This window comes from Corvus cornix, chromosome 4A, assembly GCF_000738735.6.
Source record: "Corvus cornix cornix isolate S_Up_H32 chromosome 4A, ASM73873v5, whole genome shotgun sequence".
Lineage (NCBI taxonomy): Eukaryota > Metazoa > Chordata > Aves > Passeriformes > Corvidae > Corvus > Corvus cornix.
This window is the reverse complement of record NC_047058.1, coordinates 1531249-1644607: the sequence shown is the minus strand read 5'-3', so window position 1 is coordinate 1644607 and position 113359 is coordinate 1531249. Positions and strand designations below refer to the sequence as shown.

At 52.9% G+C, this 113359-nt stretch overlaps 3 protein-coding genes across 3 annotated transcripts; 1 reads left to right on the top strand and 2 right to left on the bottom strand.

Moving 5' to 3' along the window:
• Nucleotides 1-6962: 6962 nt before the first annotated feature.
• Nucleotides 6963-12492, bottom strand: YIPF6 (Yip1 domain family member 6). The gene is made up of 7 exons (XM_039572231.1): nucleotides 12412-12492; nucleotides 11483-11611; nucleotides 10873-10951; nucleotides 10474-10516; nucleotides 9700-9825; nucleotides 9440-9597; nucleotides 6963-8741 (listed from the first exon to the last, which is right to left on the bottom strand). Exons 1-7 carry the CDS (start codon nucleotides 12487-12489, stop codon nucleotides 8623-8625), a joined length of 732 nt encoding a protein of 243 aa, XP_039428165.1. The 5' UTR covers nucleotides 12490-12492; the 3' UTR covers nucleotides 6963-8622.
• Nucleotides 12493-12953: 461 nt separating this feature from the next.
• OPHN1 (oligophrenin 1) lies at nucleotides 12954-70813 on the top strand. The gene is given in 26 exon segments (XM_039571941.1): nucleotides 12954-13107; nucleotides 27789-27884; nucleotides 31894-31955; nucleotides 33426-33497; nucleotides 40000-40101; nucleotides 41046-41156; nucleotides 41861-41965; nucleotides 42920-43049; nucleotides 44451-44551; nucleotides 46119-46210; nucleotides 46324-46402; nucleotides 47086-47119; nucleotides 48375-48437; nucleotides 49318-49392; nucleotides 51002-51086; nucleotides 51414-51472; nucleotides 52875-52980; nucleotides 53697-53856; nucleotides 57732-57879; nucleotides 58848-58934; nucleotides 58937-59032; nucleotides 59035-59148; nucleotides 59844-60009; nucleotides 60921-60971; nucleotides 61686-61736; nucleotides 61890-70813. Coding segments are annotated over 25 exon segments (2391 nt in total). The 3' UTR covers nucleotides 61729-61736; nucleotides 61890-70813.
• A 1957-nt stretch (nucleotides 70814-72770) lies between these two features.
• On the bottom strand, nucleotides 72771-110645 carry AR (androgen receptor). The gene is given in 9 exon segments (XM_039572093.1): nucleotides 72771-74260; nucleotides 74529-74686; nucleotides 74888-75018; nucleotides 75789-75933; nucleotides 78048-78335; nucleotides 83893-84009; nucleotides 92393-92544; nucleotides 109516-110189; nucleotides 110191-110645. Coding segments are annotated over 9 exon segments (2058 nt in total). The 5' UTR covers nucleotides 110428-110645; the 3' UTR covers nucleotides 72771-74104.
• Between the last annotated feature and the right edge of the window lie 2714 nt (nucleotides 110646-113359).

The window sequence follows — 113359 nt, the reverse complement described above, 5'->3', positions numbered from 1 at the left end:
AAACCAGCCCATGATAGTTTTGGTGAATTTCCGCTGCACCAGCGGGGGGGTGCTCCTGCCCCCATTCCCGGAGCCAGAAAGGTTGGGGAGTTCAACAGGGGCCTGGGGCTGTGCTCAGCATGGGACTATTTAAATACACTTAAAAGAGCATAACTGATATGGTGACATCTTTGAGATACTATAGACAAAGTACGCAAATTACAAATAGACCCAAGTGATACAGAAGGAAACGGAGGTTTTTTGAGAGCCATATCTCCACTCAATTTTAAATCCATTTGTATTCAAGCACCCAAGAGTTACTGTCTGGGGGCGTCTACAGAGACTCCCATGCAGGACAGAACTCTAGCAAAAACCTGCTGCTACTGCATTCTAGTTCTCTTCCAGATGCCTTTGTGAGAACAACAAATATAAATCAGGCTGCATTTTTAAGTACAAAAGAGGACATAAGCAGAATGCTCACCAGGCAGTTTTTCCTTCCCCTGGGAATAGCACTGAGCTGCTGGAGCCTGGCTGGGACATTAATCCTGGGACATTAATCCCCTGCCCCCAAGGCAGGCACCAGAGCAGCCCAAGGAATTGCAGCAGCTCTTATTATTAGCTGGAGCAGGGACGCTCCCATGGTGAAACACCCGAGGCCAGCACAGGGCTGGCAGCACACATGTGTACTCACACTCACACACTCTCACACTCACACATCCCCCTGGTACCTGCCACTGACAGCACACTCAGCAGCTAAAAAACAACCACAGGCAACAGGGGCACCTCCTCCTCTGGCACAACGAAATGCCGTGTAATAAACTGCATCTGAGCTCCTTGGGTATTTTTGCACATAGTTCTGGTGACAGCTGCTGTCTAGGGAGGATCCCAGCTCTAATTCTGGACAAGGGTTGGGATTAACTCCCAGGACAGAGGAATCTTGTCAGGTGCAGTGCTGGCTCCCTGCGAGGGCAGGTGTCTGCAAGCTGAATCCCTGGCATGAATCCACAGCAGCCTCCTCTCACTCGTGGAGGGTTGGGCCATTCACGTACCAAGTTTCTCACACCCAAATCCAGAGGCAAACCCTGTCCAGTGCAGCTTCTCAGCAGAACTGGGGACATGGCATCAGGACTGGGACACAGGATGGGGGACTCGACAGTTCCTGGGTGCCAACAATCAAACCCCCTGATAGCTCTAAGCATGCAGCCCTGAGCAGGTGGGAGCATGGAGGTGGCAGGACCAAAGGGTTTCTGCAAGCCCACCAGTGCCCAGTTTGTCACACTCCAGCACTCTGGGGTTTCCAGAGGATTGCCACCATGACCCACTGCCTGGCTCCACCACGGCGCAGAGACAAGTGGCCACGAGACCCTCCCCAGTTGCCCTCAGAGCCTGGGGTTGCTGTCAAACCCCACCAGAGCCAGGCTGGTTTTGTGGGCACCCTGAAAGCAGAGCACTACAAGCTGAGGGGGCTCAGGACATGGGCAGGCAGCAGCAGTGGGGCTGCCAGGGACACGGTGCTCTCCCCTGTCAGGAGCATCAGAGCAGGATTTGCAGCAAACCAGCGTTGGGCACATCTTCCCTTGGCACCTGTTCAGTCAAAACCACTGCCCAAAGATGTCCTTTCCTTCTGGCATGGACAAGGAGAGACGTTCCATGCTCAGGGACACCAAGTGTCCATCCCGTGCCCATCCCGTGCCCCTGGACACCGCACCCCAGAGTATTTCCAGGCTGGACGGGAGCCACGCGCCACTGCCAACCTTCTTTGGGGACGCCAGGAAAGGCTCTGAGGCAGCTTCAGAAAACCCTTTATGCCAGCCCTCACACACACAAAGCCTCATTATGTGACAGCGAATTCTTTTCGCCCCCCCGCGGCCGCGGGGGCTGCCAGGCTTGTCCTGGAGAGGGATCCTGCTCCCAGCACTGTGCCACAGGGCTGAGCTGCAGCCACGTGCTTCTCCACTCCAAAGGGAATCAAGAGGTAGAAGAGGTTTTCTGGGGACAGATCCTGGCTGTAGGCACGGTGCAGACCGGGCTGTCCCCACACCCTGTGCTGGGCTGTCTCGGGCTTCTGTTCCTGCTGCTGGGAGGAATTCCAAAGCCCTGAGAAAGAAGAGGCAGCAGCTCCAGCCCAGACCTCAGCCCCATGGGTTTTGCTAAGGGAGGCGTGAGTTATGGGGAGAGGAAGGTTTTAAATGAGTGCCCAGGATAAATAATTGCATGTTCTGTTTATGATCCTGAGACAGTGACATAAAACACCAGAAAAAGGCTTGAAAAGAACCAGAAAGCACAGTCCCAGTGAAATCCAGCAGTTCTTGCTGAGCTCTGAAATTCACCCTCTGCCTTTCTCCCGTAGATATCAATGACCTTATCAGGCTCCTGCCTTGCAGCAGCAGCAGCTGTGGGAAGCATGAGAAGAGAGGTAGGGATGGGGAAGCACCAGGAGAACAGCCATGGGGACAGGGCTGCTACAATGGCCCCACAGCTCCTCTGCTCCAGGGGCTCTGGAGCCTGGAGCTCTCTGCAACCAAAATAACCAGGACCAGGGTCTCGAGGACCACTATGTTCACACGAGTTTCTTGTAAGCACAGGGACTCAAAGGGGGGACAGAGATGTCATTGGGACCTGACAGACAAACAGGTTGCACAAGGAGCACAGACGCTGCAGTGAGGGAGCCCAGCCAGGAGTATGCAGGTCCACAGGCACAGGAGGAGGTGAGAGAAAAGCCCACAATGCCCAGACCAAACAGAGGAAAACAGCCAGTGCCAATTCCCCTGGCCAGGGTGACTTGTCCTTCCTGCAGGGCCTGGGGGGATACATTCTGCCCTCAGCCCCAACACACTCCCTGCTCCGCTTGGCCACCAGGATGAACAGAAATCCAGTTCCTATTTGGGTAGAAACCCATCAGGGTAGTAAGATCAACTGCTAAAGGATACAAAGGCAACTTAACACACTGGATTTGAACTGCACATCACCAGCCTGAGGCAGGAGTTTAGAGTAAAAGAGAAGAAAAAGCATCCGTGTCTGCCAGAGCATCCCAACCTCAGGACCACCTGGGCACCTCAAGGGAGCAGGAAATGGGGCACAGGGAACAGGCACCCACAGACACCATGTGAAACACCTACCATCTGTCCAGGACATGTCTTCACTTCCCCAGGAGACACAGAGAAGGCATTAACCTCATCTTCCTCCCAGTCCAGAGCATTGTGGGCTCTCCCCAGGTCTGCCCCAAGCAGCCCCACCAGATCTGTTTCATTGTGCCTGAGCACATGCCCGGGCTTTGTCTGGGAATGTTCACCAAAGGCCAACACTTCACTGCTGCTGAAAATTTTATTGTGGCCTGTAGCATCCCCACTGTGCCCTGCAGGTCCCTGTGGGAGGCTGATAAATCTTGAGCGGTGCCTCCTGGTTCTCCTGGGAAAAGATCCCCACAGGGACAGCAAGGATTTGTCATGGATCAGCTCATAACCAGGCTCATCCTCAGGACTGCACTCGCTGCTCTTCGGACAGAGGAAGCCAGGGACACCATCTTCATCTTCAGCTGACGAGGAAGAGCACGGGGTCAGCAGCTCATCCTGCTGGCCTGGAGATGCTGGTGGCTTTGCTTGGTGCTCAGCGCTCCTTGGCTCCATTGCCCATGGATGGAACCCTCGCTGCCACTGGCAAAGCTGGCAATGCAAAATCATAACTCATTAGCAAGAACCACACAGGAAACTACATTTATTTTGCTTTTCCTCATTTTCCCTTCTATTCCATTTGATTAGAGAGGGGTGGTGGTGTCCTTACTCCGGGAACGTCCATGCTCTCCTCAGCAGAGCATGCGAACCCACAGTTACAGCTCGACCAGCTGGGTTTGTATTCTTCATTTCTCTCTTAAAATGCCAAACTCCCTCTATACTTTCAGGGGAGGTTGTGCTTCACATGGTGCCCTTTTCACTGCTGGCAGTGCAGAACTGGGGGAAGAGTGGGGTTTGGAGGGGGCTCATTGGGATGGATTTCAGGTGCTGTCTGAGGTGTGCTTCAGGCTCCCGGGAGGAGCTGGGGCTGAGCCTACTACACAGGCAGGGGAAGTTTGGCTGAGGCCAGGAATCACTCCATCTCCTCCCTCCCAGGCACAGCAGGGAAGAACGGAGTTCCCAGGTGGCAGGACCCTGCCTGCCCATGTGCCTCCCCAAGGCTCTGACGATGCTCCCTTGCCTCCATCAGCAGCACAAACAGCAGCTCCTCAGACACAGAGAGCTCAGAGTGCAGATGTGCCAAGGTACCAGGCATGGGGAAGCCGTGGCACCCCAGAAAACCTGCCCTGTTCCCTTCCCTGAAACGTGGGCAGAGCGGACAAAGTTCAGGGAAGGTAACTGGGACAGAAACACCAAACCCGTCCTTCCTGCATCAGCAAGTGCACTTATGCAACGAATCCAACTAGGATTCAGAATAAATAGAGCAAACCTTCACTCCTGTCTCTCAGAGACCCTGAACCCCCCAGCGCAGGCATTGCCCCTGACAAGGTGACAGCAGAGCAATGCAGCGACCCTTGTGTCTGTCCCAGCAGCTGCCCCCTGCGCTGGGGTGTCACACCTGCCCTCGGTGATTCTCTCCCCATCTCTGCTGAGGAACCTCCATGCTGGGTACAGCGTGTCTTGTCCCACCCGTCACTGCCCTTCCATTGAGTACCTGCAATGTGGAGATTCAGCAGCCTCGGGCCTGACTTCCAGCTCCTGCAGCCATGTCACCTAGTTTCCTTGCCAGGAAAGCCAAAGGTCGGCAATCAGGTTCACAGTCCCAGCTGTCAACAGCTGCACTGTATCAGTTACTTCCTGATTTTACTGGGAAAGTCCTTCTTCCACTGTCACCTGCCCCATTCATTTGCCCTGGGGTACAATTCAGCATGCAGAGTATTTGCCTTAAAAGATTCAGGGGACAAAAAGACTGGGGGACAAAAATGCTAAATTCGAGCTTTATCCAAACAAAGTGTAACTACAAAGCCCAGAGCTGCACTTGAGAACACCTCTTTTGAGCAGAACAGTTACATTTCCAGGACTGGTAAATTGTCTTTTTTAAAAAAAAAAATAAAAAATGGCCCTTTTTGAATGTAAGTGTCTTCTTGCCCAACACTGAGCAGGCAGAAACCCTGCAGCAGGGGCAGGTGAGGCACCACAGCCTGAGCTGGTGGCTGGTGGTGGCGGCTGAGGCTGGCAGCTCACAGCTCACCTCCCAGGGCTGCCTGCGAGCCCGGTCCTGTGTGCAGGACAGAGCACACTGGCGGTGCTCCCCAGAGCTCCGGGGGCGCTGGAAACCACGGGGAGGTGAAAACTGATCTGCAAAAGGCTGCGAGGGACGGCGCGGTCCTGCCGCCCTCTGGTGACCACCGGGCCATGGTGGCCTTCCCCAGCCCCGCGGCCCGTGCCTGGCACAGGGGCAGCGTGTACCTGCTGCCACCAGCTCCAGGCCAAGGCTCCCTAGCCAGGGTCGTGTCATGGATGTCCTCATTATCAGCCCACAGTACAGCGCAAGAGTGTGGAAAAACTCCTGGCCACCGCCTCAAATCCTGGCGTGGCTCAGGGATGGGTTTCACTGCCATTGATTTATTAGCCAGGCAGGAATGGGCCTTAATATCCATTCACCCATCAGGCCCCTTCCTACCAGGTTTCTGCTCCCCCATCACCCCTGCCTCGTTCAGCTTCCGGTGATCACTGGACAGCACAGCTGAGGCACACACGGGTCCCTTGGGTGGCTCCTGAGACCTCCTGGCCCTGAAGCCACTGAAACCCTGATTTTGGGGTACACCTGCACCACTGCTCCTTCCCCAAACTGTCTGTGAGCACCAGCAGGATCTGACCCTGGGCAGGGCGATGTCCCAGCTCAGCCTCGGGGGCTCTGGCACGTGTGGCCCACATCTCCTGCTCTCCCTGTCTGGCCAGGGGGACACGAGGGTAGGGACTGGGGAGCTTCCCCCCTCCTGCCCCAGCCAGGCCTGGGGAGCTCCTGGTACCACAGGTGCCACAGGTAGAGAGAGCACAGAGCTTCCATCCACACCTCACATTGCCCACGTGACCTTCAGCCTGTTTGAATTTTTTGAGTTAAAACAAATAAACTCTTTTCCTTTTTATTGGTATTAAATAGATCAAAATTAAATATATACAACAACTTCTGCTGATAAACAGTATTAAAAAAATCCTAGTAGGAAAGAAAGCCTGGTTTGTGCATTGGAAACTCAGCCATGTCTCTGCAGAGCAGTTCAAACACTCCATTATAGGCAACACAGCTGCTTCTCCTTGTCACCCTTCCACAGCAGCTTTAAACAAGAAGGAAGCGCCTTTCCCCCACGGAAAGCAGAACAGTTCTTACCACAGACATTTCCAGCACAAATTAAACCTCTCTGTTGTGGTCCTGCAGGGCCCTTGGGAGGGATGCACTGCACTCCTGGCTGGACAGGATGAGGGACATTCAGGGAGCACTCAGCACTCTCAGATGACACCAGCAGTCTAAAGGACTATCAATTAGCTGCACTAATTCTAGGCATCTGCAAATATCAAACAAGCTCGAGGCATTTCGTTTCCCTGAACCAAAATGGTTTGGTTGTGTTTAATGTGCCCATGTCCCGTTGGCTTTAGGACTGCCCGCTTGCCGAGGGACAACAGCAGGGGCTCTGCAGAACCTCAGTGGTGGCTGAAGAACAAACCCCAGTTTGGGCTTTTGGACTTTCTGAAGTCATGTAAAAAATTTCAAAATATTACTGGATCAATTAAATGCTATTCCAATTATCCTTCAGACAGAACAGCAGCTTTAGTCACAAGACTCAGAGAGAATCCAAGGATTTCTTCGAATATGTGGTTAAATTCTTGTAGGACAGAAAGATTTGGCTCAAGGAATCCCACCGTAGCCATCAACAGCTTTACCATCCACTTCCCTTGAATACTTCTTCTCAGCTTCAAAAAGCTGTACTAACATTTAAATGAATGAAAAACTGCACACTTAAAAGAAAAACCATATTCCATACCAGCAATAATTTAATGGAAGCTTAAAAATTCCCCCTTCCATGGTTCCCATGTCTACAAACCACCACAGCTCCCCTCCAGCCCCTTGGTGCCACAGCCAGGCCCTTCCACACACAGCAGCTCGTTATCCCCAAATGCAAAAATGCACTTTTAATCTGAAATTCAGCAATTTCCATCCCAACTCCTACCCACCGCCAGCGTTTACAGCACAGACTGCTCTTGCACATAGAACTAGAAATTAGGCACATTAACACCTCAGCAGAACCCACAGACCTCAGTTTCAGTCTATCTGCACAAATGTAGGAAAAAGGACATTTTACAGCAGCTTTTTCACCCCAGATATTTCATGGATTGCTGACTCAGGACAACAGACAACAGGAATCATTTCTGTACAGTTTCCAAAAGCAAGTCCCAGCTCCCAATGTCTGTGCCAAAATACACCTGACTCTTGCACACCTGTTCCCAGGAGAGGTACATGATGCACCTGCAGTAACTGGAAGAGCTCCCTCCCTTTTATTAAAGGATTAAGCAAAACTAAACCCCACAAAACAACCCTCAGAACAGTGTCTGACATCTCACGGGAAGTAGAAGGGAACAAATGCACATTTGCACACATTTCTTTGCTGGCCCTGTGAACAACCAAAGGACTGTCACACAGAGGCAGGAGAGAGCAGAATTCACATCCTGCTTCAGAGCAGCCACCACCTCTAGTACCATTTACTTCCCTTCCTTCAAGCTGTTTTAACACTTTGGGGCCCAAGCCCTGGTATGGTTTTTCAGACCCAAACAGCCTGTGCAGCAAAACCTCAACTTCCTGCACAGAACCCCTTGTTTTTAATCATACATATACATTCATAGTACTTTCCAGGGATTTTTCCCTTCCCATATGCACAGAGCCCAGTCCCTGCTACAAAGCAGTCTCAGCATTTCTGCAGGACTCTGAGCTCTGTCCCCTGTGGTCACAGGTCTGTAACTTGCAGTGAGCCCACAGTCCCCTCATGGATGCAATGCTGAAGGCACCAAGTTGGAACCCTCTTTCCTGCCACATGAAGGGATGGACACACACAACACATGGAAATGAGCAAAAGCAACTCCCTGCCACCAGCTCCAACTCTCTCCAGAGTGACCCAACTGAGTTTTGACTGAACTCTCCTTTCCTGGGAAAGCCCCAGTCCCACACTGCCCTGGGTGCACATCCCACCACTCTACAAGAGAACGAAAAGGAGTCAGACATGTCTCTTTCCTCTCCACACATCATTGCAGTGAACTTCTATGGTTTGATAAGGCATTTTCATCTTCAGTGAGAATCCAGGCACAGGCAGGAAATCTGCCAAGTCGTGTGAACTTCATCTCCCAACAGCTTGAAAATCCAGGATCTCCTGCTCTCTCCTCAGATGGAACAATCCCTTCTCCCAGTGGGCATTATTTAACACCAATACAGAACAGGGCTAAATAAACCCCTCAGCAGCTGGACCTCAGTATCTTTCACAAAGAGGGACACACAAACAAGCACTTTTTGCAGCTCTCTGGCTTTATCCCACAACCTGCCTTTTTACAGTATCCCTATATATAAATTAGAAAGAGATAAAGCCAAGGATTCACTGCAGCGTCCATGAAAAAGTCCAGTCCGTGTCCCAGTCCCTCGGGATGGTGCTCACTGGGGGGTGAAGGTGAGGATCATCCAGCTGATGACGAAGTAGAAGAGGAAGATGGGGTACACGACGAGCGCCTTACGGTTGGGGGGCTGGCTGTCCGCCAGGAATGCCGTGGATGCTGCGGAGACACAAACACGTGGAGCAGGAGCAGCAGAACACTCAGAGACCCCACTGCATGGCAGCCAACTACAGTGGGGATCTGCACTGCAATGGTGTTGAAAAAGAAACCACTGCTCAAACCAACGGGCTGTAATCACCAAGTGCAACTTCCTTTATCATACAGAATGACAAATGATAGATTCATGGAATCACAGCATGGTTTGGCTTGGAAGGGATTCCACCCCTGCCACAGGCAGGGAGGGACACCTTCCACTAGCCCAGGTTGCTCCAAGCCCCAACCAGCCTGGCCATAAATGCTGATTAACACTGTACAATGAGAGCCAGACTTACAGATAAAGAACAGGAGAAATAGTGCAAATGCATCTCTATAAAATCAGCATTTTCTAATAGTATTTATAACATAATCATAGAATAAACCACCAGTCTCACAGAGTTTAATACTAAATAATTTAAGTTAATAATAAGTTTAATACATCCTGCTGCCCAAGGCAATTTGCATATGACCATGGAAATCACCAGGAGCAGAAGCAGAGGCAGAACCACTGCCAGCTTGAGGATTGGAAGAACTATTCCTACAGCCCTTCAACAGCCCAGGGACACCTCAGACTAGAGCATCCCTTGGTTTTGCCCAAGGGAATGAACATGGATCGAGCTCCCCAAGCACGGAGCCACGCAGGGCACACAGGAGGGACTCACCCAAGGTGGACCAGCCAAACATGGCCCCCACCACGATGAGGCGGATGATGAAGCTGATGGTGCCCGCACCCGCCAGCAGCACCAGCCTGCACACCAGCATGGCCACGGTCAGCGGCAGCACGCAGTACCCAAGCACACACAGGCTCTGGAAGAAGGAGCTGCACAAGGAGACAGCAACAGGGAAACAGCAGTCAGACCAGGCAGGGCAGAACTCCGTGCATGGCAGAGCGGGAACTGCCGCGGAACAAACGCACACTCACATGGTCCCTCCCAGAAGCTTCGAGTTGAGTGTGATGACAACGGCCCCAAACCAGATGATGACAAAGACCTCGGCAAACTGGGGCCCTCCATCATCCTTGCTGTCTGCAGAGCCACCCTGCAGCATCCTGGAGTGGGGAAGAGACAGACAGAGGCATCGGCATTGACAGAGTTTTCCTAGACTGGAGTAGGTGCCAGAGCAGGAGCTCCAACCCTGATCCCCAGTTATGCTGCAGGCCCATAGCTTTACATCCATTTTTTATTTTCATTATATCCTCAGATTTGCACAGGGAAGGAAAATAGTTGTGGCTCAGCTGAGGTGATTTCTGTCCATTTGTTTCCCTGTTTTGAGGGCTGTGAAAGCATTCAGAAGGGAATCAAGCCATGGACAACAGGCTGAGATGGAAATTAAAGTACCAAAGTTTTCGTACCTCTCAAAGCAGCAGAGTAGTGTGTGATTGAACAAACCAGCCTCAGAGAAAGCTTGGAATAACTATGGGATGCAGGCACCACAGCCAAATCAGGACAACCTGAGACACCTTCAGTAAAACCATTCCTAGGACAGGGGACCAGGAACAGTTCATCTTTAAATCCTAAATTTAACGGGCTTGAAGTGTCACAAACACATTTTATCAGAGAACCCAACCAAGCAGTGCTTGCACAAGACAGAGAGGGATCAGATGAAGTTGATCTTAACACATTAACTAGCAATTTTTAATGTCTCATTTCCCTCATGCACTGGGCTACAAAACCCCAAATAACCCTAGAATACTCACAGAGCCAGGGAGACACACAGCACCAATGGGCCCCACAGATCCCCTGCAGGGAGAGGGAAAACACATCACAAAAGTCACAGAATCATCCATTTTCCTGGGAAGGGCAGAGCCCCTTGCCCAACTCCCAAGGTGCCATTTTCCACATCTCACTGCTTTACAATTTTCTTATTCAGCATCTTACACCGGGATCTATAACAAAATTCATTCAAGACCCACCAGTTGCTAAAGCTGCCAGTTCCACCCATCCTGGCCCACGCCAGCCTGTCACAGATACCCCAGCTGTCATCTCTGCTGTTCAGAACAGGATGTCCAACACTCCTGAATCCCTGTCCCACTGGATTTTGCCTCTCCCCTGAAGGCAAAGCACCCTCTGGAAATCAGGAAGGCCCCAGCACGTACAGTCCCTGAGGAGCGCGCTGCTCTTCCTGGGATACATCACATGGACAAACTTCTTCCCAACAGCCTTCAGGTCCCTCATCTGAAACAAACACAAAACACTGCAATTCATCACCTCACAAAAATTACATCTGCCAGCTAAAGCAAAGACACAGAAGTAAAGGAACACTGGTGGCAAATCAGGAGAGGATCCAACCCAAGAAGTTCTGTAGCATCCTCTGCAACAAACAATGATGACTTTTCCTACATTCCTTAACAACTACAGCATCACATCCTTTTCTTTAACAACCACCATACTGTAATCCTTTGGTAACACCAGAATATAACCAACAATTTGGTTGCTCCTCTAGGAAAAGAAAACAAATGAAAAATACCTTCAGTCCTCAGAGTTTCTCAGAAGCTCTCACTGAGGCCTCTGCCCTCACAATGATTTCACGATCACAGAGAAACTTTAGGCCACAATTCAGATACTTTTTGATCCACAGGAATTTGTTTTACATGACGAGTTTTAAAATAATCCCCGCTGAAGTACAGGTTGAGCAGAGTTGTGCAAAACAGCTGCCAAAGATACCAGAAAACCCGAGTTTTACTCCAGCCAGGGGCTCAGACTCACAATTGTGTCCTTGACTGGCTCGTCCAGCGTGGAGTAATCCTCATCAGGAGAGTGAGATCCCACAGGGACAGTGATCTCCCCTTCCACTGGGATATCCTGGGATATCGACACATCTGCCAGACCTGGGAACTGAACGGATATAAACCTTTAGGAACAAACACAAACATGCTCATGTGCACTTCAGAGGGGTTGGGGATGGATGCAGCTCCTCAGAATTCAGGGATACAACAAAAGAAATGTTCTACAGCAGGGCCAGGCTGTCGCTGCCTGATGTGAGCAGCTCATGGCCTGAAGAGCTCAGCAGGTGTGTGTGAACCTGCCCCGTCACCCCCAAACCCACCCTCTGTGCTCTGTTCCGGCAGCAGTAACTGAAAGAAGTGAAAAGCTGTGTTTTAAGGGAGGTGATGCCTGAGGGCTGCACAGCCGCACCACCCCCGAGTACTGGCCTTGAACAGCCCTGGAGAGCTGCACGGACACCCCGGCCCGGGCACACACAGGGACCAGGCCTAGCCGGGCTCCTTCCCTCCCCGCCAGCGGCCGAGGAAAGCTCTCGGGTGCCCGGAGGTGAAGGCAAACAGGACACAGCCCGGCTGGCTCGACGGCAAACGCTGGAGAAGGCGGGGCAGGGAGGGCACGGCGGGAGGCCAGCAGCTCCCCGTCCCTGCTCTTGACCCTGTCCCCTTCCCTGTCTTCTTTTCCTGTCCCGTTCCTCGCCCCTCTCCTCGACCCCTTTCCCCGTCCCCGTCCCCGCCCTTTGGACGAGCCGCCGCCCGCCCAGGCCTCCAGACCCCGCTCCGCCTTTGCCCGGCACCTGACCGACTGCCTGGCCCTGCTCAGAGAGAGAGGGGGGGGCCGAACGCCCCCTGCCTCCCCCGGTCCCCCTCCCGACCCCCCCAGCTTCCCCCCAGGGACCTCCCGGCCGCACTCACCAGGGTCCCCCCAGCCCCGCTCCCCTCCGCCGCCGCCATCTTGGCCGCCCCGGCGACGTGGAGGCCACTTGACGTCATCACCACGCGCCGTCGCGTCACGCGCCGCAGCCGGGGCGTCCATGGCAACGCGTGGGGGCGGCGCCGCCCCCGCCCCGCCGGCAGGGGGCGCACTCGGACCGGCCCGCGAGGCGGCGGCAGCGACCGGCCCGGATTGCACGGACTGGACGGGCCCGGAGCGCGCGTCCCGCACCGTACGGACCGGAGCGACCGGAGCGGGCGGGCTGGGCGGCGGCCCCGGGCGGCACAGCCCGGACTACACCTCCCGGCGGCAGCGGCGCGGCCGGAAGCGCGGCGGGCGGGGATCCCTCGGCCGAGGCGCGGCCCGGCCCCGCGACAGCGGGAGAGGGCGGGGAGCGACGGGCGGGGCCGGGCGGGGCGGAGCGGGGCGGGGCGGGCCCGCGGGATGCCGGCGGCGCGGGGCGCCCGGGGCGGCGGCAGCGCTCGGTAGGCGCAGCGCGGCGGAGCCGGACCGAGCCGCGGCCATGGGGCACCCGCCGCTGGAGTTCAGCGACTGCTACCTGGACAGCCCCGACTTCCGCGAGCGCCTCAAGTGCTACGAGCAGGAGCTGGAGCGAACCAACAAGTTCATCAAGGAGGTGATCAAGGACGGCAACGCGCTCATCGCCGCCATCCGCGGTGAGCGGGCCGGGGCGGGGGTCCGGGCCGGGCTCGGCCGGTCACTGAGGTGTGTCCCGTTCCCTGGGCATCGCCTGCAGCCCCGTGCTGGAGCCGCTTTGGCCCCGTGCCCTGCATCGCTCTGGGGAGGGCTGGCGTTCCCCGGGCAGCGGCCACCGCCCCCGCCACCCCCGGCGTGTCCCTGTCCCTGCACTGCCACCCCCGGGGCCACCCGCGGCTGTCCCCACGCAGGGACAGGCCGATCCCCCGTCCCGCTGGGTTGACACCGGCGGCGGGACCGGCCGAGTCTTCCCAGGCATGTGCTGGTTTGGGGACCGTGATCCCTGTTCGGAGAAGGTGCTCCGTTATTTTGCGTCTCCCAAGCGCGGGGGGAGCGTGGCGGGTTCATCGTTGGGCATCTCGTCACCCTGGGGGACCACTGTGAGCATGAGAGGGGCCTTCCAGAGCCCTGCTGTAAGTCCTCCTTTTGTTGTCGTTGTTCTGTCATTCTTTAAATCACGGTGAGCATTTCTCCCAATGAAATGTCGATTTCAGTGTTGACTCTGCGGGAGTCGCCTGTTCAGAAGTGCTGACAGATCACCAGAGCACCTGGGCCAGGTTGTTTCACCTGAAACCACCAAGTCCCATGTGTTTGACACTGACCTTCTGACGGCTTAGATTTGTTTTCCCTCCCCAGAGCTGCAGATACACCTTCATACACACCTTCCCTGTGCCATCTCCCATACCCTCCTGGACTCGATGATCTTCCAAGATCTTTTCCGATCCAAATGATTCCATGATTCTCTGCTGTTATCAATGCAGTAGAGTCCAGGCCCGGGCCAGCAGAGCATCCATGGGGGCAGTGGAGGGGCACAGACAATCCACGCTGGTCACACATGGTTTTCCTGCCAGCTGGTTGGTTTCTGTTGGTGTTAATAGGTTTAGCTGCTGCCCTTTTGTTCAGAATAATTCAGAGCTTCCTTGTTATCGAGGCTGTGGCTGGAATAGCCCGTGTTTGCCCATCTGGAAGCAGCAGAGACAAAAGCTGGTGTGACTGAAACTGCTGACGTCACAGGGCTGTGAGACCTAACATGTGTACAAAACCCCAAATCTCTGTGCAGTCCAGGGCAAATAAAACACCAGCAAAATGGAAATCAGAGGGATTTAAACAAACCTGCTTATTAATGGAAATGCTTTTCTTGATCACTTTGTTCAAAACCATTTCCCTTTTCAGTGTTTGTAGTGCACAGGGATGTGAGGGATTTCGCTGGGTCAGCAGACCCGGCCCAGGGAGACTGGCCAGGGAGGAAGGGCAGAAGCAGAAGAAAGCAGAACACACCCAGACAGCACCGAGGACCCCCAGGGCTGAGGATTTCTTGCCTGAAATGCTGTGGGGTGTTTTTGTAGCTGATCCACGAGGCTGCCAGGGAGGTGCTGGGGCCAATCGTGCCTGGACTTCCATCAGCTCCTTGTGTTTAATTAACAGATAACTTAAAAAAATAGATATATCTGTGAATCCTATCCTTACGGAGCTGTGGGTGGGAATCTGGGGTACTCACTGGCCATGGCCTCACCATGACCAGGTGGCAGCTGGCAGATGCCAGTGTCCACTCAGACAGCCATGGCTGACAATCCCTCTGTGCTCCTGGACGGGGTGGGATGGAGGTGCCCTCAGCCGCTGCGATGCAAAGGTGGTGGTGGTCCCATCAGGAGAGTGAGAGCCAATGAGGATAGAGGGGGGAGTACCTGAAGGAGCCTAAGAAAGGTGGAGAGGGACTTTGGACAAGGAATGGAGTGACAGGACCATGGCTTCAAAGTGAAAGAGAGCAGAGTTAGATGGGATAATGGGGAGAAATTCTTCCCTGTGAGGGTGGGGAGGCCCTAGCACAGGTTGCCCAGAGAAGCTGTAGCTGCCCCATCCCTGGAAGTGTCCAAGGCCAGGTTACCTGAATGAGGGGGGCACTTTGGGGCGCTTTAAACTCCTGTGGCCTTTCATGGATTAAGAGAAACTGGTTCCATTCCCTCCACCCAACTGATGTGTCACCAGCTGGAACAAACAAAATCCCAGGGGTGAAGCTCTTCCGGGGGCCTGCAGCCCACCATATCCTCATGAGGGTCGTCCTGCAGTCACAGCCCCACCAGTGCTGCCTTTGAGTGTGGTATTTTCTCTTGCTGACTGACACCCCCCCAACAGATGAGTAGGGACACCACTGGGGACAAAGTATAAGGTATTGCCCAGTGGGGAATTTAACTGACTAAAGCAGAGAATAATATTGTACATTTTTAACAGTCTTGGATGTGAAAACCAATAATAGAAAATAATATTTTGAGTCAGAAATGGGAATTATTTTTGTTGTAAAGTTGGCTGTATCCCCTGGGTTTTGTGCCAGGAGTGCAGAGAGTCACTGGCAGTGCCAAGTGACGATGCTGGTCCCACATGTTGTGCTGGCAGTGCTGAGACCACCATGGCCTGTCCCTGGTCAGGGAGGGAGAGGGACTGGGAGGTGTCCATCCCTTCATTTTGGTGCCCATTCCCTTGGGCTGGCCAGGATCAGGGCCTGATGTGGGCACTGGGGATTCAGCTCCCACAGCAGCTTGTCCATGCCCAGAGTTCGCCATGGCCAGCACTGTGTGACAGAGGAGCCTCGCTCAGGGCACACGCTCGAGGCCACTGGGGTGTCACAAGTTGTGACTCCCTGGCTGTAAGAATGGCTGCTTTACAGCAGTTTCTTTCTGTGCTTCAGTGTGGGTTTCTTTAATCTCTCCTGCTCACTGTGCTCTGCTGTGTGTGTGATAATGCAAACCTACCTATTTCCCCTGGTCTTTGATCTTCTCTCCCAATTACATATCAAATGGAGTTGGAGAAATGTCAGATTGAGGCTTCTCTCATTAGTACCTGTGAGTGCTGTGATGGTGAAAATTGTCCTTTGAAGCTCAAAGAGCTGTGAGTTCTCATGCAAATGTTGTGTATGTGGTTTTGCACTTGATTTCTGTCCAGCATGGAGTTCTGCAGAGTGCCTGGGACTGTGCTGGCAGTTCCCAGCCTCCCCTGGTGCTGTGAGCACTTCATTCTGAAGAATAATGTGATAAAGGAACGTGTAGGGGCTGTCTGGGCTTTTCCCCAAGAATGGGGTTCCCTGGGCACCCTAGGAAGGTCACGCCATCATCATCATCTCTGCTGGTCCCACAGCGCTGTGTGTGGGAACTGGCCTGTCCCCTCAGGGAATGCTGTGTCCCTCAGCGTGGCAGGCCTGTTCTGGGCAGGTTTCTGTGCTGTCGTTGGATGTGGTGCCTGGGGGTTTAATGCTGTGGAGTGCAGGAAGCAGCGTGGCCTTGGAACAGGTTATTTTAATGGGATTGAAGCCACCCAGAGCGGCCTGTCTGCCCAGTTCCCCAGAAAGCCATCTCCTGGTTCATGGGAAGGCTGTGGGGAGAATGGCTGGAATCTGTTCCTGCAGTATGTTACAGCCAGGTCCTGGGTACTGTGTCCAAACAACCCTAAAGCTCCTCTGGAAAAGGGGGAAGAAGGAGGAGTCTGTCCCACACCAGGAGAGGCTGCAGCTCCCCAGGCAAGCATCAACTTTGCTGGGAGGCACAGCTGGGCATTGAGGCACTGCAGTGACAATGTCCTGTCCCACAAAGACAGCTTAGCCATGAGACAGTAAGGAGCAGGGGGAAAATGACTTGCTGGAAAATACATCACTCTCCTCCAGCCATAATGTGATCTCTTGTACTTGTCAGTTCCTTGCTGGTCTTCCCCATCCTCGCTGAGGATTTCAGCCACTAAGGGCACCAGTTACTGCTGGTAACTTGTAAAATTGTCTCCTGACTTCCCAGCTCTAAAGGTCCCAAAAGACATCACACTCATAGTCAGACCCCAGCTCTCCCTGGGAGCATCTGTGCCCTGCAGGCATCCTCAGCACAGGTGGGCAGAAGGGGTCTCTCTGCCTCCAACAGCTGCTGATGAAGCAGCTCCTGCTCCTGGGCTGCAGGCTCTGAGCACAGGACTAGGGCCCCAGTTAGTGCAAATCTAAACCAGACATGCTTTAACCAGAGACTAAAACACAATAGCAGAAAAAAGAACAAAAACTCAAAGAAAACCAACTCACCCCCAGCTGCCAGTATCCTCAGTGCAGTCAGGAAGGATGAGGGGCGGGCACAGGATCTACCAGATCCAGCTGCGAGGCAGATCCCACCCTGTGTTCTGGGGCTCGGGGATGTGTTTGCTGGGTTTTGCTCCCCCTGGAGCAGCTCCCCGGGCAAGTTGTCGCTGTTGGGTTTGCTTTGCCGGTGGCTCGGCGCGGGGCTGTGCCGTGATGGCCCCGGGCCCAGCTCCGTGTCCCTCGCTCCCTCCCTGCTGCTCCCCAGCCTCCTCCCCGGGAACCACTGGCTGGTTACAGCTGCTCTGTCCATGCCCAGATGTGCCCAGGGCTTGGTTTTTTTTTAGGAAGGCCAGGGCAGGAATATGAGCAGGGGCAGCTGGCAACAGCACCAAGCCAGCCCTGTCCCTGCCAGCTCGGGGACTGGTGGGTGGGCTCTGGACCACCCTTGGTCCAGCTTAAACAAACCAACATGCAAGATTTTGTGATGGCTTTTTGCAGCCCAGATATGCTTCCTGAGGACTCGCCTGCGTACAGCGGCACAAAAGCCGGGACAAGAGGTGACGTCGTTTTCGTGTGTTTAAGGATATTTTTTCTTGTGCTGCACATGAGGCATGCAGGGAGCTTTTCATCCATCTTCTGCTGCCTTTTCTGGCTCCTTCCCTGGGAAGATGTGGGTGTTATCCATGTTCTGTGTGTCTCACAGCCCACGGCTCATAGCAGTGTTGCTGCTGACCTAAGAGTTTCCTCTTGAGTCACTGTGTGAAGACTCAGCTTTTCTGGCTTTTTTCTTGAGATATTGTTGGAATATTTCATTTCCTAATACTGTTGGTGGCACACCAATAACTACAGATGTGGCATCCCATGCTTGCCCCTAGGCTTTTCATGGGTGGCTTCTGTCCTGCTGGGTGCCAGCCCGGCTCTGTGGGTGACAGCGGTGTCCCCGCTCCGTTCTGCTGCAGTACGTGGCTGGACACCTGTGGCACGTCCTGGCCACACTGCATCCTCCTGCCCACACAGCATGGCTCTGGCACTTATCCCTGGCTGCCCAACCATGGATCTGGGCTGCAGGGAGGGGCTGCAGTGCCAGGATGGGCCATTCTCCAGGGACAGAGGGGCAAGCACTGCTGTGGGGGCTGCAGTGTCCGGAGCACTGCCCTGCGGCACTGCCTAGCAAGAACACAGAGGTTTGGAGAACTGTGGGTTCATAGAAAAAACTCTGGTGAACAATCAGCACCATTTACATATACTGAGCACCAAAATGCTGCAGCTTTGGAACTGCTGGAGAAGTTCAGCAGGCAGCAGTTATTTTTCCTTACTCAGCATTAAACAAATTTTCCAAACACATAAAGCTTCTGTCTGAGCTTCTGACATGTGTGAATGAGAAAGCTTTTGGAACCTTGTTGTTTCTGTTCTAGTGATGGTGGATTGTCCACAGCAGCCTGTGTTGTGTCTCACAGCCTCCTCAGCACCGCTGGCCAAGCTGCTACGCTGGGAGCGGTGATCCCGGGCCGTGCTGGCTGTTTTTTCCCGGGGCACATTCAAACACGGCCTCTCCTCCCAGTGTCCTTTCCTGTCACTGAATTCTCCATGCAGGTGAATGTGCAGTCACGAGTTGTTCAAGTGATGATAAGAGCAGCAGAATAGCCTGAGATAAAGTCTATAAGTACAGCCCAGAAGTCAGTTGCTCTCTCAGTCTGATCTCTCTCCTTTTTATCCCGTTCCCCCAAGCCAAGCCTGATTTTGAAGAGCCTGGAAATGTTTAAAACAAGAGTAGATTTATTAATGTTACTAAACCTTTTAGCTGTGAAAATGGAGAACGAGGGACACAACCTATTCCTGTGCCATCACAGGATGAACTGGGGACTTGCAGAGCATTGGGCGACCGTTTGAGGTGGAAGCACAGAGCCAGACCCCCAAGTCCTTGCAGAGGTGCCCAGAGTGGAGGTAGCTCTTGGCAAAGCCCCCCTAAGAGTGCTCTGCAGGTCAGACTGTCCCAGTGTTGGTCAGGTTGATGGTGCCCAGGAGTCTCCCAGGAGGTGCCAGCTGGTGCAGGACAGGCCATGCCCACGCTGGTGTTGTCTCCCAGCCTGGATCAGGAGGGATGCGCATTCCTTCCCACGCTGAACCACTTCGGATCGCTGGTAAGGCGCTGGCGATCCCTCCCCGGCGTGCTGCGTGACTCAGCTGGCCTCTGGCCCGGCCCCGCTGCGCCCTTATCGAAGGAAACTCTGAAATCATCCGTGCTTGGAGCGAGTGCAGCTCCCTTGCCCGTCGCAACCTGCCCTGCCTGGGAAGGGGGGCTGCAGGGCGATGCATGTGAGGGCTCTGCAGATCATAAGATGTCTCTGTGGGGATTGCTCGTGCTCTGCCTCGGTTAAGAGTCCGTTGTTTTCATGTTTGTTTTCCCTGTGTCCGTCCTGCCTGTACAGCGGGGAGCTGCGGATCTTGGAGCACACCCTCTTCTGCCGCTCACGCCAGAGCACCGTGCCAAGAGCCTGCTCGGCTGCTCTCGGAGCCGGGGGCTCTGGGTGGCCTGGAGCACTGCAGGGATTTCTGCAGCTCTGCCCTCGCTCTCCTGATGCCCCTGGGAAAGCGGCTGTTGCCCCTCCCTGACAGCTAACTCGTCCCAAGGGAGGGGAAAATCCGTTTGTTTTCCATGGCTCTGCTTCGTGTATTTTTATTTTTCAAAGAGTCCGTCCTTTATTCCCCAGCCCTAGGACCTGTCCCTAGGCTGGCATTCTGAAGGTGGTAACTGGCTTCTGTGGAATAGAATAGTGATGTAAACAGATGTATAAATAGGTGCAGCAGCTAGAGCCACCTGCCAACGTCACCCTGCTTCCAGCTGGCTGCCTGCTTGGCTTCCAGCCCCGAAGTGTCCCCCAGCTGGCACTGCCATCCCCGGGGCTCACCTGGCAGCACCATCCCCATGACTCACCTTGGCCATCCCTGCTGCAGGGGCAGGCGTCTGGCAGCCTTTGTGTTGGGAGTTCTCAGGAAAACTGCCTGCCGCCCTTGGAGCCTCCCATGCAGGGTTTGGGAGCTGCTGACTGCCCAGCACAGGAACGCCAGCACCACCTCCACCAGCAGTGCCAGTGCCCACAGAGCTGGGCACTGTTCCCCAGCTGTGGCTCTCCCTCCTACTCCTGGGTGCAGTGCGCTCCAGCGCAGTGCTGAGCAATTCCCTGGTGTGCTGACAGTCGCATTGGGACACCAGGTGGTCTGGAATTCCTGCAGGTGTGGCAGCACCAGCCCCGCGGTTGGGCTTGGTCCATGGTGAACCAAAGGACTACAACGGCATTTCCTCCTGGGTGACTCTTCTCTGCCTCTGCGACCCCGGGAGCATTTGCAAAAAAAACAGTTGCATTATTTCTTACTGCGCCTTTCACCACTTTTGCTGATTTCTAAGGCCGCTCATCTTTGCTTAACTTCCACTTCAGTTGGCCACGTGTTCTGGGCTGGCTGCCCTGTGTCTCTTTCCAGTTTTGCTGAAGCAACTCCTCCAGCTTTGCAGGGCTGCAAGGTTGATTTGAAAGGCCAGCAAAATGCCAAAGGGGAAAAATCTGTTCTCTGAGAAGTTCAGGCTTCCAAAGTGCAGTTTTACCCATGACTCTTCCTGAGGAGCGCTGAGGGAAGTGCTGATGCCAGCAGGAGTTTTGCTGCTGGTGGGGAGAGCGGGGGTGCCCTGGGTGTGCTGGGCCAGGCAGGAGGCTGTGCTGCAGCATCCTGTGCTGCCCTCGTGTTTCAGATGCAAAAATCATTAAAAAAATTCAACCAACACACTGTCCTTTATAAAAACATGAAGTGCCACTCTCTAGGAAACCAATACAAGCCAGTGAGTGTCACTGGGAGAATGTTCATGTCTTTGCTTTGAAATGCTGCATGATTCTCTTTCTGGTCAATGGATCTGTCGCTGTGGAGGTCTTGGGAAGAAGATAACTTAATCCGAGGGAGGATAAGAGTGCGTCCTTCTCCCAGAAGCTGTATCCCACATCACTCACTCCCAGTTTTCTCCAAAACAGACCATTATACCCCAAAACTTTGTTGTCCTTCCAGTTTTGCTTGGTTGCTTTGTGTTTTGGTTGGGGTTTTGGGCTGATACGTTGCCAAACTTCCAAGCTGTTGGTGAGGAGACCCATGGTCTCCTTCTGCTCCAGGCATCCAGGAAAGCCTGTCTGTGTGTTTAACTGCCTTGAGCTTCAGTGCAGCCTCATAACCCTTGCCAGTTCCTCTGGAGCATGGCAGGTTCAGCAGAGCCAGTTTCCATCAGGCAATGAGGGAGATAAGACAGGCGCAAGAATTATATGATGAGTGTGAACCGCTTCTGTGTGGGTACTTGGGTTTTTAATTTAACAGTAAATAAGAAAACAAGCCTGTCAAGCAAGTTTGGGCACTTCCCACAAGGCTGGCTGGGCAAGGAGGAGAATTCATGAGAATAAAAGATTGAAGTTTAGGACAGGAAACAGAAACTGTGGAGGGTGGAGGGAGAGTGGGAGGGGGATGTGTGAGTGGAGGCGATAGTCCAGAGGGCAGGTAACCAGCTTGCAGAGCAAAAGGTCCCTGGTTAGGGGGAGGTACTGAAAAATTTCTTTTTACTGGGAGTACAGCCCTACTCTGCTGCCTGGAGCCTGGGCTGGACTGGCTGTGAAAGGGAAGCAGCAGCTTATGAACAAGTCAGTTAATGAAGGGCTGATTAGGAGAGGTAAATGTGTGACAGAGTGTGAGACATCCAGTAAATTCCTTTGCAAGAGATTTGTAAAGCACAGCTAAATATAGCAAGTTATTTTTAGCAGTCCATGCTAGCCACTTACTCCTGGCAAGTGGAAAACCCGTGTCAGTGTGGGAAAAATGGCCTTTGTCCAATGTGTCAGGATTTCTGAGTCCCCACAGAGCCTTCAGGGGCACTTGCGGACGGCTTGCCCTGGGTCAATGCCAGGCACTGCCTGTCCTGGGCTGCTCTGTAATTCCCTAGTGCTGAGCATCTTTCCTCTGGGCAGCACCAAGAGGGCTGGATTCCTTGTGGGATCCTGTGTGGATTTGGGACTACCTAGAAGGCTGATCGGAACGTTATTTTTTTATCCTCATCTGAGAAAATCAACATGTTTCTGTGTTTGAGCAGCTGTAGAGTACTTGGGAGTGTTGCATGAGTCAGGGCTTGTTACTCCTGATCCTAATGGCACATCTGGGCTCAGTGGGGGGATCTCATGGCTTTCCAGGCTGAGGTATTTTGGTGGGACAGAGACTGGGGACTTCATGCAGGTAGTACACACAGTGTAAATCCAATGTCTCGGAGAATAGTCTGGCCCCTTGGCCACATACTTTGTGTGTTGGCTCCTAAAGCTCTGCAGCAAGGACAGAGAATCCCTGGGAAGCAGTGGGTCGGGTACCATGTCCAGAACCTCATCCCCAGGCTGGTGGTGGGGATCAGCTCCATCTCTTTAGTCATGCAACTCCCCGGGGAATGCTTTGGTGGGAGTTGGTAACAATGGGCACATTATTTTCCCCTCAGGAATCGCAGCCCTCTCTCTGCGTGCTGGGAAAAGTGGCATTTCACATGTTGTATGTATGCTGTGCACAGCTCTCCACCAGGGAGGAGAAAATTGTCCATAGGGGCCACTGGTAGGAAATGTAGGTGTGTCTTCAGCTGCTGTGTGTCAGGGTCTTGCAACGTTTCCCTGACAGAAATGGACTTCCAGGGTTCAGATCCTAACCTGAAAATTTCCATGTCTTAAAATACTCTTTTTAAGGACAGAGTGAACTTATATTGTCTTTTGTTTGCTTATTTGAAAGGAAGTGTGTGGCCGGCTTTGATAGTTCTGTTTTCAAGCTGAAAAAGAAGAAAGCAAAATGCAACGATGGAGCTCCTGCTTACTTTTGCTCTGGTTATTTGCACTGCCATGGTCAGTCCCAGGTTGTGTTCTCCTTATTGCTTCCTTACGGTTTTCTTCATGGGTTGCTAAAGCTGTGACTGAGTTGCTCTGGCACTGCAATCTGTGGGTCAGGCAGATGCAGAAGCTCTGGAATTACTTTTTCCCCGATGGAAATCTCTGCTGGCTGCTCTTCCCCGAGCTGCCCATGCATAGGTGCAGGCAGGGAGATTGGTTAAAGTCACTTCTCACCTTCCAGCGTGGGCCAGGACATTCTGTCCCTTCCCAGGAACAGGACAGGGATGCTGCAGCCCCATCACTGTTCAGCTATTCATGCTTTCAGTTGGATCAGATTAGATTCAGGACTGCCTTTGCACTGGGAGTGTCACTGACCAATGATTGCAATGATTGGGGGGGGAGGGGATGTATTTTTATTTTGGTTTTCCTTTCTTAATTTTCAGTGTGATGCCCAGGGAGCAGCGTGTGATGAGGATTAGCCAAAGGGCTGCTGAACCCACTGCTTGCTCAGCCCCTGTGCTTCTGGAGGAGCAGCAATTCCCATCTGGCTGTTTCCTAGGAAGAAGCAGAGCAGTGCTGTGTATACCAGCTGCTGCACAGCCAACGAGTGTCACATGAACAAGGGCTATTTGGGTGTGGATAACGGGGGTGAGAGTGCTGGCAGCCTGGCCCTGGCCAGTGTGAGGTGTACCCTCCCCACCTGCTCTCCTGCACAGTTGGAGATGTCTGTTGGTTTTCAAAGTGTTTCTTTTCAAAAATCAGGTTTCTCGTTGCACCTGTGCCACCCCCGATGTCCCACTGTGTCCCTGTGGTGTTAAATGAGGCAGCCCAAGCACGGCTCTCCTGTCCTGGTGCAGAGATCCTGCTGGTCCCCATAGCTGTCACGGCTTGGTTGTCACGGCCACTTCTATTTCCGTGTGCTCAGGGGCATGGTTTCCTCTCTTGGGAATGGACCACTGCAGTCACACAGATTGTGACCTCTGGGTTGCAATTAGTAAAGCTAATTAAGGATGTGCACCTGTGTCACCTTAAGCACTGCAGACCCTTAAGCGACACCTCTGTGCCCCATTCTTTGGCCTTGTCTGCTCACCCTGTTCCCCCATGGCTCTGTCCTGTGGTGATGGTTTCCTTCTGGTTTAAATTCTAAGCAGTGGAGGAAAAAGCAGTAGCACAGCCTGGTTTGGGGCTCTGCTTGTGTTTGTGTTTTGTCAGAGGCCTGTGGCTTTTGCAGTGGTAGCAGCACATTTTTGTTTGTGGTTTTTGGTTACCTGTGGTTGCTGTGAAAGGTTGAAGTGAGAATCCTTCCAGGTCCATACTGAGCAGGCTATGAGGCCCATCCTTCCAGAGCTGCTGGCTCTGGAGGTGTGTTTATCCACACATAAATAGAGCCCCGAGTTCTCTGTGTGCCTCCTGAGGCCAACACAGCTGGCACTGCTGCTCCTCACTCCTGCCCCGCAGCCTGGCTGGGGCCACTCTGTGCAGGGATGGAACTTCATTTTTACTAGAAGAGTAAATCATTGTGACCACAAATGGTGAAACTTGGCATTGCTTCCTGACGCTGGAAGGGAGAAGAGTCCTTGAGGACTCCTGATCAAATTCATGTTGGTGTGTTTCCATGGAAACAGGCTGAGCAGGCAGGGTCCTTGGGGCAGTGCTGAGCCTTGGCGTGCTGTTCGCGGGGATATTCCAGCTTGAAGCATGGCATTATTCCTTGATCCTTGGGTCCTGGTGCTGGGGGAGCAGGACAGGCCCTGCAGCCGCCTCTCCCTCCTGCCAGGCTCTGGGGGCGCAGAGCAGGAGACTTTGGCAACCGAGTGTTTGTATTGGGAGGGAAAACATTTCCGACTGTGAAAACAAGGGAGAACACAGACTTATCTCTCCCAGCGTGGGATGGAGCCCCGTTTTTCCACACAGCATATCTCATCCTGCTGGCCCCTTCCTGTGGTCAAGCCTCTTTCCTGTAGCCATGGCTTATCTCTTTCTCCCCGGCCCCCCTGTTCTGCACCATCCCTGGTGTCACCACACTGCCATTCGGGTGCCACCAAGGGAAGGGGCAATGTCTCACCAAGTGTTTCTGAGCACTGATGCCGATTCTCTGCCTCAGGCCCTCGTGCTGAGCCCTGCAGGGACACAGCCCCTGAGCGGGGGCATCCTATGTTGCCATAGTACCAGTGGTCGTTCAGCCCCATTCTATGTGCCAGTCACACCCCACAGCTGTCCCACAGTGCCAGCAGTCAGTCAGCCCCATGCTGTGTCCCAGTCACACCCCAGAGCTGTCCCACAGTGCCAGCAGTCAGTCAGCCCCATGCTGTGTCCCAGTCACACCCCAGAGCTGTCCCACAGTGCCAGCAGTCAGTCAGCCCCATGCTGTGTCCCAGTCACACCCCAGAGCTGTGACAGCGCTGCAGCAGCAGCAGTGTTGTCCTGTGCATGCACACAGGAGCTCTGTCAGGAACCAGTGTTCAGCCAAGGCTCTGTACATGTGGAAGCTGAGTTGTGTTGGTCTGGAGGAGCCTGGTTTCCATTAAGAGCTCCTCCAGAGCCTGCCAGGCACACATGGTGCAGGCTCACACTCGCTCTCCCTCTCTCCCTCCTTCTCCCTTGGGCTGGCAGGGACACGCGGCACACGGAGAGCCTCTGTCTGTGCCAGGTGCCACCCGCGGGACCTGCATGTGCTGCCGTGCTCCTGGCTCAAGGGGACACCAGAGCCATGGTGCCTTGTCACCTGCCCCAGCCAGCACCCATGGAGGGGACAGATGGACAGACAGAGAGATGGACGCTGGCTGGGAGTGCTGCTGCTTTCAGAGGGGCTCAAGGAAACACACTGGGCCGGGAGGGCTGTTCAGAGGGAGGGATTGGCCATCACCTGTGACCAGCGGCAGGGGAGGGGCTGGATGGGGCCGCAGCAGCGTCAGGGATGGTGATGGGGGTTTGCAGGGGGATGAACAAAGATTCCCCTGAGCGAGGGCTGAATGAGCCTCCGGCCTGGTCTGAGCGAGCGCTGGGGGACTGAGGGGGAATTATTTGCTGAGGTTTTCCATCAAGTCAATGACATCGTTCTGTGTGAGAGTTCACCCATTTACGTGCTCCAGCCTCTGGCAGCTGGGGCTAAATAGCAACATTCAGGCCTGAATCTGCCCATTCAGGAGCAAAGGTTTGACCCATCGGAGGGAGCTGCTGAACGAGGCTTTTGAGGGAGAAGCGGGGACTGCGCTCTGAGCCTGCACCAGGGACCCGGTTCTCCCCCTGTCCATGCCTGCCTGGGGACCTTGGGGAGGGGCAGGAGCTCCTGACCTGGGGACAGGGAAAGCAGGGCAGTCTGGGGACCTGCTGGTATCCCACACAGGCCACTTGATTTCTGTTCCCCAACATCCATTTCAGTGTTGTCCAATTTTTCTCTCCCCTTCACAGCAGCATTTCTGAACATCCCATGATTGCCACCACAGTAGTAAGTTTTATTTTCAAACTAAAGAAAACCCATCCATGTACACCAAGTTCCTATATACAACAATCATGGTGCTGGTTTGGTAAAGCAGTAGTGGGAGCTGGTTGCACGTTAACGTCTGTGCCATCACATCTTCCCCACTTGCAATTTCCTGAATTTCTGAAAGTGTCATCTCTGTGCACCACCACAAAGGAGTCCAGCCTGCGACTGTGCCTATAGCTGGAGTCCCAAATTAAGGAAAATAGCAATGTAGATTGGAGTATAACATTATTCCTTTGCTTTTCTTTTTGTCGCCTACATCCTACTTCCTGAGGTCAGGCAAGTGCAGCCTCCGTCTGTTTGTATCTCAGGAATTTGTTGTAGCTTTGTGCAAGATGGTGTAGTCGATCCAGTGAGTGTCACTGGTGCTGATCCCACTGGCCCTGGGCTGGGCTCTGCTGTGGTGTCAGTGCCCCGTCCCAGGCTCCCCTGCCAGTGCCAGCAGACGCCGTCCAGCCGCGTCCTGCAGCCACACAGGGTGCAAAGGCACAAAGCATCCTTTGGGCCAGCAACTTCTCTGGAAGGTCCAAAAATAATCTGATCTGAGCCACAGCCAACATCAGGCAGTGTCTTTGCTTCCAGCCCGGACTGTTCCTCACCAGCGGGAGCAGCAGGTCCCAGGCCCATCTGTGGGTGCCCAGGCAAGCCCAGCTGAGCCCCCTGGCTCAGCTCTGTGCTCTGTGGCACTGTCCTTCCCTCAGGGCCTGTCTGTGTCCATGACCCCAAAGAGGGACAGTTATTTTTAGTCCTGCTTTTTCCCTCACATTTGTTTTCTGACTACAGATTTTTGTCCCGTATTATGAAACAATTCCTGTGAACAGTGGTCAGCCTGTCTGACAGCCCCTGTGCTCCAAGGAGCTGTGCTGGTGCACACAGAGCCCTGGAGTATCTCCTATGTGTTTTCCTGCAGGGAAGTGTGTCAGTGTCCCTTCCTGTATGTGGCTGTACACAAGGCCATTGATCAGTTGTTGTACTGTGTGGTGCATCCATTAGTGCTGCAGAAGCTTTTTCAGAGAGAGAAAAAACCCAAAGCCAATGCTTTCTGCAGCCTCTGTCCCACACTGAGGGTTATTAATGCTGCAGCATTTTCTGCAGGGCTGAAATTCCCAATGCCTATGGATTTTCATAAATACCTTCCTTTGGTCTTGCTCCATTCAGGATAAATTCCTAAGACTTGCAGCCTCTGTAGAACAATTGCAGAGACCCACAGCTGACTGCTCTGTCCTTTTCCAGGGTACTCCTCAGCAGTGCAGAAGTTCTCCCAGACTCTGCAGTCCTTCCAGTTCGACTTCATTGGTGACACCCTAACGGATGATGAGATCAATATTGGTGAGTTCTCTGCTTTTTGAAGCTGACTTCCAGTAACTGGAACAGTCTCCCTCTCTAGGAATTAGCCTGCCTGATGGTTTTTAAGCAGCCTCAGGAGCCAGGTTCCAGGCAGCTCTTCCACAGATTATTTTATGAAGTTGAACAGTCACGGGTCAAGTTTCACATTCCCAATTCAGCGGATAATTTGCAGAGGTTTTCCATGGCTCCAGGCCTGCTCCATGCTGCCAGGTGCTGGGCAGGAGGTGGTGTGGTGAACTCCCAAGCAGCCCCTCTTCCCAGTGCTGCAGAGGAGCCCAGCAGGTGCTGCCCCCAAAGCTGCCTTGGCTGCGTTGGAAAGGCCTCACAGGAACAAACTGCCCCACGCTGCCCTGCAAAGGCACCAGGCTGCAAACTGCTGGGAAAAAGGGTTGCTGGATGTGTCTCAAATGGAAAACAATGGCTGTCTGTGCCCTGGGCAGCCTTGCAGGGCTGCTCCCTGCACATCTGCTTGGGGATTAGTGATCCTGGAGCTGAGTTACATCCCTGCCCTCCCCGGCACAGCTCTGGGAGTCACTCAGCATCCGCTGCCCAGGGGGCTGAACCGAAGGGTCTGAATGCCCCAAACCCCACATGTTTCACATGAATCTGCTCTTGGCTTAGCGGGGTGGGTGGACTGCAGGGTGACAGGAGGCTGCAGGAGGGACAACAGGGGATCCTCAGCCCCCAGGGTTCTGACCCTGCCCCATGAGACAAAACACTTGGGCCACCTGCCTGGGCTGAGGGGCTGGGGCTGCTCATAGGCTCATGGGGCATTCTCCAAGAATGAGCACAGGGCATTCCTGGGGCGGGGTATAGGGTCTTTGCCAGGCTGCTCCCAGGAGCTGCACAGAGGGGAAAAGAAAAAGAAAACCAGCTTTTTTCAGGCAGCAGTTGAAGAGTGGCAGCAGTGTGACATTGCTGATGTCAGGTCTGTCGGCTGCCATCAGAAGGGGAAGGAAGTAGAGCCTGTTCCTTGGGCTGTTGTATTTAAAGCCATGTGAAGCAGATTGCAGCCCTGCCCCTCCAAGGCTTGTTTCCTTTATGGAAAGTCTCTAGGTGAAACCTGCTGGAAATGAGTCAGCTTCCAAATCCTAATAGCAGCAGAGGTGCTGAGCTTCCAAACACATCTGGGTCAGAGAGGGGAGAACTCTGCCATGTAAATGCCCCTCCTGGGAGCTGAGGGGTCTGAGGCAAACAGCCATGCAAAAGGAGTGTCCCTCCTCTTGGCTGGAAGGGGCAAAGCTCCAATGACCAAGCAAGGCTGCTGGGAATGGCAGAGGTTGAATAAAGGGGCTGTGGGATGAGGGAGAGCAAGAAGAGATCACAGCAGATGTAAAACGCTCCGTGGTGAAAGGAGTGTGTTTCCCTTCAGTTTTGCTGGGGAGTATTTGTTTTGCTTTTTCCAGAAGAGATCCCCGGTTTCCCTGTGAAGAAGCCTGGGCTGTGTTCCTCCTCCCACCCAAGCCCTGCTGTTCCTGCAGGGGTTGAGGCTTCGTTGTTCCTGACACAGCAGTGGGGCGTTGGCGTCTCCGTAGCATCTTCCATCTCCTGCAAGGGATCTGCGTGGGAGTGCAGAGCTCATTTGATGTGCAGGATATGGGAATGAAGCAGAACACTTACAGGCGCTTCTTATGCGCTGCAAGAGAACGTGTTTGGGTTGTAAATAGAGCTAAAGTCACACTGCTCTCTCGTGTGGGCAGAGAGCAGCCAGGCACCTGAGCGGGTGGCGGCGGGGACACTGCAGGTGGCAGTCAGGACACTGGGTTGATGTTGTCTGTTGTGAGCAGCACTTTCCCCTGGGGACGTGAAAGGTCATGGATGCACCCATGTTACCCCACAGCTGTGGCCCCTCCTGTGCTCCTCATGGGAGCCAGATCTGCGACTCCTGCAGAGACAAAGGGGGCAGTGAAATGGGATGGCATGTTCCTCCCTCCCAGGCACAGGAACCTGGAATCCTCTGGCTGTAAGGACCTTCCTGGAATGCTTCTGGCTGCCCAGCAGAGTCGCTCTGGCATTTCCAGGTGTCAGTTCCCAAGTGTGGCTGGGCAGGTGGTGCTGCTGATGGCTCCCCTGCTCCACACTGCCCTGCAAGGTCTGGCAACTGCTGACCCAGGCCAGTAGCACAGATCCACCCCACTGCTCCCAGGCACTGCTGGGCTGGCAGCAGGGTCTGAGCCTCATATGTGTGGTGCAGGGTCAAACTCAGTGGTCTGCTCCATGACTGGAGCCACGAAACATTTTCCTGGGCTCTTCCTGTAGAGCAAAGGGAATAAACCAGCTAGGGAACATTTTAGGCACTGACATATTCCCTGTAAGTTTGGGGCTGGATTCTCTTTCTCCTGTGATAATTCTTTTCCTGGCTCAGGCCCCTGGTGTCCAAGCACTCCAGGTTTCCCATCATCCTGGGGAGCTGCAGTGACAGTTATGTGTGGCCCTGGGCGTGAGCACCATGAACCATCGGGGCATTGCATTGCTGGATGCTGGAGCCCTCGCTGGAGGAGAGCTCAGAAGTTCCTGACTCATCAGGAAGGTCTGTTGTGCCACTGCCAGCTGAGGGCCCGTGTCACGAGGCTGCAGTTGTTCCCTTTTGTGTCTCGGCAGCTGCAGAATGAATCCTCACGCTGGATTTTAGCAGGACAGGTACCTCTCTCAAGGTGCCGCTGGGGATGAGGGGAGAGGGCCCTCAGCTTGCACACAGAGCACAGTTGCAACCTCTCCCTGACCTGTGGGACAAGCTAATCCTGTGCCTGCCTTGCTGTACACCTGCTGTGCCCCTCTTGTGCTGCCCTGCCCTGCCCTGCCCTGCCCAGCCCAGCCCAGCTGAACTGCAGAGCTCTGGGGTCTGACAGAGCCACTCCGGGCTGTTCCCACCAGGGCAGAAGGGAGCCTGGGACTCACCAGACTTGCCCCACGCTGTGCTGAGCAGGCTGGAACTGTGGGAACCTTTCCCAGCTAACTCCCAGATAGTTCCCAGGTACACTGGGGTGATCAGGTTGTTCCCCCAGGCATCCAGCACACAGCCACACTTACCTGCATGGGCAGGTGTTTGCCCAGCCTTGCCTTGCAACCCAGAGAGATGGGAGTTTGGCTTGGCACTGTCAAAGCTGTGCTGCTGAGAGGTTTCCTCCCATGTGACAAATTCAGCCCCTTCCCAAATTCTCCTTCGATTGGCAGGGCTGCATGTTCCCCCTTGGTGTGGGGTGAGTCAGCCCAAGATAGTCAGCTACTCCCACCTAGTCTTTTTTTCCCCCAGGCTAAATTATTCTTTTTTCAGTTTGTTAAAGGAAAGGTTTCATGCTATTTTTATTGTAGTTGGACTCTAGCTACAACTGCTGATCAGCGAGATGTTTTTGTTTCACTTCTAACATTTTGGGGAGTGGTGTCAGTGTCTGTGACCATGTCTACACCTGCTGCCTTTCCTCCTGTACATGGACTTTGTGCTTCTTGATGCTGAATGTGATCTTTGTCATTTCAGGCCATTTTCATTTGGCACACTTGTCTTGGTCCTGGCAAGCACCTGCAGTTCTTCCCATGGCAGAGGTGCCAGGCCCATCCTGGTGCTGCTGGCAGCTGTCCAGGCAGGCCAGGCAGCCCTTTCCTGCTGTGACAGGGCCTGTCCTGCTGCAGGCCCTGGGGATAGCAGCTGCCCCTTCCCCCTGCTTGCCTTTCCCTCCATTTGCCCCTTCTCTGCCACCTACATTGCCATTTCTATAGCACAATTACTGATAAAAGCTACTTAACATCTTCTTACCTTCCCAGGGCCTTCTCTCCCTCATTGCCCAGGTGGGAGACCCTCCTCTCCCTTGCATAGATAAATACCCCTCAAGGCCAGCCTGCAGTTTCTGCCAAAAGGGGCCAACTCTTCTCGTTTTTTCTGCCAGCCTTTAGACAGCCATGCTGGGGGTGCAGCCACATTGGGGTGTCCTGACATGTGTCTCATACTCCAGTGCCACATCCCAGCTCCACTGACCAGCCTATTCTTTTCTTACAGCTGAGTCCTTTAAGGAGTTTGCGGAGTTGCTGCATGAAGTGGAGCTGGAGAGGTCCATGATGGTGAGGAGATGGGAACTGGGCTCTGTCATTCTCGACATGTCTAAATGCCAAATCACGGCCACAGCCCCATGTGCCTCGGTCTGAGGCTGCTCATCAGAGGGCAGCTGGGAGCACTGGGAATGTGCTTTGTACTCATCTGGTCCATGGTCCCATGGCCGTGGGCCCTGAGCACAGGGCAGGCACAGCAATAGGTGTGGAGGGCTGTGGCTCTCCAAGGCAGTACAGGAGGCACAGAGCCCCAGGCCCTGCAGCTGGAGGGGCTGCAGTGTGTGCAGGCTGCTCACCAGCCGCTTCTGTGGTGAAACCAAGGGTTAAAGAATAAGAAGTGCTTTCACTCCGTTTTTGCTGGGTGCAGGAAGGCAAGTGTCTCTGAGCCCATCTGTGCTGGCCCAGCTCCTGCAGGACAATGCACTGCCATCGGCTTCCTACTGCCATGTGCCCTCAGACTCTCCAGGGCTCCTCCAGACCCAGTGCTGGCTTCCCATTTCACTGCTAATTCCAGGAAAAACACGAAGGTTAGGCTCGGTGGAGAGCTTACAGCATGCCAGGAATGTGCTTCTTGGCTCTGCATTCCCCTGCCTCGTGCAGCAGCAGGAGCTCCTGCCAGGCTGGGCCAGAGGGTCCACGGGCAGGCAAGGAACAGCAGGAAACCAGGAAAGCACTGAGATACTTCTTTATTATTAATTACATCCCAGGTACAGTGGCTCCTTTGGCAGTGGGGGGAGCAGGGGAAGGTATTGTTTCAGGGATTGTGGGCACTATCCAGCTTTCAAAGTTGGGGGTTTTTGCCCTCTACGTGTAGGAGCAGTTCTCTTTTACAGCAGCTCCCTCAGGAGGTTTCACACTCACCATGTTCATCAACTTTGAACTCCCTGAAGGGCTATGGCTGTGTGGTGTCCTGTCCCCTTCTCTTCCCCCCTCCCTTCTCTGGAGCTTGGGACAGAGCCTGTCACAGAAGTGGGGATGGGAGGAGACAGCAGGTTGGTCCCAGTGCCAGGATGAAGCTGGAGCCAGTGATACAAACTGGGATGAGCTTTCATGTGGATTCATGGTAAAGGTGTGCAGAGCACCATCCAGGAAAGCATCTCTCAGACATGAGTGGAAAAGACACAGGCAGGCTTTCCCTTTTCCCTAGCTGTTCCTGTTACAGATAACCTTCTGGCTGAATCTCGAGAGAAGGGAAGTCCATCCTTTATTTGAGAGCAGCCTTGTTAGATCAGGGTGAGGGACGCCTCCTATCATCCACAGGACACCCCCAAAGCCTCCTGGGCTGTGGCTGGGGTTTGCTGTGTGTTACCAATGGGGAAGAGCAGGTACAGATGGGTTAAGTGACTTCACCTACAGACAGAGAAGTTTCCAGTCACACACATTAAAATCTCAAAGTTCTTGGCTTCTAGCCCTGTTCAGCCTCTGTTTAGGAGAAAATTGATCAGCATCCCACAACTAAAATGCTTTTTCTTTGCACTGTAGGTGCAGAACGCAAGTGATTTGCTGATAAAACCTTTGGAAAACTTCCGGAAGGAGCAGATAGGGTTCACCAAGGTAAGGCTTGTTTGTTTGTTTTCAGTGTAAACAGACTTGTTTTCTGTTACTGTGTTTGAATTCAGATTTTTCTCGTGTTGTTGTTAACAAGCAGACAGTTGCTCTACTGCATTCTGACTTCAGGCGCTCAGAAACTCCCTGTTCAATGCTGGCTTTCAGCTGCTGGCATGAGGGTTTGTGCTGTGACTTTTAGTCTGATTTTTCAATCATAAGAGGCTCCAAAATCTTTTCCTGAATTCTTTGGGTTCTCTCCTGGCCTGATTCCAGCACTGCCTCCGTCCTGAGCAAGGAGTGCTTGTTTCAACCAGGAGATCCTCCTTGCTGCTTTTTCTCCTCTCCCCTTTGTTCAGTCAGTGCTGTTGAGAATAAAATACTTTCTGCAGAGAACTGTGTGGTAGAGTGGGAGGGAGGAAGGGAAAGAGAGGAAAAGGGAAGGAGGGAAAGCAGCAGAGGCCAGCAGGCAGAACCTGATTATAGTTGTAGGGCTTTTGTTATGAAATATTTACATGAAGTGTCTAATGAGTCTTTCAGATGGACCAAACTTTTAAAGAAACAAGCTATAAAAAGCAAATTCTGCACATGTGGAGCACAAAAGATCATTTTTCCCTTGTCCGCTATCAAGAAGTCCAGGTTCCACGTTACTCAGTGGCAGCTTAAAATGGGGCTGGCTCTGACCCAGCTCCGAAATGGAGATGTTTTGGAGAACACTTGGGGCTTGGATTCAGCCCAGCCCATCTGGAGGCTTTGACATTTAATAAATACAGGGTTTGAGAAGAGATACTTGATGGCTCTCCTGCCCTTTGCCATGCCCTGAGGACTGGTGTGTGGAACCCTCTGAAGAGCTACAGCCACGAGCATGGCAGAGGTGCTGCCCACGGCCCCTGCTCTCGTGTCCCTCAGGCTGCTTTCTTCCCAGAGAGCCCTTAAGGTGTGTGAGGGCCACTTTTCCCAGAGTGTGCTGTGCCCTGAGAGCCGAGCTGCCTCCATGCACGGGCCATGTGCCTGTGTCTGGCTCCGCAGCGGCCGTGCCCAGCAGGCAGGCACAGGTCTCAGCAGGGCTGCTGCCATAGTCCCGGCACTGACATGGATTCACCTGGCAGCCTGCAGCCCTCCCTCGGTCCCTGTGGACGGGCAGGGCGCTCTGGTGGAAGCATAGGGTGGTGACAGTGGCAGGACACTGCTCAGAGAAGCTGGAGAAGTGGCAGAGGGCAGGGAGTTGTTGCAGGTGGCTCAGCCATTGTGGTTTGGTTTTGGGTTTTGTTTCTTCTGAGGACCATGAGCTGCAGAGGTGCCGGGGCACTGTGGTGGGAAGAGGGCTGTGCTGTGGCTCAGCACAAGTGCCCCACACAGGAGCTTACAGGGCAGCACCTTGCAAGGATCCAGGTGTACTCACACTGACAGGGATGCACAGGAAGGTACCACTGTCCCCAGTGCCACTCCAAAGCCTTGAGAGGATGCAAGTTTGGGAGTGAGCCCCAGCCGCTCCAGCCCCTTGTCCTCAGCTCTGATGCTTCCCTGACAGGAGCCTGTGCCACACTGCTGGTGGGCTGCACCCTCGGGTATCACCTCGGGCACAGAGCCTTCCTGCACCTGCTAGCCTGCAAAGCATCCCCAGGTCATCCCCACCCAGCAGCAGAAGGTGTGAAGTACAAATTGAGGCTCCTCACAGGGGGCTCTGTCAGCATGGGTTCCTCCCATTGCTGCTGGGCCTGGCATCACCCCATGGACCCTTTCTGCTCTGCACCAGGGGCAGAGGCTGAGGCTGGGCTGTGGAACAGGCTGGAGACATGACACAGGGAATTCGTGCCCTCTGCTTAGTTTCCGTATTTTGGCAGCGTCGCCTTCTGTGAGATGTTTTCTGTTCCCTTTGCGAGCTGCTGGAGCCAAATAGGAAGAGCCCTTGAATCGGGGCTTTGTGATGCCTCTGGCTGGAGCACAGCCAGTCTGACCAACACATCTGAGTCTGCATTCACCCGTTTTCCCGGGACGAATGGAGTCTCCTTGGGAGGGTGTGCTCCCACACAGGGCAGCCCCAGGCTGTCACTGGGACCCCCTCCAGCCACTCCCTCATGCCGCAGCCCCGTGGGGTCACTGTTTTTTCTGTGACTTGCTGTCAGTGTGAGTGACTTGCTGTGCTGTGCCATGCCACATCACAGATAAAAGGGAGGATCTGCGACCCCCTGAGCTGACCCACTTCCCAGCTCTGGCACTCATGGCGGGGGGTGAGTGTGGAAAGGAGCTGGCACATATGGAGGCCCCATCCCTCCCTCTCCATAGCCCTGGGGCTCAGCTGCACACTGTGGGGCTGGGACACTGTGGGAAGAGCCTGGCCACACTTACTGAGTCAAAGAGAATTTGAATAGGAAAAGTTGAATTCCAGTTTCACTTGGAAGGAGACAGCTTTTTTTTAAAAAAAACAAAGCAAACAAAAAAAGAGGGAAAAACTTGTTTGGATGTACTGTAAGGGCAGGAGGAATGCTGAATAGCTGCACTGTTTGTCAAAAGTTCTTCCATAGGAGATAACATATTCCTAAAAGGACTTAGTTAATTCTGTTATTAATTTAATTAATTATAATTTTAAAAGGAAGGGGGGATAGTAACTTCTACTTGCTTTCATCTCTGTGGAAGCAGAACCTAAGGAGCATTTGAGAGAAAACAGTGGGTGAGGGAAAAACATCAGGATGAACTCAGTGTGCTTCGATGGAACTGCTCTTTTTACACCCCTCGACTTTTTAGAAATCTGTTTTTGAATTAACTGCTGCTGCCTCGTAAGAATGAGCTGTGATGACCCTCCATCCACTGATCTTGCACCCAAACCCCTCAGGTGTACATGGAGGTGGGGGCTGCCAGCAAGCGAAGTGTGTTTCATTCCTTATGGAGAGGAGAAGTGGCCCATGAGCTGGGCTTCTCGCTTGCCACTCACTCCACCTCTCCTAAGAGGGGAATTTCAGAAGATCCTAATTAGCACCTACTGGTTAAGGGGGAGTTTTTGCAAGTCTGTCTGTCCCTTTCCCCTTGGTCAGCTGGACCTGAAGCTGCTGAGGGGCTCCGGTGTCGCCCTAGTGCCAGCAGCAGTCGGGGTTTGGGCAGGACCCGGCACACACAGAGCAGCCAGAGCTGCTGCTGGATCACCTGCCACAGCAGGCAGCCCGTGCTGTCCCACAGGCTCCTGCTCCTTCCTGGGTACAGCAATGTCTGTCAAAGCTCCCAGTGTGGGGTTTTTGCAGAGCAGCCTCGTGCCTGCACTCGGTGGGATCTGCTTGGTTGCTCCCAGTGAGCAATGAAAGGAAGATGGGTGGCACTTGGACTTGGCAAACCTTAATGGGAACGTGGGGCTGCCCTTTGCTGAATATTCATGAGGAACTAATTTGTGCTAATGTTTCCAGATTGTGATTCAGTCTGAGTGATTTTTTTGTGTTGTTTTTTTGTCTTGGCTTGCTCTGTTCAGCAGCCAACTCAGAAGGATTTGTAGGTCATCCTTCTGCTGTTCAGTTATATGCTAATTAGCCAGAGTGGGAATGATTGGCAAGCTCCCTCTTAGTGGCCCAAAATGCCATGCTGCACTGTGGTCCTGTTGCACATGGGTCCATCTTGGACATCATTCCCAGTCCCTTCAATCCCCAGAAGCTCAGTGCTCCATGTCCCCAGTGCAGCCGTGTGCCCCTGCCTGCCGTGGGCGCTGGCAGAGGAGGAGGCACTCCCCAAAGGAGTTGCTGTCTGGCTTCCCAACTCCTGCTGCAGAAGGAGCTCCATTGTTCTCCCAGGCTTTTCCTTTCTCTTCACTAGTCTTTCCCTGAGCAGGGGTGACCCCTCTCCCCCAAGACCCACCGTGTCTTCCCACAGGGAGCTGCCCACAAGCTGGTGGCAAAGCTGCTGCCTAGTGATTTGTGGTCTCCCTATAGGTGCAGGCTGTGGCCATCTGTGTGGGCACCATGGCCACACACAGCTCATGGCCTCCTCCATGGGTTCTTGTGGCCATCTGCACGGGCACCACAGCCTCCCACAACAATGTCATCTCTCCTGGGGACAAGCTAGGAGCCACGTGCTCCCAGGCTGCTGCATCCAGAGGCACATCCCCCCTGCCCATCCCATCCCTGCTCCCTGTCCATGGGCTCTGCTGTGCCCGGCCATGGTAGCACCAGGCTCCAGTGGGCAGCTGTTCCCTTGCCCTGTGCTTTCCCACAGCTCCTGGTGCAGGTGAGCAGCCTCGCAGCCAGAGAGCAGGAGAGGTTGGTCCCAGCTCTAGCCTGGAGCATGGCTGCCTTTCCTGCTGGCGTCTCCACAGGGTGGGGACAGATACACACACACCCTATGTGTGCTGCTTGCTGGCAGCAAGAGGCAAGAGAGGACACCTGGAGTGGGCTTCAGCCCCTTTCCTGCTGCGCCTTCATCTGCTCATCCACAGCTCTGCTGAGGAACAGGGATGGCACCAGTGCTGCCACCACCACCTCTGCATGCCACCTTGGTGGAGACAGCAGAACTCTAGGTTGGGTTTGGAGCTCGCTTTCCACGGCAGCACTTGCTTTTCCATCTCAGGACCTGCTGCTGGCACAGCCATCTCCTCTGAGATGTGAGGAGGTGGCCACAGGAGCACTGTGCCTGCAGCCCCACAGCTCTGCTTGCCTGCACTTCTGTGGCCTTGGGGTTTGGAGGCTCCTCGTTAAGGAAATGGAAACAAGACGAGTTCCTGGCTGCATTAGATGGTGCATTAGTGGCACAGACAGCCCAGGAGTGTGACCTTACAGACACAGGAACTGCTGCTCCACAAATGCTTTCATTGCACTGGGTTTGGGTTTGCTGATCAGGGCGTTAGTCACGAGGGTGGTGGTTTGTTTTGATAGTCCTTCCTGGCCTCAGCCCCGCAGTTGCTGCACTGCTTAAATTAGGATTCACCCTTCAAGGACTCTGCTCCTCGGGATTTGATGTAGATCTCTCTGTTCTGATGTGTGAGGTTGCTAACATGGAGTCACAGTACTTGATATTGCAGGGGGTGATTCCAGAGGATGCATTTCCCTTCAGGTGTCCTGTAATTCCAGGGTCTGCAGGGCAGGGCATGTAATTGCTGGGGTGAAAAGGTTTCCTGAGCTAAGCCTGCCCTGCTCCAGACAGTTGCACATAAGCAGGGGTAGTTGAGTTGGTGCCATTTCCCTATGGTAACTGTACTTTCACTACAGCCATGTCAGGACTCTTGTGGGGAGAGAATCCTTTTCCCAGCAAGGCAGCTGGCAGGAAGGCTTGTTACTGTTATCAGGAGCCAACTGTGCTGAGCCCAGGTAGGGGTTTTGGGAGCCCCCAGGCATCCTGGTGCAGGACATCCTGACAGACAGCTGGAATAGTCCGTGCAAGTGGGAATGGGGAAGCAAAACTTCGTGGCAGGGGAAGCTGCGGTCACTACTGAATTCATGAGGAAAATTCCTGATACGCAGCAGTCTGGCAGAGTCCACCTGCTCTGGTTTGTGGTGGCACTGGTGTATGCTTGTTTATCCATGAATTTCTGAGTGGGGGCATGAGAACAGGATTTCAGGGCTCTCAGCAGATAGGTGTTGAAAGATACCAGAAATTTCCAAGGAAGCTGGAACTTCCTAACTGCTTTCCACTTTCCTGAGCTTTCAAAAGCCAGAGGATCTGGGCATCCCATACATACCTGCGCTATGTGTACACAAGCTCTCAACTGCTTGGACCTGGCACTGAGGTTGCTGCCAGGCTGGAATTTCCTGATTTTAGTAATTTAGTTGCCTCCCAGGAATCCCTGATATCTCAGTTACCATCCGAAGTGGGTATTTTTGTAACCTGGCCCCTACTCCGGTTGTTTTGTGATTGCCAGTATCACAGTCAGTGCAAGGCAGGAGCCAACAGTCTGGTGCTCAGTTCTGCTGCTCCCTGCCTGCTCTTGGGGGTTCCTTCTCAAGTGTCTCTGTTTGCTGCTCTTGTTCATTTGTGCTCTCTTTGCACCACTGCTGATGGGGAGATGAGGATTTCCTGCCCACCTGTCGACCTTCTAGGCTTCTGCTTTCCTTCTGGTACTCTTCAGAAACAAATTATAAACTCTTTAGAACAGAAAGTTGCCGAACTCTAATGAACCTTTTCTTGACCTTGATGTGTCTCTGACATTGCAGTGTTTGCCCAGTTGTTTCTGGGCTGTGTGAACAGCACATCAGCAGATGGTGAATAGGTTTTTGATGTATGAGTATGTCTCCAATTGAAGAGATTGAGAGAGGGAACAGCACCTCAGCGGTGGGGCTTTTGCCATGATGTTGGCATGAAAAAATACTTCTTATGCCACAGAGTATTACTAGACCGGGTCTTGAGGTGTAACTGCACCCAAGATAGGCAAGGGGCTGTGAAGGCAGAGCAAATGAGAGGTGGCCTCCTGTTCTCTGGCTGGGTTGACCAAAATCTGTCCATGGGAATGCAGTATTGCACAAAGCATCTTGGTGTTGATGCATAGTCTTATCTGGAAAATGCCAATAACTAGTTCTGCTTCAACCTCTTGCATCTACAGGAAAGAAAGAAAAAGTTTGAGAAGGATGGTGAGAAGTTTTACTCTATGCTGGATCGCCACTTGCATTTGTCTTCCAAAAAGAAGGAGTCTCAGTTACAGGAGGTGTGTATGGAATTTTCCGCAGAGCTGGGTCCAGAAACAGCAGCACCAGCTGCTCTATGTCTTAAAAAAAATGTGGGGGGAGATCATCCCTTCCAGTAACCCGTTGAAATTGATAATCAATTAAATCTACCCAAAGCCTGGATTCTCTGTGTGAGACCAGGGAAATCAAGCTCATAGTTCTCCTGTGTCTGTTGGATGCTGGTAGTGGCTTTATGTGTTGTCATTGCTTGATGTGTAGGGCAGTGACCAGTGGCACTGGCACAGCTGGGGACTGGCCACCCTTTCACCTGGGGAAGTGCTCTGGCAGCAAAATAACCAGTTATTACTCCTTTTGCTGGCCTGGCATCCTGCCTTGCTGCTGGATGTGGGGTGGCTGTGGGGGCAGATAGAGGAGGGGGTTCCTGCCAGCTGGTGCTGCTGCAGGCATGTTGCAGCAAGGAAGGAAACCCAGCTGTTCCAGCCCACACTAGAGCAGCTGGTTCTGGTCAGATCTGTCAGACCAGTTGTCAGATCAACCTCCAAGCATCTCTGCAAGGCAAACTGTGTGTGAGCTCTGGGAGCATTGTGTGCTCCTGCCACTGCTGCAGCTCCAGAATTGCTGGTTCTGGAACACAGATGGAGTCAGGCAACAGGGTGGTGATGGTGGCCTTGTCCTCATAGGGTTGTGTGTGGAGAAGAGGCTTGTGCTAAAATAGCAAATGAGCTTTGGGAAAGCCTTGTCCTTGCAGAGTGAGAAGAGGTTTTGGATCCTTGAATGAAGGGAGCCAGAAATGGGCAGACTTAGAAGAATATCCAGTGTTCCAGTTCAAAGCCAGGCTGGGCACCTGGCAGGCTGTTTTTACTGAGGACAGAACTATCTGTGGGCTGACAGACAAAAGCAAGTCAAATATTTTCAAACTACATTTGATGTTTTTTCTTTTACCACCTTTCCGTCTTTCTTCTAGGCTGACCTTCAGGTGGACAAAGAGAGACACAATTTCTTTGAGTCCTCCCTCGAGTATGTGTACCAGATCCAGGAAGTACAAGAAAGCAAGAAATTCAGTATTGTGGAGCCGGTAGGAGCTTCCTTTTCTCTCAGTCTCGTTGGTTGATACTCAGATGTGCTGGCAGTGGCAGGAAGGGATGAACTGCCAGGTTGGATTAGGTCCTGTGGGGCAGGAGTTAACCTTGCAGCCTTGGCTTGCTGCATCTTGACAGCCTTAGTGGTGCTTGCTGGAGCACTGTGTAGCCCCAGCCCTGTTTCTTCTGGCTGGCTGTCGATCCTGAGGAACAGGCTGGACACTGTACATAGCTACAGGTCGTGTTATGGATTATCTTGGCCCCCTTGGGTTTGGCAAGTGCTGTCTGTCTGCAGAGGCACAGAGGTGTTACCTGCTCTGCTCACCTGTCCCAGCCTGGCCTGCAGGGGTCCCAGACTGTCCCTGAGGGCGGGGACCCTGCCCTGGGTGGTTGCTCTGCCCCAATGCCTGCTGCAGTGGAGTCTGGGATCGTGGGATCCTGTGGATCTTGTGGATGAGCACTCTGCAGATCTGCTCTGGGTCTCCCTGCAGGGCCTTTTGTTCTGGGTGTTTTATTCAGACAGATGTGTGGGTGGTAGCTTGGGCTTTAGGGACACTGTGGTGGATGAGCCATATCGAGGCTGGCATCATTCCAAAGTTGTAAGGAAAAAATAATTGTAATTTCTGAAACCCCACACTCTGTCCATCTTTCCTTCAGTTATAAACACAGCAGTTCAGCATGTCCCTTTCCTCCATTGCAGGTGCTGGCATTTCTCCATAGCCTCTTCACTTACAACAACCTGACAGTGGAGCTGACGCAGGATTTCCTCCCATACAAGCAGCAGCTCCAGCTCAGCCTGCAGAACGTGAGTCCCTGCCCAGCTGAAGGACTTTTCTGTGTGACTTCTGTTCTCATTTGGATTTACACTCCTTTGATGGCAAAGTCTTTCCACCCAGGCAGTCTGGCCATGTTTGCATTGTGGGAGCTGCAGATACAGTTATTTTCTTCTCAGTTCACATGTGTTTTCCCCTCTCCTGCACAGGCCAGTTCACAGGTCTATGAAATTGTTTTCTCTGGAAGGGGCTATTGCAGTTGCATCATTTAACCTGATGCATAAACAAGCCTGAGATTTTCTTTCAGTTTCATCAGATGGAAATTGTACTCCAAGAAGGCCTCTAACCTTGATCTTAATGGTAGTGGCTTCCTACAGGCTTGCTACATGCTTTGATAAGCTCCTCTGCTGGTCACGTGTGCTCGTGGGGTAGAATATCTGAGTCCTATTTCCTTTATACTCAGTCTTTCCTGACTGGCCTTCGTTTCTGTGGGACAACAATAAATCTGAGCCAAGCTGGTTTTGCTGCTGGCTCATTAATTGGTCGGTGTAGTATTCCATCAGAATGCCTGGATTTTGTACCCTGTCTTGATGTGACTCTTTCATGCCAAGCAGTGTAGCATGATCTCCTTTGGGAGGAGAATACACCTGTTACGCGAGCAATGGTATGAAGGGGAGCTCAGGTGCTGCCTCTGCTCCACCCAGCCTTGAAATGTGCTGAAGTTCCTTAATTAAGGGAACAAGTGACCTCCCAGCTATGGCACTCCATCACCATCTCTGCACTTGGTGTGACTCTTCGATCATCTATAAGAGCCCAGTGGTCCTTATAGCCAGTTTCCATGTGGATTTGGGGAGTGGTTTCCATGTTTTGTGCCTTGGGAACCAATTCATTTCTGCTACAGCACCTCAGATTTATCTAGGAATAAATACCTGCAGCTCACTCTTTGCTCATCTTCAAATATGCTTCTGTTTGTTTTCTGTTACCAGACAAGAAATCACTTTTCCAGCACGCGGGAGGAGCTGGAAGATCTGAAGAAGAGGATGAAGGAAGCGCCCCTAACCTGCAAGCTGCCTGGGCAGCCGACCATCGAGGGCTACCTGTACACTCAGGAGAAATGTAATGGCTTAGGGATGCACCTGCATGCAATAGGGAACGTGCAGGCTTGGGCTGCCCTGACATAACCCAGCTGTGGGCTGTATTCAGCTCCCATGCCCAGGCCAGCCCTGCTGCACCGGGTGTCACCACTGCCAGGGCACGGCATGTCCAGGGTGTCGCCTTCTGCCAGTGCCTGAGGTGCCTGGGGTGTCACCGCCTGCAGTGCCTGAGGAAGCACTGGCAGCCTCAGCTGGCAGCTTTGTCAGCAGTGGCACAGAGCTTTCTCCAAGTGCCATGAGCTGTGGCAGCACAGGGCTAATTGCCCTGCGCTCCAATGAGATGGGATTTATTACTCCAGTGCCTGGAGCTCTGGCAGACTCTGCCTTGGCTGTGTTTTACCAGGATGAATCTGGTGTCCTGCCCAGCCTCCCTCTGGCAGCCTCTGCAGGCAGCTGAGCACAGCCAAGGTGGAACCAGTGTTGAGTTAAGCTGCTGAGAGTGAAACTTGTAATTCTGAGCAGAATCAAATCAAACCAAATACAGCCTTTTCCAAACCCTGCAGCTCTCCATGGCCATGCAGCAGGAATGCTCAGGGGACATAAGTATATGCAAAACTGTGACCTCGGAGGCTACAGACAACTCTGTAAGCATTCATTCTTAATCCTATATAGAAATCTATTTATACATATCTTTTTATGTCTGTTTGTCCTGCTTTTAAAAGAAAGCACACTTGGTAATTTTAGACCCCCAAATGTGGCATGTTCCTGCAGGCCAGTGGCTATTTGCTGCCTCTATTTATGCTTCCCTATAAATAAGGTATGAAAAGTTGTTCCTCCTGACAACTGCAACTTAAAAACAAATTACAGAAAAAAATACCAGTTTAATTATTTCCTATAAAGCAGTTCAGGTAAGAAAACAGAGAAAAGTGACAATAAATCCAGAAACAGGAACTTCAGAGTATTTTAAAGCTGCTTTATTATTGAGTTTTCACCAACAGGAACAAGCAGTGGGGTTTGTGAAACAGGCATTCAGGACATGCAGGATCCTGCCAGTGTAGGTCTTGGCTGGGCTTGGCCAAACCAGCCTGGCTTGTGACCAGAGTCCCACAAATGCCCTTTTTCCAGCAGTGAGTTGGGAGGGTGCTGGAGGCAGCTGCTGCCCTGTGTCCTCTCCTTCTCTCCCTCTTTCCTCCTCCTCTCCTCCTGCTTCTCTCTTCATCTCCTCTCCCTTCTCACCTCCTCCTCTCCTTCTCTTCTCCTCCTGGCTCTTGCCCATGGAGACACTTGCAAGGGAGATGTCCCCCAGGGCTGTCAGTGTCCATCCCCAGAGAAGGGAGGACATGTGGGCAACACTGACCATGCCTTGCTGGCTGCATCCAGCTACCTCCCTGTCCCTGATTGCAGCCTCTTGTGTGTTCCACAGGGGCGCTGGGCATCTCCTGGGTGAAGTATTACTGCCAGTACGAGAAAGAGGCAAAAACCTTACGGATGACGCCCATAGACCAGAAGCCTGGAGCTAAGCAAGTGAGTTGGACATCTGCAAACATTGGCCCAACCACCAGCCCACCTTCCCACGTCTGGCCTCCCGTCCCGTGAGGGCTGACCCTGTGTGCCACAGAGCAGAGGGGTGGGCTCTGACCCCTCCCTGCCTGCACAGGGCAGTTTGGTGTCACCCAGAAGAGGCACCCCCACGAGGAGAGGTCTCACTCAGGTGTCCCTGGGAGCCCAGGCCCTGCAGGGTTTGGCAGCAGATGTGGGTCGTGTGATGCGAGCAATACTGGCCAGTGCTGGCTCATGAGTTCAGTCTGGGGTGAAACTTGTGCCTCTCTAGACCAGCTGATGTTGATCCTTCCCCATGCACAAGGGCTGGGAGCCACAAGAACTGTGGCAGCCACTGAAGTGCATGAATGACTCAAGTTACTACAGGAGTCACTGCTTCTAAATGCAGCATTCCCTTGCCTTGGCATGTGCTCACAGCATTGGTTTGTGGTTTGATTTGTCCTCTCAGCACTGGTTCTGTGAGACTGGGACAGTGTTGGGAAAGGAGAGGGCAGCAGTGCAGCTCCAAACTGCACTATGGTGGAAATTTGGGTAGCTACTTCTTTCACAAAGTGCTTTGGTTTACCAAAGTCTAGGAGTTCCCTCAGTCCCTCCACGTGACAGGGGAGGGATGGGAGGATGGAGCACAGCCAGTGCCTCCAGCTGAGTCCCCCACCCTCCTCTGCCATGGAGCAGGTCCCTGGGGCCTTCCCAGCCAGGCGTGTGTGCTCCAGTGTGTGAGCTCATGGTCTGGTTTTGGCAGGGCTCTGCACACTGCAGCAGGAAAATAAAATAGATGTTTTGCAACCCCTTGGCAGAGAGCTGGGCAAAGAAATGTCCAAACTATTGTATGGAGAGATTTGTTGTCATTTATGCCATAAGCATGTCTAGGAAGGCCCATTACTGCAGATAAGAGCTTGGAAAACTTAGTGCCTTTCCCAAACTCTGGCAGTCTGGTAGCCTGCACCGTCAGGTCACAGCTGGCCACAAACCCACAATCAAATTATGAATTGACTCTGCTGCAGAGCACAGGGACATGAACACCCAGGGCCAGAGCTGAGCCCCTCAAGAGCACGTCTGCTCTGTCTGGGAGGAGCAAACATACATCTGTTTGCCACACAGAATTTGTGTAAAGCCATTTGGACCATTGGTGGTGTGGGTAATTGGTACTGATGACCAGCCCTGATGAAAATTAGGACCCAGCTGTGTCAGAGCATGGGTGAGCGTGGTCCTGGCCTCAGAGGCCAGGGAGTGCCTCCCTGGGTTTGTTGGAGCAGTGTTCCAGCACTGTAGAGGCAGAGTGCTGCTGTGTGGGGTAGTGCTGGGAAGTCCAGGACATTCTCTGGCTGAGAGCAAGCCTGGAACTCGGAGCCTCTTATCTCTACCTGTGATGATGGTGGGAGGACTACCTGTGCTCCTGGTACCAATGCCATCGGAATGTCAGGACACACACCATGGGCAATGCCATGCTGGGCTGCAGCTGAGGGGCCTGAGGAGCCTGAAATCTCCCATGTTGCTGTCCTCTCACCTTGGCATTCATGTTCTCTCCTAGGGCACCCTGGACCTGACCCTGAAATCCTGCGTAAGGAGAAAGACTGACTCCATAGACAAAAGGTTTTGTTTTGACATTGAAACTAATGAAAGGTGAGAGGCTTCGCATCCCCAAACCCCACGGGCTGCAGCAAATCCCTTTCTGAAGTCTATTAAAAACAACTTTTCTTCCTTTCCCTGCCTGTCGCTGGGGGAATTCCGCGCAGGTCCGGGACCATCACGCTGCAGGCGCTCTCAGAAGCCAACCGAAGGCTGTGGATGGAGGCCATGGACGGGAAGGAGCCGGTGAGTGTTCCTGGAGCTGTTCCCAGCTGGAATGCGCTGCCGAGCAGTGTCCTCTGCCGGCGGGTGCTGCTCGGGATCAGCGCTGCACGATCGCCATGGGCTCCATGCCATTCCCTCGGCTACCACTGGGGATTTTGGGTTTCCCCCTTAAATCTGGGGATGTTCCCTTGCTGTGCCAGCCCGCCTGAGAACCGGCCTTTCCGAGGCTGGTTCGCTCCTATTCCTGCTCCTCACTACCTGCCGGAGATGATGTTTTGTCTGTCTGTCCCTGCTCTTAGCCACCTTCTCGAAGATGTCACTGCCCACCCTGCACCCGTGTTCTCCCACCTTTCTGTGCCTACTGGTGTTTCCTTCCTTCAGTCTGAGCAAAGCTCAGAGCCCTGCGGTTTGCCTACAGAACAGAGAATTTCCCTTGCAATAGGTGCCCCACTGAAATGCAGGGAGGCAGCAGAAGCTCCTTGATTGTGCAGATAATGGGTTCTTGCCTTATTATAAAATGACATTTCTATGGGACATTGTCTTTTTGGCTGTGATTGCCTCTGGGTAATCTATGGGTGATTTATGAGTGACTCACAGGCGATCTATGGGTGATTTATGGGATGCTGCATTTTCTTTCAGAAATAAATACCAAATCATACTGATACTTTTGTTTCTTGCTCCCCCATTCCCTCTTCCTTTTTCAGATTTATCACAGTCCCATCACAAAGCAGGAAGAAAGTGAGTCACTTCTGTTGCTGTTCTTTGGGCTCTCACAGCCTCGAGGCCAGGCAGGGTTTTCCTTGCAGATACACTTATCCTCAATTCCTGCTGAGTAGCAGTGTTCCTGCTCCATGACAGCAGTGTCACTTCTGTTCTTGTACCACAAGTGGCTGGCACTGAGCCCAGATAAGAACAAGTCACACAGAACTGCAGCAAGCAGTTTTTATTTAGCCAGGAGTAGCGGGATGTAAGGTTCAATTTGCACCTCCAAACCCCAGTGAGAGATTCTGAGAGATCTTAACAAAGATTGTAATAGGGCAATAGAGGTGGCATTGAGTTCCTGGATCTCCCACCTACCACCGTGTCCCATGTCCCCTCTTGCAGCAGTGGGGTGTACCCTGCAGAGCCCTGGAACCCTTTGGGGCTCTGTTAGCTGGGTGAAACCTGCATTCTGTCTCAGAGCTCACTTCATCAGCACTGTAACTAGCTGGCTCTAATGAGCACAGAGGGAGCATTCCCAGAAGCATGAGCACAAACCTGTGTGGCCATGTTCACATCACTCACTGGGAGGAATGTGATTTGGGTCTCAGTGAATAAACATTCTCTCTTTGTAATAGATTAGAGCTGATAAGAATTACAGTGGTATCATAGCCCTCAGTATCAAGCACCAGGTGGGTCTGTGCTTATTCCTAGGGCAGGGCTAAGAGACGTCTGAGCTTGATGTTGCTGTTGCTCAGAGCAACCAGTATAAACCACCTGCTGAAAATGCAGGGATGCCATAGGATTCCCCAGATCAGTGGAACAAGCCCTGTGCTCAGCTTTCCTCAGCACATCAAGCTGGATTGGTTTTGCTTTTTAATCCTAGTGATGTAGGTAAGCAGAAATTACACAGTCCCATGATGGGGAAGAGCTTTAACTATAGATTTTGCTCTGGAAGTGATTATTCAAGTCTTTATCAGACACAATCCAAATTATTTACACTATTATTATTATTAAACACCAATTTGCAATTATTATTAAACACAGAGAGGGTGTAGGGAGCAGTGCTGCAACTCATAATAAATTCGAGGAAAAATGGGAACTAATAACTCCTTGTCAGGATGTCCAGAATGCCAGTGTTTTCCTGAGGATGTAGGGGATGCAGTGCAGGTGTGAACACTCTGCTGTGCTGGGGCACTGCAGCTCCGGGTGCCAAGAGGGGCTGGGGCTGGGGGTGTCTCAGGGCTCTCCAGGAGTGCTCAGTCAGCTAACACAGCTTCCTTGTCCAAAACAGTGGAGCTGAACGAGGTCGGCTTCAAGTTTGTTCGGAAGTGCATCAATGCAGTGGAGACCAAAGGTGAGGAGCTCGCCCGGCCTGGCGATTCTTCCCATGGCCTTGAGTTACCCTGCAGTTCCTGCAGTACAGTGTTAGTCACTGACACGGCACTTCAGCTTCTAGCTGAGGAATGCGTGTTCTTCGGGAGCAGAAATCCCACGTGGTCGGGAATGTTGTACCAAGTTGGTTGGGGTTGTATTTCTATCTTCATGCTGGTTTTGCTCATGGTTTTCTCAGTTTTGGCCCTGAGCACACCCACTGTTGGGCAGCAGGAGAACAGCTCCAGCACTGCGGCCGAGGGTGGCTACAGGCTCCTTCAGCCCCAGTCTGTGAAGCAGCAGAAGCAGGTGGCAGGGTGGCAGCTCATCCTCTGGGCTGTCACATATTGTCCAGCCTGCACCAGTGAACATCCAGTGAACATCACCAATGTGAGATGGGGGCCTGGATTCATCTCCAGATTTCTGGGGCTGTGGCAGCCAAGGCCAGCGGGGGCACAAAGACCCTGCTTGCAGAGCCAGGAGAAGCAGTGGCTCTGCCTGTCCCAGCACTGGCCAGTGTTTTCAGATTCTCTTTCAATGTGTTTGTCTTCTGTGAGGGGTTGAGCAAACCCATGACAAAGCAGCACCCCCCAGACATGGGGTATGTGGGCTGGCGTGTCCCATGCCCTGGCCGTGCTCACCTGACCATGACATGGTGACCACGGTGGTGCTGGTGGCCACAGCTGCTGGGGGTGAGTGGAGCCCCTGCCTGCAGAGCCCGGGGAGTGGGACAGGGCCCGGGATATGGGACAGAGCCCGGGCTGTGGGACAGAGCCCAGCAGCAGGAAAACAGTTCCACTAGATGGGGCTTTTGGACCACCAGCGGGAAACCTCGGCTAACGCTCTTGGCTTTGTCCTTTTAGGAATCACTACGGAGGGCGTGTACCGGACCGTTGGCAGCAATATCCAGGTGCAGAAGTTGCTGAATGCCTTTTTTGGTAAGAATTAATTATTCTGTCCTGTTCTTGAATTGTTTGTGAGGGACAGAGAGGATCGGGTTCCACAGTGAGAAATGTCCAGCAGGCGTTTTGGTCCCTGCGACCCCTCTGAGGCTCATTTTCCCCTTCTTTCCTGGGATAACACGATGAGCTGGACTGGGAAGGTGGCCTTCGCAGGGAGCCCTCCACCCTGGTGTAAGGTTTTTCTCTGGAAGGATGGGGACACCTCACTGTGTGCAGTGTGTATGTTGAGGAGTCAATGTACATGTTCAGAAGTCAATGGATGCATTCCTGCTGCAGGCCTTCCTATGGCTGGATCTGCCTGTCACACAAGCTTGGCAACTGGGGACAGTCTTAATAGTCTGGGCAGGTTGTGGGGCTCAGCAGCGCTTCTCTGTGCCAGGACAGGCACTTCTGGGCTGGGCCCTGGGTGAGGCCATTGTACCCTCACCTCATGGTCAGCTGCGAGCCTCTTGGGGGACCTCTGGGGTCAATCCCCACCTGCCCAAGGCCAAGACATTCTCCCCAGCCCTGACCAGGGCTGGAGCACAGGGCAGGGATTGCATTCACCTCTCTGCCTGCATGCCTCGGGCTCACGCCAGCTCAGACATCTGATCTTAATGCAGCATTCAAAGGCTTTGGTGGTTGTTTCCTATTGCTTCTACTCTGGATGTTGTTTATTAAAACCCTGGTTTGTACTGGTGTCTGGCTGTGCCCGATTCTCACAGAGCCATGACTTCAGGCATCTGCCCAGTTCCACTGGCCTATGACTCATTGCTGAGCCTCAGGTTCTATTGCTGCTGATTCTCACCCTCCTCTGTGGTTTTCTTCTCTGAATCCCACCAGTGAGTGGCTTTTTGTTTTGTTTATCTGCATGGGTCTGGGTAACCACTTGCCATCCCACTGCATATGAATGCACAATGAGAAGTCCAACACCACAGAAATAACTGCTGCAGCAGCATTTCATCCTTAACCAATCTAAGGAGATAGATTTAATTTTTTTTTAAATCTCTAGTCCTATTTATTTTTAAACATAAATCCTGCTGTTTATTTCTGTAGTCCAGCTTCCCCCATCCTACAACCACATCTTTCACTTCATGGCTCCACAGACATTATGTGGTTTATCAGTGGGGGTAGGCAGAAGCAAACTGTACTTCCATGCTGCTGAGCTCCCCTCTCCGTGCAGCAAGAGGGAATGCTTCCAGACCAGCCTTCAGGGGAGTAGCTGCAAATGAGGGATTGGAGCTGGCATTCAGATTACTTTGGATGTCAGAAAGCTTGTCTTGGACCTGTTGAAATGCGTTGTTGTTTCTGCCAGCCTTGAGAAAAAATAAACAATAGAGAATATGCTCTCAGTGACTTTTCAGCACTGCTTAAATTTTACCTGGTGTTCCCTCTTTGTCCCTCATCAGCACTGCTCCCCAGCCTCTCCAAAAATCCTGACACTGGTGCTGGTGTTCTGCTTTTCCCAGCCATGGGAATCAGGAGCTCTCTTTTGTGTGCTGCTGTGGCTTCGTGTGTCTCAAGGGGAAACCCCCACCACAACCAGACTGTTTATTAGCAACCTCTAAATGAACTTCGTTCTAAAATCTTTTCATTCTTCCTCCAGATCCAAAATGCCCCGGGGATGTGGATCTCCAGAGTGGGGATTGGGACATCAAGACCATTACCAGCTCACTGAAGTTCTATCTCAGGTAGCACTGCAGGTCACACCTGCCCAAGGAGGCAAAGGGGACTGGGGCTAATCCACATGAAAGGTGCAATGAGCTGCCAGATATCCACATCTGGCTGTTGAAAAGGGCAAAGTGACAAAGGCTTTGGGAAGAGGAATGATAAATATGGGTGTTGCAGAACCCCCCAGTCCCATGGGATGAGCTGTTTCAGTGATATTGACTGCAGAGGGAGATGCCACTGGGACCTGGTGGCACTGAGGGATGAGCCAGTTTGCCCATCAGTTCAAGATGGGTCACAAGTGGGTCACAATGCCCTGCAGAGCTCAGTTTTCTTTCTGGTTGTTGCAGGAACCTGTCTGAACCCGTCATGACGTACAAGCTCCACAAAGAGCTGGTCCTGGCTGCCAGTAAGTCCCACAGCTGCCCCACTGATGGTCCCTGGCCCTGCTCTCCCCAGCCAGGGTCCATCAAAATCACTTGGCAGAGCTCTGCCAGCCCGTGGTGTCCAGCTGCTTCACCTGTAGAAAGAGCAGTGACCCTCTCCTCCGAGTGCTCATCTGGGCAGGGGATGTGGTGCTGGGTGTTCCCTTCCCTCCTTTGCTACTGCAGTGCCCTTCCCTCAAACAGGGTCTTGTGCTTTTGGAGGGTCTGGAGAGCCAGAGGATATTACTCACTTGAAAGCAGCTCAAGTGTGCCACAAGAATTGTTTCCCCCTAGTATTGATATATTTATTTTAAAACCTGTGAGGGAATGGGACGGTGCTGTTGCCACTCAGATAAGTAGGTATTCCCTTTAGGTTGTGAAATTTGTCCTGGGATGTTGAAAACAGAGTGTCTACCAGCACATGGAAGACATTTCTCTGCTGTAGTTGTTGGGATTGAGTCACAGTTGGGAATAACAGAGGTCAGGCAAGAAGCAGAGGTGTAGTGCCAGGGCTTCACCTGTGCTGAGCCAGCCGGTCCTCAGCTGTCACCTCGTTGTGGCTGTTGCAGATGAGCCATGACAGTTGTGAGCCCTGTGAGGGAGACGGATGCAGGGAGCTGGTCATCACCATCAGCATGGGAGTGCTGGCATTTGGAAATGTGTGACATTAGAGCTTCCCTCACCTCACTGTGCCTCCAGAAGTCACTGGGAGAGTGCCCACTTCTTCTTCATGTGTCCCTCTGGAGAATGAAAAACACCCATTCTTTCTTGGAAAGGGAAATGTTCCACCACTTGCTGAAGATGGTCAAGCCCAGGATTTATTAGTTTCAGAGCTGGTTAAGCCCATGATGTGTGGGCAAGACCTTTATCCCTTCCCTGCCCTCCCTCAGAAACTTGCACCATTGAGCTTCCCAGCCACCCAGACCCCACACCATTCTTCTCACACCAGGTATTTTATTGTTTCTTGATTATTTATGCTTCTAAGGGTGACTTCTTTGGCTCAGGGACTTAGGTTTTTGCCCTGCAGGATATTTTAGGTGTTGTTCAGTGTCAGAGCTCTCTGGGCTGATAGGACTCCCAGAGGGAAGCTGTGTGCTCCCAGGTGTGTGGGACAAGGGTGCGAAGGGGAGGACCTGCCCATGCCCAGCCTCTTTTGGCATGTGTCCCCGGGCTCCTTTTCAAGCTCCATTTCTTCCTCTTTCCACTTCATATTGTTTCTCACAGTGTTCATCCTGTTGCTATGAAATCTCACTTCCCTCTGCTCCCCATCGCTCCCATGCTGTGCAGGGAACAGCTTCCACAGGTTTCCTTTGGCTTTATATTTCCCTGGTGTATTTAGTTTGAAAGTGTTGGGTACAAATTCTTCTTTGTGTTCCTGCTTTCCAGAGTCCGAGAACCTGGACTACAGGCTGGGAGCCATTCATGCACTGGTCTATAAACTGCCTGACAAGAACAGGGAGATGTTAGAACTCCTCATCCAGCACCTCGTCAAGTAAGTAGATGTTTTCCTCTAAAACCAAAGAAAGAGAATAATGGAATCAGCAGAACAAGCCTTTCTGGGAGGTCAGGTTCGCAAAATTTAATCCACCGTAGTCCCCTTGCAATCCACTTTCCATGTGGATTGCACAAAGGGGGTGACTATCCTTGCTGCCCTCTGTGTCAAGTGATGCTTCTCTTTCTGGTTGCTCCTTCCATCCTTTCAGACATGCACAGAGCAGGAAATGATTTAAAAATGAAAATGTCCTCTGAGAGCAGGGGCTGTAAATTGTCACCCCTCAGAGATTTGTTGCAAACACCATAGTGTGCTCCCTTATATTCAGTTCTCTTCCTTCAGAGAGAGGGAAAATTAAAGCCAGAAGTCAATTCTGGATAAAAAGGGTATTGGAATTAAATCATTCCTTTTGTGTATATGCTTTGCAGATAACTTTTGATTACAGAGTTAAAGAGGAGCTGGGAGTGGGAAGAGATCAAATAAAGATGCTGTCAGCACATTGCTCTCTCCAGCATCTGTCCAAGCCAAACTTGTGTGTCAGAGCTAGAGCCATGTTTGTCACTGCTGGGAAACAAACTCTCCTGAAACACAACAAAGAAAATTGAATGACTGATTCTTAATGTATCTGGGATTTTGGGTTTTTTTCTTGGAATAAGATCTGTTTGGAAAAAGCAAACCAAGCCAGACTCTATTCCTCCTTCCCCTGCTCTCTGCAGCGTCTGTGAGCACAGCCGGGAGAATCTGATGTCACCGTCCAACATGGGGGTGATCTTCGGGCCCACCCTCATGCGAGCACAGGAGGACACTGTGGCAGCGATGATGAACATCAAGTTCCAAAACATCGTGGTCGAGATCCTGATCGAGCACTTTGGGAAGGTACGGGGCAGCCCCAGAGCAGCTCTGGCTGCTCCAGCCTGCTCCTGCAGACTGTTGCTGTGGCAACTGGCAGCACTCTGGCTCCTTCTGGAGTCTCCTTGGGCTGGCTTTATGTAACACGCTGCTCTGAAAGGCTTCAGGAGGAAGCAAAGGGTAGCAGGTGTGTTCCTCAATGCTGCTGTTATCTGGTCCCAGAGGAAACAGCGAGTCTGGGCATTTTTGCCTTTTCTTTTTAAATAAGGGGAAGCTTTATTGAAAAAACACTATTGTATGACTGGACATTACAGGGCTCCACTCTTTCCTTTTCTAGACAGGAGCTAGGCCAGAGCAGAATTGGTTTTAATGGGCACAGTCCAAGATGTGACACTGCATAACTGTTGAATCAGTGGAAAAAACCTAGAGCAGACAAGTGTTGAACGGTTGATGAAAGTAATTCAGCTGTAGATGCATTCAGATGCAGATACAGGGACAATGTGGAGATGGTATGGGCAGTCTGAGGAGGTGTTCTGTGGAGTGAGGGGGAGTCTGAGGGAGCTGCTGCCAGGGGTGGAGCGGTCGGAGGAGCTGAGGCTGGTGCCTGTGGCCCTAGGCCATGCTCTCACAGGACAGAGCCCTGGAGAGCCTCCAGTCTCATCTGCCTTCCATGGATTTGCGCTGGGTATTTCAGCCTGGGTATCACCCGTGTGCCCAGCCAGGGTCTGGTTGCTGGGGTGGTGCTGAAGATGCATGTGCAGACAGCAGCTTTGTCATATGGAGTTCTGTCTTTGCAAAGCAGAATATTGCACTGTGTCTGTGCTCACACTTGCTCTCAGCAATACCCGACACTGACTCAGGGGTGTCAGGTGGCTGGGGGATAACAAGAGCTGGGTGTTAATATTGAAAGCTGGAGCATCCAGCTTGCATCCAGAGCAGCAGATCCCAAGCAGGGAGCAGACTACTGCCCTGGTAACAGCTCTGGGTTCCAAGGAGTGAGTTTGCTCCTCCAGCTTTTCACAGCAGAGTACACGGTATCCAAACCTCTCTCATGCCTTAGCGGCAGGAAGCAGGTAGAGCCGTTCATTCAGGGATGCTGTTTGCTGTGAGGGGGCTGAGGCAGCTCCCGGCATACAGGGCAGCACATGGGCAGGAGCAAAGCTCCATTTGGAAAAGGAAGAGGCAGCTAAAGCTGGAATAGCAAGGTTCCTGCAACAGGGATGTGGAGCCAGAGCAGCCAGGTGAGGACTGCGTGGGGGTATGGGACCAGATGACGTGGTGGGAGTCAGCTATAATGCCAAGGATTGAAACAGGATGAAAGAGCTCAGAGAGGCTTCTGAGTACCCACACCAGAAGCTCACGGAAACACCAGCCAATTCCTTTGTAGGTCTCTATGAACACTCGTAATAAGTTCCCACAGAAAAACGGGCACTGGTTTGTGTCTGGGATCTCACACGCTCACTCCACAGATGAGGCTCTGTGCTCCCCTCCGTACAGCCTGAGGCACAGTCTGAATCAACATACCCTGCCACCTCTGAGAGCTGGGATGACAACTTTAATTAAGACAGATGTCCTTTTGCTTGCTTTTAATTTCTCCAGCAATAAGGTTAGATTAGTCACTTTTATTAGGTTGAGTTTATAAGTTCAGCATTGGAGCCGAGAGCATCTTCAGCTCACACATGAGCAAACAGCTCAGATGAGTCTGGAGGAAGAGGGGATGTGGGTTATATGGTACAATCTGAAGACTCAGAGGACAAAATAACTATTCATGAAGTGTTTCTGGATAATTGCTTTTCCACAGCTCATGTTTCAATGCCGTGGTTAAATTAAATAGGTTGACTGTTCTCCTTCCCTGTACAAACCTACTTAAGGTGAGGGTCTGTCAATATCTTGGTACTTTTAGGTTATTTAACTTGGATTTTCAATTAGATGTAAATCAGAGCCTGCACCCACGTCTTAAACAGAGTCGTTTGTGGTGGGTTTAGCTTGGGTTTCAGGTGTTGAAAACAGTATTCTCTGGTACCTGTATAAGTGTCCCTGGGGAGCTTAATGTTTCTTTTAAAAGCAGGATTGGATTCTGGTCAGGATGTAAGGATGAGGTTGATATTTCCAAAAAAGTTCCCTCCTGCAGGCAATCCTTTACTGCTTTAATAATACACGAGCTGCTGCTTTTAATTCATGGGCTGTTATGTCACAGCAAGTCCCTCTGAATCCAGGCAGAGAGGGTGCTCCAGACCTTGTGTTTTGGAGTGGGGAACATGTCCTGCCCCTGCCCAGGGCAGAGCCCAGCAGGCAGTGAGCCAGCCCTGTGCCACCAAACCATAAGTGTGGAGGTTTTTTTCCCTGAGTGGGTGTGGAATCTTCCCTCACTGGAGATACTCCAGAACTGTCTGGACACAATCCTGTGCCATTTGCTTTAAGGATACCCTTGCTGAGCAGGGAGGATGGACCAGATGACCCCCTGTGGGCTCTGCCAGCCTGAACCATTCTGTGATGCTGTGTTGTTCCTCCTCTCCTCATGCAGAGTGAACCAGGGTGTCAGGAGCAAAGCCTGGTCCCAGCACACAGATTTATCCCAAGCCAGCCCAGGCTGGGCCAGAGCAGCCTGACCATGGGGTGTGGGGAGCCATCGGCCACTGCCTGCCCTCCCCAGGCACACACTTGGGACCAAGGAGGTTAAACTAGGGACATGTTTTCCTCTCCCATCCCCCATTTTGGTCTCCCAGGCCTGCTCTTTGGCGTGGAGAAGAAGGAATATACTTTTGGTTTGAATTACCAAAATGAGGCATGTAATCAAAGCAGAATGTTACATTTCTTCATGTTAAGATTTTTCTGGGTGATGCAATAAAGTTGTTTTTCCATATCAAAGTGTGGCCCAAGGGTGTGGTGACCTGGCATGCTGGTGGGGCTAGCACAGCTCTCCTCCTCTGGGCTGGAGCCAGGAAGGGACCAGCTCCACATCTCCCAGGACAGCCTCTGGGCTCAGCAGCTCAGGCCAACCCTCCACAGTAACTCAGGCTTTAAATCCCTAATAAAACTTCAATTAACATCCCTGGGAAGAACACAAGAGCAGCTGCTTTGAGCCTTGATATGATGTTTCAGCTCTTCAGATGTAATTCTTTTTCAGCTCTTAAAAAAAGCCCTGACATAAATAAGAACTTCTCAATTAATGACCAGTGAGAAAAGGAGATAAAACTCCTCAGTAGCATTGTTTGTATGCCAGTATTTCATCCCAGGTAATTTCCTGGTGCCAAACGCATCATTGTAAGCCAAGAGCTGAAGGGTTTTAGTGTTAGATCTGAATCAATGCAAGGTTGATTTGGGTGTTTCAGGGATTGTACCTCTTCGACGGTGGGAGTCTTGATGTTGCTCAGGAGCTGTCAGCTCCAAAGCCTCAAAGCCTCTCTCATCTGCTCCAGGAGAATTTGCTTCTACAAATTTTCTCTGTTTGTGATCTTCCTGCTGAGCCACAGGGACAGTGTCAGTGGTGGGGACAGTGTCAGTGGTGGGGACAGTGCTGTGGTGGGGACAGTGTCAGTGGTGGGGACAGTGTCAGTGGTGGGGACAGTGCTGTGGTGGGGAGAGTGTCAGTGGTGGGGAGAGTGTCAGTGGTGGGGACAGTGTCAGTGGTGGGGACAGTGCTGTGGTGGGGACAGTGCTGTGGAGGGGAGGGTGTTGTGGTGGGGACAGTGCTGTGGTGGGGACAGTGCTGTGGTGGGGAGAGTGTCAGTGGTGGGGACAGTGCTGTGGTGGGGACAGTGTCAGTGGTGGGGACAGTGCTGTGGAGGGGAGGGTGTTGTGGTGGCCACTGTCCCCCTCTGTGCTGGGTGGGAGCACCTGCATCGGGAGGTGAGGCAGCGGCCCCTTTGTGTTGGGTCACCCGAACGTGTCTCCCTTTACAGATCTACTCTGGCCCCCCAGAGGACACCACAGCCCCCCCGGTGCCCCCACCCAGGGTGGCTGCCCGGCGGCACAAACCCATCACCATCTCCAAGCGTCCCCTGAGGGAAAGACCTGTCTTCTTCGAAGCCTCTGTGGAGGAGAGTGGAGGTCAGTCCGGCTGTTCCCTGATGCCTTACCTGCCTCTCGCCCCTCCTGCTTCCTGTAACACCTTTCCAGGAGCAATGGAGGTAACAGCAGTACAGCTGCACTTCCCGGGTCCTGGACACAGCAGGCAGTGAGGGCTGTTCACAGAGAAAGGAAAGCCAAAACCACTCATACATCATGTCACAAGTCAGACTCTGCGGGATTTGGGTTTTTCTGCTACCTCTGCCGCATTCTCCATTAGCTAAACTAAGGTTGGTTCTTGCACAGGAGAGGCCCAGAGGAGAGGTTTTGCGGCATCAGAGGCAAAGGTGCAAAAGGAACTGCATGGGGAGTTGAGATGGTAGCCAGGGAGGGCTGTGCTGTGGGAGGCCCAAGGAGGTCTCAAGCTGGCTCAGCTGCTGGCAGTTCCCCATCCAGAGCAAGAACTCCAACGAACTTTTTCAGGACCCTGTGATAGTATTTTCTAGATGAAGTTCCTCTCTGCTGTTAAATCCAGCTGACTGTAAGGAAATGCTGAAGTCCTTATAATAATGTTAAAGGGCACATCAGCTTAAAATCATGTTTCTGGACCTGATTTGCTCTAATTGTCACTGCAGGCTGTGCCCTGATTCCATAGTCACCAAAGAGATGGAAAGTCCCTTTCTCCATTAGTTTTCAGAGCTTTGATGATGTGTAGGTATAAAGTGCATTTTGTGACACTGGCAAAACATGATTGATTCACATTGCTCTTTAAAACCCCCAGACTGCTAATGCAGGTGGGGCTGGCTTTGCATTTCAATGCTTCCCCGACCTGGGAGCAGGAGCTTTTTCCTTGGACCGCTCCGAGGCTGCAGGGAGCAGTCGAGTTCATAGTAGAGCTCCGGCTCCTGGGTCTGTAGCGCAGCAAGAGGGCTGGGACGAATGGCTTTTGGAGGGACATCAGGTGCGGTACACAACTAACCCCACGGCTCCGTGCCCCCTTGTTTCTGCAGCAGAGCGGCTCGGCCAGACCCCAACGGCGGCGGCGGGGCGTGGAGGCCCCAAGCCCCTGCACCGCAGCCGCCCGCCCCGCGCCCGGCCAGGGGGGACGAGCCGGGGCGTCCCCCTGCTGAGAGCCGGCCCCAGCCGCGCACCGAGCCCGAGCTGGGGAAGCTGGTGAACAGGCTGCAGGACGGCGGGCGAAGCCGGGTGGCAGGGCAGCCAACGGGGTGGTGACCAGCCCTGCCCTGAGGACCGCCACGCTGCAGGCCAGGAGACCGGCGCCCCGGCCCCCGGGCATCTGTGGCAGAGAGGGTGAGTGTGCGCCGGGAGCCTGGCCAGAGCCAGGCAGGAGTGCCCTGCTCCCGGGGGAAGCCCGAGGTGCCCGAGTCAGCCCTCCCTGGAGTGGATGGTGGGCTTCTCCTCTTGAGTCCTCTTGAGGTAGCTCAGCAGGAGGGGCTGGGAGAACAGAACAGCCTAAGGCATGGGGCACAAGGTAAAGTCTGACACTCATTCCGTGTTGCCTTGACCCTTAAAGTATTTGAAGGGTTAGGTGAATAGCAGGGTTGGCTGGATCTTGGGGAAAAAAAGCAGCAGAGGAGAGGACAGGTAGTGTCATTGTCCAGGATAAAAGCTCAGGTGCAGAAATCACCAGTTTGTGCTGTTCCTCTTCCTTTTGCAGAGCGGCACTGCACAGGGTTTGGTTAAGAACACCTGTCATTCCCAGGAAATATCAACTTCACAGTCAGCAGCTACATTCAGTTTGTCCTTGCAGGTGCAGCTCCAGCCCCTGTTCCCAGTGCCAAGAAGGCTGTGCTGGGGCAGGTAGTGTGGCAGCTTCCTTTCCCTGGACTCTGTCCCTCTATTCTGGCTATTGGCCACTGTCAATGAGAGGGTGTTTTGAGGTAGAGGGACAGAACTAAACCCACAGACCTGTACAGTGTCCCTTCATAAATATCTGGCCTCTGCCAAAGCTTCCTGCTCAGTGTCTGTCATCTCCATCCCTGCAGGTGATTGTGACGGTGTCCCTAAGCCACGTTCCCATGGTGATAAGCCTGTGATAACGCGTCCCCCTGTGAGACCTCCGGATCCTCCGTGCCGGACTCCCATCCCTCCAAAGCTGGAGCAGAGGCCAGATCTGATAGCAGGGACAGCAGAGGAGATGCCCTCATCTGTGTAAGCCAGCAGCCCGTGGTGGGTGCATGGTGTCGGCAGGGACACCTGGGGGCTCAGTGGCTGGAGCCTGTGGATGTCCCCTTGACACCGGTGCGAGTGCAGGTTTGAGTGTCACTTGGAAAGCTGAGCAGAGGGCACGGCTGGGAGGGGAGTGGGGCCACAGCAAAGACATACACAAAGCTTTGGAGCTGCTCAAGCACAGCCCCAGGCATGAGCCTTGTCCCATCCCCTTCCCTGCTGTTCCTGGGTCAGTGGAGCTGAGCCCCTTCCTGCCCCCAGCAAACCTCTTGAACCAGACACTTTCTGGGGCAGGACAAGATCCAGCTTGGATCTGCTTAAGGAAACTGGATGGAGTTCAGCTTCTTCTCATTCTCAGGTTTCTTTCCGATTTTAAGAGACTCAGAAACCCTGCTGGATTAAGTGGGAATTAACCAAAAGAAAACAAAAGGTGCCATGAGGGTCAGTTCTGTGCCAGAACTGCCTGGGAGAACTTCTCTTTCTTGAGCACGGGCAGGAGCACATAAACACTGAAGGAAAGATCTTAAAGGGGATGGATGCGTATGGGATTATAGGCAATAGCATGGAAATAATGACTGGATGTGGAACTCGGTGCCATGGCTTAGTTGGTGTGGTGGTGTTTGGTCAAAGGTTGGACTCATGATCTTGGAAATCTTTCCAAAGCTAAATGATTCCATGATTCTGTGGTTCTATAAGCAGCCCAGCCAAAGCGCTGGCAGGTGGTGTGAGGGTGGAGCGGGTGCAGAAGGAGCCCGGCTGTGCCTTGGCACAAGAACTGTCAATTGAAGGTGATCTCTGCAGTTCTGTCCATGCTACAGCTCATTCCCCTGGCACAGAGCAGATCTCATTAGCAAATTGTCAAATCAGAAGAGAGACTTCTGTTTTCTTTGCAGGGTGGCCTCTAGGACCAAGTTCTTTGAGACAGCTTCCCGAAGAACAGGCAGGTAAGGCTGGCACCAGGAAGGTGGCATGTGGAGAGCAGCAGTCCTGCAGTACAGGCTCTGAGGCAGAGCCAGCACAGACAGCCCCAGCCCCAGGCTTGCCTTGTCTCGTTCTCACAAACAGCTGAGGGGCTCAGCTAAAATGCTGAAACTAAACAAGGAGCACAAAGTGTAAAATGTGAGTCTAGATGCAGACTTGGTAAGTTAAATCTGAAAAGTGAGAAACATCCTGTGGATCCCTGTTACCATGTGTGTGGATCTAGTGGTGTAGTTAGTGCCCACTGTACTCCAGCTCAGTGGGAAGATCAGGGCATGAGTGAGGTGATGAGGGCTGGTTAGGTCTCAGCAGCTGCCAAGAGAGCATGGCTGGGCCAGCACAGGGGGTATGCAGACAGGGAGCTAGGGGGTTATGGGGACACAGCATGGGCACCAAAGCCCTTGGCTTTGAGTGGCGGCTGGTGCCATTTATGATAACATTTGCCCAAATAAGCTCCAGCTTCCTGCTCTGAAAAGCTGCCAGCCTCTGCCCAAGGGAGAGCAGGTTTGTGTGTAAGTCTGAGAACTCCTGCTGCTGGTGCTGAGGGTGAAATCATTTGTTCTATTGCAAAACAGACCCCTCCCTGCCCATTACCCAGCCTCGAGCAGCTCGTGGAGCTGAGTTGAAGCTTGCTTCTTGCGTTCATTATTTTCTCTATTTTTCTACTTCCTTTTATCCAGTTCTTCATCACCCCAAGGCAGGATCCCAAGTGATGAGAGCTGAGGGTAAAGGTACGTGTTTATGACAACAAATCAAATAATAAACTGAAAGCAGACATGTAATACAAAGTCAGCATTTATGGGGTTGTGGGAGTCCAGTGGTTCTGCCATTACTGGTGGATTTGCACTGCTGCACAGAGCACAGAGCTTGTTTTCTTCTTCCAGGCTTTGTAAGCACACCTCAGCCCAGCTGGACCCAGGAGACTTTCTGTGCTTGTGACCCAGGAGTCATAGCTGAGCCTTGCCAGCCCCAGTGTCCTGGAGAGCAGCTATCTTACTGGACAATGATTTCCAAGCCACAAGTGGCTCAAGAAATTAGGAGAGGGAGACCATGATGGTGAGCAGGTCCTGCCCACACATCTGTGTTGAACTGTTCCCTGCCCTCCCACCTCTCCTCCCTGCAGGCTGTGACAGTGCCCGTGTGCCCGCACAGGTGACGGCAGCATGGGCAGGGCTGGGGGACACTGACCACCTGCGGAAGGGACAGCAGAGCCCCTGTTCACCTGCTCACTTTCAGAAAACACCTTGAAAAGGGTGTTTGGACAGCACAGGGGCTGAGTCCATGTGTTTGGATGCAAGGGCAGAGCAGCTGCAGGCCCCCTTGCCCTGAGAAGCCCCTTTGTGTTTGTGTCCCTCACTTGGTGAGCTGTGCTGTGGTGTCAGTGTGTGGAACAGCCGTGCCTGGGAATGCTGCCCATGGTGACGCAGGCTGGGCAGGGGCTGGGGAACCACTGTGCTCAGCTCTGGGATGTCTCCTCATCTCCTCCTGGATGTCCCTGGCCTGGGACACCGCACTGACAGACGTGGCTGGGCCAGGGGCTTGGCCTGAGCCACAGCCGCAGCCTTGCCTGGGGTCAGCTCTCAGGCAGCACCCTCGGGTCAGCAGCCTCCAAGGGTGCAGCTGGGGCAAGGGAGCAGCAGATGCTCCTCCTCCGCCTCTTCCTCCACTGCCTCTTCTTCCATGTGAGCCACACTCACCAGATCCACTTCTCACAGGCCCACCAGCAAGTGTCCATCCTGGGTGATTGCGGTGGGCCAGCACAGAGGTGCTGAGCATCTGAAACTCACTGTTTGTGGGTTTGTTTTTCTAAGAACTGCCCAGTTTCTTGTTTGCTTGTTTATTCATTTCCAGTATGAGATGCCCAGTCTGTCCCTCAGCTGTGGCCCTGTGGTTGATGTCCACTGGCCAGGGAGGTGTCCCTGGCCAGGACCTCTGTGCAGCCCTGTAGTAGTAGAGGCCTGTCTGTTGCTCCAGCTGCCGCCGGGTCCCAGCTCTAGGGCTGTGCACAGCAGCAAGCGGCTTCCCTGCTTCCTCCACCCACCCAAAGATGATTCCCCCATTTTGAATGGTTTTCTTTAGGTGCTGAGAGCATTTCCAAAACAGTGGCCAGACATTCCACAGCTGCTTCCCGGGTGCTCCGTCCCTCAAGCGCGCTGTGTCCTGCCTGGCGCAGGTCCTTCTCACCTCCTGGCGCTTTGCCTCTGTGCCATCTCATGTCTCTTATTGCTGAATGTCACACACTGGCACTCACGTGTGTCGTGTCCATGGTGCTCTCACTCCCTTGGCTTCAGCAGCGCCCCAGCTGCTCCCTCCTTTGGACCTGTAACATGAAAGTGGCTTTAAAACCAAACCAGCCCTGTGCTGTGGCAGTTGAGGCTGTGCCACATGCACTGGTGGCACCTGGGGCTGTGCTGGGCCCCTCCTGCTGCAGCTCCTCACCAGCAGCATGAGGACAACACACAGTGGTTCTGATCAGGGATCTCTGAACAGGTAGGATGGAGCTGAAGCTGGAGGGAGCCACTCTGACCAGCCTGGCAGTGGGGCCACCTGCCTGCAGAACATCAGCCCCTGGCCCTGGTGGGGTGTTGGGCCTGTGGTTCCCACACAAAAGGCCAGCGTTTCCCAACTCTCTTTCCTGCTTTGGGCTGCTGTTTGGGGACCCTTCAAGCCTGTCAGTTTGGGAAGGTCCTTGAGTTACTGCCAATGTACGTGGCTCTGGAGGCGACATTCTGCGGGAGCAGTGGCTTGTCACATCCTCCTCTGGCTCGTGTCCACTGCCCAGCACAGACCTCCAGGACAGAGCCAGGCTCTGTGGGTAGGGAGAATCCAAGGGTGGTTGGGTTTCAGTCTGACAGCATGAGCAGTGGGGAGAAGCAGCTTCTTGCAGATGTATTTCATGGTGTACTTTTAAAGTTCTTTGTCACTTGTATGTCTGTGCCGATTTTTCCTGCACCTGTGGGTGCAGCTGAACACTGGGGACCAGCAGCTGGAGTGGTGGGGGGTGCTGGTTGTGCTGGCAGGGGGCTGTGGGGTCCAATCCCTGCTGCCGTGAGGTACAGTCCTTGCTGCTGTGGGGCCCAATCCCTGCTGCTGTGAGCACTGTCCCTGCTGCCAGTGGCCCAGGAATGACAGCTGGGAACGCGGGATCGCCCCGTGCAGCATGGCAGCCCCCCACCATCAGCCCCAGAGCCACTGTGCTGTGTACAAGCTTAGGTTACTGCAAGTGTTTATAAAGTTTCCATGAAGTGAAACAACCATCTCAGTGTGTTTTATTCCTCTTGTGAGAAAGGACCGCCCACAATTTAAATTGGGAACAATTTATTAAATCGTTAATACAACGATCAGAGGCTTAGATTGGCTGGCTGCCTTTACACAAAGCAAAGGGCAGCGCTCGCCGTGGCTTCAGATAACCTGTAGCCGGACAGCCTCAAGGGCTTTGACACCACATTTTATACCCCAAAGACCCCGCCCATCACCTCCCCTACACCCTCCCCTTAGGATCGATTGGCTGGTGTTTGAGTCAGTTCATTCGATCAGCTGGTGGCTTGCTTCCCGGTGTCTAGGGTCTTGTCATAGGAGTGGTCTTCACCCAACGATCCTCTTGCCTGTGCCTCTGTATGCAGGGGTCTCCTCTAAACGCCTCCTTCAATTACATCACTAATATTCTGGAACATTCCCGGCTCCTCCATTATTAAAATCTGTTATTTACATGAACTATAGCTATTATTAACCTCAATTGTAGGGAAGACAAGGATATTAACTTGACATAACATTAACTGTTCAGAACATCCAAGTACGTTATCCCATGACAATTAAACAGCAACTAGTAGCATTACATAGTAACCTCAACTCATTTCATTAACTAATTACCCTGTGTGAAAGCCAATTCCATCAACCTGTTTTTGACACTCTTCACCCCAGGCCCAAGCGCTGCCCCCACTGCCGCCCCCTCTGCAGGCGCATCCTACTGTGGGGTCCCAGCTCTGTGCCCTGGGGAGGCCACACAGGGCTGTGTCCATGGGACTGGGAGTGCCCTGAGCACTGCCAAAGCCCCTCTCTGGGTTTGCAGTCCCCAAAGCTGGTTTTCTGCACTTTCTGACTGGAGAAGCTGCCCTGCCAAGGCTGAATATTCCTGCACTGCCACAGTCCCTGGACAGCGTCCTGTGCCGTGGGTCACTGAGACTCTGGTTTTCCTGTGACCAATGGCTTCTTTCTATCTATCCAGCACTCTTCGCCCCTCCTCACGTCTGTTTTTCCCCACCTTTTGACATTGTGCACCAGTGTTTGCTTTTTCAGGCCTCTTGCTTTTCTTTAACAGGAGAGAACAGCTTTCTTTCTCTGAAATGGGAATCTTGCAGCCAGCTTTGGAGACCGGATTTCTGGAGAAGCTTGACAGATGTGACCACTCAGGAGGGTGTTCCTGGGGTCCCAGGGACAGCCAAGCTGCCCGCACAGCCGCGAGGGTCCCTGCTGGAGAAGGGGATCGTTCCCACCCACACCCTGCTCAGTGCTGGTCTCTGTTTTCAGGATCCTCCTGCGATTATTTTGTGCAGGCCCAGCCCCCACCTGTGGGCTCTTCAGGCAGCACCGGCTGGGTTTGCCAGCTCAGAGAGGTCTGTGCCGTGCCCTGGCTCCGGGCCCAAGCAGCCGGAGCACTCCCAGGGCGGGCATGGACACAATGGACTAGAGCAGCAGCTGGAGGATTTTCTGCTTGTTTTTTCTGGCTTCTTGTTTCTCTTAAAAGTTTCCTTGTGAGGCTGTAACTTTTCCAGGGCTGGATGCATTCAAAACAGCAGCGTTTGGGGAACTAAACTGATTCCTTTCCTCACTAGGCCTTGTATGAAGTGATCATGGACTGGAATCAGCACCAAGGCACTGCCCCAACAATCCTTGTCTCCCAACCCACAGGTGCCTGGCTTGCTTTCTTACAGAAAACATTTAGATTTAATATAAGCAAGAAAATTATCTTCCAGCACAAGTAAAACCTTTCAGGTTTTTATAGAGAGACAGTAACAAAACAAGCAGTTCCAAAGCTTGACCCTGAGCCTCAGTGAGTTCTTCCCAGAGGAAGAATTTGAAGAGGCCAAAGACTCTGCAGCAGACACATCTGTGTGATAAATTTAGAACTGAAATATACTTAGTGGAGCACTGACATCTGAAATTTATGTGCTACACAGAGACGCATGAAGGCGCTGGAATCCACCCACGTGGGACTCCTTGGAGGATCAGAGCCGTAGTTTTCAGCTCCGTAGTTCTCCCTGACCCATCCCACTGTGCAATTACCCATCTGGATGCTCTGAGCTGGGAGCAGCTCCGTGCACTGGGCGGGTTTCTGGCAGCCCTTAGAAGGTTTCTTGGCCCGTACACACGGCTGTAAATCAGGTCGGGCCACCAAAAAATCCTGTGATTGGCTTAGACAATCAGGAGATGCTTTAAACGAGTAAGGGACATAATGTTTTTCATTTTCTGTGTTTCAGAAGTTTAAGAAGTGCTTTAACAGCCTCTGCCAGTGTCTCTAAGAGCTCCTGCAAGGCAGAAGTTCTGAAGATTCTTGAAATCCTGTATAAAATGTGGCCATTCCCATGAAGGCTCAGAGAGGCAAGTCCCAGGAGCTCCATCCTCCCACAGCTCCATCCTCCCTCTGTGTCTTGCCCACCCTGGCTCCCTTCAGTGCCTTGGCCCCACAGGCTCTCCTGGTAGCCACCACACTATGCCACCACATCACACTACTACATCATGCTACCACACCGTGCCACTGGACCCACCCTGCTCCTATGGGATGGGACACAGGGCATGCCAGGCCCTGCTTGCCCTCCCTTTGGCACCAGCCTACTGCTGGCAGAGGAAGGCAGCACCAATTTCGGGAAAGGAGCAAACCCCAGCGTTAGCCGATGTCCCTTGTGTCAGGGCACTCGAGTCGGCGTGACCCCACTGAGGTCTGTGGCTGCCACCAGCTCGTCCTGGGAGCGCAGGCACAGCGCTGACACCATGGAAGGCACACAGGGCTGGCTGCCAGCGCAGCAGAGCAACAGTGCTGGCACTCCCAGGCCCCCAGGGAGGGGAACCGCTGCTGAAAGGGCTAGTTGACACAACTTGTCATTTAGGAACACAACTCGTATTTTAGGAAACAGAACTTCTTTCTGTTTTAAAAATATCCCACTTTCTGCTGTGAGGGCAAGAACATATGAATGACCTTAAAGCATGGGTCCATTTGGGGGTTTTCATGATGTTTCCATGTTTTCAGTTGTCTTCTTCTTCATGATGAACTGGACTTTCTCCAGTGAGCTTGGTGTGCTGTTCTGCTGGGGAGCCAAGGTATCTCCAAGGACAGCTCTGGAGCCCACCAGCATATGGCTCATCCCTAGTGCTGGCATGGTGGCTGTCACCATGCTGCCAGGCCACACAGCTCTGGCAGTTAGGAATGGTCAGACAGGCCTGTGGAATGGTCAAGCAGCTTCCCTGTGACCTGTAGGTCCTGGTGACCAGTGCGGGGGGGATGCAGGATGTAGGATGCGGGAGGCAGGATGTGCAGCAAAGGTGGCTGGAGCATAATGGGCCAGAAGGAGTTGAGTGACGTGGATTTTCCCTTCAGCCAGTTCCAACCCCGGCAGCCCCCAACCAGTAGCCTCAGTGTCTTCCCACAGACACTGTTCGAGCCACACAAGGTCAGAGCCATCAGAGACCAAGGCCAGTGTAAGCCCAGGATGTGTAGCTGCTGAGGGACCAAGTCCATCATCCCATGAGGTGCTGGACCAGTGGCTCCTGAATGTCCCTGGGTGGCCAAGTGGCCATTTGGCAGGTGACACTGGGGCTGACATGCTGTTACCCAATACACCACAACAGCCCTGAGGAGCTGAGGCCTGGCCAGTGTCCACTAAGGGTGAATTTTGAAAATAACACATTAATTTTTCACTGTGACCCAGAGCAAGGGATGGGATCAGATTCCTTGCAGATGACAAACCCAAGGGGTTTTGTTATCTTGGCACACTATTCTTCAGCTCATGGGGCACGGCGTGTGGACTGCTCCTGTGCAATTACACACCAGGCATTGCCAGCTATTTGTGGCCTGATGGGCTTTTTTTTTTCCAAGCTCTTTGCTTTGTCTCAGTGAATCAAATCTTGGCCCTGGGCAAGATTCACATCTGTGCCTTGAATTAACAAGTGGCTGATAAGCGTCTTCTTTATTACTTGGAGAGCATAGGTCAATTTTATAAAGACGTTCCAGAAGAATGGATTTATAACTGCTCGTAAAGATACTGAAAACAATGACAAGAGGAGGAGGACACTGGCCTTTATTAGCTCCTTGCTTTGAGAAATACATTAATCAACTGAAGCTCAATTTAAAAGACCCAAAGAGGAATATATGAAAGGATTAGCCAATTGATATGTAATTGAATTATGGGTTCAGGTGTGATTAATAGTGAAATCCGACTGTGAAAGAAAGCCTACAATGACCCAATGTACAACCTCATCTATTGGCAACTGACCCACTGATTCCCGGTGCCTTTGCTCGCTGGCAGCCGTCACACCCACAGCGATTTCATGCACAAAATTGACACAAAAGCCAAACGTAGGCGGAGGGTAGAGCTCCAGCAAACCGGATTCTGCATTTATTGGACTCAGAACAACAGCAGATTTTCAGGTTACAAAAAGAGCTGGACACCAAGTGTGAGGGGCCACCCCGTGGCACGGCTGAGGGCTTGCGTGGGCCCCAGGCACAGCTGAAAGAGCCAAAAATGAGAATTTTCATTTACCCCCAGCGCAGTGTCATTGGTTTCTTTACCTGGGTGCCAGGCAGGCCCCTCTGTTCGGTTACACAAATAAATGTCCTTCAGTCCTGCACGGGGACTTGTGAGTTGCAGTTGTCCCTAGGGCACCCTGCACTGCACCCCGCTGGCCCCAGCAGCATCTGTCACCACAATCCAGCCGCCATGGTACCAGAACACTGTGGGGCTCTCTCTTCCTTATCCAATGCATTCAGTTCCAATTTAAAAAAACCAAAACAGCTGTGTCAGAAATCCACCTAATTCCTTCTCTGGGAGAATTTACCCTCCAGTAATGCTGTAATTTGGGCAAAGCACTGCGATTCCAAACTGAGCCAGACCAGGTTGTGTGTGCTACACCTGCATCACATGGTTTGTGGGGGCTCCAGGGTCACAGCCCCACCGAAATGGAGCCAAGGCATCCCCAGTATCATGCTCAGCCCTCACCTTGGAGCCAGGTCCCAGGAAGAAACCAGCATCATACCCCAAAGTCTCTTGCCATTCCAAGGCTGCTGGCTCTTTTTCTTCTGGCAATCCTGTGCATTGGCTTCCCTCTTTCCCTCAGCTCTGGTGGAAGGAGCAATTGCAGACACTGGCCTTTGTTAGTGCCAGGAACACAGTTGTGGGCTGGGAGGCCCCCCAGGCAAAAAGGCACCAGCAATGAGCTTTTTGGCTTATTACAAAGAAAGTAAAATACTTATTATTAACTCTTATTATTACAGAGACATGTTAACAAAGAGAAACAGCATAAAATTGCCACAGAACACCAAACATCCAGCACAGAGAGCAGCTTTTATCCACTTGCTAAGGGTTCATGTGGGTGCAGAGATTTGCTCTGTGAGTCACAAGCACAGTGTCCCTCTGCTGCTGAAGGGAGTGAGTGCAGGGAGCAGGTGCCAGTGGGCAGGGGAGGCTCTGACCCACCCACAGGAGCTAGGACACCCTGCCCAAGGCCATCCGCAGTGTCCACAGGCAGCCCTGGGCCTGGAAACAGGTAGAACACAGACACCTCCCTGTAATCCCAGGATTCTGCCCAAATGTGTGAGGACACTTTGTGCAAGTGAAGGAGGGCAGAAACAAGGGACACTCTTGTTCCCCAAATGCATTGTCCCTATTGAACCTCAAGCAGCCACAGGAAAGCTGGAGAAGCTGATACCAACCCCAGCCTATGCCAGTGTATGCCCCATGCATGCCATGAAACAGGGGACCTTTCCAAACTGGGCAGCACCCAGCCAAAAAAATAATTAAAAGTCTCCATTAAATTGGCATATTCTGACTCAGTACCTCAGTATGCAACCAGAGAGGTCCTGCCCCACGTCCACCTCCCTCACCGAGCACCCAGTTCCCTGAGCCAAGCACAAAGGGCCTCTTGGACATTATGGCAATGGCATGCGGACGCTGCCGGTTCTCCAGACTCATCCACAGCCTCTCCAAGCAGACAGCTGCTGCCCTGGCTCTTGCTCCTGCTGAGCTGAGCTCCCTGCTAAGGCAGGGGGTGATGGCAGGAGCCGGTCAGGCTCAGGTGGGCACAGGTGGACAAGAGTGGGCACAGGTCCGTGATCCCTGCCCTGGGAATGCTGCATTCCATTGCACCATTTGATCTGGCTCACTGCTTCTGGCATGACACAGGGCTGAGGAAAAGTCCCTCCTGCCCTCACTAAAGGCAACGTCCTTTATCCCACACCCTCTGTTATGGAACAGTGGTCATCCATGCACAAACACTGCTCCCAGGGAGATACCAACATGTGTGTCCCATGTCCTCCATCTGCTGCCTTGGGCAGGAGCTGATGGGCTGAGCCATGAGCCAGACTGAGCCATGAGCCAGACTGAGCCAGCTCAAAACCCCCCGCACCTCTGAGATGAGCCAGAGCAGAGCCAGTGAATCCACAGGGGAACATGGACATGATTGGCTCCCACCTGCGACACCCGGGGGTCCCCACTCCAGGGCTCAGCCAGCCCGAGGGGAGCCTCAGGGACAGCTTTTTTGGGACTGTGAACACGGTGAAATTCTCCTTGCTTTATTAAAGCAAAAGTAGGCAAGAAAACACAGAAGAAAACAAAAAGCACAAAGATAAATGGCAGGAGTTGGACTTTGGTATTTTCTTAATTTGGTATTTCCTTAATTTGGTATTTCCTTAATTTGGTATTTCTCTTCTTCCCGGTTCCTGCAGCAGCTCATGAAAATCCACGTGGAAACAGCATTAATTCCCCCAGCAAATACACACACAGGTGCTGCGAGTCCTGGCTCCCACATCTCCAGGTAATTACATTGTAGGAACCCAACTTTGATGAACACATTGCAGAAGTTCACTGTGCTACTGAAGAGACAGAGAACATGACCTCAATGCCCCCAGCTGCCTCTCTGTCCTGGTCTGGGGGTGCTCCCCATGAGCTCCTGCCCCGCTCAGTGCTCACTGTCCAGAGCAGCTTCACACCGGGTGACACACATGGGGCAGGCGATACACAGGCAGTATCCTTTCCCCACTCCCCCACTTCTCATTTGCATGGTGCTCCCACCAGCAAAGCAGGGTGGGTAAATCCCTGTTAGGTTTGGCCTCTTCCCGGTCTCCCAGCAGATGAACACCCAGCAGGACACTGCCACACTCATTAACCAACAAAACCTTCACTGACGGGAGCCTGTGTGAAGCACAAAGCTCTCTCAAATTCCTGCTCCAACTGCTTGGAGCCATCCTGAGCTGATAACAGGGATCGGGCATCACTACCCATCTGCTCACTGAGCTCTGCTGTGAAGAGCCTGGGAAAGTTCCAGAAGACAGGGATGCACCAGCTGGAGTTTTTTACTGGTTCATTTGCAAATATCTGTAGCTCAGGCCAGCTCTGAAAATGCCAGCAGTTCCCATGCCACACCCTCTGGCATGGGGGAACCTCTGAGAGCAGCATCCCACTGGCTGCCAGCCAGAAAGTTCACCTATGGATTCTGTTGCTGCCTACATGAGAGGATTTAAGGAGGAGGAGTGGGATCAGAGCCATATCTAGCAGAGGAAGGAAAACCATTGCAAAGAAAGATCCTCCCCTTCAATTTGGGCTTTTTCCCTACTCCTTCATATAATGAAAAGCACATAAAAAGGTTGGAAAGTATCCAGAAATTGTTCATTTTACTGCAAGTATGCAAAGAAGCAGCTGCACCACGACGGCATTGCCTGGAGAGCTGGGCACAGCGTGGGCACAGGGCTCCAGGAGGGCACAGGGCTCCGGGTGGGCTCACTGCCCTGAGTGGGTGCACAGGTTGCTGTTTGCCTGTGCTGGCACAAGGATCCCTTGTAGATGTCTGGGTTGGTAATGCCAGACCATGTCACAGCCCATGATGGGATGTGTGACCCTGGCATGAGCCTGTGCATGTGGGGTCACTGACAGCCCTGACTGGGTCTGAGCAGGTGGTTTTGATGTACTCAGGATGTGCAGGAAGAGGGGAGCTAAAATACCACAGGGCACATAGGCTTGGCCGCTGTGTGTGTGCTGGGGGCAGACCGAGTGTGTGGGGCAATGCACATGGGATGGTGTGTGTGGGGTGGTGGGTGGGTGGGGTGTGTGGGGTGGTGTGTAAGGGATGGTGTGTGGGTGGGGTGTGAGTGCGTGGGGTGTGTGGATGGTGTGTAAGGGATGGTGTTTGGGTGGGGTGTGTGGGGATGGGGTGTGTGGGTGGGGTGTGTGGGTAGGGTGTGTGTGGATGGGGTGTGTGGGTAGGGTGTGTGTGGGGTGGGTGGGGTGGTGTGTAAGGGATGGTGTGTGGGTAGGGTGTGTGTGGGTAGGGTGTGTGTGGATGGGGTGTGTGGGATGGTGTGTGTGGGGTGGGTGGGGTGGTGTGTAAGGGATGGTGTGTGGGTAGGGTGTGTGTGGGTAGGGTGTGTGTGGATGGGGTGTGTGGGATGGTGTGTGTGGGGTGTGTGGATGGTGTGTAAGGGATGGTGTGTGGGTGGGGTGTGAGTGCGTGGGGTGTGTGGATGGTGTGTAAGGGATGGTGTGTGGGTAGGGTGTGTGTGGGTAGGGTGTGTGTGGATGGTGTGTGTGGGGTGGTGTGTAAGGGATGGTGTGTGGGTGGGGTGTGTGGTGTGGTGTGTACAGGACCATGTATGTGGGACAGTGAGTGAATGATGGTGTCCCCCCAGGCTGCAATCAGCCACTGCCATCAGCAGGAGCTGTGTGTGCTGCTCCTGAGAGCAGGAGGTCTCTTGGAGCTTCCCTTCCAGCCCCCCAAAGTGCCGTGGTGGCACCAGCCAGTTCCCACAGCCACCTCCCCATGGACAGGATTCAGAGAGGAGTCCCATAGTCCCACAGGTCCCGTTGATCCTGGCCTTGGTCTTGACTCCACAACACTCATCTGCTGGCATTGCAAAAATAGTTGGGGACAAAATATTTGGGACAAATGAAGGGAAGGAGCATAGCTGGAATCCCGGGTCTGCAGAGCCACGGCGGGAGCAGAGCAGGTGCAGGACTGGGCAGGGGATGCAGGTGCCCCAGGGGAGCCAGGCAGGTGTGAGGTCCGAGGGCATCAGGCACTTCCAGAGGTGGGTTTGGCTTTGTCAGGGAGCATCAGCTGGTGAGGACAAGACTGTGACTGCTGAGAGCCTGGGGGTCTGCAGGGCAGACCAAGACCCAGCTGGACAGGGCATAGGAAAAACATCACAGGTGGAAAACAGGGGCCAGCTGCCGTTGGGGGATTTCCACGGTCATCTTCCTTAGCAGGCCTTCCACTGCAGCCTGTCTGCTCCATCACTCGTGCCTCGGCAGCACAGGCAGGTCCCAGGGCCAAGGTGACCAGAGCAGATCCCACAGTGGCTGCAGGGCCTGTGAACTCCTCAGCCACAAATTCGCCTCGTCCTCCAGCTCTGCTCTGCTTCTCTTCTGCAGTGTTTGAACTCATCTGCTTCCCAGCACCATAATGCAAACAAAACGTCCGGAAGGAGGCTGGCAACATAACTCACACCCAAATGTGGAGCTGCAACCTGCTTTGTGTTCTTTTAATAAAAATCACCCCAAACCCACCAACCGCTGGCACTTCTCCTGTTGGCCTGTGGCCCTGGGCCACCAGAGTCACAGTGACAGAGGAGAACACTCAGACATGGTGCCGCTGCCCCCGCCAGCCCCTGTCCAGCACCGTGAGCAGCCAGAGCCAAGCAGAGGCCAGCACCGGGGGTTTGGTTCAGAGGTACCTCAGAAAAATAGAAATCTCAGGAATCCCAGCAGGTCTGTCACTGCCTGTCCCCTTGGCCACGGCGGCAGAGGGATTCCCCAAGGCACTGCAGGACAGTAGTGCAGAAGTAACAGGCAGGAGATGGCTGGAATAGAGGTGGCAGCACGGGGATCCCTCCGAAAGATCACTGTGCGTGGAAGTAGATAGGCTTGACTTTTCCAGACAGGATCTTGGGAACCTGCACAGAGATGATCTCGGCCATCATTTCCGGGTAGTCCACGCTCACCATGTGTGCCTTGATTAGAAGATCAAATGTAAACTGATGCAGGTCCTTGGCAATCTGGGGAAGGAAGGGAGCTGGTTAAAAAGTCCCTGGGCAGCGCTTTCTCTAGGAAGACACACAACAGAGGTCCCACCTTCCCTGGGAAAGGGAACCTGGATGAGACCATCCAGCACTCTCTCCAACTGCATCTGAACTCCTCCCATGATGGGGAGGTTGTTCCAGGGAATGATCATTCTCACTGTGAAAAGTTTCTTTCTTACATTGTTTCTTATGCATTTAGATGGACATGATGTGTATAGATGGACATTTCCCTGTCCTCTCTTACCGGATGCACGGAGTCCAGGACCTTGGTGAGCTGATAAAACCTCCGGGAGCAGGAGGTGGGGTTCTTCCTTTTGCAGGCAATGATACGGTCAAGTTCCTTAATGTAATTCATGCGGAGCTCATCGAAGAGCTTCTGATTCTTCAGGCCATCCACTGGAACTGGGTGGGATGGGAAGGAAACGGTGAGAGGAACCCAGAGAGTGACAACAACAGGAGAGGAGGAGGAAGGCTGAAGCAAGGGACATCCCCAGGCTCCTCCTGCTGATTCAAAGTCCAGGCACAAGAAAAGCACCAGATGCCTCAAGGGCAATGCAGCAGCAGGTGCTGGAGCTCTGTGGAGGAAAGGGTGTGGGTACTTACTGATACTGAAGAAGAGGAGAGCCTTCATACAGAGGAACTCCTGGGGTGTGATTTGAAGCCACCCAAATTCCTGGGAGAGGTGCCGCATCCTGATGCACTGGCTGTACATCCTGGATTTGTGCATGCGGTACCTGGCAGGGTGAGATGGGTATGGATGGCACGGAGACCAAAGTGCACATGTGTGATGGGGAGGGCACTCCCTGACCCAGCAAACCCCCCCTGCCTGGCACACCCTGCTGCCAAGGGCCCGAGCTCTGTCCTGGGGATGCCACATGCCAGAGTGGAGCATGATCCAAAATGCCTGTGTGTGATCCTCTCTGGACACAGATGGCTACCAGGGACTTGCAGCGTTTGTCTGAAGAGCAACTGCAATGATTTCCCAAACATTTCTATCCGTGAGGGATATGAGGCCGAGCTGGAGCTCCCAGGAAGGTGGGGGTTTGCCTGCTGCTGTGCTTGGTTATTGGGTTCAGGCTCTTCCGTCTGAGTGCCAGCAAACCCTCCCCAGCTCTAAGCTGATGGTACATCGAGGAGAGCCCACCAGGAACTTACAGTACATTTTGTCTCTGTCTTTGCTCACTCCAGCAGCCCAACAGAGCTGGAAGCTGGAATTCAAACTCCATAGCAGAAAGGCAGGTCTGTATGGAGCAGCCCCTCAGCCCACACCAGCTTCTGCTGCTGCCCCAGTGGGCATCAGCCCATGGCAAGGCTGAGGGAGCAGGCAGGACCCAGAGACGCATCCCAGTGTCCTCACTGCTCCTGGAGGTCCCCATGGTCAGTGGCAGTGGGGAGCAGGCTGGGCTGGGCATGGCTGGGTGGCTCAGAGTGACTGCTCTAAGTGTAGTTTGTCACCTGGGCTGACCCAAAGCCCAGTGTTAGACTCTGGTTGTTTTGCACTTACTCATTGAAGACCAGGTCTGGAGCGAAATAAAGCATCCTGGAATTGACATTGGTGAAGGATCTCCACCCCATAGCAAACACCATCAGGCCCATCCAAGAGTACTGGATTATTGACATCTGGTCATCCACATGCAGGTTGCGAAATCCTAATAAACAATGAGGGAGGGATGTTATGAATTACTGTTGGGTTCCTGCAGTTCCCAGGGCTGCTTCCATGCAGACTCCAGCTCTCCTGCAGTGCTCCTCTTAGGACAAGGTGGTCAGTCCACAGCCCAAGCTCAGCATGTCCCAGGACATGAGCACACCGGCCATGACATGGAGCTCCCACCCTGACCGGGAATCAAGGATAGACAAGCACAAACCTGCTTGTGGGAAGAAAGGGGAAGAAAGGGGAAGAAAGGGGAAGAAAGGGGAAGAAAGGGGAAGAAAGGGGAAGAAAGGGAACTTTGGACACAAGGAGGGGAGAAAGTCCCATTGGGACTTCACCAAATTTAATTAAGTTAATTTAACTGCACCAAATTCCAGTTTCTGTCCCATACACACTGCATGGATCTAATGACTGTGGAAATGAGCATGGAAACCTCAGCTACATTGCAAGAGAAACAAAAATAGCACCTAAATTCAAATTAGCATCCCAGATGGTGGCTCAGAGTTAAACCCCAGGCATGCTTAGACCACCTCCAACACTGCTTTTTTCTATATACTTGTGCATAGGCAAATATAAGTGAGTTTCAGGACAATCATGCATTATTTCAATCAAATATTAAAGCAATTTAACAGCTCCAGTGTATAATTACAACCCACTGAGGCAAGGATCTCTGTGGCTTGGAGAGCTCTTCAAGGCAAACAAGCTGGAGAATGAATCTTGCCCAGATGCTACCCTGGCACAGTCTGCGCCAGCCCCAGGGGGCAGCAGGGCAGCAACTGGCACCACTGCACACTGAGAGGTCAGGCATCAGGTGCAGTTCAGGAGAGTAAAACCCTCTGATAAGGGGGTGGTTATGACAGAAAACATTTTCCAAAGCACTTTTCATCGGCACTGCTGCAGTGGTACAGCCTCAGCCCCAGATGCCAAGTGGTTTTGGTGGTGTCTCTGTGTCTGAACTTGATGTCTGGTGTAGATAAGCCAAAGAGGAAGCAGGATTTGTCCCTGGTTTTACAAGCCAAGAGACTCAAGAACAGCAGAAACAGAATGTGCTACTCAGTACTTAAGGGTATTCAGACCAATGTCCTGCTGGGAGCACCAGTCCAGGGGGCTGCTAAACTCCTGGGAACATCAGACACCCGACCACAGTTCATCACCAGGGTTTGACAGAGAATGGCAAAACTACTGTGCCTCAGTCTCCTTCTCTGCTGTATCACCCCACACATACAAGGAGTGGGATCCCTCTTTTCTTTGTGTTCCCTGAGGAGTGGGCCCAGAATGGAGAAGGCAGCAGGAACTGGCCCCATGCTCCACTCTCCAGGATGCTGGGAGGTGAGCTGGGTCCAGCTGTGCCCAGACAGAGCTCAGCCCTCTGCCATTGCACTCGCTCAGTTGCAGGATTACAGTGTGGAACAGGCAGCATGTCACCAACCAGTGACCCCTTGCAGACCCAGCTCAATAAACACATCAGTCACTGGGATGCTCCATTTACTGCACCTGCTGACCAGCATCTGGAAAATTCCTGGCCTGTATTACCTCTCTGAAGGCATCATAAATATATCCCACCGGGTTGTCACATGGGCAACCTGAGTGACTGCCAGGAAAGAGCCTTTTGGGATTCTGTATTGCTCTTCTGCCATGTTGCGATTTACCCTTTTCATCACTTCAGGTGGGTCCTGGGACAGGGCTAATCTTTGTCTAGAGGGCCGTTCTGCAGGGCTGGCAGACATGGCCTGGAAGTGGAGCAAAACCTCCATGGAGAGAGGGGGAGAAGAGCAGGACCCCGAGGCCTGACCAGCAGCAGCCTTGTCATGGGGAGAAGTGCCCCGTGCCCACACTGTATCACCAGCCAGGGGCTATCTGAACCCAAGGTGTAAGTTCCAAAACACTCCATCACCCCTCAGTTCCCTCTCCCATCACCAGCCCCTCTAGACACAAGGCCCACACTGCTACAGGCTGCTTCCCAGGCAGGGGACACACATAGTGCCCATGGAGATGGTCCCCCAGGAGCTGTGTGATGGGACATGGGCTACAGACCACCCCCTTCACACCTGCCCCCAGCAGTGCAGATGGGGCTTTGGAACCGGGAGGGGATTTGTTTGTTTTCCTTCTCACCTGGCAGCGCCTTTGCCCATTTGACCACGTAGACCAGCTGCCGCTCTCCAAGCTCATTCAGGCTGGTCAGCAGGTTGGAGAAGGAGTCAGGCTGGCTGTTGTCATGGCCAGCACACACCACACCAGGCTCGATGGCCTCCAGAACGTTGAGGAAGATGGGCTGGCACTCGTAGCCATCGATGCGTGTCATCACCAGCTTGGGAGCTTGCTCCTCTGTGGGGCTGGATGAGCTGGCTCCCTCCATATCCTCCTGTGCCTTCAGGTTACCCAGCTTCTTCAGCTTGCGGGCTGAGGGAAGGACACAGTTTAAGGTGATGCTTTAAAATATACTAAAACAGAAAGTCAGGGCTTCTTGGCTCCACCATTTATAGTTATGAGGCAAGGAAAAGTGATGACCAAGCAGCAGCTCCTCCCTCAGTGGACACTGCCCAAGAAGCGCCCTGGCATTGCAGTTCTCACCTAAGGATGAGAGGAGAACACACTGCGTGACAAAATCCATTTGCTTGTTAATCTCACATGGAAAAGAACCAACATCATTTACATCCTCAGCCACAACCGGTCTCTAACTCCCACTTAGAAACAGAGAGGAAGATCCAGAGAGAGAAGAAGTTTTGACTCGACTCAAACAACTGCTTTTGATGCAATCAAAAAGAGGAACAACACAAGATGATAAACTCAGTACACGGTCATGTTCCAGGGAAAAAAACCCTTGCACTTGGATGCCCAAGTGGGATTGTTCCATCCTAGACCAGGGTAGAAGCGGGATGCATCTGAGACAAAAGCCTTTTCCCTGCAATGCCTGCTGCCCCACAGCCAGGCTCTCGCAAACACTCTGCACATACTGCATTACAGAAAACACGTTTGGGAAGCCAGCAGGTGGTTCCAGGGCTGTTTTCCTGGAGCCTCCCAGCCACCCCACCGAGGGGGAGCAGACCTGAGCAGGGTGGCCTCACTCTGCTGTGCAGCCTCACAAGCCCTGTCAGCAGTGCGGGCAGGCTGTGGGGGGACTGCAGCAGCCGGCGACTGCATCTGTGCCAACACAAAAAGGTGTTTTCCCCACACGCCTGGCTCCTAACCACAGCTGCTGGTCTGCCTGCAAGGCCCACCAGCACTCCAGAGGCACGATGCCAGAGGTCTTGGGGAGTCCATGTTCCCCTCATTGATACCAGCCTGACAGTGCTCAGCACAGGTGGGCTGCTACTGCCACCCCTCACCGACTCCAAACCGCCACTGATTAGAGAACAAAAGCCCATGGCTTCCTTCAAGCAGGGAATACAACATCAAACCAGTTGTCCTTGGGGTTTTGGCTCCTTCATTATATGATACTTATCTCGAATTTCCTTTCAGCTGTAATTAAAAAAATAAGCAGCAAAACATAAAAATGTCAAGCCAAAGTGCAGCTCTGTAAATTAACTCCAAACGTTGATCTTTAAGCATTGTACTCTGGATGATCTGCTGTACAGGCAACAAAGACAGGCTTCTCCATAAAAAGGGAGGAGAAAGGATTAATAAAAATAAAGGAGAGCTAGAGGAAAACAGTGCTGCAGCGCAATGTGATGGCCTTTGGCCATCAGCTACTTGTTTGATACAGCCTCCTCTCCCTCGCCTCCAAAGTCACAGCCCTGCCAAGGCCATCACTAACCCATATCCCCAAGTGCCAAATCCACACATTTGTTAAATCCCCCCAAGGATGGTGACTCCACCACCACCTTGGGCAGCCTCTGACAGAGTTTTGATTTAGAAATAACCAGTGACCCAGGTCATGTGTGTGAATGAAGCCAAATCCACATGTACGAAACACACACACGGTTTGGTTTAAATGTTTGGGGTTTTTTCCTTAATATTTAATTATCTAGTATTAAAAGGTCCTGAGTGAAGTGAGAAGACAGCAAGTACCTACCGAGCTTGCTCTGAGACTGCAACCACAAACAAGACTCCTCTGTGACAGTGGGTGATAACTGCGCTATGAGAGGGGGCTTGGGTTTGTGCATTTCAGGAGCAGCTGTCCCACAGGCCACTGCAATACTGACACATGTCCATACCAGGACATTTCTCAGGCTCAAGGCTGGCAGGATCCTTGCAGCACCTTCCCTGGCAGCAGGCACAGGTGCAGTGGGATGGTGGGCACAGGTGGAGAAAGAGGTAAAGACTTCAAGAGGTAAAGACTCGCTTCTACTCAGTCACCTGTGCCAAACCCCTTTGTGATGGTGGCTCCTACTCAGCAGGTAATATAAACAAAAATTTAAAAATTGGAATTAAAGACACCTGTAATGTTTTTACTCTAGGATGAGCTAAGCTGGGCAGAAGTCTACATTGCACTTCTTCAAACCAAGGTGGGAGGAACCTTAGGACGTGTGACCAATATTGGGATTTTCCTGCTTGGCTGTCAGCAGGGACGAGGGGCCCAGGGAGCCTCAAGGAGCAGCTGCAGCACAGCACTGCCCCAAGCCCTGCAAGCTGACCTGGGGGTCTCTGGGGAATTCCCAGATGGATTTGGAAAAAAGCTTAAAGGACACAATTATATGGTGTAACAATAAAATACTCACCAGTGCAAGAGCCCCCAGGAGCACACTCAAGAGCGATGGCCAAAGTGATGCACATTTGAAGCACCTCCCTTACAGGCACTTCTAAAGCCCTGAGGAAGGAGCACTCTGGGCTCCAGCACCAATTTTCATGAGTGCCAGGACTCAGGGAAGTTACAGGGACCTGGAGGAAGCTGCTCTCACACTGGCTGCAATGGAGAGATCCTGCAGCCCCTGGCAGCACACGTCGAGCTCAGCTGCCAGCGGGACACTGAGGAGCTGAACAGGACTTGATTTATATCCTGTTGCCCTTTGAAGTTTTTATGAACTTCAGCATGTGGCTTGTCAAAACCTGAACCTGTCAAGCTATCAATCTTGTCTGATGCAATACTTTCAGTTGATAATATTACTGGTTGTAGCAGACACATTTAAGAGATCTGAGTCAGTCAGGTCCACATGAAAGAAAAGGACTTGAAGGATACAAGAGCAGACAGTATTGCTGAATGATTGCAAACCCCTTAGTGATACATCTCGAAGGCAATTATAAGTGTTGAAACAACATCAGACAGGTTTGTTTCTTATGAGGGTGGCTCATGGCCCTTTGCTAGTGAATGTTTACATTCACCCCAAAACCAGATTTAACCATTTTTACTCAACCAGCCTGTATGGCAATGTATGGATGGGAAAATAGGGATGAACAGTAATAATGATCACTGAACAGATAGACTGAGGTCTGCAGGCAAGGCCTGACAGGTGTTGGGAAACTGCACAAGCAATGAGGACACTAAAGACGACAACATGCCTTGGAGCAAGGAGGTAAGGAATGTCACCTGGGTGGCTGTGTAGGAGGCAAAAGGGCTATTGAGTGACAGGTGACAAACACCCAGTGTGGGAAAGAAAATCAATAAAAGTAGGGGTTTTAATCATGCAAACAAAGTTGTAATAAAGATCCAATTGCTGTAAGTCAGGGACAGACAAGATGAAAAATAAGGTACACCCAACACAACACTGGTCATAACTACTGCAATGGCTCTGCAAAAAATGTGTCAGATTGCCCCTGGCTGGAATTGCTCACATCAACACCCACTGTGTCTGTGAGACATGAGCTCTGCTCTGCCCCCAGCAGCTAAACCTGATTGAGGACTAAACACAGCTATGCCTCAAGCCTGGGCTTTCACAAGCTTTTGGCTATTATTGCAGGAGATTTCTAGCCCTACCATCAACAAAATGAAAGGAATTACAGGTGTTTGGAGCTTTTGCTCCAGCCAGGACCCACAAGGTTGCAGCAGCCAGGCTGGCGGTGCCCTGATATCCTGCAGCTCAGGTGGCTGCCAGCTCTGGCTGTGGGCACAGGAGCTTGGAGTTCCCCACAGAAACAGCCCCTGGCACCTCGCATGCTCCCTGGGCTCAAGGCTGGCAGGATCCCTGCAGCCGTGTCCATACCAGGACATTTCCCGGGCTCAGGGCTGGCAGGATCCCTGCAGCTGTGTCCATACCAGGACATTTCTCTGGCTCAAGGCTGGCAGGATCCTTGCAGCACCTTCCCTGGCAGCAGGCACAGGTGCAGTGGGATGGCGGGCACAGGCCAGCACAGCAGCAGGACCAAACAGACTAAAACAGCATTACCACCAGTTTTTTGGTCTTTTTCGTTTTTGTTTTCTTTGCCCTCTCTACAGTGTCTTTTCCCTCTCTACGAAGAGAAGATCCTGGTTAGTGGATACCAGCTTGCAGGTCACCGTGATCTCAATCAATAATGAAGTGCTTCAACACATTGCCATCCTGTTCCAGAGCAGAGCCTGCAGAAGGCATTCAGTGTGTCACCACCACCACCACCACCACCAGCACCACCACCTCCACCTCCTCCTTCTCCTCCCCCACAAGAGCCACAGGGCTGCCGGGATGTACCCCAGCAGTGACTGTAATTAACCACCAGTTAAAAACAACTGGCTGGAGTGATTTCAAATGCCCTTCCTCCACTGCGGGAGAAGTTACTGTGGGCAACCATGAGCTTGCCTGTTTGTAACAATTGCCTTTATACCGACATCCAAACCAAATGTAAAACAGACCTGGCAGAACAGGTCAGGGTGACCCAAAGAGCTGAAGAAAAAAGAAGGGAGCGGGGTATCCGTATTAGCATTAATTTTGTCAGTGTGTGCTGCAGAAGAGGGTTACACTGATGTATGTCTTCTCCTACTTAAGGAAACTTCAGCAGAAAAAAGCACTTTAATATAAGCTAAAAAAGGAGGGTTAGGACTGCACTGCCTTTCAGGACCTTTAGGGAGAAATAAAACTAAACCCTCTTCTCCTCGGTGAGCCACAATTCAGAACCACTTCAGTAACAAGTCCTTCAAGACACTGTTGTTGCAGCCCAGCAGCTCTGGAGGCTCAGCCCATCCCAGCAATGGGGTCAGGATTTAACCCAAAATTCTGGCACCCCCAACCAGTCTGGGCTGCTCCTGTCCCCATATGCAGCGCCTGCCACTGCCAGGGCTCCTCTCTGCAACCCCAGAAGCCTCCTGAATCCAGGGCTTCCCAGCAGGGGTAGGTTTGTCAGTCCCCTTTTCCAGGGTATTTTCCTCCTCACTGTAACATCACAGAATCCCAGGATAGTCTGGGTTGGAAGGGGCCTTAAAGATCATCCTGTTCCACCCCCTGCCATAGGCAGAGACACCTTCCACTAGCCCAGGCTGCTCCAAGCCCCGTCCAACCTGGCCTTGGAAACTTCCAGGGATGGGGCAGCCACAGCTTCTCTGGGCAACCTGTGGCAGGGCCTCCCCACCCTCACAGGGAAGGATTTCATCAAATGAACTCAACAAGCAGACACCCAGTGATCAGCACTGCAGCTCATAGACTTTGAGCAGAAAACCTCATATTTTGGATACGGGCACTCTGTCAGTTTTGGAAGGGCTACAAATTTGGGGACAGAGACAAACTGTGACAAGGACTCTCACCAGGGACACAGGAGCAGCTTCCAGCAAGCAAAGGAAAGCACTGAGGTTGTAATTTCACCAAGAAATTGTCCCTTTCTGCCTGGGAATAATTCCATCAAAAGAGGGGAGTGCTCTGCTCTGAGGCTCCAGGAGCCAGAACCAGCTCACCCTGCTGTTTATAGTTTTTTTAGATTAACAAGGTTTGAAATCAGGGAAAAGTATCTTTCCTGAAACACAAACAAAAGCTACTGAAATTCACAGTTCTGGTTTAAGAACCCTGCAAATGTTTCCTGAGCATTTTATCACCCTCCATCAGCCTCGTTTTCCAGCCACTTACTGACTGTTCATACACAAAGTGACATGCAGGGACCCGGGAGGGGACCCTGGCCGTACCTCCGAGAGTCATCCCAGCCTCGTAGCACTTCCGCAGGCGGCAGGACGGACAGTTTTTCCTTCGGAACTTGTCAATGGTGCAGTCATTCCGGCTGGCACAGAGGTACTTCTGTTTACCTAAAACACCAGAGAAATGGACCATGGGTGCTGGGTAACAATGAAGACACAGGCTGGGCTCTTTCGGTATCGCCAGGGACAGTGGCAAGAGAAGAAGAGAGGGGAGAGGAGGAGAGGGGAGGGGAGGATAATGGAGAAGGAGAAGGAGAAGGAGAAGGAGAAGGAGAAGGAGAAGGAGAAGGAGAAGGAGAAGGAGAAGGAGAAGGAGAGAAGGAGAAGGAGAGAAGGGGAGAAGGAGAGAAGGGGAGAAGGAGAAGGAGAAGGAGGAGGAGAAAAGGAGAAGGAGAGAAGGAGAAGGAGAAGGAGAAAAGGAGAAGGAGAGAAGGAGAGGAGAAAGGGAATGGGAAGGGGAAGGGGAAGGAGACGGAGGAGAAGAGGATGACTGGAGGAGAAGACTGTACCAGTGCTGGTTTTCCAGTGCACTCCCCAGGAGAAAACTTGTGTTGAAAATGGGCATTTCTCAAGAAAACAGCACAGTCCTGCCTCTGGTGCTGCAGGAGTGGTTCATGGCCAGATACACATGTGTTGCGTGAGCGCCGGCTCCCCCAAAACACAGCTGGGTCACTGCTGTTCCACCACACTCCAGCACTCCTGCTCTGTGCCCACACATGGCAGAGGCTTTTAGACCAAAATACCCAGGAAGAGAAGCCCTTGGAGACTGGAAACCCAGGCACTCTGCACTGTGCAGCACAGCAGAGGGAGACAATAAACAGCAATTAAAAAGTACTGAAATGTGGAGAGTTTGGTTCTCATTTTTTAAATGTCATCCATCTGTTGCATGGCTTTTGGTGGATTTCTCCCAGACCACCAAACCCCACAGTTTGATCTTTCTGCCACAATACTCACCTACCCTTTATAACCATGGCTCTGTACAGACCTTTTTGGGACTGAATTATTTTTTGTGCAACCCATTAATATCGGGCAGGTCTGTTGTCTCCAGGTTACAGACACTGGGGTGGGGGAGTGCTGCTCCACAGGTGGGTCTGATGCCACCCTGTCCCCTGGGCTGTACCTGCAGTCAGCCAGGAGGGAACTGGAACCAGCAACTCCCTGTACAGGGAATCTTGTGCAGTCATGGGTTTTGGAGATGTGCAGAAAATTCAGAAGTTATTTATGGTCAGAGTAACCCATACGCCCTCCACTTGCTCAGAGAGCAGCCCATGCAGCCCCAGGCCACAGCTCTTTTTTTCACTTCCCCATTTGCTAGACAAGCCAAGAACGAAATTTTCTTCCTGAAGGATCACTTTTCCTGTCAAGACTGAACACATTTACTGGATCAGGGTTTATCTGATGTTCTTCAGGCTGTTCCAAACCAAACTGGGCTCAGCACACAATAGAGAGGTGCTGCTTGTAGACCCATGGGCAGCCCACATGGGAAACCAGCCCATGGCCTTTATTTATCATCCTAGAAGGAGTTGCTTTCTGCATTCCTGTAGGAATAGGCCTTTGGAGTCATCAGAAATCTATTAACAGCATGAGGCTGAATCCAACCCTTTAATGTACCAGTTCTGACATGAGATGCACCAATTTTGGTGCACGGATTTAGCAACGCCCACACCTCCACCACTGCTGCCCTCGCTGCCACTGCCTGGTGCTTTCCTGGTGCCCTCCGGGGTGCCCCCCCTTGTGCCCGACTGCAGCTTTGGCAGGACCAGCCACCACTGTCACCCCCACAGACCTCCCTGGCAGGGCTCACACCCAGCCCGCTCCTCTCACAGCGCCCAGGCACTGCACAAATACCCCGTATCTGACCTTCTCAGAACTGGCCCCTTCAAAGTGGATCATCACCCACCCCTGTGCCTCAGGCATCACCTGCATTACCCACCACACCTCACACCTGTTGAATCATTTTAACACTGTCCTCAGAACAGCTGTCACCCCCTCCCTGGCTCATTTTCCATGAGAAGGATACTCAGGCAAGCCTTGATGACACCTAAATCTCTAAAGACCCTAAAGAGAGCACAAGCACCATCCTCCCTTTCAGTAGTTCATTGAGAAGGAGGATGAGTAATAAACAACTTCCGATGAAACTGGGTTACTTGGAATTATTTTTGTGCCAGGGGCACTGAGCACTGAGGCCACACTCCCTCCACCTTTGAGAAGGGCCTCAAAAATGGGTGCCCTACTTTCTGGTGAAAGGGGAGCTGGAAGGAGATTTGGCTGCCTGAGCCCCCCAAGGATGTTCCAGGATCAGGCACAGCTCTCCAAATTCCCCTGTGTCGAGAGCAGCACCCAGCAGCCCCAGTCCCCTCCTCATCCCTGGGATCTGGACAGATCCCAACATGTGGGCTCATTTCCCCCTCTGCTCTGTCTCTGCTAGGCACCCACGGGAGGGGAGCACTGGGACAGATGAGGTTTGGTAGGGGGTCCAAGCCTTGCTCAATGAGGCCACTGTGCTATTTCCCATCTGCTCCTCAGCAGCATCTCCCAGCTCCAGAACCGCTGAGAAGGGGCATGGAGAGGGAGCCTCTCCCACGAGCCGGGAGCAGGCAGAGTGCCCCAGAGGACAAACAGGGCATGTTGGAGGAGGCTGCAGCATGACCGTGCCACCCCAGAGCAGCATGGGCTGGGAGCTGCAGCCAGCAGCTGTCCCCACGGTCACGGTACAGTGACATTGATGAGGTGGCCAGGGCAGCTTCATGGTTCATGGACAGGCTCTTTGGGGCAGGAAGCTGTTCTCTGTTGCCTGGGCCTGCACAAGTGAGCCCTGTTCAGTAACAAAAAGAGAACCAAACAGCCACAGCTGGTCATGGTGCTGCTGCTGCTGCTCAGAGTGAGAATGAGCCAAGCTCACCTCGCCCTAATTCCTGGGGATGCAGAGATTTCCCTTTAACCACCAGAGAAGGAACCACCTGCTCTAAAAGGCAGGAGAGCAGGGAAGGGTGGCTGGAACATGGATGAGTTCCTTCCATCTGAAGTAACTTCTCACACACAGAGACCTGTTTCTAATTTCAGGGTAGTTCACTCTCTTCATTTCAGAGCCAGGTGAGATATTTGCAATCAGCTGCTCTTTATTGAAAGATAAATGCACTGGTTTTCCTTCTCTGGAGTTTAACACTGAAATTACTATTTTGTTCTCCTTTCCTCTGCTGCAGAGACTCTTGCTTTGCACATCTGTACATACAGATCCAAACCTTACACCCACTCTCTGGTGTTCCCCAGCAGTCCCACTCTTTGCAAGGCCCATCACCCCGCCTGTCCTTCTCCCAGGGTGTTGGCAAGGTGCCAACCCATAGACCACTGCCCAGCTGAGAACACTGCAGATGTCACCCAGAGAAGCCCCTGCTCCTCCCCTGCTGCCCAGGTCCTGTTTGACATGTGCACAGGTGAGGAGGGAAGTCACACCCAGCACCCTCTGCTTTCCCAGACCAGCAGAGGCACCCCAAGAGAGCAGCTGTGCACAGGCCTCACCATGAACACACTGCAGTGCCAGTGTCCCCTCTGCCAGGAATGCCTCTGTCACTTTGGGCCCCTCCTGGGCCACCTCACACCAGGCAGAAAGATGCTTCCGCCACCTCCGAGCTCTCCCACTCATCTCCTGGGACCACAGCACACACTGGGAGCCAAGGGGAAGAACAGCTCGCTAGTTCTTCTTGATTAAAAACAACGATTTATGGAGGTGAGTTGCTCAATCCAGAGGAATCATCTAACAGCCTGTTGCCACATGAGCTGTTGTGCCCAGCCTAACTTTCTCCTCCAGACAGCAAAGTAATCTGTGCAAACATCTGGAGCAAGATATACAACTGTAAATATGAAAAACCAGTAAATGCCTTTTGGAAGAGAAGATCCTTGTACTTCAGGGCATAAACTGAATTTTAACAGCTGGGGGATAAGGCCAAGCTTTCGGTGAAAGCGACTCCCCCGGGTCTTGTGTAACCATGGAGACTCCAGCACTCTCCTGGGAAGCCTCTGGGCCTTGGGGCTGTCACCAGCAGGGCCATGCCCCGAGCTGAGCCTGTGGGTTTGGTGCTGGCACCCTTCCCATGTGATGCTCCTATTAATAACTCAAGAGGGCTCAGCCACAAGGCTCCTGGGAGCCAGCACTGAGACACTGCTCATGAACTACCTTTGCAAAGTTGTTTTCTGAATAGTCCTCTGTACTGACCAGATGGCTACAGCGAGCATAGGGAAAGCACCCAGAGTTTTATCTATGATCTGGTCCTCCCACCTTTTGCTCTCCCCATGGCTTTTTAAGGCAAATAGCACCCAGTCGTGAGGAACCCACTACTGGAGCATCGTGGTGCTGCAGCACCACTGAATCCTCTGCAGACTCAATTTCTGTGCATGTCAGATCAACCTGGGAAGGAGGAGAAAGCATTTGATAACAGCAAGGATCTTTGCAAACGTTCACTTTAACTTGGTGTCACCTTGAAATCTGGCAAGAAACTGTTGAGTTGGCCCAGAGATACCACTCTGGTATAAGGCTAATCCTCAGCAGGTCAGAACATAGAACACTGATCCATGTGGAGAATGATTGAGGCAATCAGAGCAGCCTGCACAGCAGCCTGGCTGAGTGCCTGCTAGGAAAATTGCCAAATACTGTGTTATTTTTTTCATTTAGCTCTCTGCTATTTAAAGGCACCCCCATCAGGAACACAGCCCAAAGCATCCCAATCCTACGCTGCCAGGAATGCTGTGCAGAGGGAGCTCTGGGCTGGCCAAGGTGGCCACCAGATCTGAGCAACCTCAGAGGGACAAGGAAGGTCTGCTTCTCTCCAGGGATATATGCAGAGACACAATGATTCCCCTCCTGGATGGAATGGGACAGCAGGAACCCCTGGGCCACTAATTGAGACAGGAACTGCCTTGTTTGAAGCATTTTTCTGTTTCAGGGACAAGGGTGGCATCACAAGGACTGAACTCTCATGTCTTCATCCCACCCCAGCCATCCTAACCATGCCAAGAGGTGTCCTGCCTACTCATGTAGGGAAAGACAACACCTGTGCTGAGCAGGATGAGCTTTTTGCTCACCAAATGAGGAGGAGGAGCCCTCCTTTGTGAGCAGCGAAGGAGCAGCAGCCCTGCTCACAGGGCAGCCACCCAGCCCTCTGGACTCTCCCTGCTGGGACCCTGGGGCAGGTGACTGCAAGGGAGAGCCCAGTGCTGGGCTTGGTCATAAAACAGGGGTGGTGAGCCTACAGGCGAGGCGTGGGGAATCTGCAGGGTGTGCTTCAGTACTGGTCTGGACACAGCCTGCACATCTTGAGAGAGTCTGAGAGCTGGCAAAACGAGATCAGGACAACATTCCTGTCTTTTCTATTAACTCTTCCAGCATCTTTCTGGAAAAAGCAGTTGAACCTGAGCTTGTGAAACCCCTCAAATCTGTCAAATATTTCATCAAAGCAGGGGTGACTTGTTCCTGCCCATAAACCCCTCAGTGTGTCCAAAGGAAAGAAGAATCAGTGTCACTTTTTTTTCAATCTTTCCCTTTCTCACCCCTTAGAAGCCAGCGCATGTCTATAAAACCTCGTTAAATATCCCTGAATACCTGCCAGGTAAGTTCACTATTATCTCAGAAGAATATAATAAAAAGGAAATTATGTGCCCAGCTATTTCCTTCCCCTCCAAGGTGCTGTTTGTGCTGCTCCAGTCCCAGCTCTCTGCTGCTCCCTCCACCGAAGGCTGTGGCTTGACACCAGCACCAGGAAGGTAATACGTTTCTTTTCTCATGGGGAAGCATTTTGATCTACTGTGTATAGTCTCCAAGGGTGACCTAAGGTTTTCTGAGAGGCATTTTATGGACTTTAAAACATGAGAACATGCTGAAATATCAGCTTTCAGTAATGCTCCTCAGCTTTAAGAAGGAAGAGATCTGTCTGGAAACTCACCAAAAATTAGAACAGAAATCATGACCTGCCATCCCTGCATTCAGTACCTATAAAGGAGCACGATTTATTTTCACTTCCCCAAAATAAAGACTTATCCATGTACCTCGGGGTAACTTAACATGAAACCTCACACTTTGGCAGCGCTCCCTGCCCCTCCCTGGATACACATACGGCTCCTCAGGAAAGGCAAAGGGCTGCCACCCAATCCCAACATGATCAAACACTGCTGACCCTCTGCCACACTGCGAGGCTGAAGAGCCAGGAAGAGACATAAATACCATTTAAATTAATGATATAACATGATCAGGAGAGGGAACAACTCCACGCACATGCCTCAGAGCAGCGTGAGCAGCCCAGGCTGCCCCTCTGCCCGTGGGCACCTCCAGTGGCTGTCACCCCCAGGACAGAGCCCACACCGGTGCCAGGGGAGCACGGCTCCCACACCCACCCGCAGACACAGGCGTTCCAGCAGCAGTTTATCTGACTGAGAGCCAGGACACCACTTACTATAAATCAACAATAACTTGCTGACTTAAGCAAGCATCTGTTATTTACTCTGGCGGCACAAGCCAACCCACTTGGCTTGACACAGAGCTGGTGTGCAGCAGAGACAGATCTGCAAATTATTTAATTGGGAGAAATAGGCAACATTTATTAACTGTTATTTGACTGCCCTTTTTGGCAACAGGACACTGATGTCCCCTGTGGCATAGCCCCTATCCTTCCCTGAACCAGCTTGCCAGCTGGCTCCTGGCACAGAGGAACGAGGGAAACATGACTCCAAAAAGAGGCTGGATAATGATAACTGATCTAGAAGCAGCATTCTGACAATAGCAGGTGAGCACCCCTAGCCTGGGACCTCTGCTCATAGAAGGGAGAGGTTGGGCACAGGGGAAGGTCATGGTGAGACAGAAGCTCCATCCCCATCTCTGCTGCCAGCCCTCTCCCAGGGACACCATGGCCACTGCCACCAGCTGCCAACAACGTGCCTGTGCACCACATAAACTCTGTTAGCACTGAGGAAAAGCAATGGCTTGTGCTGGTTCATCTCTCCTGACAACAAGCCTGATGAGTGACTACAGGCACGTTACATTGCCAGACAGTTCATCTTCCACAACAGAGACTCTCACTGCTGCCCAAGACTCTGAAGTGCAGGTAGAAACCACACATTCCTGAGGCACAGCCTAAGGAAACAGCTGGGCTAGGTGCTTCTGCATGTTCATTCCCAAGGAAAGATGGTACAAAGACCTTGCTGCTGAGAGGGAACATTTAGGCTCACACTTATCCCTGGAGAGCCTGACACTACAGAGCTGGACATGAAGGAGAAGTTGCTTTCTCAAGGGCTGGGGAGGAGGATCATGGACTCCAAGCTCAGAGCATGGCTCCTGATGGACAGATGGTTGTGCTGTTTTGTGGGTAGTCACAGAAGTGACCCTCTGGAAGGGGTGCAGGAGAGGAAAAGCCTCCCCTGAACAGGGAGTTGTGCATCTGAGATCGCAGTCGGGCTGATGGGAGCTTAAAGCACTCTGGAGAGTCAAGAAGAGAAGCAGGAACTGACTGCTCCACGGTCACACCAGGTCACTAAGTGTCAGGCTTTTGTGTGCTAGCTCAAAGAGAGCCCGGAGGTGTAGCCACAACCCGACTGCACTCCGGCAGGCACAGACACACACAGAACTGCAGGCAGACGGGGTGCGCTCCTCACCTGAGGGAGCCGTCCCTGAACAGCGTGTGAAGGCACGCAGGCAGAGGCAAAGAAGGGAGAGAGAGGGGACTCTCCGTGTAATTTCTACGCAGAAGGTTTATTGAGGAGAGACAAGAGGGGGAGGAGATGGAGAGCCGAGGATCTGATAAGGGTCCAGGGATTTTATAGTGGGGATAGGAAAGGCGGGGATAAGGGATACAGCAAATGGGATACTTGACAGGAGGTGGGGTTGAGTGCAAGAGAACCAATGGAAATAACACAAAGGAGGGATTTAGGGAAGGAACCAATGGGACATCGAGGAACAAAGAACTTTCTAGAACTGATACATATTAAACTTGGGAAATGAATATACACAGCCTCATACATAAAGCAAGAAGGGAAATACATTAACCAATCAGGGGAAAACGGGCAAACAGCAGAACAAAGGAATCATGGGGTCTCACCATGACTGCAAATTACATGCTAAACTTGGGTGGCTGACCACGACAGCTGGTTGTCTGAGTTCTCCTCAGGAGACAGAGCAGCTGGAGCCACCTGCACCACCACAACTAAGATAATCATGGAATCAGAGAAAGGTTTGGGTTGGAAGGGTTGGGTTGAGAGACCATCTTGTTCCACATCCCTGCCACGGCAGGGACACCTTCCAAGAGACAAAGTTGCTCAATGCTACTGAAAAGAATTGTATTTTGGCAAACTGGTTTGGCTCCTTTTTGAGGGCAATCTGTAAAGTGAAATGACAAATGCAGGACAGAGAAATCAATTTATCCTTGATTTTTCTCCTTTCCAGGTTTAAGACATCTTAGATTACCACCACAGAGGGGCATTGACCTTCCCTCCTCTCTGTCCCCATTACCTTCAGCTGCCCGTTTGAAGAAAACTTTGCAGCTCCCACATGTGAGGGCTCCGTAATGGCACCCGGACGCTTCATCTCCACAGATCAGGCAGGTCTTCTGAGGCGGGAAGTAATAGTCAATGGGCAGGACATGCTCACGGCCAGTCTCCAACCTGCAGCATAAAACAGAGAGAACAAGGGAAGGGTCAGCAAACGTGGTCAGGACAAGCTGTGGGGAGCATGGTCATGGCAAACCCAGAACTGCAGTGATGGATCAGCCAAGCACCAAGCAGCAAGCAGGTGAGCATCAACTGAGCCAAACCTGGCCCTGACCATGCAGAGACCGTGCTGGGTGCCCCTCCTGACACTGCCCACTGCGTGCAGTGTATGACAAAGTGTGACAAAGTACAGTGACAGCACGGCCTAGGGAGAGAAGGTGACTGAGACTGGCTGTTGCAGTGCTCATGGAATTTTGGCTTCAATAATGAAGCTTGTGCAGCCAACAAGGCAGAGTGCAGTGCTGCCAACCAGCTGATGCCACATTAGCCACCATGCCAAGACATTCTGAGAGCCTGACTCCCCTTCTCCTCCCTTCCACACACCCAGATTCTCCCCTCCCAGATGGTACCGTCCCCTCCCCAACCTGATCTGATCTGTTTGATCAGATCCATGGAGAAATTGTTTTTCCAGAGGGCATGGCAGAAGGAGAGGGGCTTATCCAAATCAGGAGCCAACATGTCCAGGCAGTTTGGAGAACAACAGCACATTGAGTTAATTACTAGAACTCACTTTTCTGCAACCACTGGATGAGGCAATTAGCTTTTAACAGTCTGCAGGTCACCGCAACTTTTGGGTAAAAATTAGATCCCCTTTAATTTCTGGCATTGTTTGGTGTTTGCAGGTGAGCTCTGAGAAATCGGGTTACATCAACAGTGAGTGTGACAAAGATGGGACTTCTTAGAAAAAACCTTTATACACAGAAAAGCCCCACTGTCCTTGCCTGTCCCTCACCTGGGAGCTGTGCAGATCCCCACCTCAGTTTAAGGTCAGTAACTGGAGCAGCAATTTCATTTTGAGTGATTTCTCGTCTCTTTAGCAGGAGCAATCAGTGACTCATCTGTAGATGCAGCTCAACCACCCTTTCCCAACCATCTCCATGTCCAAGGCTTTTCTCAAATTACTGATTAAATGGAGGAGACCCAGTTGGCTGCACCATGCCTCCCATAGTCAAGTCCTGATGCAACCAACATGTTCCTTTCTTGGCTTTCGTGGCATCTTGCTTGTCCTCCTGGTGTGATCCCACTGCCCCATCTCAGGGCAGTCCTATATCCCCCCATGCCATGTGGCACAGAGCCCTAGCACTGGGTGTGAGGGGCTGCTGGAGAGCAGACCCTGCTGAGGAATACCAGCAGCACATAGAAAAGCTTGGCTAAAAATGTCTTATTTATCCAGCATGTTTTAGATTCACACAGAACAGGCCTTTCTGCTGATGACCCAACACCTCTTTCCTCCTCTCTGTGCTATCAGAAAAGCGACAGTGCTCATTTCCCTGTTTCCATAAGGCTTCCACTCTGTCTTCCCCATGCTCAGCACTGTGTGTGCCATGAGCAGCAGGGCCTCTCACAGCAGGTGTCATGACAACAGACACAGGACGCCCAGAGGACCCTGGGCTGGTTTTGAGGATTAATTATCTAAAACTGCAAAGCAGGTTCGCAACTGAGTGGCTTCTGAAATAGCTTTTAAAGAGCTGTTCCTGTACGGGAAGAGTTGTGCAAGTACAGAAACACCTTCCAGCAGGTGAGTACTGAGAGTACCCCATACATGTGCCCCTGGGCAGGCCTCCCCACATGCCCCTCTGTGCTCAGCCACCCTTGGCCCCACTGCCACTGACAGATGGAGACTGGAGGACACTGGCTGACATGGAAGGTGATTCCTGGCCGTGGGACAGGCTTGGGGAAAGGCTTGGTGGGGTATGCACCGCCCCAGCACCCAGAGGGGCAGGAGATGGTGTTAAGGCAGGTGGGGAGCAGCTCGACCACAGGCCCCGCAACACCAATGTGGTTCTCTGCCAGCAGCCACTGCCCAGAGCTGAAGCATCTGCCCAGGAATGCCCTTGACTTTCAAACAATGCCAATTTGCCTTTTCTTTTTTATTTTTAGAGAGAGAATTGCAAGAAAAACATAATGTAAAATTTTCTAGCAACTCAGAGCAAGCTATGCTAATGGTTCCCCTAACGATCCATATTCCTGATTCCAAGGGACATTTACAGGGTGTTCTCAAAACATGCAGGTAATATATAACACTGGCCAATGAGCCAAAGAGGTGCCTGGAGAAGCTGCAGGGCTGTGGGACAGGCAGCACTCTGGGCAGAGCCCCAGGTGCCACCTGCCCCAGGGTGTCAGTGCGCAGCAGTGCCACAGCCCCTCGCCCCTGTTCAGGGCACAGGAGGGACACACACAGGAGGGACACGAGGGGTGGCTCAACGGCCAGCTCACCACTGGCAGCTCTGAACTTCCCTCTGGGTGTAAGTTTGTACTCCGTGGGGCTGTGCTGGTGCTCAGGTCAGACCAAAACAAGCCCCGTGCGCGCTGTGGGGGGCTCACAGTTGGTACAATCTATGGCAAGTGTCAGCCCCGCTGCAGAGCGCAAAGCAGGGCGATAGTGCACTGGGGCAGACACAACTGGGACGTGGTGACGGTGGCAGCGATGCCAGACCCAGCACAGGCCCTGAAGGCCAAGGTCGCAGCTGTCACAAAGGAGCTTGGTGGCTTTGAGGGGCAGGGACAAACAACCACAGTATCTCTCCTACAGCTCTAGGATGAGTTTTACTCTCATTTCAGAAAGGTTCTGTAATGAAATGGAGGGTTTACTGAGCTCCTGTCACATGCAACTATTTCTGGAGAGTAGAAACTATCATTTTGCAATGCAAGCAGTTGTTTGTCATTAGTTAAATTTCACTAAACAGCCACGTTCTACAATACCCCCAGAAAGCCAAGAGCAAGCACTGGTAAGAGAGGAACCAACCACTTCTCCTGATCCACAAAGGAAGTTTCCATCTCAGCAACAGCCAGCACAGGCTGCCCAAAAGGAGCCAGGGAACAATTGCCCTGTCACCCGTGACTTCCCACCCCTAAGCCAGACCAGGACAAAGTGATGGTGGCTGCCACACACCCCCAGCTCATCCCACATGGGAATGCCAGAGCAGAGCACCCTGGTCCCATATTCCCTGAGGAAAGGGGGTTTGCACCTTCACCATGCTGTGCCCAAAACCTGCACATCTGTGATGCTCAGGAGGATGCTGAGCCAGAACTGAGCCAGCACTCACACGTGAACTCAGGTGACACAGAACCCTATCCAGTCATTTCAAGTACTGTCATTTCTGAGACATTCTGATGTTTTCAGGAGGAATCTCTGCTTTTAAAACAGCATCACTTGTGCATGACATTCTCTAATGCAATATTAAATTTAATTGGCTTCCCCTCAGTGCAGCTGTGGGGCTCTTGCCTGGATGAAGTTCTGTGACTCTCACCAAGGGGCCAGACCCATGCTCAGCGAAGAGCATGACTGCTCACTTCAGGCACATCCTTGTGTCCCCTTGCACTGTTATTTGGCTGCCAGAGGCTCCAGCCGGAGCTGAGCCAAGCCTGCGCTCACAGCCACCACATCACACTCATCCAGATAACAAGGCCTGCACATAAACTTTAAGGCATTTATCTGTTAAAATGCTTTGAGCCATTTAATCTATAAACGTGCAGCCTTGTACACTGAATTCATGTCCTTTCTTCTAAATAGTCTTGAGGATGTTTCCAATGTGTCCATGCCTTGTTTTCATGTGCGATGGCAGCAGAGGCACGATAGCGTCTGAGAGCAGAGCAGGGTGCAGCATGAGCCCCAGGCCTGGTAAACACACATAGGAACTGGATTGTCACCAGATTTAAATAAATATTAGAAGATGACAATGTGTTTTCCAAGCATTCCAGCAGTGCAGGCTGGAAGGAAGAGCACACCTCAGAGAAAGCAAAGGTCCTCCCACCAGCAACTCCCATGAGCAGGCTCAGCTCTCCGGCCCTGGCACTGCCTCCCAGCCCCAGGGGCACAAACAGCTTCCACAGGCACAGCTGCACAAATCCCTTCTCAAATCTCCAAATTAAACTCTGGTTTTTGTTTTCAGACACTCTGTTTACTTATTTTGACAACTTATTTTTCACACAGCAGGTCTCCGCTGAAGCCCCCTCAACCCCAGCACCTGGCTCTTTTCTTTCCTGTGCTCCTCTGTGGTGCATGAAGGCTGCTCCAGGCTGCATGGACCCAGCCTCTGTTTGTCCCTGCACTCAGGAGACAGCCCCAACCTGCCACCTGACCAGCCAAGGCACTGCACACCCGTAAATGGGACAGGCGGCACAGCCACGGCATAACCAAGACTCCTGGGGAGTCCCCCCATTTAATGGCCATCCTGGGCTCTCACCTTCCAGTCATCCATAAGGAAGAAGCAGAAAAAAAGGTGAAAGGTGGCAGGTTTGCTACACCTGGAATACAAAGCCTGGGCAAAGCCACCCTGCAGCCTCTGCACCTCACCAGTGGCCACAGCGGAGGCTGCTGCCTGCATTTGGTACAGCTGACACCAAAACTTCTGCCTCAAAGCCTGATGTCCAGCCAGGGGCTCAGGGAGCAGCTTAAATGAATCAGCTCAGAAAAGATGGAACACTTGATTCCCCCAGCCGGAGCAGGTGCCTACAAAAAGAGACAGCACGAGCGCATCGCAAGGTCGCTTCAGATGGGAACTCACCTGACTACGAAGCACAAAGGGGACAAAAAGCAAAGGAGGAGCAGCAAGGCTGCAGGCAGGCCGCAGCCTTGAGGAGCACCCCCGAGGTCATCAGAGCCCTACACTGTATCCTCCTGATGACTGCAAAGTCACCTGCAGTTACCAAGGACAGGACCTTGGTATCCTTGTTGCATGGAGAACCCTACTTATTTCCCAAGGAAACACTCCGTCCTGACTGATATTTATGCAGTAGTTTAAGCCACACCATAATCTTCCATCTTCAAATCCATCTCCTCTGCTGAGAAAAAGAAAATGTGCCTGTAAAGAAAATCACAAATAATGAGACATACTTGATACATATATTTCATGCTCCAAGAGACACTACCATGATGCCAGATGTGGGTACAGGCTTACAGCTCCCAGGAAAGCATCCAGGGTACAGACTTGTAGTGCCACATACCAACATCTTCACCTGCAGGAGAACTTTTACCTTTCCCCTCTTCCAAAACCAAGTGATGCTTATGAAATGCTCTGGAAGAGGGGATGTGAGTTCTTGGTGGCTTTTCTCACAGCCGGTTTGCCAGGAGGATCTCCAGAGGAACAGAACACTGTGCCAGCATCCAGCCATGGGGCACAGCACCTTGGGTGAACCAGCCATGTGGCCCCCAAGACCACCATGGTCCCCCAGCTAACCACAGCATCTGGTACGGTGCTATCAAGAGAAACCCAAGGAAGAACAATTCCAATCAGTTTCATGTGGACTCCAAATGTATTTGGAATTTTACTGGGCAACAAGGATCAAGTTGTGCTGGTGGCCAGAGGCCAGTGGCTGGCTCCCAGCTGGGCTGCTGAGGGACGCCAGGATTCATTCCCAGACTCAGATATTTAAAACATGAAATATTTTCCCCACTTCCTTCAGAATTATTGCTAAGGAAACCAGTGCTGCAAATTCTGCGTTTTTATTTCTCCATTGGAGGAAGCACTAGGCAAAAACAGTCGGCAACAAGGGTGGGACCTGGTGTAGAAACATGAGGAGACCACAAATACCATGGATTTGGCACCTGACTGGGGAGGCACACGGCATGAGCCAGCACCCTCCCCCTGGCACAGCACGGAGCCCTGGGGATGGACGGGGACCGGAGCAAGAAGCAGAACCCCCCATCTCGGGTAGCAGCCCCCCTCCCGCCCCCTTGCAGTGGGGAACGCCAAGGATCACTGCAGTGGTGCTGCAGCGCTGGTCCCACAACTTACCAGCAGAACTGGGTTATTTTTAGGCACGTTTCTATCAAGACCAAACCTTTGCAGAGACAGGGCTGCAGGGGCATAAAAATCCTTTGCCTTATTATGCCTGGGAGTGGATACAAGCTCTATCTGCAGAATTTCCCTTCAGCTCTGCTGGCAAAGCACTGAGTTTCTAGAGGAGACTTCATGAGTTGTGCAATAGTATCGTATTCCCGCGTCCTCCAAGTGGATCATGCTGTGAGTCATCTCAGCCAGAAACACACTAATTGTAAGGAAGGTTTCACATATTTAGTGTCTGGTCTCCCTGCCACTCAGCCCCAGTCTCAGCAGAACAGGCAACACAGGAGCAAATCCCCCAGCAACCCACAGCCATTGGCTGACAACCACCAATCCCTCCTGCTCCCTGGCCCAGCCGTCCTGGTGTGCCTGCGGCTCACAGCTGCCTACACCTGCCAGCTGCACAGGGATTGGGGCAGGAGCAGGGCAGGACCAGCCCCTCAACAAGGCTTGGATGGTGGGGATGGATGGATGGATGGATGGATGGGCAGGCAGCTGCACCAGTACCAACCTCAATGACAACTGAGGGCAGCCCAGCCAGGCATGGACTAGGAAACAGTGCTTTGATGCCAGTTTGCTCTTTTAATGACATATGGCAGGGACAGCCAGACCTGTCGTTCTGGGGGCTAAGAGCATTCCCGGGAAAACAGAGAGCAGAGCCCCACAGCCCTGCAGCAGTGCAACCAGCTGACTCCAGGGACCTGTGGGCATGGGGGGTCCTCCTGTTATCACAGACCCACGCTGGAGTTTGGGCTGGCCCTGCTGGGCAGTGATGTCCAGAGAGAGCTGTGGCACGCTGGGGATCAAAGCCCTGCCCCCTACCCCTTGGCCATGCTTTTCCAAGCAGGAGAGGAATGAAAGCAGCCAGTAATCATTTTCTTTCAAGCCCACCTGCAAACTAAAACACAGATGCCACGTGTAATTTTAGGCCTCACAGCCTTGAGAGTGTTCTCCCGAGCCTCTTTGAGTGAGCAGTGAGAGAGTCACCTTAGGACACGCTGCAGCCACAGCGGCTGCGCACCCGCCTTGACCCCAACTCTGAAACAATAGGAGGGCAGGGGCATAGCAGGAGGGCACAGCATGGCCAGGAGTTAACAGATCCCCACTGGTCCCAGGGGATCCTGGAGGACACACTGAGCCCCCTCCATTAATTGCAATCACATGCAGAGGGACTGGCCAGCCACCCTGCTAACTCCAGGCTGCCACCTTCTCCCTGCTGGACATGACAACTGCTTCAACTCGGGCCATAATCCAAGGGTTTAAGCACCCACGTGGCAAAAGGGAGAGTGAACCTAACAAGAAGAGAAGAGCTGTGCCCCGGAACCTCAGCTCCCATCTCAGCTCAGCTCTGTCCAACCCTCAGCACAGCTCCAGTGGGATGTTCCATCCTGCAGGCTCCCCAGCACTGTGCTCTGCCCCCTCTTCAAACCACCCCCAACAAGGCCCAGAATCAAGGACCCGGCACTTGGCGCAGGCTGTGCTCTAAACAAGAAAGGGAAAAAGTCCCTGTGCTGCTACTGTTTTTCTAACCATTTAAAGAGGCTCCAGGGGACTGGGGAGCAGACTGGGAAGTAGTAGATTTCTTCATAAGGGGAAGATCCTATTATCAGACAAAAGACTTTTTGACCACAGGGGACATGTGAAAACAAAGCAAATTACGGAGAGCTAGAAAAACTAAATCCATGTGAACAGGCTGAGTTCACTGGGACGATGTCACATGTTCTGGAGCACAGGAGCATGCACAGGGACAAAGCCCAGAGCCAGCCAAGGGGGTCACGGTCCACACTGCACCCATGGCCCCAGACACGTGTCCCCCAGCCCTGCCCTGCTAACAGAGCTGGCACTGCCAGCCAGCAGGAAAGGGAGTGGGGGTGACGTGGGGGGCTGGTTCTCAGTGTCTGAGCGGGGAGAAGCAGCAGTGCCAATTCCACACCAAGCCCTGTGCCACCCACAGAGGCTCACAGAGCTCCAGCCACCTCTCCTCCTGCAGGTGGCACAGGGCACGGTGCCTGCCCTCCAGGGACATGTCTGCAGAGGAAATGCTGCAGGCCGCGGGGTGAGGGGTGGGGATATTCCTCATACAGAAGAGAACACACATACCATCTGGGTGTGGTGTTCACAGGAGGATGATGAACATCCACAAATGTGCACAGGCACACACTATTCAAGAGAAACAGTAAATCCGAGCTCTTTTCCAGTTAACACACCTCATTTATTCCCAGATGAAAGCTATTAACCCCATCAGCACAAAAACTCCTTCCCTGTGTTTCCCTTTCAAGAGGACTGGAAATAGGAATCCAGGCGTCCCAACAGCAGGTTGGGAGATGTGCAGACGCTGCTCTGATGGTTGGCACGAGGGGGAGGAGGCAGGAGCCTTCATGAGGAAATTTGTGATACAGAAACTTGTGCCTGGGCTCTGTTCTCAGCACACAAGCCAAGGTCAAAGCGGTTTTTTCTGCCATTTCTAACCAGCAAGGAAGCAAACACAGCTAAAATATGTAACAGGAGCCAAAATGCTGAGGGCTGGTAAAAACACCAGAGAAAGAAGTGTCATGTCATTTTGGGAGAGACAAGAAGCCTCCTCCATTCATCCCCAGGCAGAGAGAGCACAAGGGGAAGGAAGCAATCTCCAGGGTTTTCCCACCTCATCCCAGGGACTGAACACATCCTCTGTAAAATGTATTCTGGAGATCTGCAGCGTCCCCTCTGGCATTTGTATGGATTGCTCCTGCTGGCAGCAATTCCAGAAGCACTCAGCAGGATGGGGGTCCGGAAGATGAAGATGCTGCCGTAACACAAAAGGATTTGCCCCAAGGTTCTTCCCAAAGCCACTGTCTGCAGCCAACCCATGTCTAGTCCCTTCTGGAGCATATTGGTGTGGAGGGAGAGGGCACCCACCAGAATGCACCCATCCTAAGGCCACAAAGCCAGGCAGGACACGGCTTGGGGCAACATGGTCTAGTGGGAGGTGTCCCTGCCCGTAGAGGGGAGTGGAATGAAAGGGCCCTTCCAACCCAAACCATTTCCTGAGTCTATGACCAGACTCCTCAGGCTCCAGCAAGAGCTGGATCAGGCAGCCAGCACCCAGGACATCCCCCCAGCAGTGCCTGTCACAGACACCTGGCTGCAGACATGAAAGGCAAATCGTTACAACTGCTCCATGCCCAGCGCATGAGGGGTGGCTGGGACTCTGCATGGAGCTCTCGGGCAGCTCTCCTGTTCTGCACAGCCTGAGCAGGGCTCTGCCAGCCCAGGCACACCCCAAATGTGTCCCAGGAGCACCCAGATTTCAGGGCAGACACATCAAACGGTAAATATGCCTGTGCCTGACTGCTTGCCCCAGCTAAGGCTGCCCACAGTGCTCCATCCCCACACCAAGGGCATCCTGGGCCAGCACTGTCAGTGTCCCAGCATTGGTGGTTCTGCACTGACTCTCCTATCCTGACTTAAGTCGTATCTTTTGCCCCCAGAGGTTTTTGGGAAGTGACAGCTGCCTTGCCTGTCACGCGGTGCTCAGCATGGTCCACCAAGCCCCCAGCAGCCCCACGCACCAGGCAACATGATGGACCCCTCAGCAGAAACACAGGCTCATCCCATGAACCATTATTCATTCATATTCCTCATCCCAGGAATCATTATTAACTTATTAGGGTGGACTCCCTTTCCCTTTGGATGGCACAGGGAAGCCACCAGGACACCTGTGGAAAGCATGGGTGTAATCCACTGCTGTGGACACCTGAGCTGCTTGGAGTGGCCTGGGAAAAGGGCAGCAGCTATAAATACCTGGGGAACTGGCTTACACTTTTAAGAGTACTTCTACTACTGCAAATCACTTAATCTGAGGTCTGTGAAACCAATCCCACCACTTCTGAGGACGTGTCAGCACCTGTGTTCTCACTATTTGCAGAGGCGTCCCCGGGCGGGGGCTGGGGAGCTCCGAGCCAGAGCGCAGCGGGTGACCTTGCTCTTTCTGGCCTCTGTTCAGACTGCACTAACCAGGGAGCAAGCAGCACCATGACAGCAGCTGAGCCAAGCTGACCCAAGACGACCCAAGCCAAACCGAGCCTGCCCTCCTGTCCCGTGGCATCCTGCAGATGTCCCTGGGGAGAGCGGCGGCTCCAGCGCAATCCCGAGGCACGATGCTGCACTCCCGCAACCCCTCTCTGCAAACACTGCCGCGGGGGCTGGACAGGGGCACTGGGGCAGCGGAGGTGAACGAGCCAATGGATGGGGCGCAAAGTCCAGCACGCTGCTGCAGGACGGTCCCCAGCACCCGGCACAAAGCCAGCACAGCCCCCTGGGACCCCAGCGCTGAGCTGCCAGGGCTGCGGCCACTCACACGCACCAAGGGGCTGCTGACAAACCTCAGCCCCTGCCTGCAGAAGAGGGACAATTTCTTTCTCCTCAGTTGCCAGGAGGCTGAATGAATCGCTGCTCATGAGTGCTTCAGCAGTAAAGTACTACTACTGGGAGTATTTTTATTACTGTTAGAGGATACTTTGAATGTCACTTAAAAACACTGGCAGGAAGAATCAGGGTTGCGATGACTAGATTTAAAGCAGAAAAAAGCACAAGCACACACCTCAGTACGAGGCAGACAGCAGTGGTAACAGCAAGAGAGAATATGGATGGAGAACCCCCGTCACACATCTTTGCCATGACAACTGGGCCAGTTCCTTTTCATTACAATGAGCTCCCTCATTCCACTACTGCTGTTAACAAACAGGGCTGGTTCTGGTCCCCACAGTGCGCAGCCACGGTCAATACCAGGGCCACCAGCCACTGCCAAGGCCACCACTGGGCAAGCCTGCACTGGCCAGTGATGTGACCGTATCTGCCTCTTAATCGTTTACCAGGCATAAATGCTCTGCTACAACAGGAGATGGGACATCTGCCTCCTGTATGCTGGATCTCTGGAGGAAAAGAAAGAGCTAGAAAGGATCCAGTATCCCCACAGGAAGCGCTGCCGTTGCTGTTCTCCTATGAACATGGTGTAGAGCTGGGCTCATCCAAGGTGAGAGCAGATCATTCTGGTCAATGCTCACCTCTTACACAATGATGACCCCAAAGGGAGGTACCTGTGCCCCCTGTGCCACATCACTACATGCACGTGGTGTCACCAAGCTGCCCTCCCCAGCTGGCCCAGGCTGTCCATGATGGCATTGTGGCACTTGCTTTGCATCCGTCTGAGGTGCAGATGTGTCTTTTGCAGAAAATCTTCCAAAAAGAAAATTAACTTGCACAAAGTAATGAGGCTGAGCAGCTGTGCAAGGGGGAATCTTCACTTTTCCTATATATTTCCAAAGTTCCAGAGCCATCCACAGCTGCATGGATCTCTGGGATCTACCAGGGTGGCTCTCAGAAACAAACAGTTTTTACTAGAAGTCATAGAAAGCCTCCCACTGAACAGTTTTCTTTCAGTAAACACTCATTTGATAAATTTTATATGTTCCACAGGACAATAAAATAAATACAATTTCTTTCTTTTGTAATTTTAGTCCACAATCACTAGCAGAAAGTATCTACTGCAAACACCAACCCAGCAGCCTCCAGTGAGTGCTCCAAGTCTAGACAGCAACTGGCAATTGAGAACTGGCAAACTGGGACAGGCACCTTCAAACAAGCAATTTATAAAATATGAATGAACGTCCGTGCCAAGAGTGGAATTCATGGGAATGACAGAAAATCACAAAGAACTGAGCTACTGCTCTCTAGTACAACTTGTTCTTAACCCTGTGTAATTAAACTATTTTCATCACACCAAAACGACTGCAAAATATGACTACAAAATTTTCAATATTTTAGGAAATTTTGTGGTTTCTTCCTGCAATACATGGCACTGTTTCCAGCTTTCTTCCCGGCTGAGGAGCACGCCCCTCTCGCCATGCACAGACTCTGACTTCTGATCTGCTCCAGTTCCGCTGTGCCTGTTCCTCCCACTGCCCATCCGCAATCCTCCTTTAGCTCCCATTGGGACTCAGAGGTGACCCCTGGCACGGACACAGAGCAGGCTCTTGTCTCTGCTGGAGCCCAGCGCGGCCTTGGAGGGTCCTGGTGCAGGGAGCTGGCTTTGCCCCTGGGATGCCGCTCACATTCGCTGCCTCGCTACAGTGTTTCTGCTTTGATTCTTCCCAGGACCGTCCCACACCTTCCTCGCTCTGAGAAAGGGGCCAGAGGCAGCGACTTCCAGGAATCGTGGGCTCTGTGCCATGGGGACAAATCCCAACTCCAGCACCCACTGATGCCTGTCCCCACGGTGGGGATCCTGCCCCAGGGGCTGGAACCTGCACCCATGGTAGGGATCTTGTCACAGGGAGAAAACCTCATCTCTGCAGTGAGAATCCTGATCTGGGAGTGACTCTTGTCCCCTGGGCTACGAAACATACAAATCAGTATTTTGACACACTCTTCTGTCCTCAGAAGCAGCACCAAAGTACTTCCCATTGTTAACTGGCTCTCAGTCTGGAATTAAGTTCTCCTAGGAGGAAAACCAATGGTTATGCCAGAGACTGGCTGCAAGGAGTGGTGCAAAGCACAGCTCATCTGTGCAGTGGAAAATGAGGGAATCTGTAAACAGCAGGAAGAATGTAAAAGCTGCAGAAGCTGGAGAAGAGCTGCCATGAGTAGATCCTGTGCAGCTTCCAGCCCTGAAGCCTCGGGAGAACATACAAAATACTTGTGTGACTCTGACCCATTGACAGCTTTTTGTGGATTGTTTCTTTCGCAAAATTTTCTGATTTCTCAGCCATTGCTTCCAACCCCAAGTGCCACATAAAGCCTGTCCTTCCACTGCAACCAACACTTGAGAGGAACCAGGGTGGAATAATCACTGCCGATACCAAGCACAAGACTGTGGAATCAGCTTCCAGAGGGTGTAAGAGCTCAAAAATTCAAGACGTGTGGAGAAGAGGATGGGAAAGCCCAGAGGAGGATGGGGCAAAGTCTGCCTTTGAGCAGTGAAGAGGCAAAGAGACGCTGTGTACCCTTAGAGCAGCTGGATAGGTCCCACACAGACACCCTACATATCTGCCCTCCACAGCCCAACACCTGACAGGTGATCCATCTCCCTTTCCCAGTGGTAAGGGAGAGCTGGAGCACAGGAGAGCAGGGAAGAGAGGGAGAGACAGACAGAGGAGGGAGGGGAAAAGGAGGAGACCATTTTATGATATTTGATATATGCTCAGGAGCGAGGAAAAGGAGCCGCCAGTGCCGTGCTCCAGCACAGCGCTGAGCAGTGCCCACCTGGCTGCTCCCCCAGTCCTGAGGGGTTCTCCTTGCTGAGCACAGCTCCAACATCTCTGCAGCTCCAGTTACCCAGCCTCAGCGTATCACTCGTTTCACAACCTCAGCTCCAGCCGTGATAGACATGCACCCTGCCATGGTATCATGCCAGCTCACATTCAACCAACCCCTGAGTTCTCTAATCCAGCTCCAGATGGATTATCACAGCCATCCTGTGTCTCTGAGCAGGGAAAGGGTGAGAGGTGATGAGGAAGAAATTTGTTTATCTTTTCTCCATTTATCAGGAACCAACAACAAGCTTTAGCACATCCCCAATTCTCCTGGCCACCAGAGGTTCCCTGTCCATGTGTCCGTAGGGGCCAAAGAGACTGGCTGCCCACACAAGGTTCTGCCATGGTCCTCTCGTCTTCAAAGAAATATTTACATCCTATGGCCAATTGCCAGAGCAGAAAGGTCACGCTGACAACAGCAGATGGGAGGGTCAGCCCTTTCCCAAGGGCTTTGGAGTTCTGCTGGTGCAGCGCTGGGGGTCCCCAGAGCCCTTCTGGGACTGGGATGCCAGAGCAGCTGCTGCTGGGCACAGACTGGAGTGCGGGCAACCCTGAAAACGACCTCCTGCCTCTTGGCGTAACAGCTGCCCTTCATCTCTTTGTCAATCTTATCTCCTTCCACAGGCAGGAATTACTGCAGGTGTTATCTGTAAGCCTATCACAATTACAGAGCTGAAACGATTACAGAGCCGTCGAGCCAGGTGATGAATGAACACATGGCACTGGCCCAAAATGACCACAGCCAGACTGGGGAAAGGAACCAAAGGTAGATGTAACCAACAAACAACAGGATTGTAACCAGTATCGCACCAGGTAACAGCAGTGATCGCAAATGCCACTTAAAACCATCTGAAGCTACATGGACAGCAGGTTTTCCTGAGCCAAAAGCCCCTTATATCCTTTCCTCTCCCTTGATCCCATTGCTTTAGTAACAGCTCCTTCTCTAATTCCATTTCATTCTAAACCAGAGGCCAACCCCCTCCCACCTGCTGCTGGAATTTGTCTTCTGATGGCAGAACCTTGGATTTATTCTGACAGTGCTGCATCTTGCTCCTGAAACAGGTTATTTAGTCACCTCAAAGACTGCTGGTAGTAATGATGCAATAAGCGGAGCACAAAGAGAAACATCTCTAAATCCACAGGGTAACAAAGCCTGAGGTTAATTTGCTAATTACCTGTAAGCCTGACTGGTGCAGTCAGGGACGCTGTAGCAACAGCTTTAAATTAAACCAAATCGTGTTAATACCCATAATGTTTCTGAGATGTGCCAGCGCCCCTAAACCCTGGCACCCCCCCCAGATATTAAGAACTGCTCACGCTTTAGTGTTGTATGAAGGGTGTTTAACTCAAAAAATACTTACCCATACCTGGTCCCAACTGCAGCAGGATAGAGATGGGGCTTGGGAGAACTTCATCTGTGAGGGAAGAGCCATGATCCTGCTGGCAGACAGCAGGACCATTCAGAGAGGAAAGAAAGTAGGAGCAACACACCTTGAAACACTCCTTATTCTCCAAAGCAGAGGGGGCTGTCTGTGCCTCTTCCCCCAGCAGCACCCCCAAGCACAGGGCACTGAGGTGCCCATTGCCCCGGGCTTGTAAAGCCCCAGAAGTGTCCCTCACCATCCTCACAGAACACTGAGGCTGCATCCTCTGAGGCTACGAGGGGAAAGCTCTACGTGCAAGGTCAAGTAGGGCAGGAAATCAGACCTAGCACCAGACAGCAGAGGGGTGCAGGTCCAAAAGCCAATCATCCTTCTATCAGGGAATTTTACTACAGAGCCTCTCAGCTCCCACGAACCTTTCTTCCCACAGTCACTGCTGCCTGGGATGCTGGTACATGACCCGCTGTTCCAGCTCCAGCAGCAGCAGAGGCTGTTCCTGCGCTGGCACCCACAGATCCAGGAGAAAATGCAAAGCTGCAGGAAGGGGCCAGCAGCACGCTGTAAAGCTAATGGAGACTTTGCTAGGACGAAATGTAAGCCTGGCAGCGATTAACACATATGGTTGAGCCAGACCATGACAAGTGTTCCGCTTTCCTTACGGTGTTTGAAAATTACATCTGAACACAGAGACACGATGCCAGCCCATTACACCTCTGCAGCAGCAGGGTAGCACTGTACAAGCCTTGGAGCTCAAAGGACAAGATACTGGTGGTGTAAAGGTTGCTGTGCCAGCTCCGACCCTGCTGATCCCACAGAAGTCTGCCAGGGGAAACAGGCACAGCACATCAAACAGAGCTGCAAGGAAGAGGACTATACAGCACTTCCCACCAGGAATGAGGGAAATGTCGTTTATCTCTAAGGCAAGACCCGGGCAAAATGTACCTGCTGCTGCCTAGTCCAGCCCCCAAGACTGCCTGCAGACCTCCATGGGAGTCCACACCTGCTCTCCTCAGTGCAACATTCCCTGTCTGTGCAGGATCCCACTGTACAGGCTCTGCAGGCAGAACAGCCACACGGAATAAACCTGCACCACCACCACCAGCATCTGAACGCTGAAATTTTCCAACTCGATTCCTCCCTGCCCCCTCTGCACTGATTCCAGCAGAGATTTACCCAGACTCCAGAGGCACATTCGGAGCTTTGCCACGTACAAAGCTCACAGCTGGATGATGCTCACAGCTGCACTCTTTCCGACCTGTCACTACTTTTATTCTTTTTTCTTTTGCCAAGCCCTTGACATCTCTGTACAATCCCCCAGTAAATCACTGTGTGGGTGGAATTTGCCCCAATACCCAAATGAAGCTGTAAGCATTTAAAACACAAACAAGCCCAGAGGCAGTACACTCACCCAGTGCTAATTTAGAGGTAAAATCTAATTGTTCATTTCAGCCTTTGCTCCCAGCATCCCAAGCATCACGGAGTGAGTGTGTGGATGCAGGACTCCCACGATGCAAACCCCAGCTAAGGTCTCACATACTCTTGGATGGGGCTGCTTCTGAGCCAGCAGAAAATCCCTTGGACAGCCCATTCTCCCTCCCATTTCCATCAGCTTGGCCACGTTTTTCTGTGACAGGTGAGCATGCAGGTGCCCATTGGTTTAGATGCTGTACAGCTATTTTACAGAGATGGGTCATCTTCTTTGAGGTTAATCAAAATTATTTTTGATTGAATCCTACTTCTCAAACGAATCTCCCCTCCCCTGGTGCATTCCCAAAACCTGTTCTAGCTCTACTTTAAAACGCATTTTCTACCTGTACTTAAAATAGCCCTGAAGCACAGGTGATGTTTCTCTTCCACTACATTCGGGGTTCCCTGCTCTGCACAGTGCATTCCCAGGCAGTTCTCGGCGGGACAAGTTGCCAGGAGGATTTTAACTCGATGTCAAGATCCGTCCGTGCTTCGCGGCACAGCGTCCCGATCTCGCCCGCTCCCAGCGGCCGGGAAAGCGGGATAACAGATGCGTGAGGAAACGACATAAACACAACGACCTCACGGGACGGCGGGGACACCGGGCGTGCACCGCGGTATTCCTGGCACGATCTCGCCTAGTCAGTCCCAAATGTCAGCATCCCGGCAAAAGGGAAAGTTCTGCAGCGGAGAGGTACACCAAGGCGGGAACAGCCAGGACATAGCGGGGTTGGACCCGTGGTGAGCGCGGGGCAGCTGCGGCAGGCGGCGGGGGCGGCTGGGGGAGCGCGGAGTGCCGGTGGGCTGCGAGGTGCAGAAGGTGGCATGAGGGGTGCGGGCACAGGATGCCGGTGCTGGAGGGAGGTGGGATGCAGGATGCCGGCGGGAAGCACAGTGCAACGTGCGCATGCCGGTGGGCTGCGGGACGCGGGTACTCACCGGAGATCGCCGTAAGCGCCGGCGTAGCCCTCGACCCAGGGCTCCAGCTCGCTCTTGATGCCGGCGGCGGACGCGGCGAAAGGCGGCCGGCCCGGTGGGTACCAAGCATCGGCAGGGCAGTCGGCCGGCCCGGCGGGCGGCTCGGGGCACGGCCCGTAGAGCTGCCCCTCCTCGGCGAAGAAGGTGGGCCAAGGGGGCGCGGGGCCCGGTGGGACCAGCTCGGCTCCGAAGCGGCACGGGCCACCCCAGCCGCCGCCCGCCGCCGGCCCCGCCGCGCTCTCCAGCTTGACGCGGCCGAAGCCGCGGGGCAGCCCCGGCCCGGCGGGCGGCTCGGCGGCCAGAGCGGCCTCGAAGGCGGGCGAGGGGTCGCGGACGGGCGGGCGCGGGGCGCGGGGCGGCCCGGCGGGCACGGCGAACATGCAGTCCTCGCGGGGCAGCGGCTCGGCCGGCATCTCCAGCGCCTCCAGCGCCAGCCCCATGGAGGCGGACACGGCGCGGCACAGCTGCCGGGCACTGTCGCCCAGCGGGTCTTCCTTGTCCGCGGGCTCGGTCTCGGGCGGCGGCAGCAGCGGCGGCATCGCGCCCGCCTCGCCCAGCAGTTCCCTCAGCTCTCCGGCGCAGGGAAAAGACGAGCCCATGGCGGGGCCGGCGGCCGGCAGCGCCTTACCGGGGGCAACGGGGCTCAGGGGGCGGCAGGCAGCCGGGCGGGGATGGCAGGCAGGCGGGGGAGTCCGGCGGCGGCCGGGGGGGAGTCGGCGGGCAGGGCGCGCTTGGCGGCGGCTGCCCGGCGCCCGGTTCCTCCCGCGGCTGGAAAGCGTCGCAGACGCTCTGGAAGAAGCTCTGAAAAGCCCCGCGGAAGGTCCTGCCCGGCGGTCGCGGGTAGACGCGACCGACCCCCAGCTGCACCTCCATGCTCGCCGAGCGCGGGGCAGCGATCGCTGCAGCGGCGGCGGAGCGAGGCGAGGGCGGAGAGCCCTGGCAGCGCTCCCGGGCCGACCCCCGCGGGCCGCCTACGCGTGGCGCTGCCCCGCGGTGCCCATGGCAGTGGCCGCCGGGCACGAAGCTCGGTGCGCGCAACAGGCAGGGAAAGTTGTCGGCGGGGCTGCGGGCAGGTGCGGCGGCAGAGCGAGGGGCGGGCGGGGGAGGCCGCGGGGAGGGAGGCGCGGCGGGGAGACCGCCCCGCGCCGCGGCTCCGCCGAGATTAACCCTGTGACGGCCGCGGCGGCAGCGGCGCCCGCCTGGCCCCGGGTTCGGCGCGGCCCCACCGGCGGCCCTGGAGCAGCGCGGACGCGAAGCCGCAGCCCCGCCGCAGTGTCCGGGCTTTGGCGCCTCAGAGGGCGGATCGGAGAGGGATGAGGCTGCCCGGCCCGGCCCGCTGGGGACATCGCGTGTCACCGCGGCCCCCGGGCGAGCGTCCGACCCGGACCCCGCGCCCCGGCTGGGCAGGACGGGGCGGGATGGGGGCGCGGCGGCGGCTGTCCCGGTTCCCAACTGCTGCTGATGGAGCGGGTCCGTGCGGACCACCCGCCCCGGGCCGGCTCGGCTGCTCTCCCCCCCGCTGACAGCTGGCGCAGCCGGGCGGACTTGGTCAGAAAAATGCTCCTTTTCGCGTTGGCGTGTCGGCGCTCAGCAGCTCCCCACCCCCGGCCGGGCTCGAGCCGACCCCCGCACCTCTTCGTTCGCTTCTTTCCTGAAGACCGGCCGCCCTCTTCCACCTCCCACTGCCCCGCGTCGTGCCACAGCCCCCGCCCGCCAAAGCACGAACCATCCCGCGGGCATCCCGCGCGGGTCACGCACCGGGATGAAAAATACCTCGCTAGCAGAGAAATTAGTGCAGGACCTACCGTACACAAAGCTTGAGCTCCCCTTGCTGGTCCTGCGATAACAATCCTAAAGCAACTTCTGGGAGGCACCATCCCCAAGCAACCTAGGAATGGAATAATTTTCATTCGAGGGAGCTTAAACAAGCCCGTTACTTGGAGCCCCTTTGAAGACAAAGGGAAAAAAGCCATAAATAAGTGGAGCCCATGGGGAAAACAGAGAGACATATCCCATCTTTTAAAAGCCTTTTTACAAGCTGTAGAAGATAAAAATAAAAACCGAAGTCCAGCCAAGCAAAATTTGGCAATGTCCTCCATCCTGCCTGCGTGATCAGAGCAGCTGGAGGAGGGGGAGGAGGGTTGGTGCACAGGCAGGGACGGGGTCACTGCTGCTGGCTGCTGCAGCAAAGGACAGATGCTGGCAGGGGCTGCCACCCCCCAGGCCGTGGCGGGCTGAGGACTCTGCCCAGCTCTCCCTGGCCACCAGTGAGCATTTGTGGAGAAACTTCCTCAACCCTTGCATGTGGGTGAAACACCAAGATGGACTCTAATGCCAAGTCCCACAGCCCCTAAAGCACTGAAGGCAGCTCAGCTAACACCTGAGATGGTAAAAACCAAGGGAGACGCAATAAGATATGTTCTGCCAAGTGGATGTGGGTTCCAGCATCTTTGTTGTTCCAGCCTCTCAGAGTTGACAGGCCTCTGGAGTGAAATATACAGACGCTGGAAAACATCTAGAGGGTGATTCTCACAATCAGCCTCAAGAACTGTATTGAGAAGGGCTGAGGGCTAGAGCTGCAGGATGGTATCGCTGCGGGAACAAGGGCCTCTGCACCTCAAACAAGACATGGGTTCTGACCAGAGCTTTGTTTGATCCCACCATTCCCACAGGGAGGAAACATCCTAAGCCAGTACACCCTGAAACACCACAGCCTGCAAAGACCTTGGCACAATTCAGACTTTTGACTTTCAAACCACCTTTTCTGTCTGGGATGGGACCTGTTTGAGCCTCAGCTCCTATCTCTGGAGCTTTGGCTTTGGTCCTGTTTGTGTTCCCTTGCCCTTTCTCTCTCTGCAGTGTTGCAGTGGGGATTCTTGCAACACGTATATCAGACAATGAAGCCCGTGGAAATGGACTGATTCTGGTAGATATTTTCAGAGATGTTTGTTTTTCCAGCCGCCTGGCCGGCGACCTGCCCAAGAACTGAACAATCACGGGACCAGAGGGTCCTTCCCAGGCAGGGGAACACAAACAACCAGTGGGGAACGAGGTTGACCAGGGAACAGGGAAACCCCATAGGCCCTGCCTCTACCCCAGGGCCCCTCTCCCAGGACCACATGGCAGGCGGGAGGAACCCCAATGCTGCAGCATCTACAGGGCCCCAGATTTTCCCCTAGTCTGAATGTTGCTGTGGGGTTTTTGGAATGTCAATCACTGCAGAGGTGCAGAAAGTGAGACTGCAAAATGGTTTGTGTACTTCAGCCTGCAGAGCCAACACTTCAGTTCTGACTTATGATCTGTGGTAGATATTTTTAATTTATTTCTTGAACAGGCATCTTGCAAGAGTTTTTTTACTTGGTCCTCATGTCTCATTTAAAATTGATGGAATGTTAGTGGATTTTCTGGCTGTATATGTGCACGACAGCACATGCTCTGCTTAAAGGCTCTATGTATTTTAATCTTTATACTTGGTTGCCGAAGTCATCACGGAGTGTTCTAGAGATGTCCTTTTCTCAACTTGAATTTGATATGAATTTCAGTTATACTTTCCCATTCTCCCAGCAACACGTATTCAGGTAGTTTGTATCTGTTAATGGTTATTAAAGTGTGAATTTAACATCCCATACAGGTATTGATAAGACCTTCTCCATAGGCTGAGGTCTGAGCTGTGTGTGTCACCAACAGTTTGGTCTTTCAGTTCAAAGCCAATTTAAATGCACGAGGAAGTAAAAAAATGAGGATGATGGACTCAACTGTGAGTCATAGAACAGACACTTTTCCTGGCCTCATCGGAAGCAGAGTG

What these genes read in the sequence shown, in the direction of transcription:
- YIPF6 (XM_039572231.1), bottom strand. Translation starts at nt 12,489, where the DNA reads ATGACGTCAAGTGGCCTCCACGTCGCCGGGGCGGCCAAGATGGCGGCG. An exon ending in GCGGGGCTGGGGGGACCCTG is followed by an intron (nt 11,612 to 12,411) that starts GTGAGTGCGGCC and finishes ATATCCGTTCAG; the next exon opens with TTCCCAGGTCTGGCAGATGT. An exon ending in CAGCGCGCTCCTCAGGGACT is followed by an intron (nt 10,517 to 10,872) that starts GTACGTGCTGGG and finishes CTCTCCCTGCAG; the next exon opens with GGGATCTGTGGGGCCCATTG.